Raw genomic sequence first — 144,179 nt, 5'->3', positions numbered from 1 at the left:
TTTGTAATGGAAACTTGGGTTTATCCCAATATATTTATTATTTTAAAAATGTGGTGTTTTACTGTGATAAAATATTTCCTAACTACGGTCCTGATGTAAATTCCGCTGCCAAATTAATGATAAACACTGATACCACCATCTCTGAGTAGGCCGCCGCCGCCCGGCTCCTGGGGCAGGGGTCGGGGTTTGTGACAGAAGGTGGTATCAGAGCTACAGCCACTGATTTCAGCCACAGAAGTGTTCTGCTGACACCAAAATTTTATCTGTCATGTTAGGAAATAATCTACGGGATTACGTGCATATTTTATTGTTTTGTGTTATTTGACAATTTGTTAGTTTACGGTATGAGTGATTAAGGACCATCAAACACTTATCGTCAACTGTTTAGTTCTCCTAAGGATGAAGGAACTTCTTCCCAGCCTACCCCCTCGGGGTACTCAACTGACACAGAAGAGGGGATTTTTATATTTAAGGCACAATCCGAAGAGCCATTCCCTACCAAAAATAGAGGATGGTTCAGTCACGAGCGTAGGAAAAGAATGAGAAAATTACAGCAATAGAGGGCCTTAGCAGCAGCAAATAGAAAAATGAATGCCCAAACTCAAGATATACTCAATAGGAGATTAGCTAATTTTCACATATTAGCTACCGCTGCCGCAAACCCATATTTAGAACAAATCATTGCACCACAGCCACTACCGTTGTTTCCAACTTAACCCATGGAAATTGAACCCAACCCCATAGACCAGATTCCAGTACCCGCCTTCGACCCAAACGAAATCCCTAGAGTCCCTGTCACGGCCCCCGGCCCGGTGTGACCCGGTCCAGAGGGCGCGGGACAGAAACCCGTGGTATTGATTATTTAATTTGGCAGCGGAAATATTTGACAGGATCTTTTTAACTGAAAATGCCCAATTATTTTATTTCACAATTTGGGACAAACCCCATAATTTACAATAAAGGAAATTTTACGAGGAAATCCCTTGTTTTACAAAACATGTTTATTTATTTTACTGAGCCATTTCTTCAAGCCTTTTTAATGCTACTGAGCACTTTTCCTTGATTCACAGTAAGTCACCTGAAACATGTTTAAAAATATTTTATCAGCGGGGAAATGCTGGCGAGTCATTCAATTTGCACAAAAGACACATTGTTATAAATTTACAGCATTAAGAGTGTTGGTGCATGCGTCTGTCGACTTCGTCTTGTATCGAGTCTTGTATAGAACTAGTTAGATCAGGGCACAAAAAACAAGAAAGTGAGAATTAGAGGTGCTTCCGCTTGAAATGACACTTAGTTAGTTCAAGCGAAATCAGAAGTGTTCTAATTCCGCTCGAGTTAAAATGTTGTTTCCGCTTGAAATTGTTTATGTTAATTCCGCTTGAAATGAACATTGCCATGTTCAAGCGGAATCTCATTGCCTATATAAAGGCCATTCAAGCGAAATCAAAAAAGATTTTCTGGTTTGTGCAACGAAGTGCTGCCGAAGTGTCGTCTCGTTGTAAATCATTGTGAAATCAATATAACGACAGTTTAAAGTGATACTCTTGCTGAATTGACCTCAATACGTCTGTTTCCGCCTTTCATATTGAGTAAAACTCTTCTGATAGACTCATTCGGGTCTGAAAACGATCCTACAAGTGGTATCAGAGCTCAGGAAGAAGAGTTCTTACCAATTCAGCTGAAAAATTCTGATTTCTACACCTTCTTTTTCAAAATTCAAAAATTTTCATGGTTAAAATTGGCTAAATTTCTCACAGAATGTGCGCAATAGTGTTTTAACAAAGCCTTGAAGGTTTTCAGGCCTAAAATCGATCTAAAACTGATGATTTTCGTGATTCCTCTTGAAAACAGCTTGAGAATTATGAAATCAGCAGCATTTCAAACAGAATTAGAGCTTAATTCCTCTTGAAACCGGTATTCCGCTTGAAATTTCATTCGTATTCCGCTTGAAACGTGCTATTCCGCTTCAGTTGGGTTATTCCGCTTCAATGATCTCGCTTGAAATCTGCTATTCCGCTTCAATCTGTTATTCCGTTTGAAAAAGGTGTTAGTTCAAGCGAAATTAGTTATTCCACTTGAAAAGATATTTCGCTTGAAAGGAGATTTCGCTTGAACCTATTGATTCCGTTTGAATAGGGATTTTGCTTGAAACAGTGATTTCGTTTGAAGTTTGTTATTTCGCTTGAACTGACTGTTTAAGAATTTCTTGAAAACCGAAACATGGCAGAGGAATTTTATAACGCTTTTGCTACCCCGATCACAGTTGCTCAGCAGACAATGTTGGAAAACGAAACAGGCACTATGCAAAAACCACCCAAACTCATGAACATCGAGGAATATAAGGGTTGGGAAGAACGTTTTGAGAACTGGGTGCAAGCTAATTACTTGGATGCTTGGGAATGCATTGAAACAAAATACGTTAAACCAACAAATGATGATGAAGATATGATTCCTATCAAAGATCTTAGTGCCGAGGAGAAAAAGAAAAATAAGAATGAAAAAATGATGCTAAGTCTGCTACAACAAGCTGTGAAAGAAGATATCTTGGTCTTATTACAACACATTGGGAGTGCATATTCAATTTGGAAAGCATTACGATCTAAGTTTGTTGGAAGCCAAGAGATGATCAAAAACAAGAAATCACTTCTGAAAAAAGAGTTTGATTTATTCCGTGGTTTGAAAAATGAAAGTACAAAGCAGATAATTGAAAGATACTGCAATCTGTTGGTAAACATGAAGAGAGTTAGCATTAACAAAGAGAATGAAGAGTTGATTGAGAAACTGGCTGATGCATTACCACATGAGACTTGGGGTACATACTTAATGATGCTAAGAAACAAAAAAGGTTTCAACAATCTAACACTGAGCAAGTTTATTGAGAAGCTTGAAGCACAAGAAATGGAACAGATAAAAATTTCAAGAATGAAAGTGTTTGATGGTGAACAAGACATCAGTTTGTACTATAAAGCAGGATTGAATAAAAGACAAACATGTCACCGAAAGTTGAAACTGCATTCAATGCAAAGGGATCATCAAGTGGTTCATTTAAAGGATCAAGCAGCAAAACAAGTTTTTCTTCATATCCATCATTTGATCTGAATTTGGCAACAACAAAGAATGGCAGAAAAATTACAGTGCAATATTGTTTTGAATCTTGAAGATGATCAAGATTACACAGAAGAAATTGCAAAAAGCCACATGTCTTTGTTGGGAACTGTTTTGGAATCGTATGGAAGTTTTGTTGCAGGTCGGATCGGGAATCCAATGCTGACTAAGGAGGATTACGACCAGATCGATGCTGAGGAAATGGAGCTAATGGATATAAAATGGTGTTTGGCTAGTGTGTTGAGGAGAGCTGAGAAATTCAAGCAGATCACAGGAAGAGATGATCTTCATGAGGCTAATGTTTCTACTTTAGGTTTTGATAAATCTAAAGTCACTTGTTTTCGTTGCAGGGAAAAAGGACACTTCAAGAGGGAGTGCACTAATCGCGAAGCAAGTGGAGCTCAAAATCCATTCAACAACAATGATTACTACCGGAAGGCCATCTACCATCAAGTTGCTCAACAACCAAATCAACAACAGGCACAAACAGCACATGGAAGAAATGTGATTGAAGAATCTTCAAAGAGAGCTTGTATGGTGAATCAAGATAAGAAGAAGTCATCAACAGGGTTCAACTGGGACAAATATATTCCATCTGATGCTAAAGCATGTGTGATTGATCAAGATGATGAAAAGTTACCTGAAGGGTTTAGCTGGGAGAATTTCAATTGGGATGATTATGATCCTAACAAATCTCCAGTTCACACAGCTTTTGTTGCTCGAATTAAAGAAGATAGTGATGATGATACTGAATACTATGCAAAAAGAATGAGAGATCATTTGAAAATGATGGCTAAAAGTGACAGTGAAGATGAAAAAGCTAAACAGAAAAAGAAAAAGGTCAAAACACCGGTTAGCAGTGATGATGAAGATGTTCCGGTGGTCAGAAGAAAAGTAAAAGAAGTTCCAAAGTTCGAGATTAGTGAAGAGGTTGTTGCTAGAGAGATTCCTGTGAATTGTGAAACCTGTGAAATTATGAAAAAGAAAAACAGTGAGTTGATCAACAACATGAACAGGTTGAAGGAATCTTATGATGTGTTAAACAAAGCAATGAATATGTACAATGACACAAGTGAAGAACATGCAACAGCAATGAAGACACTTCAAGGAGCTTTCATGATCAAACAGAAAGTTGTGAACAACTACATCGAGAAGTGTGCTGTTCTAAAACAAAAATTGGAGGCTCAAAGAATTGAAACTGAAAGAGTTAATCGTTTGAATAGAAAAACCTGACTTGCCGGAGCTCCCAGGTTGGTAAGAGTGGAGCAGGAATCGGCATCTTTCTTGAGAAATTCACTTCGGTGATATTTCGATCTACAAGTGGTAAATCAGGGACATTAATTTGTACTTGATTTTCCACAAGTGCTTGTGATTGAAGAAAACAAGGTGATGAAACCCCGATTTTGTGAAATGACACACAAAACTAATTTTCCAGAAAAACGATTTTGATTAAAATAAACTTAAGTGTTTTGAAATCACTATGGGAAAATAGTTTGTTGTAAGGGGGAGTTCTGATTGTTTATGCCGAGTGGATGGCGAATTGAAGCAATTCACAACAGTTGTCAAATTTGTTTGTACAGTTTATTTTCAAGTTTCTTTAAATGTTTTTGAATTTTAGGGGGAGTAAGAAATTTTAGAAAATCCAAAAACATTAGAAAATTCAAAATGTGTTTTGATGTAAAAAGAGGAAATGATAGTACATCAGTGGACTATCACAACATGGTAAAGAAATGTAAAGTCAAAAATGTGATAGACAATCCCACTACGGATGTGCCAGTAGGTTTTTGCACATTCAGTAAATTGTATTCGAGATATAAACCTAAAATTTCAAACTTGCTTATATCGTGGGGAACATTTCTTGGATATATGGGTAACCCCCGAAATCATGTTTGAAAGGTCCCTCTTTCTGAGATACTAGGTCTTTATACTCAGTAATATCTGGGGTATTATCCCGGGACTTCTGATTTTGCGGAAGCAATGGCCTTGTCCCCGTATAATACTTTGCAAATTGCTTGAAATATAGTGCCGCCCTCAGCATAAAAATGATAAAACATTGCAAAATGCTAAATCATATGCTGTTGAAGAAATGATCCTCTAAAGGGGACACACCAAAAGTCGAGCCGTCATTTCTCTGCTGAACAGAAGTTCTGACCTGAGCTCTCATGGTTTTGCATTTAACCCCTTACAGATATCATCTAGGTATACTCACCTGTAAGACTGAATATTGGGATCTGGATACGGGAGTATATTCAAGTGGTGGGACACACGAATAGGTTTAAGTTCTTAAGACATTAATTTTCGTATCTCGAAAGAATTGAACTTTGTGTGAAAATTTAAGTGGATCAGTATACTGACAATCTAGGTGAATTGTTTAGAACTTAAAATGAAATGAAGCTTAACGGTGTTGGTGATTTGTCTCAAAAACAGGTATGATCCTCTTACACAAACTCACAAAAATATTGTTTGGATATATTTCTTTATTACATTTCAGTATATTAAACAATTCAAAAAGATTTTTAGTGTGTTTTAGCATAAATTTTGAAAAATTCAAAAAGATTTTTGTCAACTGTTGTTGAAAAGCTGATGTTCAAAATTTCAAGTGCTAAACATGATGAACATTATTTTGAGGGGAAGATTGTGTTTAAAAGGTTTTAAAATCTTTTCTGCAAGTGGTTCGTCAGAGATCTGCTAGTAGTGTCTAAGACTGTCAAATCTTTTTCATAAAAAGCTTATGTTTTGTGGTAGAGAATGTGCAGGTTTGAGTAAAAGCTAGTTTAATTGATCCTGAGAAGTTTGAGTTTAGAAAGCCAGGTGTTGATTCTGAGCAGAGTATAAGCCAGACGACGATCTTGAACTTGTGGAAGCCAGACTGCGATCCCAGCTAATTGAAAGGGGGAGTCTGAATGACAAAGAGCAAGGTTCTGATTGTGAGAGTCTGTTGGTGATAGAAAGAGAAGAGAGAAGATTTGAGGATACTTACAGTGTCAGATACTTCGAAGAGAAGCCCGAAGGCTGATAAAGACTGAAGATGCGAAGACTCGACCCTTTAAGACTCGTCAACATTCGAGGGGGAGTCTGTTGGTGCATGCGTCTGTCGACTTCGTCTTGTATCGAGTCTTATATAGAACTAGTTAGATCAGGGCACGAAAAACAAGAAAGTGAGAATTAGAGGTGATTCCGCTTGAAATGACACTTGGTCAGTTCAAGCGAAATCAGAAGTGTTCTAATTCCGCTCGAGTTAAAATGTTGTTTCCGCTTGAAATCGTTTATGTTAATTCCGCTTGAAATGAACATAGTCATGTTCAAGCGGAATCTCATTGCCTATATAAAGGCCATTCAAGCGAAATAAAAAAAGATTTTCCGGTTTGTGCAACGAAGTGCTGCCGAAGTGTCTTCTCGCTGTAAATCATTGTGAAATCAATATAACGACAGTTTAAAGTCATAGTCTTGCTGAATTGACCTCAATACGTTTGTTTCCGCCTTTCATATTGAGTAGAACTCTTCAGATCGACTTATTCGGGTCTGAAAGCGATCCTACAAAGAGTTTTTATATTTGCCCCTATCATATAATTAACTGGTTCAGCTATCACTTGACCGAATCTATGACCGTGGACGTATCACTAATTAGGCTCGCCCACCTAAAGTGATAAATCGTTAGTAGTAATGTGCTCAAAACCCCCCACATACTGCCAGTAATTAAAGATTAGCAAAGACTTAATCACTACAAAATATAACTGGAAAACATTTAGGGTTTTGTAAAGCACTTTGATAAAAAGAGAATGACTCACATTGCAAATTTAAACGGGCAGAGTTTTGCCTACTGATTTTAGCCTTGTAACCTAGTTAAATAACAATGCACACGAAACTAGGTCAGTAACTTAATACAACTTTTACGATAAACTCACGAAATCAAAACCTTCACGACGAATGACAAAGTATAGCCTGGATTCGGGCAGCACTTAACCATTCATTGGATCGGTTTCAATCGATCAGACATTGTATCGTAGTAGTGATCGAGTTATTACCCTGTTGTCGTATCAGAGATTTGTGTTTGTGTGTGTTTTTGAACGAAACAACGAATATCTCGACGTAGGAAACGAATTTTAACGTCGTAACAAGAGTGCCATGCAAGTGCCAAACCCCTGGACTTTATACTGAAAAACAGTCCATGTCGCGTGGCGCGACAGGCTGTCGCGTGGTGCGACGGCGCCCTTTTTAGGGTAGGGTAGCCACGTCTCCATTTAGCCTAAATGAGTCAACAATCGACGAAATTCGTGTTCTACAGCTATTTTGAAGGATAATTATCCATTAGGGGACACCCCCCATGAGTTTTAGGGGCCTTGATCCTAGTTCCGATTGTTCTGGAAATTTTAGGGGTCATGCTATACTACTTGGGGGTCTCAATTAGGGTTTCCTAATGAACATTAATAAAATAAGAAATAATAATTTTGGTGAGATTTGTTACATCCTCCCCACCTTATTTATAATCTCGTCCTCGAGATTTACAGGAACAAATAGGGATATTTTCGCTTCATTTCTGATTCCAGTTCCCAAGTATACTCCGGTCCTCTCTTTGAATCCCACTTGACTTAGACCAGCACTAGTCATTTGTGCTTGAGAAACTTGACCTTTCTGTCTTCTATCTGAAGTGGTTTCTCAACAAATTTTAGCTTTTCATTTACCTCTATATCCTGAAGAGGTACTACCAGTGATTCGTTAGATAGACATTTCTTGAGGTTAGATATATGAAATACATCATGTACTCCGGCTAATTCTTCTGGTAGTTGTAAGCGATAGGCAACTGGTCCTATTCGCTGGATTACTGGGAATGGTCCTACATACCTTGGACTTGGTTTTCCCTTCTTACCGAACCGAACTACCCCTTTCCAAGGAGAAACTTTTAAGAGTACCTTGTCTCCAACTTGAAATTCTAGCGGCTTGCGTCTATTGTCTGCATAACTCTTCGGTGGTTTCTTGTACAATTTCAGGATCTGATAATTGATTTTCTCCTATTTCTGCCCAGCAAATGGGAGTTCTACACTTCCGTCCATAGAGTGCTTGGAATGGGGCAGCTTCTGTTAGGAAACTTTATTTGTAAGTATTGAAGAAAATCTCAATCAACTGGATCTCTGAAGAAGATAACAGTCCTGAAGAACACAGCAAGATGAAGAAAAACAGTTGGGACAACTAAAAAGCAAAGTATCTACTACAAAGAATCTCAAGTTGATAAAGAGTTGATTTGGATTATCAGAGAAGGTCGTTTCTGATGGATCTGATGATATTTTTGATGAAATATCATCAGTTTCTGACAAATTCTGATCATCAAACTTTCTGATGATTTGTTCACCAGAATTTCTGATGAAGTGGGTTATCAGAAATTCTGATGACAAACCCACTTGTCTAAAATCACAACTCTATCTTGCCACCCATGACCGAAGCATGACATTATTGGTTTTCATGATTACAAATACAACTTAAACGATGGATTCAATGAATATGTCAAATTGCTACTTTATGCAGGACTTATTGCATGAATAAACAATTGTTTATTCATGTCCACAACCGTCTATAAATAGAAGGCTCGAGAGGCAGAAGATACTTGAGTTTGAAGCTTAGCATTCACATACAAACACTCAAACTCCAACTGCTCTTCTCACCCACAGAAATCAAGATTCATTTGTATTAGATAATAATCTTATAATCACCTTGTTAAACTAATTTGTTTCAAAGTGATATAAACTTGATAATTCTGTAGGTCTTGTTTCTTGAAAGTCTGATTTCCATTTCCGCACATCTTTTTCACATATACTGAAATCACTTGCCATATTACGTAAAAAGAAGTTGTTAAGGCCATACTGGGTCCAACAGCTTCAATGCTCGCATGATAACTATTGTTATAGGAGAATTTAATTAAGGGTAGGTGGTCATCCCAGTTTCCCCCAAAATCTATTACACATGCCCTAAGCATGTCTTCCAGGGTTTGAATTATCCTTTCACTTTGTCCGTCTGTTTGGGGATGATATGCAATGCGTAAATTCAATCGTGTCCCCATTGCTTCTTTGAAACTTGTCCAGAAATGTGAAGTGAAACGACTATCTCTATCCGATACAATAGAGAGTGGGACTCCATGTAAGGATACTACCTCGTCTACGTATAACTTGGCTAACCTTTCCATGCTAAAGGTTTCTTTCATGGGTAGAAAATGAGCTGATTTGGTTAATCTATCTACAATTACCCAAATAGCATCGTTACCTTTCCTGGTTTTGGGCAACTTAGTAACAAAATCCATTGTTATTAGTTCCCATTTCCATATAGGCATTTCTAATTGTTGGAGTAACCCTGAAGGTTTTTAGTGCTCTGCCTTAACTTGTGAACAGGTCAGACACTTAGATACATATCTAGCTATGTCCTTTTTCATTCCTATCCACTAGAAATTATTTCTTAAATCTTGGTACATCTTGTTGTTCCCAGGGTGCATTGTATATCTAGATTTATGGGCTTCCTCTAAAATCCAATCTCTTAAATTTCCTTGCTTAGGTACCAAAATCCTTTTCTTATGGAATTTCCAAATTCCATCAGTTCCTTGCTCTAATTCCTTTATCCTTCCTTTCATTCCTTTAGCATCATCCTTGATCGCTGTTTCTTGAACATTCCTCAATTGTTCCATTAAATCTACTTGAAGATTTAATCTAAGAGCACGAATCTCGCTTTTGCTTTTCATGATACTTACGACTTAGGGCATCTGCGACTACATTTGCTTTTCCTTCGTGGTATTGAATATCACAATCGTAATCACTTAGAATTTCCATCCATCTTCATTGTCTCATGTTTAATTCTTTTTGCCCAAATATATATCTTAAACTCTTATTCTCTGTATAAACAGTAAACTTACTTCCATACAAATAATGTCTCCAAATCTTAAGGGCAAAAATTATTGCTCCTAATTCTAAGTCATGAGTCGAATAATTTTCTTCGTGCTTTTTCAATTGCCTTGAGGCATACGCAATTACCTTTTTGCGTTGCATTAGCACACATCCTAATCATAACTTAGAAGCATCACAGTAAACTTCAAAATCCTCTGTTCCTTCGGGTAATGCTAGAATTGGGGCATTTGTTAACTTTTGCTTTAAAACCTTAAAAGCTTCCTCTTGTCTAGGGCCCCATTCAAACTTAACTGCTTTACAAGTTAGCTTAGCTAATAGTACCGCTATCTTGGAAAAATCCTTAATGAATCGCCTATAGTATCCAGCTAATCATAGAAAACTTATAACTTCCATAGCTGATTGCGGGACCTTCCATTTGGTGATTGCTTCTATTTTGGAGGGGTCTACGTGAATACCTTCGTGATTCACCATGTGTCCTAAACATTGTACCTCCTGCAGCCAAAATTCACACTTGGAGAATTTGGCGTAAAGCTTTTCCTTTCTTAACAGGGTTAAGAGTGCATGTAAATGCTCGCAATGCTCGTCCTGACTTTTGGAATAAATAAGTATATCGTCGATGAAGACAATTACGAATTTATCCAAATACGGTTTATAGATCCTATTCATCATATCCATAAATGTTGCAGGAGCATTTGTTAGTCCAAATGGCATAACTGTAAACTCGTAGTGACCATACCTAGTTCTGAAAGCTGTTTTAGGTATGTCTTCTTCTTGTACTTTCAACTAATGATATCCGGAGCGCAAATCTATCTTAGAAAAATATCTAGCTCCCTAGAGTTGATCAAAGAGATCATCAATCCTAGGTAATGGGTATCGATTCTTAATTGTAACCTTATTCAATTCCCTATAATCAATACACATTCGCATTGAACCATCTTTCTTCTTCACGAACAACACTGTTGCTCCCCAAGGGGATGAACTACATTGTATGAATCCTTTACTTAGCAATTCATCTAGCTGCTTTTTCAGTTCTAACATCTCGGTGGGTGCTAAACGATAGGGTGCCTTAGCTATTGGGGTAGTTCCAGGAATCAGATGAATTCTAAATTCTACTTCCCTATCCGGAGGTAATCCTGGTAACTCTTCCGGAAATACATCCGGGTATTCTGATACTACAGGAATTTCCTTAAGTTCCTTATTCTTAGTGCTAATGATTACCGAAATCATATACACTACTCCTCGTTTTCGTTCATAACTAGCAGCTTTCATTACAGAGATGAACTTCATTGGCTTACGGGGTTTATCTCCTGCAATCACGATTATTTCTCCTGATGGCGCACGAATTTCTATGGAATTCTTATCACAGAGGATTCAAGCATGGTTGGTTACTAACCAATCCATTCCTAATACGACATCGAATCCAGCTAAATTCATAGGTTACAGGTTTGCAGAAAATTTATGACCTGAAAGTTCTATATTTCCTTGTTGCAAAACTATATCTATATTAACAGAATTCCCATTTGTCGTTTCTACCGAATAAATTTGCTTAAGTCTGGTTAAAGGTAGATTAAGAGCTTAGCAGAACGAAGTATTTATAAAACTTTGGTTTACACCAGAGTCAAATAATACTTTCGCATTAACGTTGTGAACTAAGAACGTATCCGCTATTACATCCGGAATCAGATCGGCTTCTTGGGTTGTCAGCTGAAAGGCTCTTGCGTTGTTCTTATTAGTTCCTTCAGCAGGTTTGGCCTTATTATCCACTTGTTTGATCAATTTAGGGCATTCTGGTCTGAAATACCCAGCTTCCCCACAGTTGTAGCAGACCTCTAATTTCTTGCTACCTCTAATTTCTTCTTGCATTCCTCCTCCCGATGGCCCAAAATTTTGCAGAAATTACAATTTTCTCTACATTTTTTCGAAAATGTTTCTTTTTGCAATTTCCGCAAAATGGCGGGGTAGAAGAGGACCCAGTTCCCTTTTTCTTGAAGTTGCTATTATTACCCACACAAAATCCTTGGGTAATTTTTGGGCTAACTCCTTTTTCCTATTTTCTTCTCGCGTACGCACCAGCCCGTCAGTCAGAGTGTTGGCTAATTCCACCGCATCGTCAATTGTGCGAGGGCTCGCGGCTTTGACGATATCCTGAATCTCGCTAATTAAACCCCAAATATAGCGAGATGTAAGTACCAGTTCTGGCGAAGCCAGAGTTCGTATGATTCTGGCTTATTCGAAAAACTTCGAAGTATACCCTCGACAGTCCACATCAACCATCCGGTGGCTCAGGAATTTATTTGCCATTTGTTCCTTTTCATACTCGGGATAAAATTTTCTTTCCACCAATCGCTTGAATTCTTCCCAACTCATGGCATAAGCCATGTCACTTCCCTTGGCTTGCAGCACCGTGTTCCACCATTCTAATGCCTCCTCCTTGAAAAGGTGAGAAACATACATAACCTTATCCTCCTTGGCACATTTACTTATTTTAATTACTGCTTCAGTTTTCTCCAACCAACGTAGCGCGGCAGTTGCCCCTTCATTGCCTGCAAATTCGACAGGTTTACAGGCAAGAAATTCCTTATAGGTGCAACCAGGTGTTGCAACTTTCATTTTCTTGAGGATTGGGGCTTGAATCACATTATTATCATTGTTGTCGCCTCCATTTACATTGTTACTAAAATTATCGTCGCGCACGCGTTTACTGTGGTTGGCTTGTGAAGGCTCAACAGTACTTTTTAACAGCAGTGACTATGGCCGGGATAGCATTGGTTATTCCCTGGGCGACGATGTTTTCTATATCTTGCCGATTTAGAAAGTGATCCTCATTATTGTGTTCCGATTGATTAACTTCATTAACTGGTTCATTAACAGCGTTTTCCATCTGATAATTAAAAACATATACAAGTTATTGGCACAAATAAATAATAACCAATCGTAATAAAGTAATTGCACAAAATCACGTCAATACGTATAGCCAAAATTGTCGACTTTGCGACTTTCATATTTTATATATTTTAGTATGCATCCGTACCCACCCGTTATCTTACAAAAGTTTTATTTTAAGTTATTTTACATGATTATATTTTTATTATTCATTTTATTATTATTAAACACATAACCACACAACGCAACCATGGTCTGCTGGTATTTCAGAAACAACGCTCTCTCTCATCGTATTTCCAAGAGATATGTTCTCCCACTTCCCGGATTCGATTTCCCGCGTTCATCAGTTCCTCACCATAGTGGCGGAGTTCGGCCAAATTTTCTGTGCTCATAGGTGGGTTTGGTGGAGGTTCAGGGTCAAACCGGGGGAAATAGGTGTTAGGGTTATTCAAGAGGTTCTGAAATTGCCAATCAGTTGTCCACCATTCTTCCAGCTCTCCTAGAGGTCGGGGTTGACAATAGGATCGGGGATAGCAGGTTCCAAATTCACTGGGAGTTGGGATTCAGCAGGGTAATAGAAGAGGTTTTCATCGGCAGGTCCGATGAGGTCACTGTTGGCTAGTTTGCGATCCAGCTCCTCCCATGGTGGCATTTCTTGGGCTTGCCCGGAACTTTCCCCAATCTCTTTTCCTTTCCCTTTATCCTTCGGATCCTCAGTCTTTTTAACCTTCTGTGCAGCTGGTTTCTTCCTACGCCCCCGTTTCCAGTCCAAGATTCTCCTCCTCTTTTTCGGCTTTGGTTTCTCCTGTGGTTGGGCCTGGAACACCATTGGCTCTTTAGTATCAGCCTGGTAGCTAGTGAAGGTGCCGGTAATATCCACATCGGTGCTATGGATAGTAAAGTTTCAGAGTGCCTCCGACAGTTCATTCATGCTGTTAGCACACATGAAGACACATACAAATTTAAGTTAAAATTTGATTTATTATAATTTAAGTTTTCACAAAATCACAGAATGGCAATCCGAAAAATTAAGTATTTCTAAATACTTAATTGGCTTAAATCTGTGGCTCTGATACCACCTTTTTCTGTCACGGCGCCTGGCCCGGTGTGACCTGGTCCAGATGCCGTGGGATAGAAACCCGTGGTATTGATTATTTAATTTGGCAGCGGAAATATTTGACAGGATCTTTTTAACTGAAAATGCCCAATTATTTTATTTCACAATTTGGGACAAACCCCATAATTTACAATAAAGGAAATTTCACGAGGAAATCCCTTGTTTTACAAAACATGTTTATTTATTTTACTGAGCCATTTCTTCAAGCCTTTTTAATGCTACTGAGCACTTTTCCTTGATTCATAGTAAGTCACCTGAAACATGTTTAAAAAGATTTTATCAGCGGGGAAATACTGGCGAGTCATTCAATTTGCACAAAAGACACATTGTTATAAATTTACAGCATTAAGAGTTTTTATATTTGCCCCTATCATATAATTAACTGGTTCAGCTGTCACTTGACCGAATCTATGACCGTGGACATATCACTAATTAGGCTTGCCCACCTAAAGTGATAAATCGTTAGTAGTAATGTGCACAAAACCCCATATACTGCCAGTAATTAAAGATTAGCAAAGACTTAATCACTGCAAAATATAACTAGAAAACATTTAGGGTTTTGTAAAGCACTTTGATAAAAAGAGAATGACTCACATTGCAAATTTAGACGGGCAGAGTTTTGCCTACTGATTTTAGCCTTGTAACCTAGTTAAATAACAATGCACACGAAACTAGGTCAGTAACTTAATACAACTTTTACGATAAACTCACGAAATCAAAACCCTCACGACGAATGACAAAGTATAGCCCGGATTCGGGCAGCACTTAAACATTCATCGGATCGGTTTCAATCGATCGGACATTGTATCGTAGTAGTGATCGAGTTATTACCCTGTTGTCGTAGCAGAGATTCGTGTTTGTGTGTGTTTTTGCACGAAACAGCGAATATCTCGACGTAGGAAACGAATTTTAACATCGTAACAAGAGTGCCATGCAAGTGCCAAACCCCTAGACTTTATACTGAAAAGCAGTCCCTGTCATGTGGCGCGACGGCGCCCTTTTTGGGGTAGGGTAGCCACGTCTACATTTAGCCTAAATGAGTCAACAATCGACGAAATTCGCGTTCTACAGCTATTTTGAAGGATAATTATCCATTAGGGGACACCCCCCTGAGTTTTAGAGGCCCTGATCCAAGTTCCGATTGTTCTGAAAATTTTAGGGGTCATGCTATACTACTTGGGGGTCTCAATTAGGGTTTCCTAATGAACATTAATAAAATAAGAAATTATAATTTTGGCGAGAGTTGTTACAGTCCCAGTACCCCATCCCCCAGAATATGATTCGGGGAATGACGACCATAAGGATTACCGAGAACTCTACCCAATGGAGGAACCTATACAAAACCCAGTAGCACCCTATCCCAACCTTGACCCTCTAGATCCATATTGGGATTACGACCAGTATATTCGGCAAATCCTAGAAAACCCATACCCATACGAAGAACCGATGCCCCAGTTCCCTGACCCGATACCAGCACCTGCACCCCCCATGAGTACTGAAAATGTGCAGGAACTCCGTACCTTTGGTGAGGAGTTGTTAGATGAAAGTGAACGAATAAGGCAAATAGGAGAGTGGCTCATTTGGAAGTATGACGAGCGTAACATACAGTATTGGATGAACCCCCACTAGTAGTAATAATAATAATAATAAGATAGAGGATCCTGTACATTAATCCAGAAGTGTGAGAAGTGTATTATAACACTATATATAACACTATATAACACCATATAAACACCGTTAACAATATGTAACACCATATAACACTATGTAACACTATATAACAAATATAACACTATAGTTTATCTGATAGCATATCTATGATAGATGTATAGTGTTATATATTGTTATATAGTGTCATATGGTGTTGCATAGTGTTATATGGTGTTACATAGTGTTATACGGTGTTTATATGGTGTTATATAGTATTATAATACACTTCTCACACTTCCAGATTAATGTACAGAATCCCTACCCTATATATATATATATATATATATATATATATATATATGAGTAGTCGAAAAAAAACCAACTAAAATAGATAATCCAATATCTACTGATGCATAGCTAGTATTGTATTTTCAATTCCAGTTGCAGCTTGTAATATATAGATATATGAAATAGAGTAAATGTCACAATGTACAACGATTTTCATCAATGTGTTTGTTGTGTGATTGTTCGCATTAAATCCTGTTTTGTGATATTAATACGTGGTAAATGTTTATAGTCCAGATGGACAACGAAGTGAATCAAGAAAACCCGAATAACGATAATAATGGAAACCAAGTAGATAACAGTGCCATCCAACACATAGTGGCACAAGGGATTATAGATGCTATGCCATAAATTATCAAAACAGTTAAGGAAGCAGAAAATAATAAAAGTAACAGTGGAAGTAAACGACCACCTACTGAACCCGGTCACAGCGTAAACAATGGACCATTACTTCAATTGCCAATTCCAAAAAGAAGAAGAACCATGTCTTATGGTTGTTCTTTTAAAGAATTCTAGTCCTGTAAACCAATGGAATTCTCTGGCAATGAAGGAGCCATCGCAGCTCTACGCTGGATAGAAAAGACTGAGGCAGTCTTAAAAATAAGCAAGTGTGCAGAAGAAGATAAAATCATGTTTGCTTCCAATCTAATTAAGAATGCAGCTCTAGAATGGTGGAACACAATTCTCTAGTCTAAAGGAAGTGACAGGGCCTATAATATGGAATGGAATGAGTTTAAGAACATGGTTGAAAGGAAATTCTGTCCTCCCAATGAAAAGGAACAGATAGCTAATAAATTCTTAAACCATAGAATGATTTGAGTAGACTGTAAGGGTTACACTACCGTATTCTTCGAATATGCTTGAATAGTGCCAACTCTAGCATCACTAGAACCAGTATTAATCTCCCGTTACATCTGGGTATTAATCAGTGAGATTAGACACATAGTCAAGGCAGCTAGACCGCAAACTATAGAAGAAGCTGTAGAACTAGCAAATACCTTGACTGATGAACTAGTGCGTACGCAAGAAGAAAACCAAAGGAAGAACCTAGCTCAAATGCTTACCTAGGAATTTCACTATGGTAATTCCAACCGTGGGAAAAATATAAGTTCTACCTCTACACCTTACTTTAAAGCCTGCAAGAAGAAGCATTCAGGGAGATGTTCTACATACTGCGATTTCTGCAAGATACCAAGACACAAGGAAGATTATTGCAGAAAGATACCCAGCAATGGAGTATGCTTCAATTGTGGAGAAAAGGGGCATATCAAGCCGAATTGTCCGAAACTAGCTCCAGCCATGAATAACAAAATTATTAAGAATGCTAGAGCATTCGTTCTGACAGTCGAAGAAGCAAGGATGATTCCGGACGCGATTGCCGATACGTTTTTAGTTAATGATGTTTTTGCTAAAGTATTATTTGACTCGGGTGCGAACCAAAGTTTTATTAATACTTCATTTTGCAAACTTCTCAATCAACCATTAACTAAACTCCAACAAGAATGCCTAGTTGAGACAGCAAATGGAGAATCCATTAAGATTACGGAATTCTTGCAGGGAGCAAGAATAGAAATTTTAAATCATAATTTTGTTGCAAATCTTTACCCAATGAATCTGGCAGGATTTGATATTGTATTAGGAATGGATTGGTTAATAGCTAATAAAGCCAGTATTCTATGTGATCAAAAGTTAATACAAGTAAATTCACCAAAGGGTGAAAAGATCACAATTAAAGGAGACAAGCCAACTAGGTCCACAAAATTCATCTCTGTGATGAAAACAACAAGTTGTGCAAGGAAAGGATCCCTAGTGTATATGATTTCCATAATCATTAGCACTAAAGGAAAGGAATTGAAAGATATTCCTGTAGTATCTCAATTCTCAGATGTTTTTCCGGAAGAGCTACCTGGACTACCACCGGACAGGGAAGTTGAATTCAGAATTCACCTGCTACCAGGGACAACACCGATTGCCAAGGCACCTTACCGTTTAGCACCCGCAGAGATGCAAGAACTGAAGAAGCAATTGGATGAACTTCTGGAGAAAGGATTCATACAGCCTAGCTCATCGCCATGGGTCAATGCACATGTGCATTTATTACTGCGAATTGAATAAAGTCACAATTAAAAATTGGTACCCACTACCGAGAATCGATGATTTATTTGATCAGCTGCAAGGAGCTCGATTCTTTTCAAAGATCGATTTACGTTCAGGATATCATCAACTAAAGGTACAGGAATAGGACATTCTTAAGACCTCTTTTAGGACAAGGTATGGCCATTATGAATTTACAGTCATGCCATTTGGTTTAACCAATGCCCCAGCCGCCTTTATAGACATGATGAACAGAATATGTAAACCATATCTGGATAAATTCATAATTGTCTTTATAGATGATATTCTCATTTACTCCAAGAGTAAAGAGGAACATGCAGCGCATTTGCATGCACTCCTTACATTATTGAGAAAAGAAAAGTTCTACGCTAAATTCTCAAAGTGTGAGTTTTGGTTAGAAGAAGTGCAATCTCTTGGACATTTAGTTAGTCATGAAGGAATTCATGTAGATCCCACAAAGATCGAGGCAATTACTAAATGGAAAACCCCTGAGTCACCAACGGAAGTAAGAAGTTTTCTAGGACTGGCCGGTTATTATAGACGGTTTATCCGAAATTTTTCTAGAATAGCCATTCCTTTAACAAAACTAACCTGTAAATCAGTTAAGTTTGAATGGGGACTAAAACAAGAAGAAGCCTTTAGAATCCTTAAGCAAAGATTAACCAACGCACCCATACTAGCGTTACCAGAAGGAACTGAAGACTTTGTAGTCTATTGTGACGCTTCTAAGTTAGGATACGGATGTGTGTTGATGCAACATCAAAAGGTTATAGCCTATACCTCTAGACAACTTAAGAATCATGAAGAAAATTATACAACCCATGATCTAGAATTAGGAGCCATAATTTTTGCTCTTAAAATTTGGAGACATTACCTTTACGGCAGTAAGTTCACCATTTTCGCCGAGCATAAGAGTTTAAGATATGTTTTTGGGCAAAAGGAGTTAAATATGATACAAAGACGCTGGATGGAAATTCTTAGTGATTATGATTGTAATATCCAGTATCACGCGGGAAAGGCTAATGTGGTAGCCGATGCTTTAAGTCGGAAGTATCATGAGAAGCCAAAAGGAGTACGTTCTCTCAAAATTAAATCTACAGATAGATTTAAATGAACAAATTAGAAAAGTACAAGAATCAGTAATCAAGGATGATACTAAAAAATTAAAAGGAATGATTAAGGAATTAGAACAAGGAATAGATGGAATTTGGAGATTTCATAAGAAAAGAATTTGGATACCCAAACGAGGAAACTTACGCCACCGAATATTAGAAGAAGCCCATAAGTCTAAGTATACAATACATCCTGGAAGTGATAAAATGTATCAAGACTTAAGAAAGAATTTCTAGTGGATAGGAATGAAAAAGGATGTAGCAGCTTATGTTGCCAAGTGACTAACATGTTCACAAGTTAAAGCTGAACATCAGAAACCCTCAGGTTTATTGCAGTAGTTAGAAATGCCAAAATGGAAATGGGAATTGATAACAATGGACTTTGTTACCAAATTACCCAAGACACGAAAAGGTAATGATACAATCTGGGTGATTGCAGATAGATTAACCAAGTCTGCTCATTTCCTACCAATGAAGGAAACTTTCAGTATGGAACAACTAGCCAAGTTGTATGTAAATGAAATAGTTTCATTACATGGAATTCCTTTATCTATTGTTTCTGATAGAGATAGTCGTTTAACTTCTCATTTTTGGACTAGTTTCTAAAAGGCAATGGGAACTAAGTTAAATCTAAGCACCGCTTATCATCCTCAAACGGATGGACAAAGCGAAAGGACAATTCAGAAAATGGAAGATATGCTTAGAGCTTGTATAATTCATTTCAGAGGAAATTGGGACGAACATTTACCATTAATAGAATTTTCTTACAATAACAGCTATCATACCAGTACTAATGCTGCACCAATTGAAGCACTTTATGGACGAAAGTGCCGAACTCCAGTCTGTTGGGCGGAAATTGGAGAAAAGCAACTGTCTGGACCTGAAATAGTACAAGAAACAACAGAAAAGATTATTCAAGTCAAGGATAGACTAAAAGCAGCACGCGATCGCCAGAAAAGTTATTCTGATAATAGGCGAAAACCGTTGGAATTTCAGGTAGGAGATAAGGTATTGTTAAAAGTTTCTCCATGGAAAGGAGTAGTCAGATTCATTGAAAGGGGAAAGCTAAGCCCCAGGTAAGTTGGACCCTTTGACATTATTAGAAGAATATGACCCGTAGCTTATCAGCTACAACTGCCAGAGGAAATGGCAGGAATACATGATGTATTTCATGTATGTAATCTCAAAAAGTGCTTAGTAGATGAATCATTACTGGTACCGCTTAAAGAGGTGAATGAGAAACTTAAGTTTGTAGAAAAGCCTCTATAGATTGAAGACAGAAAGATTAAGAATCTTAAACACAAGAGACTAATTCTAGTCAAAGTGAAATAGGATTCCAAGAGAGGACCAGAGTACATATGGGAGCTTGAATCAGACATGCAGAGGAAATATCCACACCTATTCCAGTAGACCTCGAGGACGAGTTCTAAAACAAGGTGGGGAGGATATAATAACCCTCCTAAAATATTTAGAACACCCATATACACCCTAAAATACACCCCGTATACCAAAAATATGCCCAAAATACCTTTATATAATTAAAAATCAAATAAAAACAATAATTTAAGTCTGTCGCGGGGCGCGACAAACTGCTTTTGATTCTTCGCGGGCCGTGAGCGAGAGGACAAGCGGCTTAACCCGGTGTTGCCACATGTCGAGATCGTGTCAACCCTACTCTCGTGACTGGTCAAGGATACGGCCTAGGTAGCCTAGCTCGCGGGGCGTGACTGGCTGAGCAACCCTATAAATAGATCGATCAGCATTCACTTTCAATTTGTTCAAAAAATCAATCTCTCTCTCTCTCTCTCTCTTGAATTCTCTAATATTAGAATTAATATCGGGTATTATACCCCCTAATTAGCGAAGCTCTGCCTCGTTGTAAGTATTTTAACCTCGGTTACGTATTAGATACGCTGCCCAATTGATCTAGTGCCCCGTAACGCATGTCGAGGCTCTGCCTGACTCAGTCGTTGGAGTTTCTGTCTCGGTGAGGGTATAACTAATGTAAATTGGGTTATTATACTAACGCGTGTGCATTATTTAAAATTGATAGAATATAATCAGGAAGTTACAGGGAAAAACCTAAAATAGCAATGTGAGTGATTTCTTCTTTCACAAATTGTCTTTACAAAACCTCAATTGTTTTAATTTATATTTAACAGTGATTGAGTATTTGTATTCTACAATTATTGTCGGTATGTTGGGGTTTTGTATACAAAATTTGTTATTACACTATGAGTAGTAACATTACCACCAGTTAGGATTGACAGTACCGTGGGTGGTAATTAAAGTAGAAAATAAACAAATATAATTGTTGTATTGCCCTCAATGCTGTAAAATGATAAAACCTGTTTTGATTAAACTAGGATTCACTTGCTAGTATTTCTTGCTGATAAAATGTTTTTAAACGTGTTTCAGGTAACAAAAAGTGAAAGCCTAATAGAAGCCAGCTGGACAGCACTGAAGGCTTGGAAAAGTGGCTATAAAAGTTACCTAAATAAAGGAGCAGTTTTATTTCAATAAATTAGGGTTTATCCCTAAAAACATGTTTGTAATGAAAACTTGGGTTTATCCCAATATATTTGTTATTACAAAAATGTGGTGTTTTACTCTAATAAAATATTTCCTAACTACGGTCCTGATGTAAATTCCGCTGCCAAATTAATGATAAACACCGATACCACCATCTCTGAGTAGGCCGCGGCCGCCCGCCTCCCGGGGCAGGGGTCAGGGGTTGCGACAATTCAAAACACCTCTATTTCGATATACATACCTATCCTTCTATTTCGATCCCTATGAAATAAAAGACATGTCTATTTCAATTAATGAAGGTCCAAGGATTTTTCGATAATGAATGTACAAGTTTTATTTTGATGATACCTCATATGTTTCTTTGTATTTCATGTGTAATGGTTCTATTTAGATGTATGGAGTATAAATACAACAGACTCACATTCTGTTTTGTAAGAGAGAACACTTTCAGAGAGTTTGTGAACATTATGTAATGTTACTCTGTTGAAATAAACATTGAGCTTTTAAAGTGATATTCATCTTGTGTTTTTTTGTGTTCTTTGTTTCGATTTGCACATAAACAAGGATTCCGTACTCGTTTGTGTGTTAACCAACAATGAATAGGTTCTCTAGATCCTCCTTTAGGGACCTATATTATAGAATGTAACAAAACATGAACATAAAGGTTGTGTTTGGCCGATCTCATAGCGAAAGGTATGAAGTGCAGTTTATGTATAACATAAAAGTTGATTTGTGCAATTTTTGTCAAGTTTGAATTTGCTACCGGGGTAAGGTTGAAGTCCCCAATAACAGCATTTACATTTAGTTTTTACTCTGTTTAAAATTTGGAGATTTTCTCTGTTTTGTATCTCTATCCTTGTCTTTAAAATTTCGAGTTTCATGAATTGTAACAATATAAAGATCTACTATTCAACATCTATATAATTATTTGTGAATATATAAAAAAGAGATGAAAACAATAAATAAGTGTCCATAAAGATGAAAAATAAGATGTGGTAGTTAATTAAATTATAGAAATTGAGATAGAGTTAGAAATGTGTTATTTAATTAAATTATAGAAATTGAGATGGATGTAGAGATTCTAGTGTGAATGCTACGAATCACAATTATAGTCTTCTGGGAAATTACACTTTCGTCCTTTATGTTTGTATCGGATTGCAACGGATGCCCTTTAACTTTAAAAATTACAGTCGCAATTCTTTATTTGTAAAACCTATTACACTCTACGTCCTTTAGCACTAATCAGGTTAAATTTAAATGTTTGGTGAGGTCACATGGACCCCATGTGAGGGCATTTAAGTCTTTTCACACCTTCTTTCTTCCCCCTTGTGAAACCCCTCTTTCACAGCTCTCTCTCTCTCTCTATCTCTATCTCAGCTCTCTCTCTCTCTGTCTCTCTCTCTCTCTCTTCAACCAAACCTCACCACCAGATCTAGCCTACGTCGCCGACCACCCTATCTTCCACAACCAGTTTCAAAAAATGAGTTCCAGCGATAACTGTGTGTTAAAACCCAGCCAACGCCACGTTCAAAACATTAACACGTTTCCCTTCTGGCCACCCACCACCAAATCCAGCCTCACCACCACCGAATCCCACGACCACAAATGCACGAATCACAAAAAAATCAAAATAACAAAAATCTCGCATACAACGGTGGTAGAATAGGAGTCATAAGATAAGAACGGATAATAACAGGTGTCTATTTATACCATTCATCTAGAGCATGTGCGATTTTTCTGCAATCGAAAACCCTAACCCTAATTTTGAAACAACAACAGTCGGAAAAAGAGCTCGAATAACTTCAGTTTTCTCTGATTGGAAATGTGAGAATACGAGAAACTAGAAGAAGAATCTAGAGAGAGAAATTGATATGTAAATGTTGGATATATATATATATATATATATATATATATATATATATATATATATATATATATATATATATATATATATATATATAGGATAGGGTTCATGCGAGAACCACCTTTATTGAGAGAACCGCGAGAACCAATGTTAACACAACAAAATAAACCCACTATACCACCAAAAACCTAACCCTCCCGAAGCTAAATGCTAAAAACTAAACCCCCAAAAACCTAAAAAAAAACCTAACCCCCCCCACCCCCCACTCAAGCTAAATGCTAAAAACTAAACCCCCAAAAAACCTAAAAAAATCTAAAAAACACACAAAAAATTTTTAAAATATTTGTTTTATGAAAAAATCGCTACTTTTAGTGGCCAATTTGTTTTTTAAATATTTTTTTTTAATAACGAAATGTAGCGATTTTTTGATTAAAAAATGTTAAAAAAATTTATGTGTTTTTTAGATTTTTTTAGGTATTTTTGGTTGTGTTCACATTGGTTCTCGCGGTTCTCGCAATAAAGGATGGTTGCTAACGGGGGAAAGTGTGAGAAAAGTGAGAACGATTATGGATCGTCAGATCAAAACAATCTATGGACTAGATTGGCGCGGTGGCGTTATCGTAAATAATACAAATTCTATTAAGTGGAAGCGCTTCATTAAGGGTAAAAGGGTCTTTTACTGCTCAAATTCAAAACGCCAACAAAAAATGATAACATGCCATTCAAAACAAATAAAACGCCAATAAATACAAAACGCAAAAAATTAGTGATAAAACGCATTGGAGATTACCGGAAGATGAAACAACACAGTAACTGAAATTTAGTTATTAACATTTATTAGAAGAAATTCCCTTCTAAATTACGCACTAAAAACATCATTATTTAAATGACGTTAAGCATCGCTTCCATAATCACTTCAATCTATCATTCTGCAAAAATATCTTTTACCAAAAACGCCAAGTTTAACCAAAACGCCAAAAATGGCAACCATCGTTTGGTGGAGATACACTCTGGAAATCAGGCGATTCGTCCTACGTTTTGACAACAGAAGGAGCGTGTATGTTTGGACAATCAAGGCAATTTTGAAGATGGAAGAAGAGGTACAGAGGGGTATCCTATCGCTTGGCATCGCTCTGGATAACAAATGTCATGAAACACATAAGCTTATGAAAACATTAACTATAACGCCCTGCGACCCTAAACTTTAGGCTTTTGGCAATTTTAGTCCCTTGACTTTGCCTATTGTCAAGCTTTAGTCCTTAATCTATGTAATATGATACTTTTGATACTTGTGAAACTTTGTGAGTCTATATGATGCTAGAATCTTGATTCTTGATACTTAAACTATGATTCTTGATGCTTAACTCTAGATTCTTGATACTTAATACTTGGAAACTATGATTCTATGAGACTTGATTCTTTACTCTTGATTCTTGATACTTAATTGGTGCTTGACTCTTGAGACTCGTGAAACTTGATTCTTGGTTGAACGAGAGACTAGAGTCTTGTCACTGGCGGAATCTATTAAACTTGGAAACTTTTGGTGTTTATGATGTAATCTAGTTATGTGATACTTTTAACAACTAATATGCAACGCAACACTTAATCTAACGCGCAAAACAAATCAAAGACGGGGACGCAGAAAGGATAGGATTGACAAGTGGCAATCTGATCGGATGACCAACCGAACGGATGGCCACTCGATCGATCCGCCATCCGATCCGCTACATACCACCCTAGTCCTTCTCCCACACTATAAATAGGTCTGTCACATCAGTCCTTCACTGATGTGATAGCTTCACTCGACTCAGACGCACGCACACCACATTTCTTCGATTTCTCGGCGATTCCGGTACGTTTTACACTCTATTCTTGTACTTTCCTGACCTACACTTCATTCTCTACGTGATTCTCCTTTGTAATCACACTTTTCACCGTGAAATCTCTTAGATCTGAGTTCTTAAGGATGATGTCATCATGGTGGTTTGTACAAACTACTATATGATGTCATTCCTGGTAGAATCTAGCTCAGATCTGAGGAATTCCATGTGTTTTTCACCGAATTTAAGCTAGATCTAGGATTTTTCATAACAAAACTTAAGTTACCTTCATCTTTTCTTCAATCGCTCACTTTAAAAGGTGGAATCCGGGTCTAAACGGACTGTAGACTTGATGGATCGTCTGGAGTTGGTTTGGAAACGGATTGTTGCCAGAGAAGACGACCATAGTACGGATTTCGACATAAACCCGTTATGAACAGACGACTGAAAGGACAGGGAGATTCCCACCCGATCAGAACGGCTGCATGTTGATGAGTTTACCATTGTCTCAGTACGTACCCTGCCGTCGTCGTTAATCTAGAAACTTAGAAACTTTACAAAATTATAGACGAGACAAGGACCACTCGATCGAGTGGCAATCCGATCAGATAGTCATCCGATCGAACAGCCACCCGATCAGGTGGCACTTGTCTCATACCCCTTTTAACACTTAGAAACTTTTTTAGAAACTTGAAGCTTTGGAACCTTTGATCGAATGGCAATCCGATCGGATAGCCATCCGATCGAGCAGCCATTCGATCAAAGTAACCAAGACACTTAGCAACAATTACACTTGAATCGAGTTGCAATCCGATCGGATAGCCATCCGATCGGGTTGCCATCCGTTACCTCACACATTGTCACCTCCATCGACTGGCAATCCGATCGGATGACCATCCGATCGGACAGCCATCCGATCCAGTGACTGATCCGACACTTTGTGCAATCTCGTTATTCTGTCCGACTCTTATCTATTGTAATCTAATCAGGCTAATTCTAAAAGAGCTCCCTTTGATTCAATAACGGTCTTAACTGTTAAGCAATCACTGTGAGTATACTCGATCCCTTTTTGTTTTAAACTTTGGGATGTAACATGTATTCTATAAACTCTGAAACTTGATACTTTTGAATCTAAACTCTATCCTATGTGTACGTGAAACTTGAGATTCTTGATTCTTTGTGCTATGTAACGTTTAATCCAGAGGTGTGTAGTTCCGCCTTAACAATAGTAGCGCTATAGGAGATGCACCTCCCCATTATTCTCGGGGGTATTGTTAGGAGAGAAACATCCGTTCTACTGAAGAAGCCTATGCTCTTCCATGGGCTGAGGTGCGAGAGCTAATGATGCTTGAGTTCTGCCCTCCCCATGAACAACTGAAGCTTGAAGAGGAGTTTTGGCAGTTGAAGCAGATTGGTGACGATAATCTGGCTTATACTACCCATTTCAAGTAGCTCAGTTTGATCGTTCCTCACTTGGTTTCTACTCCCAAGTGGATGATAACAAAGTACATCAATGGTCTACCTCCTGCTATGCGTGATTCTATTGAAGCAGCTCAAGTGGAAACTATTGAGGAAGTCTACCGTCTTGCAGCTAGTCTCAACAATAACCGCATCCGTGAAAAGCAGTTTGCTAACTTTGCTCCATCTTAATTTGCACACCAAGTTACCCAGCAGTCAAGTGGCAGCAAGAACAAGAGGCGAAAGTCTCAGGGTTCAGGATGCAACGCTATTGTTCCTTCTGTAAACCCTGCTGCTAAACCTGCTGCTGCTGCTCCATTCACTGTTGTTCCTGAAGTCAAGAAGCAGTACACTGGGTCTCACCCAAATTGTGCAACTTGCAACTTTCATCACCCTGCTCACTCTGCATGTCGTCTGTGCACCAACTGCAATCGCTATGGTCACACGACTCCTTATTGCCGTCAAACTAACCCAGCCCAACAAGCTCAACAAGCCCCAGCTCAGGCAGCCTTACCAGCACCTCCAGCTCCCCTGCAGAATCCAAGGCCAATCAATGCTGTTCGTGCATGCTACAAGTGTGGAGACACTATTCATCTCCGTAACCAGTGTCCTCAGCTGAACCAGGACCAGCAGCCAGCCGCTCGTGGACGAGCGTTCAACCTAAATGCTAATCAGGCTCGTAATGACAATGATGTTGTCAATGGTACGTTTCTTATGAATAACCTTTATGCTTCGATTCTATTTGATACTGGTGCCGATAGAAGTTTTGTGTCCGTGGAATTTGAGTCTTTGATAAACTGTACATGCTCCAAGTTACCTGAGTCATTCTCTATTGAGGTCGCCAACGGTAAGTCGATTCTTGTTGATTCTATTTTGCGTGATTGTTCCCTGACTCTTAACGATCACGTCTTTCCTATTGATCTAATATCCATGCAATTGGGTAGTTTTGATGTCATTATCGGTATGGATTGGTTACATAAGAATCATGCCAAGATTGCTTGTCACGAGAAGTTTGTTCGTCTACCTCTTCCGTCCGGTGATATTTTGCACGTCTATGGAGACCGACCTTCGAAATGACTAAGGCTGATGTCATGCATATAGGTGAATAGATGCTTAGGTAAACAGAACTTTGCCTTCTTGGCCCACATAGTGGAACAAAAGGGCAAAGGGAAGAACACAAGCAATGTCCCAATAGTGTGTGATTTCCCTGATGTCTTTCCTGAAGATCTACCCGGTCTTCCTCCTCCTAGATCCATTGACTTTCATATTGATCTCATACCTGGTGCGACTCCTGTCGCCAGAGCCCCCTATCGTCTTGCACCTTCCGAGATGCAAGAATTATACAGTCAACTACAGGAACTGCTCGACAAGGGTTTTATTCGTCCAAGTACCTCCCCGTGGGGTGCTCCCGTGCTGTTCGTCAAGAAGAAAGATGGTTCATATCGTATGTGTATCGACTACCATGAACTTAATAAGCTTACCATTAAGAATCATTATCCTCTCCCTCGTATTGATGATCTATTTGACCAACTACAAGGCACGTACTGTTTCTCGAAAATCGATCTTCATTCTGGATATCATCAGCTTCGTGTACTCGAGGATGATGTACCCAAGACCGCATTTCGTACTCGTTATGGGCACTACGAGTTCGTGGTCATGCCTTTTGGATTGACCAATGCACCCGCTGTGTTCATAGATCTTATGAATCGTGTATGCAAACCCTATGCGGATCGTTTTGTGATAGTCTTTATCGACGATATTCTCATTTATTCTAAGTCTAAAGCTGATCATGCTCGGCATTTACGCTTAATGCTTGAACTCTTACGTGGTGAACGTCTGTATGCAAAATTTTCTAAGTGTGAGTTTTGGATCGATGAGGTGCAATTTCTTGGTCATGTCGTTAGTAAGCAAGGTATTCATGTTGACCCGTCCAAAATCGAAGCTGTGAAGAACTGGAGTACGCCTAAATCCGCATCTGAGATTCGTTCATTTCTAAGATTGGCAGGTTATTACCGCCGATCCATCTCGGACTTTTCTAAGATTGTTGTGCCTCTCACTTCGTTGACCCAAAAAGAGAGACATTTTGCTTGGGGTCCCGAGCAAGAGGAATCTTTTCAGACTCTTAAGACCCTTTTGTGTAATGCTCCTGTACTTACTCTACCCGAAGGGAATTGTTTTGGTCAAAAATTACCTAAGCAATTTAGTGATCAAATTAGTTAAGTGAGGTAGTGTGCTAAGAATATAGATTGTTGTAAATATGCCAAATTGGTTGCTTGCTAAAACAGTTTCAGGATATAGCTCAGGATATCGAGCTATATCTATGATCAAACAATGAGCAAAAAGTAAAGGGGGGTGACACGAGATATACGAGGAAAGCCCTTGATCAATCTAGATCACCGGCACAAAACCTCGGGAGCTGACAATCGCAGCTGCCTTGTTCTTCTTATTACTTTAAACGTCAGGATACAGTGCAGGATATTGATCAGATCGCTAAGTGTTACAATGCTTTTTGTGAAAATGAGAGTTGCGAGAGAGTTGATGTGTTAGAGAGCAGTGAGTGTTGTGTCCTATTCGATCTGATTTATCCATCTATTTATAGCTAATAAACGAAAACAAAATCTCCTATAAATGGGGGATGCCTTTGGATATTCCTTAGTAGACGTTGGAGACCAGGTAAAGCGGGTTCAACTTCCTTCTTTGAATAACTTAGACCGAGTCTTCCGGGGAAAAGGTCTTCATGAACGTTGCAAGCTTGGACTTGCGCTCCTGCACATAATCCGTTAGTGATCCTCAGGATACCATTCAGGATGTTTCCAATATCCTGAATCAGCATCCCGGGCATGAACAGATTTCATATAATCAAGATATAACTTAGGATATTATCTAGAATATGGGCTCAGAATTTCACCCATAACAATTGTCCCCAAAAATGTTACCGTTAGGTATCCTGATACTAACGGTTACATTTTTTCACGATTAACAAGGTAATTAAGAGATAAGACTTTGATGTGACTGGTTGTAACCACGCAGCCTACAATTACTCATTACATCCCTATAACTTCTTATCCTCATCATCATTTAACTTCTATCGAAGAGAAAAAAGGTAAACATTTCTCTCTCACTTCCAACTTCTTCCTCCATTATGTTCAATATTCCGGTGACTATATGGCAAGACAGACAAGATCTAGTTCCGGCGACTCGGCTCCCATGTTCATCCACCAGAATATTCTCCAAGATCCGTAGAAGGAAATATGCTCCTTTGATAATGCCCACCTATCGGCCCTCAAAACCTCCGGCATCTTCCCGAAAGGGACGGTGTTCCGGCCATTCGATTGGGAAATCCGGTCGGATATAGTTTCCGACGAGTGGTTGTGTTTCAATGCTTTTCCCTTTACCCTAGGGTTGCAATTTCCTTTTCCAGAATTCATCAACGAGTTCTTTAATACTACAAAAATCTGTTTCAGTCAGACAATGCCGATGCTTTGGCGAGTCTTGTCCGTTCTTGATCAAATCAAGAAGAATCATATCCCTGACCTTTCCGTTCATGACCTCCCCTTAGCATACCAGCTTAGATGCCACGGTTCTTGTCGATTTTTGTTCTATTCCACTTCCGGCGATCCACTGATACTCCAAGCCACCAGGAACGAAGAAGAATGGAAATCAAAGTTTTTCTTTGTAAAAAGAGACTCAATCCCTGGTGGAGCGGATTATCCGGTGAAGTGGCTGAGAAAGGGTAGGATTTAGGGTTTTAGGATGATCCTGTGTTCATATCTTGAACTAATTTTTTATTTTCTTATATACAGCTGATTTTAGGAAGCTTGCACCTCCATCGGACTCCTCCCAGAGGCTGAAAGAAGTTTCAATTCGTTTCCATCATCTCCAAGTCCACTTTCCAGTGCAAACATGTCTGGTAAAGATCCTGCATGATATCCTGCATACATGTTTTGGTTTGAGATATTTAGGAAAGAGTTTCACTCCCTGTACACAGACTCCAGCAAAGTTCCAATCCTCCTGGATCTTGACGAGCTTGATAGTTACCCCACTCCAGTCAACGTTAAGAAAGAGACTCCTACTACTACCAGCTCCAAGCCGCTCCCGGCTCCTAAGCCCAACACGAGAGCTCGCGCCTCCACCGCCAAGAAGAGGAAAGGCTCTGAAGTTAGCACCCAAGGCTCTGAAGGGTTCTCCTATGAAGAACTCAGCTTCACCGATTCCTTGGAGCCAGTGACATCCTTCCTCAACAATGTAATATCCTGATACTATATCCTGCACACATATCCTGATAGAATATCCTGACAGAGTATCCTGACAGGATATCCTGGTTAGTGAATTTTGATTCATACCTGAATTTTGACTTACAGGGTCTCCAGCATCTGCTTCACCTCTATACCGATGCCTGCAGCACGGCCAAATTTCAAGAGGCTAGGATCAAGCAGCTTGAGACCACGGTTGCTGACCAAGGCACCATTGCTGAAGCCAAGACCCGGCATTATGAGGATAAGCTGAAGAAGGTTACTCAGGACGCAGAGATAAAGTTGGCAAGCGTCCAAATGGAGCATGAACAGGCCATGGTCTCCTTCCGGGAAGGGATCAAAAACTCAGCCGTTGTCTCTCTGCTGCAAGCTCGTATCAAGATGGCTTATGAGGCCAAGGAGACAGGTCTTGAGTGCCCAGCCTGGCCGGTTGAATCCTGGGTGGCAAAGCTGAAGGAGCTTGGAGGCAAAGCTGTGCCGTATCCTGCTGAGGCTGGTGAGTCCTCTAAGTCAGCAGAGGTGGTGGACAAGGCTGGAGAGAAGGATGCTGGGACTGATGCTGTGGAGGATGCTGCTCAGGATACTGAGCCTGAGAAGACGGAGAAGGCTGGTGAAGATGCTGCTGTGTGAGGGCATTTGTGTGGGCGATGATGGATGTTGATTCCTTGGCCGGAGCCTACTTTTCTAGATTTGGTTGTGATCGCTTGAACAATTTACCTTTCTTGTCTTTAAAACCATTTACTTTCCTGCACTTAGACAATATGATGACCAAAGGTGGATGGGTCCTGGGTTTCAAGATGAAGCCCTTGGTTATCAATTAGTATAATCTGTTTTGAACAATATAACAGTTGGAGGTGGATGAGTTTCGGTTTGAGACGAAACCTTCAACTGTTATGTAAATATAACTATGAACTTATTGTGCTTTTGGTGGATGGATCTCAGTTTGAGATGAAACCAAAAGCACAAACTTTTGTCATGTTAGTAATATAACTCTCTTTTGACCTTATCTTTGTTGCTATACTTTTATTGCATAAATTTTATCCTAAAAACAGTTTCCTTTGAACATTTTTCGGAACATATTCTGAGAGTATCCTGAGAGATATCATGGTCAGGATATTGTCACATAACTCATAAAACTTAGGTTATAAAAAGAGGAGACCATACCGAACATTCCTAGAGAGTCAATCCCAATCTTCCATCCTAGGAATGTCCCTAGTGCACATTTATTAGTTTGAATCCATCCTTTGAATTGTATAATGTATGTCCCCTGTGTTCAACATATTTGCAAACATAGTCATACTTTAGCTTTCCTGTGGATAAATCCTGAATACCCTGGGGATAAACCCTTAATACGCTGGGGATAAACCCTAATTTTTATGCGCTACGAGCAGGAGTGTATAAACTCCAAGACTTAGAAAGGTGAAAACCTTTAAACCTTAGAGAGTATAAAAACACTCTTTCGTGAGAGAGGGTGATCAATCCTCATATACGTTGAGGATCCAGGATATAGCCAACAATAACGAAATTGTCAGCCACTTTTACATGGACTGGTCCCGCTATCTAGAACAATCCCTGGATAACTTGTGCTCCAGGCGGGGTGTTTAAACCCAATTCGAGAGAAAGGTGAATACCTTTAAACCTGTGAAGGGATCAGGATCCCTTAAACGTGAGAGAGGGGGCCAATCCTCTAATCTTCCGAATTATCCTGAGTGTATATCCTGGAGGTATATCCCGGAGCATCTTCTGCAAAACAACCTTAAACTAAGGTGGGTGTTAGCCTGGCTAACACCCCTCCGATGCTTAAGTCAGTATTAGATTCAAAAGAATAAATAAATTCAAACATATTTAAAAGAGATAGAATTCATACCATCCTGAGTTAGAAATTAAATTCTAAACTCACTTGAAATAGAGCTTTAGGTGTATAGCTTTCCAGGATATTGGTAGCATATCCCCCTCCATATTCTTGAGTCGGTATGCTCCGTTTTCCTGATTCCAATTCAATCTCATAGGGTCCTTCCCATTTTGGAGCTAACTTCCCATCAGCAGGATTAGTAGTATTCTGAAAAGCCTTTCTTAACACCCAATCCCCAACTTGAAACCTTCTAGTCCTTATATTCTTGTTATATGCTCTGGATATCCTCTGTTGATATGTTGCCATCCTTAGCTTTGTTGCATCTCTTGTCTCATTCACAGTGTCTAATTCTTGGCACAGAGCTTCAAGATTCTGCTCAGGATCCCGGAGATTAGATCTTGTTGTAGGTTGATGTGCGTGAAGTGTGTTATATTTTAGGTGTATATGTTAAGCCCTTTTTACACCTTTTAGCCAAGTTTTAAATTTATAAAACACGATATTTACTAACACTAAACACACATATGGGCAAGTGCACCCATCGTGGACGTAGTATAGTGTTGGTAAGATACCGAGGTCGTCCAAGGACACAAGAGCTTTTAGTACCGGTTTATCCTCAACGTCTAATCAAATCAAAAGTTAGAAAAAGGTTTTTAAACTAGAAAAATAAAAATAACTAAAATGCCGAAAATAAAAATAAAAACAGATAGACAAGATGATTCACTTGGATCCGACTCATGTGTAGTGTAACCTTTGATTATTTTCGCACTTTTGCACTTGTTTAAAAGATTATCTTAGTTATTGTAGTAGGCCCCTCTTTTGAAGGTGACGTTACCCTCAACCTAGTAGTTTGAGTCAGCAAGGATACAATCCTAAAGGGTCGGATTATTGAAAGATAAGTAATTAAGTTATTAATGCATAATGTGGTAGGCCCCTCTTTTGAAGGCGACGTTACCCTCGGCTAAGTAGTCTGAGTCAGCAGGGATACAGTCCTAAGTAGCCAGGTTAAAGTTTTTATAGTAGTTTAACTTATGAGGGGATCAAAGAGTTTGGACCCCCGCCATCCAATACCGATGGGTATTGAAGGAGGTCCTACTAAATTTGACCCAGGTCCTTTGCAAGATCTATACACTGAAAAATGGCAAGACTCTTACCAAACCGTTCCCTTAACCCCCGACCAGGTAGCCAACATACCTCAATATAGACCGTGGAGATATGAATGGTGAAAATCTTTTATTTTATATAGACAGTCTAATAATGCCAAGACACCACGGACAAACGATAAGGAAGAATCACCTTCAACATAAGAAACTAGTAATTAAAGTCATTAATACAAAACCAATAAAAAAGTGCAAAAGATTAAAAATAAAAAGTATTACACTTGTCTTCACCAAGTGATGTAAGAGACTTAGGAAAACATGGCCTTTGATTGTCAAGAACTCTTACGATAAATCTTGGATCCCGAGATGACTCACACACTCTATGATGGACAATGGATGATGGTGGTGAATGATGGTGTTGTGATGGTGGTGGGTGGTGGATGAAGTGTGAGAGAGGTGGTGTGCCAAGGGATGAGTTGCAAGAGCTCCAAGCACTCCTATTTATAGGCTGAACAAAAGCTCGGGCACAGCCCCGTGTCCACTGGGCACGGCCCCGTGCCAATCCGACTCTCTCTCTTCATTAATTGCAATTCCATTAAATGCGCCTGCAGTAGTTGACCACGCCCCCGTGTCCGCTGAGCACGACCACGTGTGTAGAAGCATATCTGTACTATCAAGATTTGCCTGGATTTTGTGAATCTTATAGTTGACCATGGCCCCGTGTCCGCTGGGCACGGCCTCGTGGTGGGCAATAGAAGCTTCTACCACTTTGTCTTTTCTGCTGACACTTGGGCACGCCACCGTGCTCACTGAGCACGGGGCGTGTTCAGTCTTCTGCCTTCTTGTTTTGCTTGGGAAGATGCTGTCGAGAGGTCGGGCATGCCACATTTGTTCCTTTTCTCGTATTTATTTTAGATTTAGCAGCCTTTTTGCTTCTTTTGTTCATTTGAGCTCATTTAATCCTGAAAATACAAAAGGAAGACAAAAGCACACTTTTTCCAACATTAGTACTAAAAAGGGTTAGTTTTATGCCACAATTGATGTAATTTATATGTTGCATTTTGTGCACATCATAGGTATCACCATTTCTATTGGGATCACCGCTTCTGCTCCAAATACTAAGGAGAATGGAGTTTGGCCAGTTGCACTCTTTATTGTTGTTCTATCAGCCCATAAAACAAAGGGTAGCTCTTCTGCCCATCTTCCTTTTTTAGCTCCTAGTCTCTTTTTCAGGTTGTTGACAATTATCTTGTTCGAGGATTCTGCTTGTCCATTTGCTTGAGGATGTACCAGAGTAGATGTGATCATTTTGATTCCCCGGCTCTTGCAAAAGTCAGTAGTCCTCTTACTTATGAACTGAGAACCATTGTCACAGATTATCTCCGCTGGTACCCCAAACCTGGTCAGGATATTCCTTTTTATGAAGGATACTACTTCTTGGTCTCTAACTTAGACAAATGCTTCAGCTTCAACCCATTTAGAAAAATAGTCAGTCATTGCCAGCATAAAGACTTTTCCTACTGGAGCTTTCGACAACTTTCCCACTATGTCCATTCCCCACTTCATGAATGGCTAAGGGGAAGCTATAGGATACAACGGTTCAGCTGGTTGATGTAATATGTTACTGTGCCTTTGACATGCATCACATCTTCGAGCATATTCTGCAGCATCTTTCTTCATTGTTGGCTAATAATATCCTGTTCTCAATACTTTTGAGAATAACGACCTTCCCCTAGTGTGGTTACCACAATCCCCTTCATGTATATCCTGAAGCACTTTTTTAGCTTCAAGATCTTCCAAGCATCTCAGGTATGGTCCTGCAAGAGATTTCTTATACAAAACATTATTTATAACGGTGAATTGTGATACCTTCATTCTAAACGCCTTAGGATTTTCATCCTTAGGGATATGTCCTTCCTTGAGATATTTCATGATAGGAGCAGTCCAGGATTTAGTATTCTCATCAGGATCATGACCAGGATCTTGAACGTTGGTTACCTCCTTATCCTGAGCCTTGAAGAGATCCCCGACAGGATATAGGATGTGAAGTATTGGTATTTGGGTTCCCTTGGGTATCCTGACTGATGTGTAGGATCGTTTTCAGACCCAAACGAGTCGATCAGAAGAGTTTTACTCAGTTTGAACGGCGGAAACAAACAAAATGAGGTCAATTCAGCATGCAAATCACTTAAAACTGTATATATTATTGATATAAATCTGTTTTACAACAAGTCAACACTTCGACAGCATTTCGTTGCAAACCGAAAGAACTTATAACTGATTTCGCTTGAAGACACCTATATATAGTAGATGAGATTCAGCTTGAACATGTTTCAAGCGGAATTACAATGATAAACTCAAGCGAAATCATTACAAATACTCTCGAGCGGAATCAGAAAGATTATGATTTCGCTTGAACATGACTTGGTGTCATTTCAAGCGAAATCACCATTAATTTCCATTTTCTTGATTTCTGAGCCCTAATTTATCTAGAACTATACAAGACTCGATACAAGACGAAGTCGACAGATGGATGCACCAACAAACTCCCCCTCGGATGTTGACGGAGTCTTCAGTGTCGAGTCTTCGGTTGTCAAACCTTCAGTCTTTATCAGTCTGCTCGCTCTCTACAAAGTATTTTTCACTGTAAGCATCCTTACTCAATCCCTATCTTTTCTTCTATCTTCAGAATCTCTATCTGGCTTTCTACTCTTTTACATTCCCTCTTGATGTCTTCAGACTCCCCCTATCAATTTGCTGGGATCGCAGTCTGGAAATCACTATCTGTTCAGATATCAGAATCTGGCTTTAAACAATCTTCATATCTGCATGTTCTCTACCACACACATAAGTTTCTCAAAGTTTAAATCTTTAATATTTAGAAACTATTTTCAAGAAATATTCAAGAATGATTTATTCGTTAAAAATCATTTGTAAAATACAATCATTTTCACACATCAACTTTTCAACATCAGTTGTCGAAAATCTTTTTGAATTTCTCAAAATATATGCTAAAACACACTAAAATCTTTTTAGATTTTTGAATGAATATAAATGCAGTAAAGAAATATTTACAAACAATATTTTTGTGAGTTTGTGCAAGAGGATCATATCAGTTTTTGAGACAAATCACTAACACCGTTAAGCTTGATTTCATTTTAAGTTCTAAAACAATTCACCTAGATTGTCAGTATACTGGTCCACTTAAATTTTCACCCAAAGTTCAACTGTTTCGAGATACGAGATTAGTGTCTTAGATACTTAAACTTATTCGCGTGTCCCATCACTTGAATATACTCCCGTATCCAGATCCTAATATTCAGTCTTACAGGTGAGTATACATAGATGTGTTGGTGCATATTCTGTGACAACAACTTAATAGTTTGATTATTTAGTCTTTGGATATTTTGTATTAGGCTTAGCTTATTGGTTAGTGAGTTTATTATTGTAATGGGCTTGGAAAATGGCCTAGTCCATCTAGGAAGCCAAGTTCACAAACATGTGGTATATAAACATGTTTTTGTGATTAGGGTTTTAGAAGTTAGAGAATTTTAGAGAGAGAAAGTCTAGAGAGAGAAAAGAATTTTGAAATTTAGGGTTCTTAGACAAGATCACAGATAGTGGCTGTGAGGTTGTGAGGTCTTGAGTTGGTTGTAAAACATTTCATTTGGATAATCAATAGAAGACCCATTTGATTGTGAATTCTGTTTTCTACTCGTTTCTATAACAAATCTGATCTAGAGGATTCCGCACTCTAGGTTAGATATACAATTCTGTGACGATCCATACATCAAGGGGACCTACAATTGGTATCAGAGCATTAGGCTCTTGAAAAAGCTCGGTTCAGAATTGAGACTGCAGATTCGGGTGGAAGATTGAGAAATTTCGAAAATTTTGAAACCTGAAAACTAGGGTTTCGAAATTTTGTTTGGGTTTGATATAATTTTCGAAAATTTTAGGGTTGTTTGATCTGTTTGCATATTTAATTTTGTTGTTTAAAGTGTTTTTGGTTGCAGGTTTGGTTGATTTTCGAAGGATTTTGGCAAGAAAGTCTTGAAGATTCGAAGATTGTTCTTCGTGTTCTTCATAAATTTCGAAAATTTGTGCTGATTTTGGTGTTTCGTTTTGCAGGAAGCTGTTAAAAGAATCTGAAAAATCTTCAGAAATTTCAAACATATTGAGTTTCCTAAATTTGCCAGCATAATTAACAATTCCGCTGACAAATCAGAGGAATTATCTGATCCAGCAAATTTAACATCGGTGACCGGCGAAACTAAAATCCAAAGGCGACTTTGGTGACCATTTTAATTGTCCTCAGCGACATTATTACGGTGATCGGCGAAGTTACTAGACGTCGTGCTAGCGAAATTATTCACCAGCGAATTTGAGCAGCTAGCATAATTAACCAGCGAAATTAAGGCAGCATAATTACCCAGCGAATTTAAGTGATCAGAGGAATTAATCAGCGAATTTGTTCCTGCGAATTTAAAAATTCAGCATAATTATATCTACTCTACCAGCATAATTATAATTACTCTATCAGCATAATTAACTTGGTTTGCCAGCATAATTAGCGTGACCTAGCATAATTAACTTGGTTTGCCAGCAAAATTAGCTAGAGGAATTGAAAGGTGGAGTATTTAATTTCGTGGAGGAATTAGATACGTATAGAGGAATTAACGTTTTCGTGAATAGAAAGTGATCCGTAGCTCATTTGACTAAACCGTTTGTACGGGTGGGTTCGTTGGATTTTTAGGACAAAAAGTCTGGAAATTTCCGAATTGGGTTTTCGACATTATATATCATTGGATTCATTTTTTCGAGACGATTCTAACGGTATAATTTGGTAAAAGTTGTTTTCGGAAAAATATTGTATGGTTTTATCAGTACGGTTACGGTAAAACTTGTTTTAAGATGGTTAAAATGGATAAGGTCAGTGAGACTGTTAAGAATTGGCCAATGCTGAGAAACGTTAAAGAATATGCTGTCTGGAAGGAGGAGTTTGAATCGGTTGTGAAGAGTGAAGATACCAGAATGTGGTATTGTATGATAGATGGCTATGTTGCTCCTACGCGGCGTATTGAAGGAAGAGTTAAAGTGATTTCTTATGAGAAGATGGATGAATCTGAGAGACAGGTGGTTGATGCTGAGAAGAAAGCTTTAGCTGCAATAAAAATGTCCTTACCTGATAGCATCAAGCATACCTTCAAGAAGTACACTAATTCAAAGGATATGTGGGATGCATTAGAAAAGCATTATCAGGGAAATGCAGATGTTGTGGTAGAAGAGAAGAAGAAAGCTGTTGAGAAGAAGGCTGCAGAAGTTTCAAAGTGCATGAATGGTGTGAATGAACTTACAACAGAGGTGAAGGTAACATCAGAACCTCTAAGTCATACATGTCATAATTGCACTGAACTACATGGTAAAGTTAACAGCCTATCGGAGCAGAACAAAATTTTGTTAGCTGAATTGGAAAAATTAAAAGAGTCAAATGTTCTTTTGATCAAAAGAGAGTCAGATTGTTTAAATAAACTCAAATCAAATGAACGGGAAATCAACAGTTTAACAAGCAAAGTCAATGAACTGTTACAGGTCATTGATTTGGCTCGTGAAACTGTGAAGGACAAAACTAATGAATTTTCTAATAAGTGCAGGGAATTGGCCATTGCACAAGACCAAATTGTCGAACTTAAAGGAAAGTTAGACAAATTTGGAAATTCTTCATTAGTTAGGACTCACATTCAAAAAAGTTTGAAAAAGAGTAATGATAAAAAGGGTTTGGGGTTTAGTAAAGCCTCATCTTCTAAAAATCAAGACTACTCTTTTTTACCTGATGAGAATGAGCTAACTGACTTTGTGCCTACTACACCAGCTGTAGTAGATCCGATAACTGTGGACTTACCAAGTAGTCCAGTTTCTTTGAAAGAATCTGTTGAGTCTGACAGTACACCTCATAGATCGGATGAGGATACTGAAGAGGAAAAAAAGAAAACATTTAAAAAGAGATTTAAGAAAAAGAGAAATTATAAGACAAAATCTTGTTTTAAATGTCACAACAAAGGGCACGTGGCAAGTTGTTGTCCTTTGAAGAAAGGTAACCAAATATTTGATGAAATGTGCAACAACATTGTCAACGTAATCAACCAAGATTTCAATTTAAAACTTCAACATCAAGAAGATTTGATAGACCAAGAAGCAATTCTACACAATTTAGTCATTTTAATGGTAAATCAAATCGGTTTCAAAATAAAAGCAGAAATTTTGGATATCAAAATCGATTCCAGACTTTTGGTAATCGAAATTTTCAAAGAAGAAACAAACATAGGGGTTTTAGTAACTCAAATGTTCAGCAATATCCAATTTTTTTTAAAAATTCATGGTTTAATAATGTGAGAAGAAGGTATCAAGATAATAATTTTCAAAGGTCGGAAAATCCGAGATTTTATTGGAACTCTCGTGATCAAAGACCTAGTGGAAGTTATAAATCTTGTTCAACAACGAGTACAACATCCAAGACACCAGAAAGGTGTGATGGATATTGGTTAGAAGCATCTTATGTGGATTTACATGGTCGACCCAAAACCGGTCAGGTTTGGGTTGTTAAGTCTAACTAAGTTGTTGAGATTGTGCAGGATGACCAAGAAGGACTGTTGATCAACAGTGGTTGTTCCTGTAAAGCATCTGAGGTGAATAGTAGGTTAAAATTGGTAACTAACTATTTACTTTAGTGATTGATTGATGATTTATTGGTCAAAAACTTATTGCCAGATTGAAGTGGGAGTCTGTTTGTGATTTAAATTTGTGTTTTTAAAACTTGCACCATAAAAACAAAAATTTAGGGGGAGAAATTTCCCTAAGCCAAAAAGAGTTTACTTAGTGCGTGAGTTTAGGAGGAGTAATAATTTAAAATTTAAAAAAAATACAAAAACATTAAAAAATAAAAAAAACGTAAAAAAATAAAAAATCAAAAATGAGTTATCACTGTGTGAAAAAGAAGAAATGATAGTACATCAGCAAGTTAGACTGTCACACTGAAATTGAACCTAAATTGCTTAAGTGTGATAGCAGCTTCATTATATGATGTACCAGTAGGCAAAAAGCATGAAATAATCAACTTACCAATGTGATGTAAACCTAAATGAACTGAATATGAGTGGGGAACACATCAGAGGTGTATGGTTTAATGACCTTAATTCTTGCGTTGATAGATTGCCAAAATCTGAGGTTTTGGGTCTTTATACTGTTATTTCATCTGGGGATATCAGGGGTGTCCTTCTGCTGCATCCAGACACATGCTGACCTAGACACACCCAGGATATCTTAAAAGAGCTAAAAATGCCAAAACCTTGAAAATGAAGAAGCTCTCATAGAGAGTCATTCAAAAAGTGCAAAAAGAATAAATCATACCAAAAAATGGTATTTGTCATAGCCCTCGATAAGATATTTTGGTCTCTTTGTTGTACGGAAGTACTGACCTATTCACCAATTATCTATCGTTGTAAAACAAAACGGATGAATTCAGTATACTCACCTACTACGATGAATTTTTGTGCATACCTTGATGGCGGGGGTATATCCTGAAGTGGGACACACTAATATTTCAGTATAAATAAAATTACCTTAACGCATCATACGGTAATGGTACTTGAAATGTTCATGCATTTTGTTTAAGTGGACAAACATACTGGTAATCGTCTTGGACTGCTTTTCACGTAAAATTAAATAAAGAATTATCTAATTGTGTGAAACAGTTTGATTGTGCTGATATGATCTTCTTACCAATGATTCTCACAAAAATAGAGTGTTTATTGCTTTTGTAAATAGTTTACTGCTTTCTTAAAATATCAAAAATACCAAAAATATTTTCTTTTTAAAAGACTTCCATTTTGAACTGACAGGTAGTTATTTTTGCAAATTAAGATAAAATATTGGTTTATCTTTAAATGTGAAAAAGACTAATGGTTTTTCGCTTGCTTGTGTTGCTAAACAGATTGATGCAATTATCAAAATGAAGTGCAGAATACAAGTAAAGTGCAGATTGAAAGTGAAATGCAGAATGTGTGAAGATGCATGGTAGGATCCTTCTACTACATTGCAGAGAAAGAGATATAGAAGAGTTGGATCTTACTTACTTAACCAACGATTGCTAGCTAACTGATCTACAGTGAATGAAAGTTTTGGAGATTGGAAGCATCAGCTAAGGGGGAGTCTGTTGATGTCAGAAGCTGTGTAGCTGACGTTATCCAAAGACCAAAAGAACACAAGATGTTTGAAGACAAAGTTACACTATGAAGCTATTGTCAAGGGGGAGTCTGTTGGTGCATATTCTGTGACAACAGCTTAATAGTTTGATTATTTAGTCTTTGGATATTTTGTATTGGGCTTAGCTAATTGGTTAGTGAGTTTATTATTGTAATGGGCTTGGAAAATGGCCTAGTCCATGTAGGAAGCCCAGTTCACAAACATGTGGTATATAAACATGTTTTTGTGATTAGGGTTTTAGAAGTTACAGAATTTTAGAGAGAGAAAGTCTAGAGAGAGAGAAGAATTTCGAAATTTAGGGTTCTTAGACAAGATCACAGATAGTGGTTGTGAGGTTGTGAGGTCTTGAGTTAGTTGTAGAACGTTTCGTTTGGATAATCAATAGAAGACCTGTTTGATTGTGAATTCTGTTTTCTACTCGTTTCTATAACAAATCTGATCTAGAGGATTCCGCACTCTAGGTTAGATATACAATTCTGTGACGATCCATACATCAAGGGGACCTACAAGATGATATCTGTAGAAGGGTTAAATTGCGAGAGCCGTGAGAGCTCAGGTCGGAACTTCCGTTCAACAGAGAGATGACGGCTTCGACTTTTGGTGTGTCCCCTTTAGAGGATCTTTTCTTCAACAGCAATGATTATCAATTTTATTGTTTAATCATTTTGCTGAGGGCGGCACTTATATTTCAAGCAATTTGCAAAGTATTATACGGGGACTAGGTCAGAATTTCCATTCAGCAGAAGTCCCGGGATAATACCCCAGATATCACTGAGTATAAAGACCTAGTATCTCAGAAAGAGGGACTTTTCAAACAAGATTTCGGGGGTTACCCATATATCCAAGAAATGTTACCCACGATATAAGCAAGTTTGAAATTTAGGTTTATATCTCGAATACAGTCTACTAAATGTGCAAAAACCTACTGACACATCATCAGTGAGATTGTTTATCACATTTTTTACTTTACATTTCCTTAGCGTGTTGTGATAGTCCACTGATGTACTATCATTTCCTCTTTTATGCAACAAAAACTCATTTTCCATTTTATCATGTTTTTGACATTTTCAAATTTTCTAATGTTTTTGGATTTTCTGAAATTTTAAAATTTTACTCCCCCTAAAATTCAAACACATTTAAAGAAAATTTAAAACAAACTGTACAAGAACATGACAACCGATATCGAATCGCCTCAATTCTCCATCCACTTGGCATAAACAATCATAACTCCCCCTTACAACAAACTATTTTCCCATTATGATTTCAAAACACTTAAGTTTGTTTTAATCAAAATGGTTTTTCCGGAAAATTAGTTTGTTGATTTTACCACTTGTAGGAAATGGGGTAAGATCATCACATTGTTTCTTTCCTTTTTATAATGATAGTTAAATCAAGTTCAACTTAATGACCTTGAATAACCACTAGTAAGATCAAAAACCAACCACTAACAAAAATGCTTTTCAACCAATTACCACTTGTTGGTTGAATTCTCAAGATGCCGATTCCTACTCCACACTTACCAACCTGGGAGTTCCGGTAATTCACACTTTTCAATTTTACCTTTCCAAAAACATTTTCAGAATGATGCCGATTCATGCTCCGCGATTACCAACTTGGGAGCTCCGGCAAGTCAGGTTTTTATTCTTTGAAAAATATATCCACCCAAGCCTGACCATCCTTGGGTGTAACAACATCTTCTTCACCATTACTTTCAACAAACTTATGAACATTCATTTTGGAAGCATAGAATTCTTTCACTCCTTTGGCCTTACCAATGACCATTTTTCCAAAAATGTGTTTCACATTTCCGTTGAAAGTTTTTTCAACATCAAATTTATTCTTTCCAGAATAGAATTGATTTGAAATTTCAACTTTGCCGATTTTGGATCTTAGATTCTCAGCCTTCAGTGGTGGAAAATTTTCATCATCCACTGGTGGAACTTTTTTCTCATCTTTGACAACAATATGTGGCTCCTCTGTCTTTGTGGAGACAGATTCATCACCAGTAGATAGCTTCTCTAATTTGGATAAATCAGATTCATTGCTAGAACTACTTCCTGAACCTTTAACCACCCATTTTTGATTTTTCAGATTTTCTTTTCCTTTTAAAACATTCTTTGAACACTCACCGACCTCAAATATTGAGTTTTCAAAACCATTAAATTTTCTGGTTGGTAGTTTAGTTTCATCAACAACTTTTTCTTTCAGTTTACCAGAGACTTCCTGTTGTATGTTGATTGCCTTTGGACAATTCCTGGCAATGTGACCAACTATTTTGCAGTTAAAACAGGTTCTCGTCTCTAGTTTCTTTTGAACAACACTTTGTTTCATTTCTTCTTGCTTCTTGGCAAGAAATTCTTGGTTTGTCTGCTTCCCGAATGCTTGCTATTTCTCAGCTTCTGAAGTTTTTCCTGAAACAAACACAGTTTTTGGTTTATAAACTTTTTCATTTTTATAATTGTTTTTGTTGATTAAATCCTAAACCTTTCTTTTTGAAATTACCATTATGGTTTGGTTTCTTTTGAAAACTATAACCATAATTGTAACCCATTTTCTTGTTTATTCTTTGTTGATCTCTTGAAGTGTATTGTTTAGGTTTTCCAGAAAGATTTAAATCTTTTATTTCAGAAATATTAATTTCTGTGATTTTGAAAACCTTTTGAATCATTCCAATTTAACATTTCTTATTGGAAAAATCTCATCAGAATATAATTTGTCAGAATCTTTCAAAGTATAAGCTACTTTGACCGGTTCGTCATTCAAATTAGATTTTGATAACAAAAATTCTTTATCATAAACCCGTTTGTCCTTTTTGATTGTTGAGTTTGACATGTCGGACTCAGACTTTGACTTGGATTTGGACTCCGTTTTTGACTCCTCAATGTCATCTTTATCCAACACCTGATCGACCACACTTTTTATCAACTTGGACTCGTGATCAGTGTCGGACGATGTGAACGTAACATCAATATTTTCTGGCAAATTATCTGACGACCCAGACTCCCACTGTAAGTTAGTTGCCTTTTCGACTCTTTCGGAATTTGGATTTCGAGGAGAATATCCATTTTCAACAGGAGGTGGACATCTATTGTAGACAACACTTGGTTTCTTACCAGAAATTTCCACTCCATCATCTTCTTTTGTCTCGGACTTCTTTTCTTCCGAAGTCTTCTCTTCCTCAAACGTCTTCAATTTTTCCACAATTGGGTAAATCCTGTCAACTACAAAATTAGAACATGAGTAACTTTTCAATAAATTGTTAACTCTTTTAGTTTCAATTCTTTGTGTTGCCAACCTCAATTCCAGCTCAGCACACTTCTCTGTGTAGTAGTTGACATTGTCAAGCTGTCTCATGTATGCTCCTTTGAGTATATTCATTGCTACAGCTTGTTCACTACTTGAAACGTTGTACTTATTCATTTCTCTGTTCAATGTATCATATGATTCTTTCAACCTTTTTATGTTGTGTAGTAACTCATTGTTTTGCTTTATCAGAGAATCACAATTCATGCACTTCTCAGGAACTTTGACTGCCTCAGCATCTGTTTCGATTTCAAATTCTGGAACTTCTTTGACTATTCTTATAGGAACTTCTTCTTTAGTCTTTTTCTTTTTCTCAGCTTCAGCTTGTTCCTGTTCTTCTTCTTCTTCATATTTCTTCTATTTCTCTTCTTCAGCTTTTGCAATTTTTCTGTATTTTTCTGCCCAGTATTCATTAGAAGTGTTTTGGTTAAAAACCAGACAAGGGTAATGCAACCAAACTCTCTGTTACGGGGTATGATGCTTGAATTGGTAAACAACAATGAGGATCACTCAGAAATAAATTGCACAAGTGACACAAAGATTTATACGAGGAAAAAGCCCTTGATCAATGAATGATCTCCGGCATAAAAAACCTCGGGTGATGGAAACTACCGATCACCAACTCAAATTAAACAATAATTCTTTTACAACTTCGGATGATAGCGAGCTAGGTACAAGGATTACTATAGTGTATCGTGTAGAAATATATGAAAATTGCTAAGTGTTTTGCCGTAAGCTGATGAGTGCAGTTGTACGAGTGTGTGTAGCCAAAAAATAGCCAAGTGTTCTAAAAATAGCTCGCTATCCCCTTTAAAAATAGAAAATATCTATCCTAACTAACTATCCGCATTTCGTGCCTTCTCCCCACGTTCTCCACAATGTTCACAATGGTCAAGCACGTGCAGAATTGAAGGGAATATGCTCCAGGAATATCGCCCTGACCAAGTCCAAGCCGGTACTCCTGCAAATCAATACCGAATTCAAAGTGAACAATCGTTAGTATAAGGATCCTTAGGATGATTCATGATACTGATCCTGAAGCACTTCTGAGGATCACTATCTGTCATAGAAGTAAGGATCACCAAACAGGATAACACTTGAGGATCACAGGTCATTAGGAAATCCTCCCCTAACAATTGCCCCCAAAATATAAGGAGTTATTATGTAATATATATGAGTTATATTTTGTCAATCTTATCCGCAACAAACTAACGGATATATAGCCGTTAAAATCGAACTATCCGTTGCAATCCTGACGTCACTGAGGTGACTTACCCTGCAAGATCATGACTATAAATAGGAGTTAGAGATAGGATCAATTTGCATTTAAATCTAAGAGAAACTGCCTTTAAATTCTCATCCGAAGATCGATCAGGTATTCTCTTTTCTTCTTCTTCCTTCTCTTACTCTGTTTTACTTCTTTTATCATCGTCTCGTCGAAAATGATGCTCCGGAATTCTCCCGCTAAGGATCACCAGAAGAACAGCCCTCTAAAAAGTCAAAGGATCATCAAAGATTCCGCAAAAGAACGTTGTTGTTTCACTGATCCACAGATCGATAGAATCCGTTATTGCTTCCTAGCGAACACCGTATTCAAATCCTTTGATCCCACCGCCTTGAGTGATCATGTTTCTGAAACTTGGATTGCCTTTCCTGTTACCCCGTTCACCATAGGCTATACATATCCTTTTCCAGCCTTTACCCAATCCTTCTTCTCTCTTACTGGCATTTCTTATATCCAAGCTATGCCAATGATCTGGAGGGTTTTGTGTACCCTTGAGAGGATCATTGAGCAGGAGGGGATTGACCTAGGAATGTCAGAGCTGGCCGAGATGTATGATCTCACTACCTTTGGATCCCACCGATACTTGTTCAAACGTAAGCCTGGTGAAGAACACCCAATTTTTAAAGCGACCAAGAACGACACCAACTGGAAACAGCGTTTCTTCTTCGTCAAAAGAGATTCTATCCCCAATGGAAAGGATTTACCAATGAAATGGGCCACCCATGGTAGGATAGAGGATCCTGAGAAGGATCACCAGATAGTCTTCTTTTTGTATAAGGATCACTGACGTGCTTTGTTTTTTGTTATGCAGCTGTTACTGTCTCACACCTCATACCGTCTCCTGCTACCAAAGAAAGGCTTGCTGCCTTTAGAAGACTCAGTCCTGAAACAAGATCATTCAAGACAATCACCCAGGATTCACAAGAGGTATCCTCAGGCTCAATCACAATGTCAAGTAAGTATCCTGTTTTTAGTATAGTTAAAGATTTGAATAAATAGTTAAATAGAAATATGATAAGGATACTTATCTTGTTTTGATTGTGCAGGTGCTGGAAAAGCTTCACGATCCGCCTCCAAGTTCAGCGTGACCGATTTGGATAGCGTGCGATCCACCAAGAAAAAGCTTCCTGCTAGCCCAACTGCTTCAATCCCCAAGGCACCCTCCAAAGGAAGGGGAGGCAAGAAAAGAAAAGCCTCTGAAGCTGAGGATCTGCAAGGTCTGTCTCTGATCCGCCACCAATTCCTTGAGTACTTCAAGGATGTAAGGATCATTGTCCCTGCTTATATATCCTGCTTGTCTGAGGATCACCTGGTCTTGAACTGTTCTTTATCCTCTTTGCAGAAATTTGCTGAGATTGAAGATTATGTGGGGAACGTTGAGGAGCATGATAGGAAGATTGCTGACCTCCAACAGGTTGCACTGCTCAAGGATCTTAAGATTGCCGACCTCCAAAAAGACCTCCAGAATGCCAAAAACGAGACAGCCAAGGTGCTAATCAATGCTGACTACGAGAAGCATGAGATCACCCAGGACGCTAAAGTCTCTGCTGCCATAGCGATGTATAAGACCAAATTGCAGATGGCCTTGGAAGCTCAGGATCCTGACTTCGATAGGAGCACCTGGGATGTGGAAGGCTGGAAGGCAAGGCTGGCTGAGCTGGATGACGAGGAGGAGGCTGAGGAGATCCTGATGATCGAGGCTGGAGGCAGTGGCAAGGATCATGGTGGTGAAGCTAGTGGAGCTGGGGATGGTGATGCAGCGAAGGTGTAGGCTACTTGATTGGGCAATGATGGACACTTCTAGACATAGCCGGAGCCCAATTTTTTAGGTTTGATGGTAGTTTTTGTTGAACAATGGTTGGTTTGTATTTGAACAATAGCTTTAGGGTTAAGGATCCAGGATCCTTTGGACAATAGGTAGGATTACAAATAGTGGAGGGATCCTCTGTTTGGGGGATGAAGTCATTGTGATCCTGCCGCCTTTTATTACCTGCACGCTATGACCGCACAAACAATGGACACCCGTTGCCAACCCATGTGGATGGGCCACGTTTTGCTGGTAGAAACGTGGGTTGGCAATTTTGACAACTTTTGATGGTTAATCCTTTGTTAATAAAATAACTTTAATCTTTTTTGGCTTATCATGTGTTGTTATCCTTGTATATCCTTTTAATTTTCTATTCTTTTGATATACATTTGTCTGAATAAGAAAAGTTGAACAAATTAGATAGAAAATATTTAGGATATGATCGAGGATCAAATATCCTATAGTTGAAAAATTCCAAAAAGTAGTATATTTTAAGGATTGTAAGTTCAGTTGTCAAAGTACAGGGGTTATTCAAATTATCAATGAATAAAATCAAAATAGTTAAGGATCATACCTGAGGATCCAAGTTAGGATCCTAGTCCTTAATACCATAGCCAGGATAACCATAAGACAAACCTTAGTAAGAAGTAAGGATCAAGGATCCTTGATTGTTCAACTTCAAAGACCTGAAATAGAACATGACTTGGGACTAAGCCAATATAAAAGTTAGCAACTGGGGACAAGCCCAAAGGATAACTGGGGACAAGCCCAAGGATAACTGGGGACAAGCCCAAGGATCGTGTGTAAACTGGAGTATGGCCCTAACTGGCGACTATCCAAACTTAGTGGCATGAAAATGCCAAAACCTTAGCTAACGTGAAAACGTTAGAAACCTTAGGAACAGATGTATGGTACATCTACCATTATACGTAGGATCCTAGGTATAGCCAGTACAATGGAATTATCAGCCCCTAAAGCGAGCACTGGTCCCACTGCCATGAACTATACCAGGATCATCATGTGCTACAGGCGGAACTAGGGTCAAGCCCAAATAACTGGGGTCAAACCCAAGTAACTGGTTGCTTTTGTGGATAACCATCCTTTTGCTGAGGATACCTGAACCTTCAAAACTCAGAATCACGTGAAAGGTGGATAGAGGATACAAGATCCTTATCCTTATGTGAGAAAGTAAGAAATAGTTTGAGATTAGAATGTTACCAAAGTAAGGATCATTTGTGCTCTAAGGATCCTTCAAGGATACTTATGATGTGAGGATCACAGGTTCTGCTTACATGAAGTATTTCTTCAAATGGACAGCATTCGAGGCTCTAGGTAGCAAATCACCTTCCATTGTTAGCAATCGATATGCCCCCTTTCCTGCCTCAGCTTCAATCAAGTAAGGTCCTTCCCATTTTGGTGCCAACTTTCCATCAGCAGGATTGGTGGTATTTTGAAATGCTTTCCTTAACACCATGTCACCAATTTGGAACTTTCTGATCCTGACATTTTTGTTATAAGCACCAGCCATTCTTTGTTGATAACTGGCCATCCTTATCCTAGCCAGATCCCTTATTTCTTCTATAGTATCCAGGTCTTGAACCAAGTTTTCATCATTTTCCTCAGGATCACGAATACTTGTTCTAGCAGTTGGGACCACCATTTCTGTAGGGATCACTGATTCTGCCCCAAATACCAGAGAGAATGGAGTCTGGCCTGTAGCATTCTTGGGGGTTGTCCTATCAGCCCAAAGCACATAAGGTAACTCTTCTGCCCATTTCCCTTTCTTGGATCCAAGCTTCTTCTTCAAATTGTTGATGATGATCTTATTGGATGATTCTGCCTGACCATTAGCTTGTGGGTGGACTGTGTTGATGTTATCATCTTAATCCCCCAGCTGTCACAAAAGTTAGTAGTTCTGCCCCCAATAAATTGGGAACCATTATCACATATGATTTCAGAAGGAATACCAAATCTAGTTATAATATTTCTTTTAATGAAGGATATAACTTCCTTTTCTCTGACTTGGGCAAAAGCTTCAGCCTCTATCCACTTGGAGAAGTAATCAGTCATAGCAAGCATGAACACTTTTCCACCAGGTGCTTTAGGGAGCTTACCAACTATATCCATACCCCATCTCATAAATGGCCAAGAGGAGGATATAGGATGCAAAAATTCAGCTGGTTGATGAAGGATATTGCTGTGTCTCTGACAAGGATCACACTTCTTAGCATACTCCACAGCATCTCTCTTCATAGTTGGCCAATAGTATCCTGTCCTCAGGATCCTTGAGAATAATGCCCTGCCCCCAGTGTGGTTTCCACAATCTCCTTCATGGAAGTCTTTTAAAACTTCTTGGATTTCAGGATCCTCAATGCATCTTAAATATGGTCCTGCAAGAGATCGTTTATACAACATATTATTTAAAATTGTGAATTGAGATACCTTAATTTTGAAAGCCCTAGGGTTTTCTCCTGTAGGAATCTCTCCATGTTGTAAGTATCTCATGATTGGGAGGATCCATGATCCTGAATGAGATTGAGTATCCTCACTAGGGATAATTGCAGAATCCTCTCCTATCTCCATAGCCACATGATCCTCGATGGCAGGAGCCAGAATATGGATAATGGGGATACTTATATCCTCCAGGATCTTCAAAGATGATCCTAGATTAGCCAATGCATCAGCTTCTGTATTTTCTTCCCTTGGTACCTGTGTTAAACTAAAGGAAACAAAAGAGAGTGCCAACTCTTTGACTATCTCCAAATATTTGGTTAGCTTTTCACCTTTAACAGCATAGGATCCATTAAAGTGATTAGTGATTAACAACGAATCTATATGTACCTCAAGATACATGATCCTCATATGCTTAGCAATTTGCAAACCAGCTATCAAGGCTTCATATTCAGCCTCATTGTTAGTAGTTTGAAACTCACAAGCTATAGAGTGGGGTATTATGTCCCCCTGTGGCGATTTTAGTAGTATTCCAAGCCCTGTTCCTTTGACATTTAAGGATCCATCAGTATAGAGCATCCAAGGATCCTTGGTCTCTTCTAGCTGCTGGACTTCTAATTCAGCTTCCTTTTGTAAATCACTACTGAAATCTGCCACAAAGTCAGCTAATGCTTGGGATTTAATGGCTGTCCTGGGCTCATATCTTATATCATATGCACTGAGCTTCACTGCCCACTTAGCCATCCTTCCTGACATTTCAGGTTTCCTGAGGACATTCTTAATTGGAAAATTAGTTTTAACAATAATGGCATGAGTTTCAAAATAATGTCTTAATTTAGTAGATGCCATAATTAATGCAAGGATAAGTTTTTCTAGGTGTGAATACCTGGATTCAGCATCAAGTAAACTCTTACTTACATAATAGACAGGATGTTGTGTACCTTCGTGATCCTTAACAAGGACGGCACTTACTGCTTTTGAGGATACCACAAGATATAAGGATAACACATCTCCTTTTTCTGGTTTCATCAAGGCTGGGGCTGAGGATAGGTAATCCTTAAGAGCTCTTAGGGCACTTTCATGCTTCTCAGTCCACTCAAATTTCTTGTTCTTCCTTAGAATATCATAGAATTCCTTGCACTTTTCTGAGGATTTGGATATGAATCTGTTCAAAGCTGCAATCCTGCCTGTTAGCCTCTGGACATCCTTAGCATTGGCAGGAGATTTAATGTTCACTATAGCTTTGATTTGTTCTGGACTGGCTTCAATGCCTCTCTTTGTCACCATATATCCTAAGAATTTACCTGCTTTAACACCAAAGTGACATTTTGAAGGATTGAGTTTCATGTTATATTTGTCAAGGATATCGAATGCTTCCTCCAAGTCCCTTAGGTGATCCTCAGCCTTTCTGGATTTCACCACCATATCGTCTATGTAAACCTCCATAGTTTGTCCAATTTGATCCTTGAACATCATATTCACTAGCCTTTGATAAGTTGCACCTGCATTTCTTAGTCCAAATGGCATAGCAATATAACAGTAGATACCAGTTGGAGTCATAAAGGCTGTATCCTCTTGATCAGATGGTTCCATCTGAATTTGTTGAAATCCAGATGAAGCATCCATAAAAGTTAATAGTTCATGACCCGCCGTTGCATCCACCATGGAGTCAATGTGGGGTAATGGGAAAGGATCCTTGGGACATGCCTTATTTAAATCTGTAAAATCGACACATACCCTCCACTTTCCGTTTTTCTTTTGAACAACGACCACATTGGCCAACCATCTTGGATACTTGACCTCTCTAATCATACCTGCTTGGAGCAATTTTTTCTACCTCTTCCTGGATAATGGCATTTCTTTCTGGTGCAAACTTCCTCCTCTTTTGATGGATTGGTTTGAATGACCTGTCAATGCCAAGTTTGCGAGTGATTATATCTTTAGATATATCTGTCATATCTTCGTGTTTCCATGCAAAGGTAGTTTTCCTCCTTTTGAGGAAGGATATGAGGTCTTCTTTCACTTCGCCAAGGATCCCTGATCCTATGTAGACTTTAGATTCAGGATCATCAGGATCCATAAGGATTTCTACTACATCCTGCTCTCTTGCCTCCAAGACATCCCTTGGAGGATACTTTGATTGCTATTGCTCCCTTGACTTTGAGGCTGGTTTCATTGATGAAGTGTAGCAGTTCTTAGCCTCCTGCTGATCACTATCAATCTTCACTATTCCCCAGGGACTAGGGAGCTTCACACATTGATGATAGGTGGATGGGACTGCCTTCATGTCATATATCCAAGGCCTGCCAAGGATAACATTACAACAAGATAAACAGTCAATAACACAAAATTTCTGGTAAGAATGCAGCCCTTCAATATAAATTGGGAGTTTAACGTCCCCCAGAGTATTCTTAGTCTCGCCGCTGAATCCCACAAGCACAGAGGATCTTGGTATGATATCGGATTCAGGGATATTCATCTTCTTAAGAACATCAAGTTGGATAATGTTCACAGAGCATCCTCCGTCTATAAGGATCCTGCGGACAAAATGGTTAGAAATAAAGAGAGTGATAACCAAACCATCGTGATGAGGATCCTGTATGTCAACACGATCATCTTCATCAAAAGTTATGACTTTTCCTTCGGAGACACTGGATGTTCGAATGGGTCTATCTCCATTATCCATCTTGGTTTCCTTTGCATGCCTTTTAGCTGCGGAGAAGGATGTTCCACAAATGTCTGATCCTCCAGAAATAAAGTTTATAACTTGTGCATCTGCTGGAGGGGCTGGAGCTTTCTCTGGGATCCTTTAAGGATCCTGAGTCCTTGACTTCTTTCTCCCCAATAATTCTTTCAAGTGCCCCTTGCTCAACAAGTATCCAATTTCTTTTCTCAGTGCAATGCATTCTTCAGTGAGATGCCCAAAGTCTTCATGGTATGCACACCATTTGGACTTATCTTTAGTTGCAGCTGGTCTGTCATTTTTCCTGGGCCATCTAGCTTTATCACCTAAATTCTGCATCGCAAGGATTAGTTCATTGTGATCAACAGAAAAACAATATTCAGAAATTGGAGGATAATCCTCATCATCCTCTTCTTGTTCAACAACATGCACATTCTGGTTATCAGATTTGTAGTAGGATCTGAACTTGTTGTTCTTGAATGAGGATCCTTGCTTCTCTTGCTTTGAGGATCCTGCTAGCCTCTCCTGGATCCTCTTGTCATCCTCTAACCGGATGAACCTAAGTGCTCGGGTTCTTACCTCATCTAGGTTCCTGCATTGTGTCATAACAAGATCATCATAGAATAATGAATCCCTCAGCAATCCCATTTTAAAGGCTTCAACAGCCGTAGCTATATCCAGGTTAGGAATATCTAAGGATTCTTTACTAAATTTAGTGATATAATCCCTTAATGATTCATTATGACCCTGGGTTATCCTATATAGTTCACTAGTTAAACGCTCAAATTTTCTACTACAAGAAAACTGATTATTAAATAGGTTAACTAGATTAGCAAATGAGGTAATAGAGTAAGGGGGAGACTTAGCAGCCATTTAAGAGCCGATCCAGTAAGAGTGGATCCAAATCCCTTGCAAAGACATGCTTCCTTTAACCTTTCCGGGATGGGATTGATCTCCATCCTTTCCCTGTATTGTGCTATGTGTTCTTCAGGATCTGTTGAACCATCATACAACTTCATGGTCGGCACGTGGAACCTCTTGTGTATCTCAGCATCACAGATTGGTGGCGCAAAACGAGATATCTTATGGCTCCCATCTGCAATCTCCGGGATAGGCTTGACCACTCCTGGGACACTTGATATCATATCCTTTAATTTTTGCAATTCTCTGGCCATGGCATGATTGATACCTGTATCCTGCATAAGGCCATGGTTAGTGGTATAAGAATTATTGAAAGTGTTACCTCCCATTGGGTTCAAATTAGGAAGAGTGGATGTAAATCCATATTGTTGAGACTCCGGAATGATCGAAGGACCAATTGAAGCAATGGTCTGCATTGGAATAAAATTTCCTTGATGGATATCTGAACTCCCTGATTGCAAACTCCTTAAGGATCCCGGAATCTGGAAGGATCCATGGAACTGAGAGGATCCTTGAAGCTGGGAGGATCTTTGAACCTGCGAGGATCCTGGAACATAGGAGGATCCTTGAACCTGAGAGGATCCTGGAACATAGGAGGATCCTTGAACCTGAGAGGATCCTGGAACATAGGAGGATCCTTGAACCTGAGAGGATCCTGGAACATAGGAGGATCCTTGAACCTGAGAGGATCCTTGAAGCGGCCAGAATCCTTGAATTTGCTGCGCTCCTGAGTATCCTCCTGAGCTTGTGAAGGATCCTATATGCTGAGGATGGGATCCTGCTGGTTGGAAGTATGATCCTGAAGCCTGAGTCATTGCTGATGATCCGTAATGCACTCCTTTTGGTCCTCCCACATATTGAACATCTGGAACCACTGAAGGCTGAGAAGTTACAACCGGAGTATCGAAATTCAAAGATCTGGGCATCAGAGGGGAATGATCCTCTGCCGATCTCTTCTGTTTCTTTATGTCTCCAATTTCTCTAAGAATCCTTTCATTGGTCTTATCCTGCTGCTGTATATGCTCCTTCATCTGCAAAATCAGAGTAAACAAATCACTAGTAGTAGGAGTATAAGAAGCAGAAGAAGTTGGAGGTTTTGAGAAAATAGGAGTTGGTTTCTTCTCGGCGTTTTTATGAGGTCCAGAAGGTGGTGGAGGCAAAGGTGGAATGCCCTGAGATGAATTGACTGCAGACATCGCAGTGGAAGTGTTCTTTGACGATGAAGCCATGTGCTTGAATGCGATGAACCAAAATGATCACGAAAATGAGAATCTCTTGGGAATGAAGCACCAATTGCCCCACGGTGGGCGCCAAACTGTTTTGGTTAAAAATCAGACAAGGATAATGCAACCAAACTCTCTGTTACAGGGTATGATGCTTGAATTGGTAAACAACAATGAGGATCACTCAGAAATGAATTGCACAAGTGACACAAATATTTATACGAGGAAAAAGCCCTTGATACATGAATGATCTCCGGCATAAAAAACCTCGGGTGATGGAAACTACCGATCACCAACTCAAATTAAACAATAATTCTTTTACAACTTCGGATGATAGCGAGCTAGGTACAAGGATCACTATAGTGTATCGTGTAGAAATATATGAAAATTGCTAAGTGTTTTGCCGTAAGCTGATGAGTGCAGTTGTACGAGTGTGTGTAGCCAAAAAATAGCCAAGTGTTCTAAAAATAGCTCGCTATCCCCTTTAAAAATAGAAAATATCTAGCCTAACTAACTATCCGCATTTCGTGCCTTCTCCCCACGTTCTCCCCAACGTTCACAATGGTCAAGCACGTGCAGAATTGAAGGGAATATGCTCCAGGAATATCGCCATGACCAAGTCCAAGCCGGTACTCCTGCAAAACAATACCGAATTCAAAGTGAACAATCGTTAGTATAAGGATCCTTAGGATGATCCATGATCCTGATCCTGAAGCACTTCTGAGGATCACTATCTGTCACAGAAGTAAGGATCACCAAACAGGATAACACTTGAGGATCACAGGTCATTAGGAAATCCTCCCCTAACAAGAAGCATTAGCAACAAAAGCTTTAGAGTTTAACATCTCTTTGGCCATGAATTCTTTGTCTGGACAATAATTGTTCCAACTGAAACCTTCTAGCAATTTTTCATCTTCTTGATCTGCCAAACATACTTTACTATCCTTTGGAATGTATTTATCCCAACTGAAATCACTATCCTTGCCCTGATTAACCAGACATACTCTCTTTGAATCTTCGATTTCTCTTCTACCATGTGCAGTTTGTGCCTGTTGTTGTTGATGTGGCTGTTGTGTAACTTGATGATAAATCGCCTTTTTATAGTAGTCGTTTCCGAAAGGATTTTGAGCTCCACTTGCTTCGCGATTTGTGCACTCTCTCTTGAAATGCCCTTTTTCCCTGCAATGAAAACAAGTGACTTTAGACTTATCAAAACCTAAAGTTGAAACATTTGCATCATGAAAATCATCTCTGCCTGTAATTTGTTTAAACTTTTCAGCCTGTCTCAACACACTAGCCATGCACCCTTTTATATCCATCAATTCCATCTCCTCAGCATCAATTTGATCGTAATCCTCTTTCGTGAGCATTGGATTCCCGATCCTCCCTGCAACTAAACCTCCATAGGATTCAAGCACAGTCACCAACAAAGACATGTGACTTTTAGCAACTTCCTCCGTATAATTCCGATCATTTTCAAGTTTTAACGCAATGTTGCATTGAAGAACTTTGCCACTCTTTGTTGTAGAAAAATATCGAAGAAAATCTTGTTTTGCTACTTGATCCCTGAGATGAACTTTCAGAAGAACCTTTCGCATTAAAAGCAGTTTCAACCTTTGGAGAAAAATTTGTCTTATCACTAACACCACTTTTGAAATACAATCCGATGTCTTGTTCTCCATCATAGTTCTTCATCCTCGCAATCTTTGTTTGCTCTACCTCTTGAGCTTCAAGATGTTTACTAAACTCACCCAGTGTTAACGCTTTATATTCCTTTCTATTATTTCTCAACATCATCAGATACGTTCCCCAAATATCATGTGGTAACGCATCAGCTAGTTTCTCAATCAGCTCATCTTTATCTTTTTTTATGCCTAATTTTGTCATATTTTTCACCAAGTTACAATATCTTTCAATAATCTGCTTGGTGTTTTCTGATTTTAAACCACGGAATAGATCAAATTCTTTCTTCATAAGAGACATTTTGTTCTTGAGCATATCATCACTTCCCAGAAATTTCGCTTCTAATTCATTCCAAATCGAATACGCACTTCCATCATGTTGAAGAAGAACCAATATGTCTTCTTTAATCGCTTGTTGTAACAGACTAACCATCAATTTCTCATCTCTATACTTCTTTTTCTCATCAGCATTCATTTCTCTAATTGGCATTATCTGATTATTATTCTTTGTTGGTCTTTCATATTGAACTTCAGTATGTTCCCAAGCATCCAAATGATAAGCTTCAACCCAGCTACCAAAACGTTCGGACCAACCATTATAATCATCAATATCCAAAAGCTTAGGTGGTTTTTGTGATGTCCCCGTTTCATTTTCAAGCAACGTACTTTGAGTAATATTCATTGGACCAGCAAAGGAATTATAAAACTCGTTCTCCATGTTTCAGTTTTCAAAAATTCACGATCCGCCAATTTCAAGCGAAATACCCTTTACAAGAGAAATCAACAACAATACACTTTCAAGCGGGATCTCTGATTCAAGCGGAATCAGATTGATTTTTCAAACGGAAATATGATTTCAAACGGAATCACTAATTTCTTTCAAGCAGAATCACTGAATTCAAGCGGAATCAGTTCAGATTCTCAAGCGAAATAACCCAACTGAAGCAGAATAGCACGGTTCAAGCAGAATTAGGTATATTTTCCAAGCAAAATCACTCCACTTTTCAAGCGGAATCAGGATGATGTCATCATTTCGAACAACATTTTCAAGCGGAATCACTAAAATGTTGAGTTTTAGATCGATTTTAGGCCTGAAACTTTCAAGGCTTTGTTAAAACATGATTGCACACATTCTGTGAAAATTTTAGCCAATTTTAACCGTGAAAAATTTTGAATTTTGAAAAAGAAGGTGTAGAAATCAGAAAATGCAGCTGAAATGGTAAGAACTCTTCTTCCAGTGCTCTGATACCACTTGTAGGATCGTTTTCAGACCCAAACGAGTCGATCAGAAGAGTTTTACTCAGTTTGAATGGCGGAAACAGACAAACTGAGGTCAATTCAGCATGCAAATCACTTTAAACTGTTGATTTGATTGATATAAAGCTGTTTTACAACAAGTCGACACTTCGGCAGCACTTCGTTGCTCAACCGGAAAACTTCTAACTGATTTCGCTTGAAGACACCTATATATAGTAAATGAGATTCCACTTGAACATGTTTCAAGCGGAATTACAATGATAAACTCAAGCGAAATCATTACAAATACTCTCGAGCGGAATCAGAAAGATTATGATTTCGCTTGAACATGACTTGGTGTCATTTCAAGCGAAATCACCATTAATTTCCATTTTCTTGATTTCCGAGCCCTAATCTATCTAGAACTATACAAGACTCGATACATGACGAAGTCGACAGACGGATGCACCAACATGATGATCCTAGGTTTGCCAAGGCATCCGCTTTAGCATTATCTTCTCTTGGTACCTGTTCAAGTGTAAAAACATCAAAATATCCAGCTAATTTTTGAGAATATCGAGATATTCAATTAACTTCTCACCTTTAACTGCATAGGACCCATTAAAATGATTAGTAATTAACAAAGAATCAACATATACTTGCAGATCTTAATATTCATGTTTTTGGCCAATTCTAATCCTGCAATCAAAGCCTCATATTCTGCTTCATTATTAGTGGCAGGAAATTCACATCTAATAGCCTGGGGTAATATGTCCCCCTGTGGCGATTTTAGTAGTATACCCAATCCTACTCCTCTAACATTAGATGCACCATCAGTATATAATGTCCAGGATTCTGAAGTTTCTCCTAGTTGTTGAACTACTAAGTCTACTTCATTTTGAATATCACTACTGAAATCAGCCATAAAGTCAGCTAAAGCCTGAGATTTTATGGCATTTCTAGGTTCATATACTAGATCATAGGAACTTAACTTTACCGACCACTTAGCCATTCTGCCTGACATCTCAGGTTTCCTAAGCACATTTTTAACAGGATAGTTGGTTTTAACACGAATCCTATGTGTTTCAAAGTAATGCCTAAGCTTTGTTGATGCCATTACTAGGGCCAAAATTAGTTTTTCTAAATGAGAATATCTAGTTTCAGCATCTAACAAACTTTTACTAACATAATAGACAGGATACTGTTGACCTTCATGATCCTTTACAAGGACAGCACTTACTGCATTCCCTGATACTGCAAGATACAGGGATAATGGTTCACCATTCTCAGGCTTCATTATTAGAGGTGCGGTTGAGAGATACTGCTTCAAATCCTGCAAGGCTGCTTCATGCTTCTCCCCCCGTTCGAACTTCTTATTTTTCTTCAGGATATCATAAAATTCCTTGCATTTTTCCGAGGATCTTGAGATAAATCTGTTTAATGCTGCTACTCTTCCCATCAATCTTTGTATATCTTTCATGTTGGAAGGTGATTTGATATCCAAGATGGCTCTGATCTGTTCTAGGCTCGCTTCTATCCTTCTTTTAGTCACCATATATCCTAGAAACTTTCCTGCCCCACTCCAAAATGGCACTTAGCAGGATTCAGCTTCAAGTTATATTGATCCAGGATATCAAATGCTCCTTTAATATCCTGGAGGTGATCCTCAGCCTTCTTAGATTTTACTACCATGTCATTGATGTATACCTCCATAGTGTCCCCCAGTTTTTCTTTGAACATCATGTTTACCAATCTTTGATATGTTGCACCTGCATTTCTCAAACCAAAGGGCATAGCGGTGTAACAATAAATACCTGTTGGTGTCATGAAGGCAGTATCCTCCTGGTCTGAAGGTTCCATCTGGATCTGCTGAAATCCTGCGGATGCATCCTTGAAGGTTAACATCTCATGGCCGGCAGTAGCATCCACCATTGAGTCAATATGAGGAAGAGGAAATGGTCTTTGGGACAAGCTTTATTCATGTCTGTGTAATCTACACAGACTCTCCATTTCCCATTTTTCTTCTGTACCACCACTACATTCGCTAGCCATCTTGGAAAATTGACCTCTCTGATCATTTTGGACTTCAATAACCTTTCTACTTCTTCCTGAATAATTATATTGCGTTTGGGAGCAAATTTCCTTCTTTTTTGTTGGACAGGCTTGAATGATTTGTCAACTCCGAGCTTATGAGTTATAATATTCTTGGAAATGCCTGTCATATCCTCCTGCTTCCATGCGAATGTTGACATCCTGCATTTCAAAAAGTTAGTCAATTGATTTTCAATATCCTGAGGGATATTGGTTCCTACGAGCACCGAGATATCTGGATTATTCTGATCCAGGATAATTTTCTTTACATCCTGCTCTGAAGCCTCCACAATATCCTGGGCCCGTATCTTTAATTGCTATGCTGCATTAGGCTTGGTTGAGGATTTCATGGAGGATGAGTAACACTCCTTTGCTTCCTGCTGGTCACTATCCACTTTAACAACTCCCCAAGGTGTAGGGATCTTGATGCATTGATGATAGGTTGATGGTACAGCTTTCATATCATGGATCCACGGCCTTCCCAATATGATATTATAGCAGGATAGTGAGTCCATCACGCAAAAGCGTTGCATTGAGATGACCCCTTCAACATATACTGGTAACTTTATCTCCCCTACTGTGTTCCTAGCTTCTCCACTGAAGCCAACGAGTACAGTGGACTTTGAAGTGATATCCATTGGAGATACATTCATCCTTTTCAACGTCTCTAGTTGGATTATGTTGACGGAGCTGCCATTATCCACCAGTATCCCGCGTACAAAATGGTTAGCCACATATAATGTTATTACCAGAGCATCATGGTGAGGATCCTGGACGGCATCCCTGTCATCACTATCAAAAGTGATCACTTTGTCAGTTGTGAGGGTTGTCATCCTGGTTGGCTTTTCTCCTCTTTCGGCTTTAGCCTCCTTTGCATGTCTCTTGGCCGCTGAATACGAAGTCCCACAAATGTCGGATCCTCCTGAAATAAAATTAATTATCTTGGCATCCGCATGAGGTGATGCTGCTCTTTCAGGATCCTTCTTAGTATCCTGACCCTTGTTTTTCTTTCTTCACAGGAGATCTTTCAGATATCCCTTACTCAAGAGATAACTTATTTCTTTCCTCAGGGAAATGCAATCCTCAGTAATATGTCCAAAATCCTCGTGGAAGACACACCATTTGGACTTATCCTTCCAATCAGCTTTTTGTTGATTCTTCGGAGGCCACCTGGCTTTGTCTCCTAAACCCTGCATAGCATACATTAGTTCAGGTATATTAACAGAAAAACAGTATTCAGATAATTCAGGATACTCCTCAGGATTCTCATCTTCAATGGCATTCACTCTCTTGTTGTCATTTCTACCATATGGCTTGGAACGATATGGTTTATACGAGGATTCTGATTTTCTGTTGGTTGACTCATAGGTTGTGGATGAATTCATCCTCTCTTGCATCTTTTTGTCATCCTCCAGTCGAATATATCTTAAAGCCCTGTTTCGAGCTTCATCTAGGTTCCTGCATGGGTTCATTACAAGATCCTGATAAAATTGAGAATCTTTTTGCAAACCCATCTTGAAAGCCTGCACAGCTGTTGCAACATCAAGATGTGGAATGTCTAAGGATTCCCGGCTAAACTTGTTCTCATAATTTCTTAAAGATTCCTAAGGTCCTTGAGTTATCCTGTAGAGATCACTTGTTAGTTTTTCAAAACTCCGACTGCAAGAAAATTGACTATTAAATAAGTTGACTAGGTGAGCAAATGATGTAATTGAATGAGGAGGAACGTTTAAGAGCCATTTTAAGGCTGATCCTGTTAAGGTAGAACCGAAACCCTTGCATAAGCATGCTTCCTTGAGATCTGAAAGGATAGGGTTGATCTCCATTCTTTCCCTATTCTGGGCAATATGCTCCTCAGGATCCGTAGTCCCGTCATAGAGCTTCATGTTGGGGGTTTGAAATCTTTTCGGGATTTCAGCATCACAGATAGGATATGCGAACCGAGATATCTTGTGGCTATTCTGGGATACTTCTGGGATTGGTTGGACCACTCCAGGTACACTGGATATCATGTCCTTCAATTTATGAAGCTCCCTAGATAATGCTGTTGTCACACCTGTATCCTGCAAAGATCCGACACAGTTAGTAATAAGAGTATTATTATTATTAGATACATTACCGATCTAAGGATTTTGGCCATATCCTGAAGCATATCCTAAGCTTCTCACAGTTGGTACTCTAACTGAAGAAGGTATCTCAGGAGTATGATTCTAGGAATGGCTAGGCACAATATTTCCCCGGTTATCCTCAGTATAAACTATAGAACTAAAGTTCAAAGCCCTGGGTTGCAAGGGAGTGACAGTATCCTCAACGGGCCTGCTTGAGCTGGATTTCAAGAGTTGTATTTCTCTTAAAATCATTCGGTTGGTCTCCTGCTGTTGCCTCATCTGTTCTTGTACACTACCAAACAAGGTTAGAATTTCTTCATTAGAGGCCAGAACAGGGGCAGATCCCTGAATACTCCGAGTAGGTATAATATCCTGAGGCTGCGAGGAGGTTTGCATCCTTGGAGAAGGAGGAAGCACCAAACCAATTGTTGCAGAGGTTGTAGCAGACACGGTGGAAGAGCTCATGTTTGATCTCGAGACCATTGAAAATAATGTAGCAAAAAGTTTTGAAAACAGATAACCAAGTAATGATTTTACAAAAGCTTTTAGGAAAAATAGCACCACTTGCCCCACGGTGGGCGCCAAATTGTTTTGGTCAAAAATTACCTAAGCAATTTAGTGATCAAATTAGTTAAGTGAGGTAGTGTGCTAAGAATCTGTGTTGTAAATATGCTGAATTGATTGCTTGCTAAAATAGTTTCAGGATATAGCTCAGGATATCGAGCTATATCTATGATCAAACGAGCAAAAAGTAAAGGGGGGTGACACGAGATATACGAGGAAAGCCCTTGATCAATCTAGATCGCCGGCACAAAACCTCGGGAGCTGATAATCACAGCTGCCTTGTTCTTCTTATTACTTTAAACGTCGGGATACAGTGCAGGATATTGATCAGATAGCTAAGTGTTACAATGCTTTTTGTGAAAGTGAGAGTTGCGAGAGAGTTGAAGTGTTAGAGAGCAGTGAGTGTTGTGTCCTATTCGATCTGATTTATCCATCTATTTGTAGCTAATAAACGAAAACAAAATCTCCTATAAATGGGGGATGCCTTCGAATATTCCTTAGTAGACGTTGGAGACCAGGTAAAGCGGGTTTAAACGTCCTTCTTCGAACAACTTAGACCGATTTTCCAGGGAAAAGGTCTTCATGAACGTTGCAAGCTTGGACTCGCGCTCCTGCACATAATCCGTTAGTGATCCTCAGGATACCATTCAGGATGTTACCAATATCCTGAATCAACATCCCGGGCATGAACAGATTTCATATAATCAAGATATAACTTAGGATATTATCTAGAATATGGGCTCAGAATTTCACCCATAACAGGAATGACGACTTTGTGGTATACTGTGATGCCTCGAACCGTGGATTGGGCTGTGTGCTCATGCAGAGGGACAAGGTTATTGCTTATGCCTCTCGTCAACTCAAGGTACACGAGAAAAACTACACTACTCACGATCTGGAGCTTGGTGCAGTTGTATTTGCGTTAAAGATCTGACGACACTACCTGTATGGTACGAAGTGTGTGTTCTTCACCAATCATAAGAGCCTTCAACACATCTTTGACCAAAAGGAACTGAACATGCGACAGAAACGTTGGGTGGAACTACTAAACGACTACGACTGCGAAATTCGCTATCATCCTGGCAAGGCGAATGTAGTGGCCGACGCTCTTAGTGGTAAAACTCATTTTAAAGCTATTCGTGTCTCTAGTGATCTGCATGCTTATATTCGTGAAGCTCAGTATTCGGCAGCTAATGAAGGAAGTCTATCTGTTGAAGTTCTTGGCGGTAACGTTAATCAGCTCGAAACTAAATCTAATGGTCTTTAGTACTATCTCAATCGTATCTGGGTGCCAGATCGCGATAACCTCCGTGAGCTCATTATGAATGAGGCTCACAAATCCCGTTACTCTATCCATCCAGGTGCCGCTAAGATGTACCAGGATCTGCGTACGACTTATTGGTGGCCTGGCATGAAGAAGGACATTGTTGTATATGTTTCTAAGTGCCTTACTTGCTCGAAGGTTAAGGCCGAACATCAGCGACCTTCTGGACTCTTAGAACAACCTGAAATCCTTGTTTGGAAATGGGATAGCATTGCTATGGATTTTATAACTAAGTTACCTCGTACACCTTTTGGTCACGATAGTATCTGGGTGATTGTTGATCGTTTGACCAAATCAGCCCACTTTCTTCCTATTCGTGAAGATTACAAAGTGGAGAAACTTGCTAGAATCTATACCGACGAGGTTATATGCCGTCATGGCATACCTCTTGACATAATCTCTGACCGTGATGGTCGTTTCACTTCGCGTCTTTGGCAAACGTTTCAGTCCGCTATGGGTTAGCACTTGAATCTTAGCACGGCCTTTCATCCTCAGATGGATGGATAGACCGAGCGTACTATTCAAACCCTGGAGGATATGCTCCGTTCTTGTGTCATCGACTTTGGTGGTAACTGGGATGTACATTTACCATTGATTGAGTTCTCGTACAACAACAGCTATCATTCCAGTATTCAGATGGCTCCCTTCGAAGCTTTGTATGGCCGCAAGTTCCGATCTCCTCTCAGCTGGCATGAGATCTGTGACAAGCAGTTTACTAGCCCTGAAATCATTCAAGAGACAACAGATAAGATGTTGGTGCAGTTGTCTGTCGACTACATCTTAGTTCGAGTCTTAGGTTAGGGCTCATTATAGAGTGAACGGAAATCAAGAAACACATAAGTTTAGTTAGGTCCGCTTTTATGTCAAAGGTGAGGTCCGCTTTTGTGTCACTTGATAGGTCCGCTTTTATGTCAATCTGTTAGGTCCGCTTTTATGTCATGACATAAAAGCGAACCAGATACTCTATATATAGGTCATTGGAGTGGACCTGATCAGTTAGTCTTGTACGTAACGGCGAAGCCCTGCCAATTTGTCTCCGGAACTTGTATAGTTGTCAATTGATCAATAAACGAGACGTTAAATAGTGAAATCAAGCTTTACGACGACCGAATCAATGAATTCCGCCTCTGATTCTGTCTAAGTGCTCTTCTGACCGACTCGTCAGGTCTTCAAACGTTCCTACAAGTGGTATCAGAGCTCAGGAGAAAGAGTTCTTACCGTTTAGCTCGATTTTAGCTCAAAATTCTGATTTCTACACCTTCTTTCATCAATTCAGGAAATTTTATCGGACAAAATTGGACCAAAAGTTCACAGATTGTGTATTATTGAACAAAGATAAACCCTTGAAAGTTTTGGACTGAAATACGGACTAAAAATGGGTCAAAATGTGTTCCGAATAAGGTCCGCTTTTACGGCATAGACATAATCTGGTCCGCTTTTAAGACACAATCTGGTCCGCTTTTAAGACACAATCTGGTCCGCTTTTAAGACAATAACTGGTCCGCTCGAACGACACAATCTGGTCCGCTTTTAAGACACAATCTGGTCCGCTTTTAAGACAATAACTGGTCCGCTCGAATGACATAATCTGGTCCTCTTTTTAGACAAATTCTGGTCCGCTTTTACGGACAAATTCTGGTCCGCTTTTACGGACAAATTCTGGTCCGCTTTTATGGTCAATTCTGGTTCGCTTTTACGACACTTGACCAATTCGCTTTTGTGACAGCTACAGTTTCACTTTTGTGTTCAACAAAGACGTGCCGGAATAATTTGAAATATGGCGATGGTATTTGATGAACAAGAAAACTATTATTTTGAGAGATTTAATGATTGGCATCGAGGTTTTATGGATGACAGTTATAGAAATGTGAAAAAGGATGGATGGGTCAAAAGATTTAAATATTTTGTGAGTTTGCAGAATGAAACTTTGGAAGAGTTAGAAAACCGATATGGAGTCTTACTTGAATACTTGAAAGAACATGAGATATTTCTATCAGATGGTGAAAAGATAGAAAAGTTTGCAGATGCATTACCTGTTGAATGGAGTGAATGTTTAGAAAATTTAAGGAAGGATTCCAGTTTTTCAAAATTACATCTAAACAAATTCATCAGCAAACTTAAAACTCATGAAGTTGAAAGCAGAAAGAAAAGAAAAGATATGATTAAAGTGTTGGAAAATCATGTGTTGGGTTTGGGTTTAGATGTGATTGAGGAGATGTGTTAGAGCAAAATATGTGATGAAATACGATTTTAAGAGAGGTTGTTATATGGATGTAAATGAAAATCCTCTTGATTTCGTTAAAATATTTTGTGCAGGTACAGTCAGGGCAAATGAAAAGGAAGCTTCAAGTGCTGAGGAATCTGCAAAGATTGCGTTGTCAAATTGTGAAACAGTGTGCTCTAAGTGTGACAGCTTCAAGACTGACTATGACAAACTGTTGAATGCGGAAAGTTTGACATCAAAAGTCAAGGAGTTGGAAGTTGAGAAGCAAACTGATGAAAAACAGATTCTGGTGTTGCAGGGAAATTGTGAGAAACTGAAAGCTGAAAATGACAAACTGTTGGATAATTTGAACAGTTTGACATCAGAAAACAAAGCTTTGAAAGAAAAAGAAAAGGAGTTTGAAAGCAAACAGAAATCTTCGGAAAATGAAGATTTCTGGATAAAACTTGAAAACAAAAATCTGAAAGCAAACGAAAAGAAATTTCAAGAACAGATAAAAGCTTTGGAAAATGAAAAGTCTGTTCTTGAAAACATGAAAATAGAAAATGAGAATACAATTGCTTCTCAGCTCAGTAAAATATCTCAGTTTGAAAATGAAGCTGAGAATTCTAGAAAGAAAATTGATGAGCTCGAAAAGAAATTGAAAGGTTTTGTGACATCATCCGAGTTTTTGAATATCCCCTGTCCAAAACCGATCAATTATGTTCCAATAAGTGACGATGTCACAAACTTTGACAATGTCAAAGTTGAAGATTGCGATGAAAAATCTGATGATGTAAATGAAAAAATAGAAAAACAAAAATTATTTTTAAAATTAAAAGAAAATTTTCAGAAAACTGTTCTACAATCGACTGAAAAAGGTGAATGTTCTAAACAAAGACCTTTGAAGAAGAAAGTGGAACAGAAACAAAAAGATAATAAAAGTTCATCAGATCGATCATCCAATCAAAATAAAAAATTACAAAAAGTAAAAAATGAAAACTCAAAAACTGTAGGTAATAAGTGGTGCAGGTCGGACCACAGTGCTCAAAAGCCAAATCCAGCAAACTTGAGGAAGGAATATCACCAAGTCAGACAATGCTATGATCTGAGCTTTGGTGTGAAGGTGGTATACGGTACGATAACAGAGTGTGTTACCGATGCGGTTTTCAAGGACACATTGCTGTTAATTGCCGGAATTGGAGTTATGAGACCAGAAGATGCTACGATTGTCAGAGCAAAGGTCATATTGCCAGAGATTGCCCAAGGAGATCAAATGAAAGATCGAGGGCTGTATCTCAGAAAGTGGCAAGAATTCCAGTCAAGGTTAAACCCAAAGAACTGAAAGTTCAAGAACCAAAAGTTCAAAAACCAAAAGTTCATGAACAGAAAGTTCAAGAGACGAAAGTGAAGCTTTCGCAGGGGCAGAAAGACAGACTGAGGAAAAAGAGGAAAAAGGCGAGAGAGTATCTCGAGAAGATTTTGTCCTCGGGTTCACCGGACAGTGTGACACCAGTGTCACTTCAACCATCAAACAAATTCCAAAACAATGAAATATTGTATCTCATACTTGGGATTCGTAAAAATATGTGTATCATTTGCACACATCAACTCTTGTTCGATTTTAAGCTTTAAATCGCTCTCTGGAAGGTTATACACGCTCTGATGCGTAAAAATAACCAGTTTAATCCAACGAACACTCCGGAATAGTGACATAGGCTTAACATACCTTAAATAACTTTTACATAACTTAGAAATAAGTTTTGAAGGCTTTGGTATGGCAAAAACAAGTTAATTCGCTTACAGGGACTAAACTTGACAAACTGAGAAAGTATACCAATTTGAACTGTAACGAACATTCCGGAACATGTCCATAAGTTAAACATACCATAAATATCCTTTACATAGCTTATGTTCTGAATACATCCGGACATCCAAAAATTTATGTAAGCATCCTTATATTATGCCTTAGTGTATGGCATGAGAAAAAAATCCATTCATCGCGCAATTTGAATCGTCTTTCGCGCTTATGCGCATTCCGTCGTAATTAACCGAACATCGCGACCGTACGGCCAAACGAACCGACATCCGAGATATCTTTGAGCACATTTTAAGTTCCCTATACTTTAACATAATTTTAGAGCTTTGAAATGGGGTTAACAGGGCTTAAACGTGTCAAAAATGCATCAAATACCAAGTTTTGGAGCTGCAGGGACCAAAACTGTAAATCTGCCAAACTAAGGGCTTACGGACCGTAATCCAAAACCCATACGGTCCGTAAGGAGTCCCCAGTACAGCAGATTCATTGAATCCACTTGCAGTTGGCCTTTCGTTCGTTCAAGGGGCAATGCCCTTTCACCCAATCAAGGGCCAAGGGCCATTTTCAGTAACCATAACATTTTGACAAGTGGACGCTTAGGATCGTGGCACGAAAATCAAGAAACGATCCTAACGGCTTTGCCTTTCCTATAAATACCCCCCCCTTGTTGCTAAAAACTCACACAATCTGATCAAAATGCTGTAAGTTGATGCCATTGCTTCATACCTGAGCTCTTTGATCTAGATTAGCATTCGGGGACCCTCCGTAAGTCTTCTTTCGTTCTTTTATTCGCTTTTCGAGTCCAAAAGTCAACGTTTTGTTGACTTTCTGCATTGACCAGCCATGGTCAACCCGAAGTTCATGGAACTTCATAACGTGAGCGTGATCACGATGGTTATAGTCCGTAGTGACTATACCTACTGATTACCACGTTATCTAGGCTCAGTGACGAGTCGTAGTTTCGGCCAAAATGTGCATTCTTGCATATTTTGTAACCAAACTACTCGTGAGCATCAAAGCCGTTTGCTTTAATGCCAAACCTGTTTTCTAAACTTAGTTAAGCATGTTCTAACATGCTTTGCTCGTCACTTTTAGTATAGTGCGTATATAGGGTCGTAAGGTAAGCGATCTAAACCATCGCTTATACTTTCGAACCCGACCCATTTGGTCAATCATTAGGATCCGACCAAACACATTAGGTGACCATAGCTATAACCTCCCGAGGTTATGCCTTGTGGTCACGATGTTAGGCGTTCCAGACGCGTTCTACGCGAACGATGCGTAAGGTAGCATAAGCAACCTAAACGGGTCGTAATGGGTCGCAAGCACTTAGGTTAGGTTTCATTTTAGTATGTAGGCTTTGTTAAACCATATTACACGAGTCTCCATACTCGTTTGGTTTACGAACCCGCATACTATCCGATCCTCCGATTTAGGTCCGGTATATTAACATAGCTACCTATTAGGTGCCGTTTGATATTCCGTGATCTCTAGCATTGTTTGGTTATCATACAAGAACTTCTAAGCAATCTCAGGTGAGTACATAGTTCCCCTCTTTTACTGTTTTCAACTGTTTTGGGTGAAGCATGTGTACCTATCTGTTATTTTCATGATTTCAAAGTATAATTGATTATACATGGTAGTATTTATCTTTTGACAAACTAAATGACTATCTATGGTTTAAACACTGATTTCTCAAAGATTACAAAAGTAATTGTTGGAATAGTACTTATTTTGTTCACCAGACCGATTGATAGTATGATATAGCGCTATGGGACTAGACACCCCATTCCTGTTGTCATGGAATGTCTGAAACCAATTTGTTTCTCCATCCAAATAGGGATTTCCTTTGTGGTATCCTTATAGTCTCAAAGGTGTAGTTTGATGCACTAGGTCTGAATGAATTCTTAAATCGCACCTTTAAAGTATATTTTGATATACTCCCAAAAAGTATAGTTTGATATACTCTCATGTGTGGTATTGTACAGAACCAACCTATGCATTTTATCAACAAACCAAAACATATTTTTAATATGTTATTTACAAATCCAAAGTATACTGTTAATATGCTACTATAAGGTTATTCATTTAACCTTACATTATTTTACAAAGCATAACTTTTGATTTATTCAAACACCTTGTTTTGTACAATTTTTACTTGTGGTTTAAGAAATCTTATTTCACTTACCATACATAACTTTTGTTTATACATTACATGGTTTACATTTAACTTGAGTTATACAATAACCTTGGACTATTGATTTAAACATGAACATTCTATATTGGTGGTTTGGTTGGCGTAAGTGACTTAAGTAACGAGACGGGTGTAATATGATACAAGCATGGTGGATATGCCGCTGGTACTTCCTATATATAAGTGTTTGTATGGTATCACATATCGTAGCGTTATTTGAATCATTTCAATTTAGGTCATATAACATTTTATACAAATAACACACTTTTCACAAGACAATGATTTACAAACGACTTATCTTATACAAACTCATTTTACATGGTTATCCATTTAACCACACAGTGTTCTCTTATTTTTACATATCATCTGATTTTACCATTTTTTTTAATGATTTACAAGACAAAGCAAATTACAAGGTCCATGACTGACTGTTATTAAACGTTTTCTTTAAACTCAAGTCATGAATCCCATTTTCACAAAACCTATGTATCTCACAGGCATTTTTATGCTGACGTACCTATTTTTACACATGTTTCAGGTGTCGTCTTGAGATGATTGTTGATATATGCTACATTTAGGATGGACTCGTGCCTTAGCAACTTTAAAACTTGGAAGATCATAGTTGTACTTATTTGATTGTATTAGAACAATGAGTCCATTTAATCAATAAAACAATATTTCAATTTCCATGTGTTATGAAACAATGATTCTGTTACAACACTCCCCGACGTTTCCGCCACGTTTTGTTGTTCCACGTGGTCGGGGTGTGACAGAAAAGTTGGTATCAGAGCCGATGGTTATAGGGAATTAGGTTATTAGTAATGCTTTGACCTAGTCTATAACCTTCCTAGGACCCTAACGCGAGTTCACTTGCGTTTAGTTATAAAACAATACCGTCACCTATCCTTAGGCGACGACCACAACAAGAACATAAATTTCAAAACCGCTTTGAAAACTAATCATCTGTTTTAGGATGATTGATTACTAGGTTTTGAACCCTCTGTTATAAGGTTTTGAACCCCTTTGAATTTTCAAAATCCCGTCAAAGTTGGTCTAAATAATGTGAACACATGCAAACTGGAAGAGTGGGTGCATGTACCCTGAGTTTTCTGTCTAAGGCTAGAGTGTTCGTACAAATCCTCATGATCGGACCAGTCACTCTTACCTGGGAACTCTTGGGGTGAGTGTCCACTTATAGGCGAGCATGTCTTCGCGATACATTATTTTTGACCTATTTGCTTTGATTAATCACCCAGGTCGTTTGTTGCTTTGTAGTAACAAACAAATGACCACTATCCTTGCTTTCATCAGATTTGTTTCATCTCATTCTTTTCGTCTAGCTCTCTCACTCGTTTCCTCTCATGTTTCCTCTTTTAGAATGCCTCCTCGACGCGACAATCAGATGGCGAATGCCGAACTGGCGGAAATTATCGCGCAGCAAATGGCTGCTGCCTTCCCAAATCTTTATGCTCAAATAACTCAAGCCATCAACAACAACAATTCTCCATGCAATTTCAAGATTTTTAACTCGGCTAAACCACTCAAGTTTAGTGGTTCTGAGGGAGCAACTGGGCTTCTTCAATGGTTCGAGAGCATTGAGAATACTTTCCGTCACGTTCAGTGTCCTGAAAATCGCAAGGTCGAGTTTTCTTCGAGTGTGTTTCAGAAGAGGGCTCTTACGTGGTGGAACGGGGTTATGAGAGACCGCGGTGCTGAGGTTGCATTAGCACAGACTTGGGCCGAGCTTAGGGCTCTTATGATGAAGGAATTATGTCCTCGTCATGAGCTTAGGGCTCTAGAAAGGGAATTTGATGATTTAAAGCAAGACAGTGGGGAACATCGAGCCTATACTGACCGTTATGAGGAATTGAGCTTGTTATGCCCTACTATGGTTACGCCTCTGGATAAGGCAATTGAGAAATACATTGATGGGCTTCCTGACGTAGTTCAGGATATCGTTACTGGCAGCAACCCTACTACTGTCAGACAAGCCATTGAATTGGCTGCCACTCTGACTGAATCCCATATCAGGAAGCGCAAGCTGTTTCAGAAGGGCGACTTAAGACCATCTGACAAGACTGCTCATGTGGAACCAAAGGAAGAAAATGCTGAGGGGTCCAAGAAGAAGAAGCGCAAAGCCTCTCAAAGCTACGCTGTAACTGCTCAAGACAAACAAGTTGCACCGAACCAGCCAGCACAACCTCGTAAAAGACAAAACTATGTTGGTACCGCACCTTTGTGCAACAAATGCAACCGTCATCATCTAGAGCAAGAGCAGTGTCACAAATGTACCCACTGTGGGCGGTTGGGACATTTGATCAATGTTTGTCGTTATGCAAATCAAGCTGCTGCAAACCCTACTGCTGTTCAAGCACGGTTCCCTCCAGGGTCATGTTATAACTGTGGTGACCTTACCCACTACAGGAACAATCGCCCAAGGCTTGTTAACATACCTCCAGCGCGTGGACGAGTGTTCAACATCAATGAGGCAAATATGAACAATGATGCAGCAGTGAACAATTAGTGTTTTGTGTTTCCTTGGTTGTTATCTTTTGACACTTCAAGACAATTCCGTTGTTACATAAATAAAGATTTGTTGTTTTTTTTTCTGCAAAATTTATGCGTTTGTATGAATGCTTGATGAAACCTTATGATGTCAACCCAAAGACAAACTACTCACATGGTTCTATCATATTATGATCACTTGTGATCTCCCCAAGACCCTTAAACTCTCGTTTCTTTTAAGAAACAAAGTCAAACTCTTATTGAGAATCCCTCTATCTTTATAGACAGATCCTTAAAAATCATTAAAGTACCAAATGAAATCCATGGATTGGATTCCTAGTGTGCTTTGAATATCCATACCTAAAGGTAACAAAATAAAGAATCAAGTTAACTAAACTTGTGCTTATGTGCTTTCTTACATGTTTTGTGGTTGTATATGATCCATCCAAATCCTCATAGAATCTTTCATATCTCATACGAGAGATTCATAATAGGATATCCAAAGATACTATCTTAAACCCTTAATGGATTTCAACATTGTAGTTAAGTCCCTCTGGTTATAAAGTATTATTCTATAATTGGACCTCTTGAATGGTCTGCTTAAACAGATTGATCTTGAAAATCTGATTAGAAATATCATGTGATGATGTAACTAAAAATGATCCCTTAAGTGGTCTATTTAAAGAGATCGTACGACGGCCTAGTTAAGAAGATCATGTGTTGATCTAGTTAAAAAGATCGTTCGTTGATCTAATTAAAAGGAACCTTTGGTGGTCTAGTCGAATCGCTTCATGTTTATTCAAGTAATTTTTCCTACGCATTATGAAATGGACCGTGCTTACTGTGCAAGGAATTACGTAATTATGGAGGCCTACATAATTATGGAATTCAGTGCACAGGAGCCACAGGAAGCTTCATCATGTGTTAAGACCTAGTGACAAGAATAATGATACGGGAGAAGTCACGGACCTCGACCAATGTCATTTATCCTCACGCTCCCCCAATTCTGATCTCAATCACACACCAAGTTTCCTATGATAAGTCTTCATAAGAAACGTTCTTCTGTCCGTAGTTCAAAATTCCATGTTTTATTATAACAAGGAATTCACTTTGAGGGTTAACAAATTCGCTAAGAGTCCTAACATGGCCCCGAGTTTTACTTAAGGGTTCAAGGGATCTATTAGAAGGCGAAACCGTCACAGCTGTCTTCACAAGTTTCCTCTAGAATTAAATTTCGGGACGAAATTTTCTAAAGTAGGGGAGACTGTGACACCTGTGTCACTTCAACCATCAAACAAATTCCAAAACAATGAAATATTGTATCTCATACTTGGGATTCGTAAAAATATGTGTATCATTTGCACACATCAACTCTTGTTCGATTTTAAGCTTTAAATCGCTCTCTGGAAGGTTATACGCGCTCTGATGCGTAAAAATAACCAGTTTAATCCAACGAACACTCCGGAATAGTGACATAGGCTTAACATACCTTAAATAACTTTTACATAACTTAGAAATAAGTTTTGAAGGCTTTGGTATGGCAAAAACAAGTTAATTCGCTTACAGGGACTAAACTTGACAAACTGCGAAAGTATGCCAATTTGAACTGTAACGAACATTCCGGAACACGTCCATAAGTTAAACATACCATAAATATCCTTTACATAGCTTAGAAATAGGCCTTGAGGTGTTTGGTATGCTAAAACAAACTTTTGGATCATTCAGGGACTAAAAGTGTCAAAAAGTGCACAAGTTTGCACTTTCGCGCATAACTTACGTTCTGAATACATCCGGACATCCAAAAATTTATGTAAGCATCCTTATATTATGCCTTAGTGTATGGCATGAGAAAAAAATCCATTCGTCGCGCAATTTGGATCGTCTTTCGCGCATATGCGCATTCCGTCGTAATTAACCGAACATCGCGACCGTACGGCCAAACGAACCGACATCCGAGATATCTTTGAGCACATTTTAAGTTCCCTATACTTTAACATCATTTTAGAGCTTTGAAATGGGGTTAACGGGGCTTAAACGTGTCAAAAATGCATCAAATACCAAGTTTTGGAGCTGCAGGGACCAAAACTGTAAATCTGCCAAACTAAGGGCTTACGGACCGTAAGCCAAAACCCATACGGTCCGTAAGGAGTCCCTAGTACAGCAGATTCATTGAATCCACTTGCAGTTGGCCTTTCGTTCGTTCAAGGGGCAATGCCCTTTCACCCAATCAAGGGCCAATGGCCATTTTCAGTAACCATAACATTTTGACAAGTGGACGCTTAGGATCGTGGCACGAAAATCAAGAAACGATCCTAACGGCTTTGCCTTTCCTATAAATACCCCCCCCCCTTGTTGCTAAAAACTCACACAATCTGATCAAAATGCTCTAAGTTGATGCCATTGCTTCATACCTGAGCTCTTTGATCTAGATTAGCATTCGGGGACCCTCCGTAAGTCTTCTTTCGTTCTTTTATTCGCTTTTCGAGTCCGAAAGTCAACGTTTTGTTGACTTTCTGCATTGACCAGCCTATGGTCAACCCGAAGTTCATGGAACTTCATAACGTGAGCGTGATCACGATGGTTATAGTCCGTAGTGACTATACCTACTGATTACCACGTTATCTACGCTCAGTGATGAGTCTAGTTTCGGCCAAAATGTGCATTCTTACATATTTTGTAACCAAACTACTCGTGAGCATCAAAGCCGTTTGCTTTAATGCCAAACGTGTTTTCTAAACTTAGTTAAGCATGTTCTAACATGCTTAGCTCGTCACTTTTAGTATAGTGCGTATATAGGGTCGTAAGGTAAGCGATCTAAACCATCGCTTATACTTTCGAACCCGACCCATTTGTCGATCATTAGGATCCGACCAAACACATTAGATGACCATAGCTATAACCTCCCGAGGTTATGCCTTGTGGTCACGATGTTAGGCGTTCCAGACGCGTAAGGTAGCATAAGCTACCTAAACGGGTCGTAATGGGTCGCAAGCACTTAGGTTAGGTTTCATTTTAGTATGTTGGTTTTGTTAAACCATATTACACGAGTCTCCATACTCGTTTGGTTTACGAACCCGCATACTATCCGATCCTCCGATTTAGGTCCGGTATATTAACATAGCTACCTATTAGGTGTCGTTTGATATTCCGTGATCTCTAGCATTGTTTGGTTATCATACAAGAACTTCTAAGCAATCTCAGGTGAGTACATAGTTCCCCTCTTTTACTGTTTTCAAATGTTTTGGGGTGAAGCATGTGTACCTATCTGTTATTTTCATGATTTCAAAGTATAATTGATTATACATGTTAGTATTTATCTTTTGACAAACTAAATGACTATCTATGGTTTAAACACTGATTTCTCAAAGATTACAAAAGTAATTGTTGGAATAGTACTTATTTTGTTCACCAGACCGATTGGTAGTATGATATAGCGCTATAGGACTAGACACCCCATTCCTGTTGTCATGGAATGTCTGAAACCAATTTGTTTCTCCATCCAAATAGGGATTTCCTTTGTGGTATCCTTATAGTCTCAAAGGTGTAGTTTGATGCACTAGGTATGAATGAATTCTTAAATCGCACCTTTAAAGTATATTTTGATATACTCCCAAAAAGTATAGTTTGATATACTCTCATGTGTGGTATTGTACAGAACCAACCTATGCATTTTATCAACAAACCAAAACATATTTTTAATATGTTATTTACAAATCCAAAGTATACTGTTAATATGCTACTATAAGGTTATTCGTTTAACCTTACATTATTTTACAAAGCATAACTTTTGATTTATTCAAACACCTTGTTTTGTACAATTTTTACTTGTGGTTTAAGAAATCTCATTTCACTTACCATACATAACTTTTGTTTATACATTACATGGTTTACATTTAACTTGAGTTATACAATAACCTTGGACTATTGATTTAAACATGAACATTCTATATTGGTGGTTTGGTTGGCGTAAGTGACTTAAGTAACGAGGCGGGTGTAATATGATACAAGCATGGTGGATACGCCGCTGGTACTTCCTATATATAAGTGTTTGTATGGTATCACATATCGTAGCGTTATTTGAATCATTTCAATTTAGGTCATATAACATTTTATACAAATAACACACTTTTCACAAGACAATGATTTACAAACGACTTATCTTATACAAACTCATTTTACATGGTTATCCATTTAACCACACAGTGTTCTCTTATTTTTACATATCATCTGATTTTACCATTTTTTTTAATGATTTACAAGACAAAGCAAATTACAAGGTCCATGACTGACTGTTATTAAACGTTTTCTTTAAACTCAAGTCATGAATCCCATTTTCACAAAACCTATGTATCTCACAGGCATTTTTATGCTGACGTACCTATTTTTACACATGTTTCAGGTGCCGTCTTGAGATGATTGTTGATATATGCTACATTTAGGATGGACTCGTGCCTTAGCAACTTTAAAACTTGGAAGATCATAGTTGTACTTATTTGATTGTATTAGAACAATGAGTCCATTTAATCAATAAAACAATATTTCAATTTCCATGTATTATGAAACAATGATTCTGTTACAACACTCCCCGACGTTTCCGCCACGTTTTGTTGTTCCACATGGTCGGGGTGTGACAGACAGATCGAATAAGAGTTCTGATGAATCAACTTCCTCGGCTGCAAAGTCAAGCAAGATGAATTCATCAGATACAAATCTGAGGACTAAAGAGGATAAGAAGAAGAAGAAAGTGAAGTTTTCACTTCCCGGCGATGAATCTGACTCATCAAAGTCAGACAAGCCATCTGCAGGCAATGATTTTGGTTCGTCAAAGCCAGAGGAGCCATTGGTTGAGGTAAAATTGTCGAAAACACCCAAGGCTGGTCGGGCTTGGGTGGATCTTTTTAAATGAAAAACCTGACTTGCCGGAGCTCCCAGGTTGGTAAGCGTGGAGCATGAATCGACATCTTTCTTAAAATTTTATTCGTTAACATCATTCATTCAAAAGGTAAAAGGTTTGTTTGTGATTGATTCAAGTGGTTCAGATTTTGAATCAGATCAATCCTACAAGTGGTTAATCAAGGTCATTAAATTGAACTTGAGTTAACTACATGATTTGATCCCCAGTACCTACAAATGTTTGGTAAACGTTTTGAGATCATAATGGGAAAATAGTTTGTTGAGAGGGGGAGTTCTGATTGTTTACGCCATGTGGATGGAGAATTGATGCGATTCTCATCAAGTTGTCAACTTTGTACAGTTTGTTTCAAATTTTCCCAGAAAATCAAATTTGAAACATATTTTGATTTTAGGGGGAGAAAAATTTTAAAAAAATTAGAAAATTTGAAAATGTCAAAAACATTGAAAAATTAAAAATGAGTTTTGGTGCAAATAGGGGAAATGATAGTACATCAGCTAGACTGGCACAGTACGCTAAAGATTTGTAATGTATAAATGCAATTAAGCAGTCTCGCTAAAGATGTGCCGGTAGGTTTTTACAGAATTAGTAGATCGGTTTGGGATATAAACATAAATTTCACTTGCATCTACGTGGGGAACACCTCCAGGATATATAGGTAACCCCTGAAATCCTGTTTGAAGGGTCCCGTATTCTGAGATACTAGGTCTTTATGCTCAGTGATATCTGGGGTATTATCCCGGGACTTCTGCTGTATGGAAGTACTGACCTAGTCCCCGGATAATACTTTCTGCAAAAAGCTTTGAAATACAAGCTCGCCCTCAGCAATCTGATAAAACAATAAAATTGATAATCTTTGCTGCTGTAATAAAAGATCCTCTAAAGGGGACCCACCTTAAAGTCGAAGCCGTCATCTCTCTGCGTATACGGAAGTATCGACCTGAGCTCTCACGGCCCTCGCATTTAACCCCTGAACAGATATCATCTGTGGTATACTCACCTGTAAGACTGAATACTGGGGTCTGGATACGGGAGTATATACTGAGGTGGGACACATGAAGATGTTTAAGTTTTAAAACACTAATTCAGTATCCCGAACAGGTTGAACATTTTGTTAGAATTTAAGTAGATCAATATATCGACAATCAACGCGAACTGTTTAAAAGCTTAAAATGAAATAACAGCTTAACGGTGCTAGTGTCTAGTCAGCAGCTGATATGATCCTCTTGCACGAACTCACAAAAATATGTTTGTATATATTTCATTTCTGCATTTTAATTGTAGTTATTGCATTTGTGTTTCATATTTGAAAAATCCAAAAAGCTTTTCGACAACTGATGTTAAAAAGCTGACATTCAAAATCTCGAAGGCTAAACATGATGAACAGACAGGTTGGTTAAATGGTTTGAAATGTTTAAAATGATTCATTAAGTTGAATCAGAATTTGGAATGTTCAAATTTTTGAAAAATTTTAAATGTGAAAGATTCTCAAATGTTTAGTTGAATCATAATATTGTTTGTTCTTATTAGTGTTTGAGATTTGTGTAGGTGTTTAAGCTGAATAGAGAAAAAGCCAGGATATAAGTTCAATGGTGATAACAAATTCCAGACAGCGATCCTAGCATGATGATAGGGGGAGTTTGATGAAAGTTATAGCCAGAGAAAGATCCAGGCACATGATTCCAGGAGGAAGTTCCTGAAGAAGATATGATTCCAGGAGGAAGTTCCTGAAGAAGATATGATTCCAGGCAGAGTTCCTGAAGAAGACCGATTAAGAGTGAAGAGTTGTAATGTTTGAAGACTCTCACTGAAGATTCCGTCAACATTCAAGGGGGAGTCTGTTGGTGCAGTTGTCTGTCGACTACATCTTAGTTCGAGTCTTAGGTTAGAGCTGATTATAGAGTGAACGGAAATCAAGAAACACATAAGTTTAGTTAGGTCCGCTTTTATGTCAAAGGTGAGGTCCGCTTTTGTGTCACTTGATAGGTCCGCTTTTATGTCAATCTGTTAGGTCCGCTTTTATGTCATGACATAAAAGCGAACCAGATAGTCTATATATAGGTCGTTGGAGTGGACCTGATCAGTTAGTCTTGTACGTCACGGCGAAGCCCTGCCAATTTGTCTCCGGAACTTGTATAGTTGTCAATTGATCAATAAACGAGACGTTAAATAGTGAAATCAAGCTTTACGAAGACCGAATCAATGAATTCCGCCTCTTATTCTGTCTAAGTGCTCTTCTGATCGACTCGTCAGGTCTTCAAACGTTCCTACAAGTGGTATCAGAGCTCAGGAGGAAGAGTTCTTACCGTTTAGCTCGATTTTCGCTCAAAATTCTGATTTCTACACCTTCTTTCATCAATTCAGGAAATTTTACCGGACAAAATTGGACCAAAAGTTCACAGATTGTGTATTATTGAACAAAGATAAACCCTTGAAAGTTTTGGACTGAAATACGGACTAAAAATGGGTCAAAATGTGTTCCGAATAAGGTCCGCTTTTACGGCATAGACATAATTTGGTCCGCTTTTAAGACACAATCTGGTCCGCTTTTAAGACACAATCTGGTCCGCTTTTAAGACAATAACTGGTCCGCTCGAACGACATAATCTAGTCCGCTTTTAAGACAAATTCTGGTCCGCTTTTACGGACAAATTCTGGTCCGCTTTTACGGACAAATTTTGGTCCGCTTTTACGGTCAATTCTGGTTCGCTTTTACGACACTTGACCAATTCTCTTTTGTGACAGCTACAGTTTCACTTTTGTGTTCAACAAAGACGTGCCGGAATAATTTGAAATATGGTGATGGTATTTGATGAACAAGAAAACTATTATTTTGAGAGATTTAATGATTGGCATCGAGGTTTTATGGATGACAGTTATAGAAATGTGAAAAATGATGGATGGGTCAAAAGATTTAAATATTTTGTGAGTTTGCAGAATGAAACTTTGGAAGAGTTAGAAAACCGATATGGAGTCTTACTTGAATACTTGAAAGAACATGAGATATTTCTATCAGATGGTGAAAAGATAGAAAAGTTTGCAGATGCATTACCTGTTGAATGGAGTGAATGTTTAGAAAATTTAAGGAAGGATTCCAATTTTTCAAAATTACATCTAAACAAATTTATCAGCAAACTTAAAACTCATGAAGTTGAAAGCAGAAAGAAAAGAAAAGATATGATTAAAGTGTTGGAAAATCATGTGTTGGGTTTGGGTTTAGATGTGATTGAGGAGATGATCAAAAGGATAGTTGAATGTGTTAGAGCAAAATATGTGATGAAATACGATTTTAAGAGAGGTTGTTATATGGATGTAAATGAAAATCCTCTTGATTTCGTTAAAATATTTTGTGCAGGTACAGTCAGGGCAAATGAAAAGGAAGCTTCAAGTGCTGAGGAATCTGCAAAGTTTGCGTTGTCAAATTGTGAAACAGTGTGCTCTAAGTGTGACAGCTTCAAGACTGACTATGACAAACTGTTGAAGAATGCGGAAAGTTTGACATCAAAAGTCAAGGAGTTGGAAGTTGAGAAGCAAACTGATGAAAAACAGATTCTGGTGTTGCAGGGAAATTGTGAGAAACTGAAAGCTGAAAATGACAAACTGTTGGATAATTTGAACAGTTTGACATCAGAAAACAAAGCTTTGAAAGAAAAAGAAAAGGAGTTTGAAAGCAAACAGAAATCTTCGGAAAATGAAGATTTCTGGATAAAACTTGAAAACAAAAATCTGAAAGCAAATGAAAAGAAATTTCAAGAACAGATAAAAGCTTTGGAAAATGAAAAGTCTGTTCTTGAAAACATGAAAATTGAAAATGAGAATACAATTGCTTCTCAGCTCAGTAAAATATCTCAGTTTGAAAATGAAGCTGAGAATTCTAGAAAGAAAATTGATGAGCTCGAAAAGAAATTGAAAGGTTTTGTGACATCATCCGAGTTTTTGAATATCCCCTGTCCAAAACCGATCAATTCTGTTCCAATAAGTGACGATGTCACAAACTTTGACAATGTCAAAGTTGAAGATTGCGATGAAAAATCTAATGATGTAAATGAAAAATTAGAAAAACAAAAATTGTTTTTAAAATTAAAAGAAAAATTTCAGAAAACTGTTCTACAATCGACTGAAAAAGGTGAATGTTCTAAACAAAGACCTTTGAAGAAGAAAGTGGAACAGAAACAAAAAGATAATAAAAGTTCATCAGATCGATCATCCAATCAAAATAAAAAATTACAAAAAGTAAAAAATGAAAACTCAAAAACTGTAGGTAATAAGTGGTGCAGGTCGGACCATAGTGCTCAAAAGCCAAATCCAGCAAACTTGAGGAAGGAATATCACCAAGCCAGACAATGTTATGATCTGAGCGTTTGGTGTGAAGGTGGTATACGGTACGATAACAGAGTGTGTTACCGATGCGGTTTTCAAGGACACATTGCTGTTAACTGCCGGAATTGGAGTTATGAGACCAGAAGATGCTACGATTGTCAGATCAAAGGTCATATTGCCAGAGATTGCCCAAGGAGATCAAATGAAAGATCGAGGGCTGTATATCAGAAAGTGGCAAGAATTCCAGTCAAGGTCAAACCCAAAGAACTGAAAGTTCAAGAACCAAAAGTTCAAAAACCAAAAGTTGAAGAACAGAAAGTTCAAGAGACGAAAGTGAAGCTTTCGCAAGGGCAGAAAGACAGACTGAGGAAAAAGAGGAAAATGGCGAGAGAGTATCTCGAGAAGATTTTGTCCTCGGGTTCACCGGACATATCAAATAAGAGTTCTGATGAATCAACTTCCTCGGCTGCAAAGTCAAGCAAGATGAATTCATCAGATACAAATCTGAGGACTAAAGAGGAAGTTGATTCATCTTGCTTGACTTTGCAGCCGAGGAAGTTGATTCATCAGAACTCTTATTCGATATGTCCGGTGAACCCGAGGACAAAATCTTCTCGAGATACTCTCTCGCCTTTTTCCTCTTTTTCCTCAGTCTGTCTTTATGCCCCTGCGAAAGCTTCACTTTCGTCTCTTGAACTTTCTGTTCTTAAACTTTTGGTTTTTGAACTTTTGGTTCTTGAACTTTCAGTTCTTTGGGTTTGACCTTGACTGGAATTCTTGCCACTTTCTGAGATACAGCCCTCGATCTTTCATTTGATCTCCTTGGGCAATCTCTGGCAATATGACCTTTGATCTGACAATCGTAGCATCTTCTGGTCTCATAACTCCAATTCCGGCAGTTAACAGCAATGTGTCCTTGAAAACCGCATCGGTAACACACTCTGTTATCGTACCGTATACCACCTTCACACCAAACGCTCAGATCATAGCATTGTCTGGCTTGGTGATATTCCTTCCTCAAGTTTGCTGGATTTGGCTTTTGAGCACTATGGTCCGACCTGCACCACTTATTACCTACAGTTTTTGAGTTTTCATTTTTTACTTTTTGTAATTTTTTATTTTGATTGGATGATCGATCTGATGAACTTTTATTATCTTTTTGTTTCTGTTCCACTTTCTTCTTCAAAGGTCTTTGTTTAGAACATTCACCTTTTTCAGTCGATTGTAGAACAGTTTTCTGAAATTTTTCTTTTAATTTTAAAAACAATTTTTGTTTTTCTAATTTTTCATTTACATCATCAGATTTTTCATCGCAAATGAACTTTGATCTGACAATCGTAGCATCTTCTGGTCTCATAACTCCAATTCCGGCAGTTAACAACAATGTGTCCTTGAAAACCGCATCGGTAACACACTCTGTTATCGTACCGTATACCACCTTCACACCAAACGCTCAAATCATAGCATTGTCTGGCTTGGTGATATTCCTTCCTCAAGTTTGCTGGATTTGGCTTTTGAGCACTATGGTCCGACCTGCACCACTTATTACCTACAGTTTTTGAGTTTTCATTTTTTACTTTTTGTAATTTTTTATTTTGATTGGATGATCGATCTGATGAACTTTTATTATCTTTTTGTTTCTGTTCCACTTTCTTCTTCAAAGGTCTTTGTTTAGAACATTCACCTTTTTCAGTCGATTGTAGAACAGTTTTCTGAAATTTTTCTTTTAATTTTAAAAACAATTTTTGTTTTTCTAATTTTTCGTTTACATCATCAGATTTTTCATCGCAATCTTCAACTTTGACATTGTCAAAGTTTGTGACATCGTCACTTATTGGAACAGAATTGATCGGTTTTGGACAGGGGATATTCAAAAACTCGGATGATGTCACAAAACCTTTCAATTTCTTTTCGAGCTCATCAATTTTCTTTCTAGAATTCTCAGCTTCATTTTCAAACTGAGATATTTTACTGAGCTGAGAAGCAATTGTATTCTCATTTTCAATTTTCATGTTTTCAAGAACAGACTTTTCATTTTCCAAAGCTTTTATCTGTTCTTGAAATTTCTTTTCATTTGCTTTCAGATTTTTGTTTTCAAGTTTTATCCAGAAATCTTCATTTTCCGAAGATTTCTGTTTGCTTTCAAACTCCTTTTCTTTTTCTTTCAAAGCTTTGTTTTCTGATGTCAAACTGTTCAAATTATCCAACAGTTTGTCATTTTCAGCTTTCAGTTTCTCACAATTTCCCTGCAACACCAGAATCTGTTTTTCATCAGTTTGCTTCTCAACTTCCAACTCCTTGACTTTTGATGTCAAACTTTCCGCATTCTTCAACAGTTTGTCATAGTCAGTCTTGAAGCTATCACACTTAGAGCACACTGTTTCACAATTTGACAACGCAAACTTTGCAGATTCCTCAGCACTTGAAGCTTCCTTTTCATTTGCCCTGACTGTACCTGCACAAAATATTTTAACGAAATCAAGAGGATTTTCATTTACATCCATATAACAACCTCTCTTAAAATCGTATTTCATCACATATTTTGCTCTAACACAATCAACTATCCTTTTGATCATCTCCTCAATCACATCTAAACCCAAACCCAACACATGATTTTCCAACACTTTAATCATATCTTTTCTTTTCTTTCTGCTTTCAACTTCATGAGTTTTAAGTTTGCTGATGAATTTGTTTAGATGTAATTTTGAAAAATTGGAATCCTTCCTTAAATTTTCTAAACATTCACTCCATTCAACAGGTAATGCATCTGCAAACTTTTCTATCTTTTCACCATCTGATAGAAATATCTCATGTTCTTTCAAGTATTCAAGTAAGACTCCATATCGGTTTTCTAACTCTTCCAAAGTTTCATTCTGCAAACTCACAAAATATTTAAATCTTTTGACCCATCCATCCTTTTTCACATTTCTATAACTGTCATCCATAAAACCTCGATGTCAATCATTAAATCTCTCAAAATAATAGTTTTCTTGTTTATCAAATACCATCGCCATATTTCAAATTATTCCGGCACGTCTTTGTTGAACACAAAAGTGAAACTGTAGCTGTCACAAAAGCGAATTGGTCAAGTGTTGTAAAAGCGAACCAGAATTGACCGTAAAAGCGGACCAGAATTTGTCCGTAAAAGCGGACCAGAATTTGTCCGTAAAAGCGGACCAGAATTTGTCTTAAAAGCGGACTAGATTATGTCGTTCGAGCGGACCAGTTATTGTCTTAAAAGCGGACCAGATTGTGTCTTAAAAGCGGACCAGATTGTGTCTTAAAAGCGGACCAGATTATGTCTATGCCGTAAAAGCGGACCTTATTCGGAACACATTTTGACCCATTTTTAGTCCGTATTTCAGTCCAAAACTTTCAAGGGTTTATCTTTGTTCAATAATACACAATCTGTGAACTTTTGGTCCAATTTTGTCCAGTAAAATTTCCTGAATTGATGAAAGAAGGTGTAGAAATCAGAATTTTGAGCGAAAATCGAGCTAAACGGTAAGAACTCTTCCTCCTGAGCTCTGATACCACTTGTAGGAACGTTTGAAGACCTGACGAGTCGATCAGAAGAGCACTTAGACAGAATCAGAGGCGGAATTCATTGATTCGGTCTTCGTAAAGCTTGATTTCACTATTTAACGTCTCGTTTATTGATCAATTGACAACTATACAAGTTCCGGAGACAAATTGGCAGGGCTTCGCCGTTACGTACAAGACTAACTGATCAGGTCCACTCCAACGACCTATATATAGACTATCTGGTTCGCTTTTATGTCATGACATAAAAGCGGACCTAACAGATTGACATAAAAGCGGACCTATCAAGTGACACAAAAGCGGACCTCACCTTTGACATAAAAGCGGACCTAACTAAACTTATGTGTTTCTTGATTTCCGTTCACTCTATAATCAGCCCTAACCTAAGACTCGAACTAAGATGTAGTCGACAGACAACTGCACCAACATAAGATTCTTCAGATCCGTGATAACTTGATCAAGGCGAGGAGCAGACAAAAGAGCTATGCTGATGTTAGGCGTAAGCCTCTGGAAATTTGATGTTGGTGACCGAGTTCTTCTCAAGGTATCTCCCTGGAAGGGAGTGGTTCGTTTTGGTAAGAAGGGAAAGCTCGCTCCTCGCTATGTGGGTCCTTTCAAGATACTCGAAAGGATCGGCAAGGTGGCGTACAGACTCAACCTGCCGCAGGAACTAAGTAATGTGCATCCAGTGTTCCACGTATCTAATCTACGTAAATGCCTAGCCGACGAGGAACTGCAGGTTCCCCTCAAAGACTTGCAAATAAACGAAGTTGTACACTTCGTGGAGAAACCGGTCGAAATCGTGGATCAAAGTGTCAAGCGATTGAGGTGCAGCAAAATTCCCATCGTTAAGGTTCGAAGGGAAGGAAAGCGTGGCGCCGAATTCACTTGGGAATTGAAAAGTGAGATGAAGGCCAAGTATCCGTAGCTCTTCGAGTAGTCTTCCTCTAAGATTTCGGGGATGAAATCCCCTAAAGGAGGGGAGACTGTAACGCCCTGCGACCCTAAACTTTAGGCTTTTGGCAAGTTTAGTCCCTAGACTTTGCCTATTGTCAAGCTTTAGTCCTTAATCTATGTAATATTGATACTTTTAATACTTGTGAAACTTTGTGAGTATATATGATGCTAAGATCTTGATTCTTGGTACTCAAACTATGATTCTTGATGCTTAACTCTAGATTCTTGATACTTAATACTTGGAAACTATGATTCTATGAGACTTGATTCTTTCCTCTTGATTCTTGATACTTAATTGGTGCTTGACTCTTGAGACTCGTGAAACTTGATTCTTGGTTGAACGAGAGACTGGAGTCTTGTCACTGGCGGAATCTATTAAACTTGGAAACTTTTGGTGTTTATGATGTAATCTAGTTATGTGATACTTTTAACAACTAATACGCAACGCAACGCTTAATCTAACGCGTAAAACGAATCAAAGACGGGGACGCGGGAAGGATAGGATTGACCAAGTGGCAATCCGATTGGATGACCATCCGATCGGATAGCCATCCGATCGGATGACCAACCGATCGGATGGCCACTCGATCGACCTGCCATCCGATCTGCTGCACACCGCCCTAGTCATTCTCCCACACTATAAATAGGCCTGTCACATCAGTCCTTCACTGATGTGATAGCTTCACTCGACTCAGACGCACGCACACCACATTTCTTTGATTTCCCGGTGATTCCGGTACGTTTTACACTCGATTCTTGTACTTTCCTGGTCTACACTTCATTCTCTACGTGATTCTCTTTTGAAATCACACTTTTCACCGTGAAATCTCTTAGATCTGAGTTCTTAAGGATGATGTCATCATGGTGGTTTGTACAAACTACTATATGATGTCATTCCTGGTAAAATCTAGCTCAGATCTGAGGAATTCCTTGTGTTTTTCACCGAATTTGTAGGACCGGTTTTAGACTCCGAAACGATTGCGAACCGAACGTGTGATGTGCAGAATCCGTACACGAACATGACCTAAACACAAGAACGTACAAATAAAGTGATTCTATTGAAAGATATGACGAGTACAATCGCCGTGAATCACCTATGAAGACTTTCTCTCTCTAGACTTTCTCTCTCTAAGCTTAGCTCTCCAAAATGTCAAAATGAGCAAAAGTCCTAATTCTAAAGTCTAAAGCTCTATTTATAGGCACAAGGTTATAAGGGATTTCTCATTATTTACAAGATTGCCACATTGCCCTTTTAACTACATCATGTAACATAAAGTCTAGATCTCTTCTATTTCTGCTACGGTTTTGATTGACGGAGGCGATAGACATAATGCACTAACATAATTTAAGCTAGATCTAGGATTTTTCATAACAAAACTTAAGTTACCTTCATCTTTTCTTCGATCTCTCACTTTAAATGATGGAATCCGGGTCTAAACGGACTTTAGACTTGATGGATGGTCTGGAGTTGGTTTGGAAACGGATTGTTTCCAGAGAAGACGACCATAGTACGGATTTTGACATAAACCCGTTATAAATAGACGACTGAACGGACAGGGGTGATTCCCACCCGATCAAAATGGCTGCATGTTGATGAGTTTACCATTGTCTCAGTACGTACCGTGCCGTTGTCGTTAATCTAGAAACTTAGAAACTTTACAAAATTATAGACGAGACAAGGACCACTCGATCGAGTGGCAATCCGATCGGATAGCCATCCGATCGAACAGCCACCCGATCAGGTGGCACTTGTCTTACACCCCTTTTAACACTTAGAAACTTTTTCAGAAACTTGAAGCTTTGGAACCTTTGATCGAATGGCAATCCGATCGGATAGCCATCCGATCGAGCAGCCATCCGATCAAAGCAACCAAGACACTTAGTTACAATTACAATTGAATCGAGTGGCAATCCGATCGGATAGCCATCCGATCGGGTAGCCATCTGTTACCTCACAAATTGTGACCTCCATCGACTAGAAATCCGATCGGATGACCATCCGATCAGACAACCATCCGATCCAGTGACTGATCCGACACTTTGTGCAATCTCGTTATTCTATCCGACTCTTATCTATTGTAATCTAATCAGACTAATTCTAAAAGAGCTCCCTTTGATCCAATAACGGTCTTAACTATTAAGCAATCACTGTGAGTATACTCGATCCCTTTTTGTTTTAAACTTTGGGATGTAACATGTCTTCTATAAACTCCGAAACTTGATACTTTTGAATCTAAACTCTATCCTATGTGTACATGAAACTTGTGATTCTTGATTCTTGATTCTTTGTGCTATGTGACGTTTAATCTAGAGGTGTGTAGTTCCGCCTTAACAATAGTAGCGCTATAGGAGATGCACCTCCCCATTATTCTCGGGGGTATTGTTAGGAGGATTCTAGTTTACCTTGAGTCTTGCGTAAACACTAAAGCATCGGGATACTTGGGCTATCACTGGTTGGACTGCGACACTAGCACGCCTGAAACTACTTTTTTACTTACATTGTAGATATGAGTTGTTTTAATCTATTGCTCTATGTACTCAAACTTGTATACTCGTCGGTACATTTTTGTACTGACTCTATGTTAATACATGTTGCAGGTTGATAGGATGCTATGAATCAAGAAAATGCTAGGATGCTACCTAGAAACACATCTTAGTTAAATTTAGAAACTTTGAAACTATTTTGGACGATTGTAACTGATATTTTGCGTGTTTGATGCATTTAGACACTTTGTTATGAAATCTTGATTAATATCTATCGAAACTTTTAATGTTATGGAATCTCATGAGCAAATCTGAACGCTTAGTGCTCGCACCCCGACGTTTCCGCCATCGGTTGGGGTGTGACAGATTGGTATCAGAGCCATAACTATAGGGAATTAGGATGAGTAGGGATACTTGCCCTAGTCTATAGTTCTAGGAATCTTGACTCTTATTTGTTGTTTAAGACTTATGCATTCTACCATATCTGCTTCCTAGCAGCACAGTTCTTTGTAAAACTTACATGCCTTTCCTAAGGCTGATACAATATACACTTGATACTTCGTAGACACTGTTAATCAGTGTTTGCATTTTGCACGAGACTTTCCCTCAAGTCAGGAGTGACATCTGAACCTTGATGGAAAATCTCCATATTAGTCTAGTAGGTCTTGTCTGCGGATAATATTTTCTTAAGATAATATTTCTCCATTTAGTTGCAAAACGCCAAAAAAATACTACAAAAAGTTATTGCTTACAAAACGCCAAAAATAATAAAAAATAGTTTTCCTGTTTAATATTTTCTCTGTTATTGTATTTTGTCATCATGGTCTACATAACGCCATTTAAAAAAATGCCGAACTTGGAAGATGGGACGTCTATCACCCTAGAACTGGTAAAACTGAACAAAGTAGTAAATACACACGGTAACTGAAAAAGACGGTTACTTTATTACTATCATTTATTATAATAAAAATCCCGCCTAAACTACGCGCTAAAAACCTCTTATAAGAGAGAGGTCTCTACACAGTGAATTGATCACACCCAGAAAACAAATGCCATGTTCCCTATAAACCACTCACTTTAAATGCCAAAAAATAGTTAAAAAAACCACAGATGGCAAAGCTTTCACTGAATGGATTGTTCTCTGAGGTGGGTATCTCTATAAGCTTTTCCTGAATGAGATGGACAAATATTCAAGAAAAAGAGACTGAAGACAGTGATATGTCATCATGTGAGCTTTGTTCTTGATGACTATATGCATGGCATGAAGGGATCAATACCAGTGTAAAATGATATTTTGGACTCCATTATTATAAATAGCATTAAGGCAGGAGTTGATCTTCAATGACATGCCACCAAACAAGAATATCACACCAAAAAACAGGATGCCACTAACAAGCTTCATCTAAAAAGACGGACGTTATGTAGGAAAGTTGGCATCTAGCTAAGGTATTCAAAGGTTCAAAACGCCAAAACAAATTCAAGAAGAAGAGGCTGATGACAGTGAAGATTTGGATGAGAAATTAGATTACCATTTTTAATTTTTTTTCATTTTATATTGTTTTGTTATCTAATTGCCTGTTGTTTGTTATCTAATTCTCTACTAATAAAATGCATTATTATATAAAATGTCAAAAACTACAAACACCAAAACGCTAATAGTATGAAAACTGTGAGAACGGATGCTGACAAAGCACCTTGTCAATGTATTAAACGCCAAAAAAATTGACTAAACGCCATAAAAAACATTTGGTCTTATTGTAATCTTATGAAAATATTAATGAATCGTAATGAATTATTAACAACGCCACAAATGCCAAAATAATTAACCAGGGAAACGCTATAACGCCAAAAAAATTATCTATGTGACACAAAAACAAATAATTCAAACGTGACAGATCTAAGAAACAATAAAATGCCAATTAGTTAATGAATATAATTAATGCCAAAATAATCTTAGACGCCAAAAATGAAGTAGCATGTTACGCAAAATTGGGAAATAAAAGAAGATTGAAAAGACAAAAAAACCCTCACGCCCTGATCATATCCCGCGCCACGTGTTGGCCCAGGATGCGTTCTCACCGTTCTCACACTTTAGGGCGTTTTCTCCTGATTTCTCCCATATATATATATATATATATATATATATATATATATATATATATATATATATATATATATATATATATATATATATATATATATATATATATATATATATATATATATATATGTGGAAGGTTCTATGCAGAACACTAAATATTGTGAGAACATGCCAAACAAAATGAATCACTCATTTTTTTCAATCCTAAAAACCTAAAAAGTAGATGAAAATATTATAAATATAAGATTTATTGTTTCTCACACTAGAATTTAAAACAAAATATGAAAAATCTTCAGTTTTTAAATAACCTACACACATGTAGGTTATGTGTAGGTTAAATTACCTACATCTATGTAGGCTATGTGTAGGGAAAATATATGATTTTTTATGTATATATAATACACATATGAATGTAAGAAACATAAAATTTAAGAAATATGAACCATGAATCCCAAAACTTAGTGATTTAGAGTTCTTCTTTTTGTTTTCGCAATAATTAGTGTTCTTGCAATATATATATATATATATATATATATATATATATATATATATATATATATATACACTCACACACACATACATAGAGAGAGGGGGTATGTCTAAGTTGAGATGCAGGTAGTACAAATATGTCACCACCACCATCAAATTTTCAGTTAAGTATGTTTGCTAGTCTCATTGATTTGTTTGCTTGAAGGCTAGCCCTGGTAAAGGAGAAGGTGCAGGGTTTCAAATGTGGAAGATGATTGAAGTTTTGAGGGTTGTTGAAGAATGGAGGGGAGAAGTAAAGACAAATATGTGTTGACTTGTGGTTAATAAAAAAGACTTTGGTTTTAGTAGTTATTTTTTATGTTTATTTATTTAGGTGTAAAAAGACATAAATGCCCTCACATGATAATCATGTGATATGACTTAACTGAAAATTTTAACCAGGTTTGGGGCTAAAGGACATAGAGTGTAATGGATTTTACAAATAAAGGATTGTGAGTGTAATTATTGAAGTTAAAGGGCGTCCATTGCAATCTGATACAAATATAAAGGTCGAAAAGTGTAATTTACCCTAGTCCCATTTTGGATAGTTATACTTTCAGTGGAAATATAGTTTCCTACATTCGTAGATTTACCATATGTTTGTGTGACAACTACACCTTAGGGAACAGGGTCGTAATGAGCTTTATTCTCAAAAGGTGTTTGTAAAAGTACTCGAAATAGAACAAGGTCTTATTATCACAAGAAATGAACATTAGACTAAAGAACTTTCAAACCATTAATAACCTTAAATGTAAATTTTACAACGGCTTCAACAACTACAACTATAGAGAAGGTTTTTTATTTATTTATTTATTTATTTATTTTTGAAAAGCAGCACTTCATTAAAAACGAACCTACTAGCAAGACCCTAGAGGATTAAACAACTACAAGGAAAGAAAAATACTACATCAAGACATAAAATCAAACTAACCTCAGGAACTAGGATCCAAGCCTACAATGGAAGCCCGGTTCCTCAACCAAAGATACCCCAAAGCCTTTACCTTCTCCAAGATAGCTCCCGCCACGGGTTTTTCATTATTGAATATAAGATTGTTTCGAGCATGCCAAATCACCTGGCAGGAAATAAGAAAAATAACTTGCAACACTTTTTATCCTTATTGGAACTCGCCATAAACTCATGCCAGCGTAGGATTTCCAAAACATGAAAATTGAACGAAGGAGGAATATGACACCAAGAGGCGATGGATGACCAGAGTTCACACGCAAAGGGACAACTGAAAAGAGATGGTCCGCTGACTCCTCAGAAGTTTCACAAATGGGACAGACAACCGAAGGTATGTCAATGTTCCTAGCTAGAAGCGCAACTCTCGCAGGAAGATGATCAATTGAAGCCCTTCATCCAAACATAATAACCTTAATCGGAACCCACATATTCCACTTTAAACGAAGCTTAGCGAAGGCAACCCATGGACGTGGAAGAGACTTCTAGCCGACTTTACCAAAAAACCATTAGATGGATCCAATTTCCAATCCCAAGAGTTCCCCGTGTTACTAAGTGTGACATCATACAAAAGAGAAACGCAATCCACAAGTTCATTCACTTCATCATGATGACTCGGTGATCTCTTCCAACCCCAATCAATTAATCGATACATTACCATTACTTTGATGCAACTGCTCAGAAACCATCGCCTTTTTGCTGGTATCTAACTCATAAAGGTTTAGAAATAAAGACTTTAATGGAGCGAAGCCTGTCCACATATCCTACCAAAACAAAATATGTAACCCATTTCCCAACTTGCATGTAAAAAGCTCATCCAAAGAAATGCTTAACTTAGAGAAAGACGTATCCAAAAAAAAGCAATCTACTTCGACACTCCCTAAGCTGAAGTATTGACAGAAACCCTGAGAAACAACTCTAGGATTTGCATAACCTTGCATCACAAGCGATTAGACTCATGTTTAAGTAGTCATTGCTATTTCGATAAAAGAATAAGATTAAATTCATGGAGAGGGGCGAGACCCAAACCGCCCAAGTGCTTCGATCGGCTAACCTTAGACCATGTCACCCAATGAACACAATTTTTTCCATACTTACTACCGCACAAAAACTTCTTTCTAAGCCCAATCAATTTATAAATAGTCCTTTTAGGAGCTAGATAAATAGAGAAATAATAGACCGTAGTAACTCTAAGAACAAATAAAATATATTTTGTTGTAAAACAACGACCTACTAGCCTAATAGCAAACAATAAGAGAAAGAGATGTAGGGAGAAAAAGACTAATATTTCATTGATAGATATGTCTATAATACAAGATATACAATGGTATATATAGGAGATGTAACTTGGAGAATAAGCCTAATCTATTTTAGGTGTTGATAACTATAATAAATAATAATAATAATAATATATTTATAAAACTCCCCCTTGGTTATCAACTTCTTATGCTTGGAGATACTGCCTCGTTAAAAACCTTGCCAGAAAAACCCAGTGGGACAAAACCATAGCTAAGGGAAAAAGAGTGCAACCTGTAATGCATATTTTCTCCCCCTAATACATCTAGATCAGGTTTGTTGCCTCATTAAAAACCTTACTAAGAAAACCCAAATGGGACAAAACTTAGTAAGGGAAAAAGAGTGCAACTTGAATAAGTCTCCCCCTCATTTTAACATGTCTCCTTTAAGTGACATGTGTCCATCTTCCTTGAAAGTTGATCAAATATTTTGTAGTCAATGATTTGTCGCTCGATCCCTTAATTTGCAATCATTTATGTTGAGCAATGTTGTATAATCTTCTAACGAGACTTTAGGTGCCTCCTTTCAAGAAATATCAACGAGACTTTAGGTGCCTCCTTTCAAGAAATATCATATGTCCACGATTGTCTTTTGTTACATTCCTGCATCTACAAGACTAACCAAGCTTGTTTTGATGGGTTAGTAAATTGTAATCAAATATCGTTTATACCTGAAATATTTCTTTGAACTCGTTCCAATGTCTCTTTGCTTGACAAAGGTTATATCATGACAGTAAGCTCAAGTGAAAAATATTATAACCATACAGAGCTAGCAAAACATATTAATGCACATATGCATTTTGTGACAACTGTCAGATTTGCTTGTATCCGTACGTTTAATTAATATTGATCTATGCTTAATGACTGTACTTAATTACAACTATATATTTTATTGCTTACTGATTTCTGTTACATACATACACATGCATCACATTCATACTGTCACTCCATTTACTACACACAAAACTATAGTGACAAACTGGATGCACGAAAGCACAGTTAGCACAGTGAGCGGATAACCCAGCAAACATGCTGACATTGCCAGCACTAGACAGACATTGTCTCTGAGGCCAGTATGAGCCGGGAATAGATTACTACACTAGTAGGGAGTGTAGGGAGATGAGGATCCTAAAACTGAATCACTAGGTGATAAGTTATAGTGACCGGAAGTGCCTAAAACATACTTAAAATGCAAAATTCTGCACTTTATACAAAAATTCAGCATTTAACATAACTAGTAAAGTGCAAAAACTTGGTAAAATAATACTAGACACTTTCCAAAGTGTCGGGAATTTATTGTGTCACTAAAAACACTATAAAAGACGCTTTAAAGCTTTACTTGACACTTTAACGGATCAATATCCAACTGAATAACCGGACTTTACCCGGAACATAAAAATATTGTCAATAACATTGTTTGTACTTTTCTGAGCTAGTTAGGGTCCCCGAACACCCTAACACCCTTTATATTACACTACACATTAATAGCCTAACTAAAATCCTAACTAAACTAACTATATTTTAACTATCACATTACAAACCAACCATTACCCCCCCCCCTTGCGAACCGATTCCCATGAGTGGGGACACACCCCACAATTCTTTGTGTTGATGCATGGGATGTCTGTTGACTACGTCTACATGAAGTCTTAGGTCAAGATAGGTCAACAGAGGGTCTAGATAGTCATAATTAGGTTTAATGATGTAGATTCGCTTTTATGTACAGTTTGTATATATGTCCGCTCATAGGATTGTATTAGGTTCGCTTATAGTGTCAAATTAGATAGGTTCGCTCATGAGGAAGTGTAACAGGTTCGCTTATGTGTCAGGTCATTTGGAGCGAACCACTGATGTCTATATATAGGGAGTCATTTGAGCGGATCTCAGTAGTCTTGTATGTGCTTTTGGAACGGAACTCTGTCAAAATTGTCTCAGAAAGCAATAAAAGCATTGGAATTGAAAGGACAAGCTGTGTAACTTCATATATACTGATTCCGCCTTTATATACGAAGATGAACTACCTTGACTGACTTTTTAGGGTCAAACAACGGTCCAACAAGTGGTATCAGAGCTGGGACGAGGAGTTCATACTACTACAGCTTGAACTGAGGAGTTCATACTCCTCAGTTCATGAGGTGTTCATAGTATATTTTGGAGGTTCTAGAGAGAGAAAGTCTCTCTACGGGATTCACGGCTTTGTACACGACATCATATCAATAGAATCACGTTATTAGTACGTTATTGTGTGTTCGGTCACGCATGTTCACGGATTCCGCACGTCGAACGTTCGTTACATAATCGAACGGTATCGAAACCGGTCCTACAAGTGGTATCAGAGCTAGGAGCTCGATTGCATGATCAAACGCATTGATTCGTACCAGATTTCAGCCAATTCAGATCCGAATTTCATCATTTCTTCATCTTCACCTATTTTTCATGTTTTTTTTCTGAAAAACGTCAAATTGAACGGGTTTTCACGGTCCAAATCGTCTGAATTTTGGATATATTGTGCGAATATACCTGATCTACAACCCTACCAAGTTTCAGATCGAAACTCCAAACCGTTTAGGAGAAATCGAGGTTTTTCGGTTCGTTTTTGCGTCAATATTCAGGTCCGCTCGTATAAACATTGATAGGTTCGCTTATTGTAGCTGTTGTGGTTCGCTCATAGGGTAAAGATTAGTAGGTTCGCTTATTTGTTCAACAGGTTCGCTCATATTGGTCACAATATTAGGTTCGCTTATAGTGTCAAATTAGATAGGTTCGCTCATGAGGAAGTGTAACAGGTTCGCTTATGTGTCAGGTCATTTGGAGCGAACCACTGATGTCTATATATAGGGAGTCATTTGAGCGGATCTCAGTACTCTTGTATGTGCTTTTGGAACGGAACTCTGTCAAAATTGTCTCAGAAAGCAATAAAAAGCATTGGAATTGAAAAGACAAGCTGTGAAACTTCATATATACTGATTCCGCCTTTATATACGAAGATGAACTACCTTGACTGACTTTTTAGGGTCAAACAACGGTCCAACAAGTGGTATCAGAGCTGGGACGAGGAGTTCATACTACTACAGCTTGAATCTGCAGAAATCTCTCTTTTCTACTCACTTTCTCTCATACTTTTTCGGTTTACAGTGGTTCCTACGGTTGAAATTGTCTGAAAATGGAATATAACGTGTAAAACATACTAATAACAAACCCTAGAAAGTTTCAGGTTAAAACTCGGAGTAAAAATGGTTAAAATTGGGTAAAAACCTAGATTCGCTTTTTCGAACTATCGAGAGATTTGCTTTTTTAGACATAAGTGTTTAGGTTCGCTCGAAATTCACAACAGGTTCGCTTGAAATAATCTAAGTGGTTCGCTTTTTCAGACATTTTTACTGAAAGATTCGCTCGAACGGACACATTCAGGTCCGCTCGAACGTACTTGTCTGGTCCGCTTATTTGTTAAAGTGCTAGATTCGCTCATCCAGTTCGCTTATATGTACAGTTTCTGGTCCCCTCGAACGAACAATCGCTGGTTCGCTCGAACATACATTACCTGGTTCGCTCGAAGTAATATTGTTTGGTTCGCTTATTTGGTTCGCTCGAACAGATTCGCTTATCTGATCAATACAAATTTGCTTATCTGTCAATCACACAAATAGATCCGCTTTTGTGTCCTGTTTTTTCAAAAATTTCGAAAATTTTTCTAAGTGTTGGTTGATTTTGCAGGTACTGTTCAAAATGGATGATATTTTCTTGAATCCTTTCAGCGACATGTATGCATTCACAGGAAGTTCCGGAAACAATGATACGTCTTCGAGCAATACGAATGAGAGTCCACCAAAAGAGAAAAAGAAAGAAGCTTAGGAGTCGGAGACTGCATTTGGTACATTCAACAAACCTCCGAAGCTGATGGCTATAGAAGGCTATAGTAGGTGGTCTACAAAATTCGAAGACTGGCTGATGGCATTCGCATTTGCAAGCTGGAAAAGTATGAAAAATGGTTATGCAAATGGAAAGAAGAATGGTGAAGCATTGAGATCAGCTGAAGAGATTGAAGGATTTGTAGCCGAGCAAAAGTGTGTGGCATTACTGTTTCGGTCAGTGCGGGAAGACATCATTTTGTTGATAGACTACTCCAATGCAAAAGATTTATGGGAAAAACTCAAGAAGAAGTGTCTAGGAAGTAAAGAGATTGTAAAAAATAAAACGAAACTGCTTAGAAAAGAGTTCGACATGTTTGGTTGTCTTAAAAATGAATCGGTTTGCAAAATGATTGAAAGGTTTGGTCATCTGAAGTTGGAGCTTGCACGACATAAGATCACGTATTTTGATGAAGAACTTGTTGACAAACTGTTCGATTCATTACCAGATGAAGTGGATTTGAGATATTACGCACTGATGTTGAAGAACACTATTGCTCCTGAAGATTTAACTCTAGATTTGGTGATTGAGAGACTTGAAAGTCATGAGCTAGAACTGAAGAAAACATACAAAGTCAATCACTCATCTTATCAGCAAAACCTGGATTTGTACTATCCGAAAAGCTTGATGCCGAAAGCTACTTCTCCAAAAACTGCATTTTCTGCTGAGAATGTTTCTTCAGCAAGCAAAGAAAGTCAAAGCAGTCCAAGCAGTGGAAGCCACAGTGGTTATCACAGTGGATCTATGTCTTCTGCAAATCGTTCTGATGCGAAGTTTTCTTGCAACATCGCGATAGATTTGAAGAACGCACAGAATTTTGATGAGGAGTCGGCTAAGCAACAGATGGTTTTCTTGGCATCTGTGTTGGAATCATATGAAGGGTTGGTGGCTGGTAAGATCGGGAATACAAATCTGACGAAAGAAGATTACGATCAGATAGACCCCGAAGAAATGGAGCTGATTGACATTCGTTGGGCGATGGCAAGTGCAGTTCGACGTGCACAACGCTTCATGGAGATTACTGGGAGAAAGACGATCGGCGGTCCGTCTACGAAGTTGGGATTCGATAAGTCAAAGGTGACATGTTTTAAATGTAAGCAGAAGGGTCACTTCAAGCGGGAATGCAGAAATGCATATGCCGATGAGTCAGAAAATCCGTTTCGAGATGATTACTACAAAAAGGCAATCTATCATCAGAATAAATCCGAGCCGCCTAGATTAAAGCAGACTGAAGACAACAGAGACAAATCGAGGGCTCTCGCTGTGATTTACGATGATGAGGGGTACGATTGCAGTAAGGAAGTTCTACCGGAAGAAGATGAGGTGGGTTACGCATTCATGGCAAGCAACGATGATCCGATTCCGTGGAAAGATGATCGTACTGACAACAGAAGTACTGTTATCGAAAAAAGATTGCTGAAAACAGAATCTTGAGGATCTCTCGCATTTATCTAGAAGCAAGAAGAGAAAATAGATGGGATCCGGACAGAGAATGCTACCTTGATGCGTATGGAAATATTGCGATTGATGACAGCACACTCGATATGGAAGCCATCATCAAGGAGATAAAAGAAGATGATGAGTACTGGCAGCACAAGTGGTGGGGAACGCCAACAGAGAAGATGATTGAAGAAGAAAAAGAAAAAGAGAGAAAGGAGAAAGAGGAGAAAGAGGAGAAAGAGAAGAAAGAAAAAGAAGAGTTCGAAAAAGCAAAGCAGGTTGATACTGGTATTATCGATACTACGCAGGAGTTGACAGCAGAGAACCTGGGAAAGATGGCTGACAAAGTGCTGGCCGCGAAAGCACTTGAGGTAGACTCTAATTCTGTGACTGAGTCAAAGGGCCAGGTTGTCACACCCCCAAAATCCACCGGCGGAGTACTACCGCTTGGAGCAGTGACTGACCAGGATCCAGCCACCAATCATACTGAACAAGCATATAAGTAGTTATAAAATTCTAACCAATACAATTGGTGTTCAAACAAAACATAGTTTAAGTTGTAAGCGGAAGCATAAGTTTTAAAAACCAAAACATAAGTTCGAATGTTTCCAAGTTTAACATGGCACGCAGCTATCCATGTCCCACAACGACTCTCCTCCGTGCAAGCCCCAGCTAAGTACCTATGGTCCTGCAAAGCATGTAGTAACGAGTCAACAACAAGTTGAGTGAGTTCACAGTTGGGTGTTCGTTTTAGTTTGTTTCGAAAACAGTTTCCTTTATCTGGCATCCTGCCGTGGGGGTTACCCCATAGATGAAAACGTGACTTGTTTATTCCCGGTTACTCTGGCATTCCAGCCGTGGGGGCTACCCCGTGTTAGTTATCTGGCATTTCGGCCGTGGGGGCTACCCCATGTATACACTAGACTCGTTACCATATCGACTGCTGACTGTAGTCATGTTTGTGTGCCCTGAAACTGTCAATGTCTATCATCATTGACGTGCCCCAGATCTATTAGTTCACGCCCGTCCTCTGCGGCACGGTGTGAGGTTTGTCAGACCTAAATAGCGCTATCTAACTAATGACCCGCTCGCCATTGGCCCGGCGATTAAGTCGATATAAAAGGAGGGACTTCGTGATAGAGCTTTGGTCTAGTACGAGTTATCTGTCCGTGAGGACGAGGAATTACATTCCTGAACCATTGCTGTCCTACCCAAGGAGGACGAGGAATCTACGTTCCTTAACCCCATTCCCAACCCAGGGAATCCCATGCTTTGTAGAGGGTGTGAACTCACCTTGGTTTGCTCGGCAGATACACAGAAAAGTCAATCAAGTTGTAAGTGGTCAACTACGTCCTAACATAGATACCATTCAAGTCAGGTATGTATCCAAGTAGTGCACGTATGTTCTACACGTATTGTACACAAGTAACAATCATGGCATACATATCTAGTATGGCAGTTCAACAACAGTTTGTAACAAGTTCCACAGTAACACTCATGTAATAACCAAAGTCTAAGTGTGACCCAAACAGTTGGTCTCGTAATAGCACGCAGGCCCAAAACAAGCACTCAACAGTAACACAAGAAGCCCATAAGTCGGGCCCAAATACCCAAGCCCGTAGCAGTGTGGAAGTCCAATTAGTGTGTTCATGTATATGGTCTCGAGTCGAGACTGTGCGGTCTCTAGTCGAGACTGTGCGGTCTCGAGTGTAGCTTACAAGATCTCGAGTCGCAACCGAGGTGGTTTCGGGTCATGCATGTATTGGTCTCGAGTCGCAACCGGACTCGCAAGCATGGTCTCGGGTCATGATGTTTGTGTGATGGTCATGTGTGGTCTCGAGTCGAGACTAGGGGTTCTCGACTCGCAACCTGTGTCGCAATCTATGTTCTCGAGTTATCATGCTTATGGTCTCGAGTCGGAACCAGGGTTCTCGACCCCCCAGCAACTGCTGATTCTGCACAGTTGTACTGTCCAATGGAAATTTGATTTCATGCAACAATTGTGTACTATCCATTTAAACATGTTTTCTTGTCTAACAATTAACCACAATGGATCAAACATAGCAATTTCAAATATCCAAATCATATTCAACAAGTTCTTCACATATTCATCATGTTCATCAAATATTCATAATACAAACAACCCTTATTCAAACACATTTTGCATTTTTCGGGCAAGAGTTATAATACCTAAACTAGATATCATGCTCATATTGCAAACAAAACAACTATTCTAAAATCCTCATGAATCGGATTATCATTCTTTCATCCCACAATATCTATACTTTTACTAAAGAAGTCTTGTTCATCATCAATGTTGTAACTAAGCATGTATTGTCTAACCATCAAGAACTCATTAAACATCTTTGTCATATTCAAACAATGGTCATGGTGCATTTTTCAATTATAAACATCATTTAGCAACAGCTAACCATCTTTTATCACACAACACCTTCATCATAGATTAAACAACAATCAAGCAAACACATATTATCATACAACCTCATTACACATCATCAATCATCCGAAATACAATACATAGCATGAATCACTAACCGGTTCAAGTATGGGTTCGAAGGTGTGAAGTTGTAGCGAATGAAGCTTCCAAATAGGTGTGTGTGAGCCGATCCGAGGGTCCTAACTCGCCGGTTAGAATCCGAGAATTAGGGAGTGTGTTTGTGTTTCTAGGATTTTAGTGAGAGAGAAAGTAGGAGAGTGTGTGTGAGAGTGAGTGTTGTCATGGCCCCCGACCCAGTTTGACCCGTTCCGGGAGCCGCGGGACAGAAAATCCCGTGGTATTTATTTTTAAATCGGAAGTCTTAACAGGATCGTTTTAAACTTGAAAATTTTGCCCGAGTATTATTTATTTACATTTAGGATCAACCCCGTAAATATCATAATTTCATTATTTTACAAACATGTTTATTTATTTTATTTGAGCCACCACTTCAAGCTTGATAGTGCTCCGTAGCACGTGTACTTAATTCAATAGGTCACCTGAAACATGTTGTAAAAAGGTTTTGTCAACGGGGAAATACTGAGTGAATCATTCATTTTGATAAAAATGACACATAGTTATAAATTACAGCATAAGAGCGATTACTATGGCAGTATCTTAATTAATATCTGGTCTTGCCACCCGTGTGACGATGGTCATACCACTATTGGGTCCAGTCACCCAATTAGTGACGTTTTGTCACAGTTAGGTCTTATTAGCCTAACCCATGTTAGGGCTTATTGCCTAACCGTGAGAAATTAGTAATGTGCACAATACCCCACTAACCAGCGGTTAAGATAACCACGACTTAATCCCTGTAATTATAACACTTTGAAAATAATTTGAGGTATTGTAATACTTACTCACAAACGGTGAGAAAACAATTTAAAAAGAAGAATGACTCACATTGCAGATTTAACGGGCAAGGTATAAGCCTACTGATTAGCCTTGATTTAACCTAATTTAATAATAATGCATACACAACAGGTTAGTAACTAATTCAGCAGTTACGTCAATTCACGAGATTAAACCTTCACAGCGATTAATCAGTGCAATACTCGATAATTCAATCGGAATCACAACGAATAACAGAGCATAGTCCGAATTCGAACAGCACTCTAATATTCAAGTCGAAATCATGACGAATAATCAAAGTACAAGCTCAATTGAGCAGCACCTGGACTATCGTTGGATAGTTATAATCGATCGGACGTTGAATCGTAATAGCGATCGAGTTATTACCCTGATTGCGGCAGCACTTCGTGAATCGTGTGTGTTTTTGTAGTAAATAGTGTATAACTTCGTCTATGAAGTGAATTTCTTCGTCGAATTAACACCAAAATGCAAGTGCCAGACCCCTCTATTTATACCCAAAATTTGACCCTGTCGCGTAGCGCGAGGGGTATCACTATAGGCGTCGCGCTACGCTAGTGGTAACCTATGTTACGCGAAATTTGTCCCTGTCGCGTAGCGCTAGGGGTACCCCCCATGGGCGTCGCGCTACGCGAGTGGTAACCTATTTTCTATAGGTAGCTTCGTGTCTAAGTAGCTTAGCTGAGTCGATAAAATTGTGAAATTCAAAACGGCCAGCAAGTTATTTAGATAATCGTAACTAGGGTTTTGCCCCCCCTGAGTTTTAGGGGCCCTGATCCTGATTCTGATTCTGATTGTTCTGGAAATTTTAGGGTTTGCGTAGAATCACTTGGGTGTTTCAATTAGGGTTTTCTTAATAGCTAATTACCATCCTAATTATGGATTTTAGTGACAGTTGTTACATCCTCCCCACCTTAAGAAAAATCTCGTCCTCGAGATTTACTGAAATAGATGAGGGTGCTTTCTCTTCATCTTTGATTCCAGTTCCAAAGTGTACTCTGGTCCTCTCCTGGATTCCTATTTGACTTTTACTAGCACTAGTTGTTTGTGTTTGAGAAACTTAATCTTCCGATCTTCTATTTGTAGGGGTTTCTCTATGAACTTAAATTTCTTGTTTACCTCTACATCTTGAAGAGGTACTACCAGGGATTTGTTAGATAAACATTACTTAAGTTTGGATACATGAAACATATCATGTACTCCAGTTAATTCTTCTGGTAGTCATAAATGACACGTAACTGGTCCTATTTGTTGCGTTACCGGTAATGGTCCTACGTATCTTAGACTTAGCTTCTTAAATTCCTTTCCAAGGAAATACTTTCAATGGCATTTTGTCTCCAACTCGAACTTCTACAGCTCTTGTTTATTTATTTGTATATTCTTCTAACCGTCTTCAGTCTTTTCTTCGTGATACTGAATATCACAGGTGTAGTTACTGAGGATTTCCTTATCCTCATGTTTAATTTTTTTTGCTCCAATATATATCTTAAATTCTTATGATCCATATGGATAGTAAACTTACTTAGATAATGTTTCCTAATCTTAAGGGTAACTTGTGGTTTCTAATTTTTTAAGCTTACAAGGGGTAAGGCTTTCTTCGTGCTTTTGCAATTGCCTTGATGCATACACAATTACCTTTTTGTGTTGCATTACCATACATCCAATTTCTAATTTTGAAGTATCACCGTATACCTTTAAAATCTTCTGTTCTTTCTGGTAAGGCTAGGATTGGAATATTTGTTAATTTATGCTAGAGGCTTCTTTTTTTTTTAAGTTCTTATTTAGAATTAACTGTTTTAGCTTAGTTAAGGATATATCTATCTAAGAGAATTTCTTAATAACTGCCTATAGTATCTGGCTAAATTTACAAGATTCCTAATTTCCATTTAAGGATTGCGAAATCTTCCATTTTAGTGATTTGCTGCTATCTTAGCAGGATCTAAGTGAATACCTTCATGATTCATCATGTGACCTTACGTAATTTATTTCCTGTAATCCTAAATACTTCTCCGGCGGGTGCCTGGATTTTCTATAAAGTTCTTATTAGAGAAAATTTGAGCAGGGTTGGTTACTACTCAATCTATTCCTAACACAACATCAAACTCGGCTAATTTCATAGGAATTAGATTGGCGAAAAATTCTATGACCTGAGAGTTCTATATTTTTCTTCTTGCCTATTTCGTCTGTAAAGATTTGCCTAAGTTTGATTAATGATAGGTTAAGAGTTTGACAGAATGAAGTATTTATAAAACCTTGGTTTGCACCAGAGTTAAATAATACTCGTACCAACTATGATGTCAGGAATGAGTTCAGCTTCCTGAGTAGTTAATTGAAAAGCTCTTGCGTTTTTCTTGGTAGTCCCTTCTGCCGGTTTCGTCTTTTCGTTTGCTGAATTGCCTAATTTCGGGCAGCTTGTTCTGAAGTGTCCGGGTTCTCCGCAATTGTAGCAAGTAATTGCCTTCTTTTTCCTGCAATCTTCTTCTCGATGTCCTGGAATTTTGCAAAAATTGCAGCATCCTTTGCATTTTCCAAAATGCTTTCCTTTGCAGATATCGCAAAATGGAATAGTGGAAAATCGCCCGTTTTCTCTTTTCTTACTATTACCTATATGAAATTCTTGGGAAATTTTCTGGGCTAAATCCTTCCTCCTATTTTCTTCCCGTGTGCGTACCACTCCGTCAGTTAGAGTGTTAGCTAATTCTACCGCATCGTCAATCGTGCGGGGTCTCGCAGCTTTGACAATGTCACGAATCTCACTAATCAAACCCCAGATATAGCGAGAGATAAGTACCGGTTCCGGCGAAGCCAGAGTAGGTACAATTCTGGCATACTCAAAGAATTTTGAAGTATACCCTCGGCAATCTACATCTACCATTCGGTGGCTTAAAAACTTATTCGCCATTTGCTCTTTTTCATATTCGGGACAGAATTTCCTTTCTATTAATCTCTTAAATTCTTCCCACCCCATGGCATAGGCTACGTCACTTCCTTTGGCTTGTAACACTGTATTCCACCATTCTAACGCTTCTTCCTTGAAAAGGTGTGAAGCGTACATAACCTTATCTTCCTCAACACATTTACTTATTCTGATCACTGCCTCGGTTTTCTCTAACCAACGCAGTGCCGCAGTTGCCCCTTCATTGCCTGCGAATTCTACAGGTTTACAGGCAAGAAACTCTTTATAAGTGCAACCAGGCGTTGCAGCTTTCCTTTTCTTAGGGAGCGGAGCTTGTCGCGGTTCTTTATCATGATTAACATGATCATTGCCTCCGTTTACGCTATTACTGAAATTATCTTCAGAAATACGTTTGCTAGGAATAATTTGCTGTGGTTCTACGGGATTTTTAACAGCAGTGACAATTGCTGGAATAGCGTTGGCTATCCCCTGAGCAATCATTGTTGGAATAGTATTGGCTATCCCTTGAGCAACGATATTTTCTATATCCTGCCTAGTCATATATTGACCCCCTGATTGTTGCTCGGATTGATTATCCTCATTAACTGGTTCATTATTAGCGTTTTCCATCGGATAACTAATTGTATATATATATATATATATAATTGTATTAGTATCAAATAAATACACAAGTATACACAAAATTATTATATAGTTTTATATAGCCAAACTATTGATTTCTCGAAATAATAATATGCCTTACAAAATTTTATTCGTAAAAATGTTACAGACTGATTTTAACTATTATTATTACACAATCCTTGTTTCATAAGTCTCCTATTCTTTGGTAAATGATATTCTAATAACAGTGTTTCCTCTTAGGAGATCTATTCCTCAATTTCTTAGATCTTATTCCCAGTATACATTAATTTTTAGTCAAAGTGGCGGAGTCTAGCTATATTCTTGTTATTTATTGGTGGATTTTGGTTCTGGATTGAACTGAGGAAAAAGCTTATAGGGATTGTTCTGTAACTGCATTTCATGAGTCAACCATTCGTCTATTTTGAAAGGTTGTGAGTGTACTGAAAGGTTTGGAATAGCTTGTTCTAAGTTCATTGATAGTTGTGTTTCATTAGTAGTCTTTATAATACTACAGTCTGTTATTGTAAGATCTATTTCTTCTTGAGATGGTAACCCCTTAATTTGCCTAGAACTTTCTTCAATTTCCGGTTTCTTAGGTTCGAGAGGTAAAACATTAAATTCTATAGGTTCCTCCATATCTGGTATATACCTATTAAAATCTCTGGAAACTTCTACTCTTACTGGATAGAGATTTAAATTCTGAAGGGTATCAGACAAATCACTCATGCTGTTTTTGCATAATACACACAATTATTATGTCAGAATTTATAACAAATTTTGATAGAAATATGTGTTTAACTACCAGAACAATTAGAATTTTAAAGTACCCTAAGTTTTATTTATAAATTTATATATATACTGAATAAGACTTCTAGACTTGTAAAGGCACTAAAATTTTAGTCTAATTTATTAATTGCTAAACATATAAAATCTGTTCCATACTATATGCAATTAATCAGATAATAAAGCACATAATCACAAAATAGCAATTTAATAAAAGTATTTTCTAAATACTTAATAGGCTTAAATCAGTAGCTTGATCAGTGGCTCAATTTAATTATTAGCTCTGATACCACCTTTTTCTGTCACGGCCCCTGACCCGGTTTGACCCGTTCCGGGAGCCGCGGGACAGAAAATCCCGTGGTATTTATTTTTATAGCGGAAGTCTTAACAGGATCGTTTTAAACTTGAAAATTTTGCCCGAGTATTATTTATTTACATTTAGGATCAACCCCGTAAATATCATAATTTCATTATTTTACAAACATGTTTATTTATTTTATTTGAGCCACCACTTCAAGCTTGATAGTGCTCCGTAGCACGTGTACTTAATTCAATAGGTCACCTGAAACATGTTGTAAAAAGGTTTTGTCAGCGGGGAAATACTGAGTGAATCATTCATTTTGATAAAAATGACACATAGTTATAAATTACAGCATAAGAGCGATTACTATGGCAGTATCTTAATTAATATCTGGTCTTGCCACCCGTGTGACGATGGTCATACCACTATTGGGTCCAGTCACCCAATTAGTGACGTTTTGTCACAGTTAGGTCTTATTAGCCTAACCCATGTTAGGGCTTATTGCCTAACCGTGAGAAATTAGTAATGTGCACAATACCCCACTAACCAGCGGTTAAGATAACCACGACTTAATCCCTGTAATTATAACACTTTGAAAATAATTTGAGGTATTGTAATACTTACTCACAAACGGTGAGAAAACAATTTAAAAAGAAGAATGACTCACATTGCAGATTTAACGGGCAAGGTATAAGCCTACTGATTAGCCTTGATTTAACCTAATTTAATAATAATGCATACACAACAGGTTAGTAACTAATTCAGCAGTTACGTCAATTCACGAGATTAAACCTTCACAGCGATTAATCAGTGCAATACTCGATAATTCAATCGGATTCACAACGAATAACAGAGCATAGTCCGAATTCGAACAGCACTCTAATATTTAAGTCGAAATCATGACGAATAATCAAAGTACAAGCTCAATTGAGCAGCACCTGGACTATCGTTGGATATTTATAATCGATCGGACGTTGAATCGTAATAGCGATCGAGTTATTACCCTGATTGCGGCAGCACTTCGTGAATCGTGTGTGTTTTTGTAGTAAATAGTGTATAACTTCGTCTATGAAGTGAATTTCTTCGTCGAATTAACACCAAAATGCAAGTGCCAGACCCCTCTATTTATACCCAAAATTTGACCCTGTCGCGTAGCGCGAGGGGTATCACTATAGGCGTCGCGCTACGCTAGTGGTAACCTATGTTACGCGAAATTTGTCCCTGTCGCGTAGAGCTAGGGGTACCCCCCATGGGCGTCGCGCTACGCGAGTGGTAACCTATTTTCTATAGGTAGCTTCGTGTCTAAGTAGCTTAGCTGAGTCGATAAAATTGTGAAATTCAAAACGGCCAGCAAGTTATTTAGATAATCGTAACTAGGGTTTTGCCCCCCCCCTGAGTTTTAGGGGCCCTGATCCTGATTCTGATTCTGATTGTTCTGGAAATTTTAGGGTTTGCGTAGAATCACTTGGGTGTTTCAATTAGGGTTTTCTTAATAGCTAATTACCATCCTAATTATGGATTTTAGTGACAGTTGTTACAAGTGTGTTGTCCAAAGAAATGGCAAGCATGGCTATCTACTAAGGTTATATATCCGTTCCAAGTAGTGCACCCTAAAGGGCTTTCGGTTGGGTTAAAATGAGGTGTGTGGCCCATCCGGCCCACTGTTTCATTGTTCACTCGAGACCGCATGGTCTCGAGTCGTGTCCTTGTGTCTCGGTTCACATAATCGTACTCATACATACAAGCATAACGCATAACCACATAATTTCACTTAGGTCATTCATTGAATCAACAAGTTAACTAATCACATAGTGTTCAAGCATGTTACATAGAGATACAACGAAAGGTTCTAAGTTTCGAGTTGTCACATCATCCCCAAGTTGAAAGAAATTTCGTCCCGAAATTTGGTAAGCACTCACTGAGGAAGCTAGTTAAGTTGTATGGTTTTCCCGGTTTTCCTGGGGTGTCACATCCTCCCCCCGTTGATCTGGAATTTCGTCCCGAAATTCCGTAGCTTCAGCCTCAGTAGTGGTCGTACTGTTTGCGAACAGTTGGGGATACTTTTGTTTCATCTGATCTTCGCGCTCCCAGGTGAACTCTGGGCCGCGACGTGAGTTCCAACGAACTCGAACGAGAGGTATTCTAGTGCTCTTGAGGACCTTAACATCCTGGTCCGTGATTTCAACCGGTTCCTCGACGAATCGTAACTGTTCGTCGATAGTGAGTTCCTTCAGAGGAACTATGTGGGTCTCATCTGACAGACACTTCTTCAGATTCGACACATGAAAAACGTTGTGAGCTGCACCGAGTTCTGCTGGTAAGTTTAGTCTGTAGGCCACCTTGCCTATTTTCTCGATGATTTCGAATGGTCTGACGTATCGTGGGTTAAGTTTGCCTCGTTTACCAAAATGAACCACACCCTTCCAGGGTGAAACTTTGAGTAGTACCCGCTCCCCAACCTGGAGCTCAAGTGGTTTCCTGCCCTTATCGGCGTAGGCCTTCTGACGGTCACAAGCGGCCGCCATACGTTGTCGTATTTGAGCAATCCGCTCAGTAGTGTCCATCACATGTTCCGGACCAGTGATTTGGCTATCCCCCACCTCTGCCCAACAAAGAGGTGACCGGCATTTACGCCCGTACAATGCCTCAAACGGAGCAGCTTTAATGCTGGTGTGGTAGCTGTTATTGTACGAGAACTCCACAAGTGGCAGATGCTTTTCCCAGCTGTTGCCAAAGTCGATTACACATGCACGAAGCATGTCTTCTAAGGTCTGGATAGTGCGCTCGGACTGCCCGTCCGTCTGAGGGTGATACGCTGTGCTCATATCCAAACGTGAGCCAAAGGACTTGTGCATTGCTTGCCACAGCTCTGAAGTAAAACGTGCATCTCGATCGGAGATAATAGAGGTGGGCACCCCGCGCCTCGAAACAACTTCCTTGAGGTATATTTCCGCTAGAGTGGAGAATTTATCCGTTTCCTTGATAGCCAAGAAGTGAGCAGACTTTGTGAGTCGATCCACGATCACCCAAATAGTATCGTTTCCACGCTGAGATCTAGGTAGGCCAATAACGAAATCCATGGAAATTTGCTCCCATTTCCATTGTGGTATCTCTGGTTGTTGGAGTAGGCCTGAGGGTTTCTGGTATTCTGTCTTGACTCTCGCACAAGTCAAACACTTGCTGACATAGGTCGCTATGTGGGCCTTCATGCTAGGCCACCAATACGTAGTTTTAATATCGTGGTACATCTTATCCGAACCAGGGTGTACCGAGTAGCGGGACTTGTGTGCCTCATCCATCACAAGTTCTCGTAGGTTGCGATAGAGTGGAACCCAAATGCGTCCTGTTACGTAGTAAGCACCGTCTTCCTTCTATTCTAAGCGTTGTCTTGACCCGCGTAGGGCTTCAGCCCTGACGTTTTCTGGTTTCAGTGCTTCCATCTGAGCAGCTCGTATTTGAGAAGGGAGACTAGAATGGATCGTGAGTTGTAAAGCTCTCACGCGCTTAGAGTGTCCTTTCGACTGAGGGCGTCAGCCACAACATTGGCCTTGCCCGGGTGATACCTGATGGAGCACTCGTAGTCATTCAGTAGCTCGACCCATCGTCGTTGCCGCATGTTCAGTTCCTTCTGCTTGAATATGTGCTCTAGGCTCCTGTGGTCGGTGTAGATGGCGCACTTGGTACCGTACAGGTAATGTCGCCATAACTTAAGTGCGAAAACAACAGCTCCCAGCTCTAAATCGTGTGTAGTGTAGTTCTTCTCGTGAACTTTGAGTTGTCGTGAGGCGTAGGCTATGACTTTATCTCGTTGCATCAATACACAGCCAAGACCTTGAATTGATGCGTCGCAGTAAACCACAAAATCGTCTGTGCCCTCTGGCAGTGAAAGGATAGGTGCACTACAAAGTCTATCCTTTAGGTGCTGAAAGGCTAACTCCTGTGCATTTCCCCAGCGATAAACAACGCCTTTCTGCGTTAGCGAGGTGAGAGGCTGTGCGATTTTAGAAAAATCCTTAATGAACCTCCTGTAGTAACCTGCCAATCCCAAGAATTGGCGAATTTCCTTTGGTGTGCGAGGTGCAGGCCAGTTCTTAATAGAGTCTACCTTGGATGGATCAACGTGAATCCCATCCTTGTTTACCACGTGGCCTAGGAAATGGACCTCACGAAGCCAGAAGTCGCATTTCGAGAACTTTGCGTAAAGCTGTTCGGTTCGAAGGAGTTCCAGAATAAGTCGTAGATGCTGCTCGTGTTCCTCCTGACTCTTAGAATAGATCAGGATGTCGTCGATGAAGACTATAACGAACTTGTCCAGATAAGGTTTGCACACTCGGTTCATCAAGTCCATGAAAACTGCGGGTGCGTTTATCAGCCCAAACGGCATGACCAAAAACTCATAGTGCCCATAACGAGTTCTAAAGGCTGTCTTGGAGACATCCTCTTCTCGAACTCTCAGCTGGTGATATCCCGATCTCAAATCGATCTTTGAATAGTAGCTCGACCCCTGCAACTGGTCGAACAAGTCGTCAATACGTGGTAGAGGATAACGGTTCTTCACAGTTACCTTGTTGAGTTCACGATAGTCGATACACATTCTGAAGGTACCGTCCTTCTTCTTCACAAATAGTACTGGAGCTCCCCAGGGCGATGAGCTAGGACGAATAAAACCCTTATCCAAGAGTTCTTGTAGTTGCGTAGAGAGTTCTTCCAACTCTGATGGAGCTAGACGATAAGGTGCACGAGCTATAGGCGCAGCTCCAGGAGCTAGTTCAATCTGAAACTCGACTTGGCGATGGGGTGGAAGACCAGGTAATTCCTCAGGGAATACCTCAGGATAGTCACGTACAACTGGAAAATCTTATATCTTCTTTTCTTTCTCCGAGGTGTCAGTAACGAGAGCCAAAACGGCAGTGTGGCCCTTTCGCAAGCACTTCTAGGCCTTAAGGAAAGAGATGACGTTTTCAACAGCACTCCTCTTGTCGCCACGAATCATGAGAGGTTCACTACCGGAACCAGGAATACGAACAACCTTCTCGTTGCAAAGGATCTCTGCTCGGTGTTGAGATAGCCAATCCATCCCAATGACAACGTCGAAGCTACCCAAGACGATAGGAATAAGGTCAATAGAGAAGGTCTGGTTAGCGAGAATAAGTTTGCAACCTTTGACTACGTGTGAGGCCTCCAAACTCTTACCATTAGCTAGCTCTATAGTGTGCTTGTTGCTCAAGGGTGTTGGAATACGCTTAAGCATTTGACTAACTTCTAGTGACACATAGCTAGTATCGGCACCCGAATCAAATAAAACTGTAACATAAAAGTCGTCGAGGAGGAACTTACCCGTCACCACGTTGGGGTCATTCCTTGCTTCACCTTGGCCAATCACGAACACCCGCCCCCTGGCACCATTGTTGTTGTTGTGGTTCCCATTGTTACCATTCCCCTGATTGTTGTTATTGTTGTTGTTGTTGTTCTGGTTCTGGTTCAGTTGGGGACAATCTTTCTTGAAGTGGCCTTCAGCTCCACACTGAAAGCACCCTTTGTTGTTACCCTGTTGTTGCCGCTGATTCTGTTGAGCTTGCTGACGATTCTGATTGGCGGGGTATAAGCTCCTACAATCCTTTGCAGCATGACCAGGCTTGTTGCATCGATGACAGTTGCCCCTGGTGCATGGCCCACTGTGGTGTAGGTTGCAGCGATTGCATTTGGGGTGATTCCCTTTGTACCCACCATGACTTTGACCACCAGACGATTGCTGACTGGGGCTCTTGTAGTCATCAGTCTTTCTCTGCTGAGACTGAGATTGCACAGAAGTTAAACCCTTGCTTGAAGCTCCATCCCATTTCCGTTTGTTGTCACTAGAGGTACCAGAAGTAGTTGCAACACCTATGCGCTTTGGTAACTTGTTCTGCTCCACCGCCTGATCAGTAAGACGGTGAGCCAACTAAACAACTTGCTGGATAGTGGCCAGGTTTGCTGAAGTCACATGACTTTGGATTTCTGGCACCAAGCCCTTGAGATAGAGTTCAATTCGCTTATATGGAGGGTCCACCATAGTAGGACACAATAAGGCAAGCTCATGCGATCTCTTAGTATACGCCTCGATTTCTGACCCCGTCATCTTGAGGTTGTAGAACTCGTTTTCCAGCTTATGAATGTCATCACGACTGCAGTATTCCTCCCTAATCATTTCCTTGAAAGTTTCCCATGGGGTGGCATTGGCAGCAACCAACCCCAGCATTTGAACTTGAGCGTTCCACCACGTGAGGGCTAAACCCTTGAGAGTACCGGTAGCATACTTCACCCTGCGCGCTTCAGGGCATTCACACATTTCGAACACAGATTCTAGTTTCTCAAACCAGTGGAGGAGACCTACTGCTCCTTCAGTTCTGCTAAAAGTAGTGGGTCGGCAGTCCATAAAGGTCTTAGAGGTGCACACCGGTGGCTGAGCATGTTGACCTCCTGCGTATGAAGCTGCAAGTGCCGCAGCAACTCTTCGTTAATCAGAGCCGTCAACTGGGCTTGTGTCATGTTAACACGTCCACTCATGATCTTCATACAAGAGGGAAACATGAGTGAGAGAGGTTCGCGAAAGTGCGATGGTAGAGTGGAGTAAGCACACATGTGTTCAAGCAATAGTAGCTATACTAATCAAGCATACCATGGGCAATGTACTATGTAACTAACAAGTAGACAATATACACAGATCATATCACCTAGAATGTCGAGCCTTGCATGTGGAGTGAAGCGTCGTTGTGGACCGTTGAGCACTGCACAGGTTATAGTCTGGTTTTAACAAAAACGTTTCTCCTTTATTAAAACCAAGTTCACTATAACCAATGGCTCTGATACCAATCTGTCACACCCCCAAAATCCACCTGCGGAGTACTACCGCTTGGAGGAGTGACTGACCAGGATCCAGCCACCAATCATACTGAACAAGCATATAAGTAGTTATAAAATTCTAACCAATACAATTGGTGTTTAAACAAAACATAGTTTAAGTTGCAAGCGGAAGCATAAGTTTTAAAAACCAAAACATAAGTTCGAATGTTTCCAAGTTTAACATGGCACGCAGCTATCCATGTCCCACAACGACTCTCCTCCGTGCAAGCCCCAGCTAAGTACCTATGGTCCTGCAAAGCATGTAGTAACGAGTCAACAACAAGTTGAGTGAGTTCACAGTTGGGTGTTCGTTTTAGTTTGTTTCGAAAACAGTTTCCTTTATCTGGCATCCTGCCCTGAGGGTTACCCCATAGTTGAAAACGTGACTTGTTTATTCCCGGTTACTCTGGCATTCCAGCCGTGGGGGCTACCCCGTGTTAGTTATCTGGCATTTCGGCCGTGGGGGCTACCCCATGTATACACTAGACTCGTTACCATATCGACTGCTGACTGTAGTCATGTTTGTGTGCCCTAAAATTGTCAATGTCTATCATCATTGACGTGCCCCAGATCCATTAGTTCACGCCCGTCCTCTGCGGCACGGTGTGAGGTTTGTCAGACCTAAATAGCGCTATCTAACTAATGACCCGCTCGCCATTGGCCCGGCGATTAAGTCGATATGACTTCGTGATAGAGCTTTGGTCTAGTACGAGTTATCTGTCCGTGAGGACGAGGAATTACATTCCTGAACCATTGCTGTCCTACCCAAGGAGGACGAGGAATCTACGTTCCTTAACCCCATTGCCAACCCAGGGAATCCCATGCTTTGTAGAGGGTGTGAACTCACCTTGGTTTGCTGGGCAGATACACAGAAAAGTCAATCAAGTTGTAAGTGGCCAACTACGTCCTAACATAGATACCATTCAAGTCAGGTTTGTATCCAAGTAGTGCACGTATGTTCTACACGTATTGTACACAAGTAACAATCATGGCATACATATCTAGTATGGCAGTTCAACCACAGTTCGTAACAAGTTCCACAGTAACACTCATGTAATAACCAAAGTCTAAGTGTGACCCAAACAGTTGGTCTCGTAATAGCACGCAAGCCCAAAACACGCACTCAACAGTAACACAAGAAGCCCATAAGTCCGGCCCAAATACCCAAGCCCGTAGCAGTGTGGAAGTCCAATTAGTGTGTTCATGTATATGGTCTCGAGTCGAGACTGTGCGGTCTCTAATCGAGACTGTGCGGTCTCGAGTGTAGCTTACAAGATCTCGAGTCGCAACCGAGGTGGTTTCGGGTCATGCATGTATTGGTCTCGAGTCGCAACCGGACTCGCAAGCATGGTCTCGGGTCATGATGTTTGTGTGATGGTCATGTGTGGTCTCGAGTCGAGACTAGGGGTTCTCGACTCGCAACCTGTGTCGCAATCTATGTTCTCGAGTTATCATGCTTATGGTCTCGAGTCGGAACCAGGGGTCTCGACCCCCCAGCAACTGCTGATTCTGCACAGTTGTACTGTCCAATGGAAATTTGATTTCATGCAACAATTGTGTACTATCCATTTAAACATGTTTTCTTGTCTAACAATTAACCACAATGGATCAAACATAGCAATTTCAAATATCCAAATCATATTCAACAAGTTCTTCACATATTCATCATGTTCATCAAATATTCATAATACAAACAACCCTTATTCAAACACATTTTGCATTTTTCGGGCAAGAGTTATAATACCTAAACTAGATATCATGCTCATATTGCAAACAAAACATCTATTCTAAAATCCTCATGAATCGGATTATCATTCTTTCATCCCACAATATCTATACTTTTACTAAAGAAGTCTTGTTCATCATCAATGTTGTAACTAAGCATGTATTGTCTAACCATCAAGAACTCATTAAACATCTTTGTCATATTCAAACAATGGTCATGGTGCATTTTTCAATAATAAACATCATTTAGCAACAACTAACCATCTTCTATCACACAACACCTTCATCATAGATTAAACAACAATCAAGCAAACACATATTATCATACAACCTCATTACACATCATCAATCAACCGAAATACAATACATAGCATGAATCACTAACCGGTTCAAGTATGGGTTCGAAGGTGTGAAGTTGTAGCGAATGAAGCTTCCAAATAGGTGTGTGTGAGCTGATCCGAGGGTCCCAACTCGCCGGTTAGAATCCAAGAATGAGGGAGTGTGTTTGTGTTTCTAGGGTTTTAGTGAGAGAGAAAGTAGGAGAGTGTGTGTGAGAGTGAGTGTGTTGTCCAAAGAAATGGCAAGCATGGCTATCTACTAAGGTTATATATCTGTTCCAAGTAGTGCACCCTAAAGGGCTTTCGGTTGGGTTAAAATGAGGTGCGTGGCCCATCCGGCCCACTGTTTCATTGTTCACTCGAGACCGCATGGTCTCGAGTCGTGTCCTTGTGTCTCGGTTCACATAATCGTACTCATACATACAAACATAACGCATAACCACATAATTTCACTTAGGTCATTCATTGAATCAACAAGTTAACTAATCACATAGTGTTCAAGCATGTTACATAGAGATACAACGAAAGGTTCTAAGTTTCGAGTTGTCACACAGGTCAGTCCAAATGCGTCAACAAATACGTCAGGTAAAAAGATAGACGGAAATGCTGACTGCAAAAATTGCAACAAAGAATGCAATTTTTGTAGCACTGTCACATACCTAAACAGTGAGAAAATTAAGAATCTGACAACGAAAGTTAAAAATGTTGAGGATCAGATTCTCGGTCGTGACAAAACCGTAAAAGCTTCAACTGAACGGATTAAAGAATTAACGGCTCAAATTGAAACTGATAAAATTGAACATGAGAAAGTTAAACGTGAAAATGAAAAGTTAATTCTTGAAAACCGTCAGATTTCTGAAAAGTTTGAAAAACTTAAAAGCATTGTAAAAGATAGTGATGATCGAAATGGCAAAACTTATAAAGAAAACGAACATCTAAGAGTTGTAGTGAGAATAAAAGAAGAATCAATTAATATACAACTGGATGAAATCGCTAAATTGAAACTTAAAGTTCAAGAGGCTGAAATTGAGAATGAACGAATCCAGTTGAAGCTAAACAGCTATAGCTCAGCAAGCTTTGTTTTGCAGCATATTGTTCCCAAACCTATTGGGAAAAACAAAGCTGGTGAGGATGTGTTTTCTGATGGAACGAGTGTAGGTTTTCACAAAGTTCCACCGCCAGTTTTGGATAACTACACAAAAAAGCAATCTAGTTTGGTTGAACTTGAGGAAGAAAGTGAAGTTAAACTTCCTGAGAACATTGATGTCATGTTCACGTCTTCCAATGACGAGAGTGTCCAAAATGATGTGGTAAAAAGTGTGGTTGACAAAGTGCTAAAACCGGATTGTGACACTTCTGAGGAGGATTGGTGTTTCTTGGATAAATACATTCCGAAACAAAAGTCCAAGAACAACTTAAATGAAGAATCAAACCTTGTCATGTACAAGATGATGGGTTCGGATAAGTTGTTTTTGGATTCAGAGTTTCCGATCGAGAATGTAAATATGAACAAATTGACAAATGTTTTCAAACTGGTCGAAGTTGAGTTGTCAGCAGTGAATAATTTGTGTCAAAAGAAAGGTAAAATGAGGTTTCAGAAACAAAAGGTTTACAACAAGAAATCTGTTAATCCACCACATTTTAATAATAACAACAGATATAACTGGTCGGGTGGATATCAAGGGGGTAAACCTTATCAGAAAAGAGATGTTCCAAACAAGAGGTTTGTCGAGAAGAAAAAGTTTGTGAACAGTTCGAATTCACTTGCTGATGAAGAGAAAGAAATTTTTTCAAAATCGAACAAAGAGTTTTTTGAGAAGAGAGCTTCACAGGCTCAGTCTGAAGGCACGAGTCGGGTAGTTGATACTCGAACTTGCTTTAGATGTGATCAGGTTGGTCACATTGCACGAAAGTGTACATTTGTGAAGCCTATGACTGAAGCTGTGAAAGTTCAACAGAAAAAGGTTGATGTGAAGGGTAAAGCACCGATGATTGTTGAGAAAAGAGTTGTTGAGAAAAAGAATGTTAAACTTGACAATTTCAAAGTGAAAAATGAACCCGTAAAGAAGTCGGTAACTAAAAATGACACATTTTACAAACGGGTTGCATTAACTCAACAGGTGTGGAAACCTAAAATTGAATCAAAAGTTGAGAAGAAAGTTTCAACTTCTGAGGTGAAAAAGGCTGAAGAGTCAATTACGGTTGATTATGATGCAAATTTTCCACCTCTCAAGGCTAAAAATTTCAAAATTCAAATTGTGAGAGTCAAGGTTACACCTAAGGCTGATGAAGCCTGGGTGGACACCATGTTTGATTAAACAGTTTGAATTGCCGGAGCTTCCTGGATCGCGAAGCATGAATCGGCATCTTTCTTGAAGTTGTTTAAGTGATGATTTGTTATGTGCAGGATCTTCCAAAGCTTGTATCCAGGTGGATTATGGATAGTGGAGCGTCAAGACATATGACAGGGAAGACTGCGTTGCAGTATGATGTGAAAAACATTAACGGTGGTTACGTAGGTTTTGCGGGTAATCAAGGAGGAAAGATCATAGGTGAAGGAACGTTATCAAACGGCATCGTAACGTTTGAGAGGGTTAACTACATCGCTGAGCTGGAGAACAACCTGCTGAGTATCTCCCAGATCTGTGACAGGATGTATACTACTCATTTCACTGACAAAGAATGTTTGATCTTGAAACCGGGATTTGTGATACCTGAGGAATTGATCATCATGAGGGCACCAAGAGTCAATGATCTGTACGTGTTGGACATGAGCGTAGCTACTACAACCACGGGTCAGGCTCATTGTTTTGTGTCCAGAGCAACTGAAAAGGAATCAAGATTATGGCACCGAAAGATGGGGCATATTCACCTAAGGAAGATGAATCACTTGGTGCATAACGATTTGGTCACAGGAGTGCATGTCAAAGGTTTTCATCTGGAAGGGGAGTGCATAAGTTGTGTTAAAGGCAAACAGAAGAAAAAGTCACACCCTACAAAGCAAGTCAATTCAGTTTCTAGACCTTTAGAAAGACTTCACATGGATTTGTTTGGTCCGGTGAACGTCAAGAGTATAACAGGAGACTACTACTGTTTGGTCGTAACTGATGATTATTCCAGATTTTCGAGGGTTTCATTCTTGAAATCAAAAGACGAAACGTTTGACAGCTTGATGGCGTTGTTTAAAAGAATTGAGAATCTGTACCAGAGGCCTATTTGTAGAATTCATAGTGATAATGGTACTGAGTTCAAAAACAGTAAGATGGAAGAATTTTGTGATGAACGAGGTATACTGCATGAGTTTAGTGCTCCGTACACTACGCAGCAGAATGGAGTTGCAGAACGCAAAAACCGGACGCTAATCGAGACAGCCAGAACGATGCTTGCAGACTCTAAGTTACCAATTAATTTTTGGGCTGAAGCTGTTTCTGCTGCATGCTATACTCTCAACAGGGTTCTTGCTGTCAAAATGTTCAACAAAACGTGTTTTGAGCTAATCAATAACCGCAAGCCGAATTTGAAGTATCTAGAACCGTTCGGATCTCCTTGTACGGTGATAGAGCCTAATGGAAAGTTTGGTCCGAAGAGCATTGAGGGTATCTTTGTTGGCTATTCAAGTCCTACACGACGTGTCTTCGTTCCAAGTGAAAAGCGGATTATTGAAGCTGCAAATGTTGAATGTCAAGGTTACACTATGCCGCCACAGAATCCTAGTGATTCATGGCGTTATCATTATGACAAACTTTGGGATTTGTTTGACATGAGAGAAGAATCAGAGGAAGATGAAGATTTCTTTGATGAGCTGGATATTTTGCGAGAGTATGAGTCGCAGCTCAGGTTCCCAGCAGAGTATTCTGAAAGACCTCGGGAAACTTCAAATGACGATGAAGCAGGTCCTAGTAATACTGGTGAACATGATGATGAAGTTGCTCCTGGTAATCAGTCGGAGGTGAATGATGATCAAGAAGCTGATAACATGCCAGTATTTGACCATGGTGATTCAGATCTTGAGGGGGAGCAGATCCAGTTATCAAGTCAAACAAACCAAGTTGGTGAACAAGATGCAGAACAAAATGTTACTAATATGGAGGGAAATGTAGATGTTCCAAGCGAAGTGATGCCGCGAACTCTTTCTTATCATCCAGAGGAGTTGATCATAGGAGAATTGCAATCGGGCGTTCGCACGAGACGTCAAATTGACCAGGGCCTTACATGTTTTTTATTCTACAGTAGCACCTTTACAGACTGAATTTTCATTAAGTTGTTTTATCTCGCAGATTGGACCGAGAACTTACAAAGAGGCGCTTACTGAAGACTCTTGGGTCATAGCGATGCAAGAAGAGTTAAGTCAGTTTGAAAAGTTGGGAGTGTGGAAGTTAGTGGATTTGCCGGATGGTCAAAGGAAAATCAATACAAAATGGGTTTTCAAATGTAAAAGGGACGACAGAGGAGTGGTTGTAAGGAACAAAGCTCGACTCGTTGTTCAGGGCTTTAGTCAAGAGGAGGGGATTGATTTTACAGAAGTCTATGCTCCTGTAGCACGACTAGAGGCAATCAGAATTTTCCTAGCATTTGCGTCTTGGAAGAATTTCAAAGTATATCAGTTGGATGTAAAGTCAGCGTTTCTTTATGGGAAGGTCAAAGAGGAGGTTTATGTTGGTCAGCCGCCGGGCTTTACTGACCCAATCCACATGAACAAAGTTTATCTGCTGGACAAAGCGTTGTATGGTTTACATCAGGCACCGAGAGCCTGGTACGAGACTTTGTCTCAACACCTACTCGCTAACCAGTTCATACGTGGAAAAGTGGATGCCACTCTCTTCACTAAAGTCGTTGATGGTCATCTTCTGATAGTACAAATTTATGTGGACGATATAATTTTTGGGTCAACGAATGAGAAATTTTGCAAAGATTTCGAACAGGTGATGAAGCAAAAATTCGAAATGTCATCAATGTCACACCCCCAAATTCCACCTGCGGATAACACCCGCTTCGAGGGCGTGACTGACCAGGATCCAGCCACCAATTATACTGAGCATTTAATTAATAGTAGAAATATTTAATATCCGAAGTAATTAGCAACATTAGAGTTTAGGTTCGGTAATTAGTTTAATCAAAACAGCGGAAGCATAAACCAGAATAGTTTTAAAGGCAGTTCATTGTTCAAAACAGTTATCCCAACACACGGGTTTGACGAACACTACACATCCCCAAGCAGCAGCTCCTGTATCATGGTTACCTGCAAAGCATGCAGTAAGGAGTCAACAATAATGCTGAGTGAGTTCACTAGTTGTCCAGTTTTAATTACCAAAAACTTGTTTCGCCGGTTAATTTACCCGTTTATACATGCCCTGGGGAGCTACCCCAAAAAGTTAGCGACTAAACTGTTTTTCCAATACCGAACACTAGGTAACCGTTGCGTATCCGCAGGATGCCCCGATGTCAATGTTCTATCATCATTGACGGATTTCTGAGTACATTAGTTCACGACCGTCCCAAACCAGGGCACGGTGTGAGGCTGGTAAACACCTAAATAGCGCTATCAACTAATAACCCGCTCGCCTAACCCGGCGACTAATCGGTATTTGTAGTAGGGACTTGAGTGATAGAGTTTCGTTTAGTGCCGTTAGTTGCAATCCGCATAAACAGTAATTAACCAAAAGGTTTCCCAATACCCGGGAAGGAAAAGTAAGTTTTGTTCCCAATAACTAGGGAAGGTATGTAAATGGTATCCCCTTTTACCAGGGGATAGGATTGTCCAAAAGGTTTCCCAATACCAGGGAAGGAAAAGTAAGTTTTGTTCCCAATAACCAGGGAAAGTATGTAAATGGTATCCCCTTTTACCAGGGGATAGGGTTGTTAGTCTCGTGTCCCAAACCACCGGGACGCATGCTTTTAAGTTGTGAACTCACCTTGGGTTGCTCGGTAGGTTTAGGTTACTTGGTCAAACACGCTGGTCACCACGTCCTAACATGGTTACCGGTATAGGTCAGATACAAGTATTCACGTAAAACACATACTGGCACGTAACATGCAAAACAATACAAACAGTCATGGGGTTATTGGGCCGGCCCTAACATTCACACATTCAAACAGAACACAGTGACACATAGTCCATTTAACAGATAACCCATGATACACATAATGGCCCAATAACCAAAGTGAGCAGCCCACTCGCAACCAGATGGTCTCGAGTCGTAACCAGGAGATCTCGGCTTGTCACGTTATGGTTGCGAGTCGCAACCGTGCGGTCTCGAGTCATCATGCTGTGGTTGCGAGTCGCAACCGTCGTAGTCTCGAGTCGCAATCATGAGGTTTCGAGTTGTCATGCTATGATTGCGAGTCGCAACTATGTGGTCTCGAGTTGTCTTGCCTTGGTTGCGAGTCGCAACGACGCGGTTGCGAGTCGTAAGCTGTCCCTTTCACGTACACGTGATGATGCAGAAGCAACAGTCCGAAATTGTACCATGTATTCAGACCCAGATTAGGAAACAACCAATAACATTTCACTAACACTTTTCCTAATCTGCCCATATACAACAATAGATCAAACATTACCCTTTTTAAAATCTTCAAACCACATTCAAACAAGTTCATCTTACATTCATAGTTTTCTAGGGTTTTCATGTCACATATAACCATATTTTATGAACAAAAATCATATGTTTATAACAAGATTATCATGGCAAGAACAAAGAAACATGCATTACATAGCCGAAATCTTAAGTTCAACATCAACATTTTGCAAGAAACAAAGAAGTATAGTTTGGTTGGCCATGAACTCTCTTAGACTACCATTTTCTAAACATGTTACCAAATATTGTCAAACTTTACAAATCAACCTAAGAATCATGCATAACCATTCTAACCAAGCATTTCTAGTTCATACAACATACATAAATCTCATGCACATAGTAACAACACTAACCGGTTGTGAAGAAGGAGGATGAGCCGAAAGAAAGGAAGAAAATGAGAGAAGGTGAAGTGTCCGAGTGATGGTCTTGACCGAGTGTCTTGTCCGATATGCTCCAAGCTTGAACCGAGATCAAGGAGAAGGAAAGTGGTGTTGTTGGGGTTTTCTAGTGGGAGAGAATAGAAGAGTCTATGTGTGGATTGTTTGGTAACAAATGAGAGAAATGGGGAAAGTTGGGGATTATATACCAAGGGGTCACGAGTTGGGCTAGGGATTTCGGCCCAAATGGTTTCGGCTCAAAGGCCCACTCGAGACCGAGTGGCCCACTCGCAACCGAGTGGTTGCGAGTCATGGTCTCGGGTCGTAGTCTCGGCTCTTATATATTTATATATAATACACATACACAACACATATCATGTACTAAAGTCACGTTTTCATTTAATAATAATCATATATGCACAAAATATTACAAGGTGTTCGTTCGGAAAAACCTCGAGTGTCACATTATCCCCAAGTTTTAAGAACTTTCGTCCCGAAAGTTGAAGCAGCCACTGCCAAGCTAACGTGTTTTAACGGGGTGTCACATCATCCCCCCGTTAGTTTGGAATTTCGTCCCGAAATTCGGTTGTAGCTTCAGTGCTGGGGTTTTCGTTTGGGAATAACTGGGGATACTTGGACTTCATCTGGTCCTCCCGCTCCCAGGTAAACTCTGGGCCGCGACGTGAGTTCCAACGAACTCGAACAAAAGGTATTCTAGTGCTCTTGAGGACCTTAACATCCCGGTCCGTGATTTCGACAGGTTCTTCGACGAATTTCAACTGTTCGTCGATCGTGAGTTCCTTCAGAGGAACTACGTGCGTCTCATCTGACAGACACTTCTTCAGATTCGACACATGGAAAACGTTGTGAACTGCACCGAGTTCTGCTGGTAAGTTCAGTCTGTAGGCCACCTTGCCTATTTTCTCAAGGATTTCGAAGGGTTCAACGTACCGTGGGTTGAGTTTGCCTCGTTTACCAAAACGAACCACACCCTTCCAGGGTGAAACTTTGAGTGATACCCGCTCCCCAACCTGGAGCTCAAGTGGTTTCCTGCCCTTATCGGCGTAGGCCTTCTGACGGTCACGAGCGGCCGCCATGCGTTGTCGTATTTGAGCAATCCGCTCAGTAGTGTCTACCACATGTTCTGGACCAGTGATTTGACTATCCCCCACCTCTGCCCAACAAAGAGGTGACCGGCATTTACGTCCGTACAATGCCTCAAACGGAGCAGCTTTAATGCTGGTGTGGTAGCTATTATTATACGAGAATTCCACGGGTGGCAGATGCCTTTCCCAGCTGTTGCCAAAGTCGTTTACACAAGCGCGAAGCATGTCTTTTAATGTTTGAATAGTGCGTTCGGACTGCCCGTCCGTCTGTGGGTGATATGCTGTGCTCATATCTAAACGTGAGCCAAAAGACTTGTGCATTGCTTGCCACAGTTCCGAAGTAAAACGTGTATCTCGATCAGAGATGATAGAGGTGGGCACCCCGTGCCTCGAACAACTTCCTTGAGGTATATCTCCACCAGAGTGGAGAATTTATCTGTTTCTTTGATTGCCAAGAAGTGTGCGGATTTCGTGAGTCGATCCACGATCACCCAGATAGTATCGTTTCCGCGCTGTGATCTAGGTAGGCCAGTAACGAAATCCATGGAAATTTGCTCTCATTTCCATTGTGGTATCTCTGGTTGTTGGAGTAGGCCTGAGGGTTTCTGATATTCCGTCTTGACTCGCGCACAAATCAAACACTTGCTGACGTAAGTTGCTATGTGGGCCTTCATGCTAGGCCACCAATACGTAGTCTTAATATCGTGGTACATCTTATCCGAACCAGGGTGTACTGAGTAGCGAGATTTGTGCGCTTCATCCATCGCAAGTTCTCGTAAGTCGCCATAGAGTGGGACCCAAATGCGTCCTGTTACATAATAAGCACCGTCTTCCTTCTGTTCTAAGCGTTGCCTTGACCCGCGTAGGGCTTCAGCTCTAACGTTCTCTGGTTTCAGTGCTTCTATCTGAGCAGCTCGTATTTGCGAAGGTAGACTAGAATGGATCGTGGGTTGTAAAGCTCTTACGCGCTTGGGCGTAGTGTCCTTTCCGACTGAGGGCGTCTGCCACTACATTGGCCTCGCCCGGGTGATACCTGATAGAGCACTCGTAATCATTCAGCAGTCCGACCCATCGTCGCTGTCGCATATTCAGTTCCTTCTGCCTGAATATGTGTTCTAAACTTCTGTGGTCGGTGTAGATGGCGCACTTGGTTCCGTATAGGTAATGCCGTCATAACTTAAGTGCGAAGATCACTGCTCCCAGTGCCAAATCAAGCGTTGTGTAGTTCCTTTCGTGCGTCCTAAGTTGTCGAGAGGCGTAAGCAATAACCTTCTCGCGTTGCATCCGTGTGTAACTGGGATCCTGATTCGAAGCATCATGGTATACCGCTAGATCACCCGTACCCTAGGGTGAAGATGATGCTCAGAGCATTACAAAGTTGGGATTCGAAAGCTGAAGAGACGTCCTCCTGTTTTGGTCTTTCACGAACACAACACCCTGCTGTGCCAACGAGACTTAAGCTGTGCGACCTTCGAAAATCTTGTGATTAAGCTGCGATAGTATCTAGTGGGACCAAGAAACTCCTGTATCCTCGAAGGGATCTTTGATGTTGATCAGTTCCTAACAAAATGGATCTTAGCGAGATCCATGTGTATTCCCACTTCGTTGTTTGATAAAAAGAAAATGTGTACTTCCCGAATCCTGAAGTCATACCTAGGTAGACTTCGCACGTAGACGCTCCTCCCCTAGAAGCTCTACAATGGAATACCAGTGTTGTTCAAGGTGCCCCTTTCTCCTAGAAGCGATTCAAAACGTACTAGATAAACACAGTTGCAGTGTGATCCATAAAGCAGCTGGTGGGTTGTTCACCCCAAAAGGTCATGGAATATTTCATCCGGTGTCTCCTGGAAATGGCCTTATTGCGTTCACTATGCCGTTTTAGGAACATCCTCCCTTTGGACTTCCATCTGATGTTAGTTCGTTCGCTACTCAATCTTCACATAGGAGCATGACCCATGTAACTGGTCAACAGGTTGTCAATACAGGATCGAGACAAACGGTTATGGGCTGTCACCTTGATGAGTTCTTAATAGTCAGTATACACACGAAAAGGCCCATCTTCCCTAGGATAAGTGGGGCTCCCCCAAAGCGAAGAACTAGACCCTACAAAACTCCTGTCCCACGGTTCCTGTAGTTGCTTTGATAGGCCTTGCGACCTTCCTGGCGCAAAATGGTAAAAAGTACAAGTAATCAGGGCTGCCTCAGACGTGAGATCAAACTGAGATTCCGCCTAACAAATTTTCGGAAGAAAATCTGAATGTTCCTCGGATAGCACGCCGAGAGAAACAACGAACAACTGGTGGATCCTCGATCCACTTTTCCTTAGCCTTAACATCCGTAGCGGTTGCTAACACAGCGGAGTAATCCCTCTGTAGACGCTTCTGGCCTTCACAGCTGAAATGGCGCTAACTATTGAACTACTCTGATGCTTTAGAACAAATGCCGATTCTCCACACAAGGTTTTCTCCTCACTGGGTATATTCGCGTGATTCCTGGGTAACCAATTCACACTAACTACTGCGTTGTAACCATCGAGGGTGGTAGAAGGAAGGTCGACATCGGACACTCGTCCCACAAGGTCGTGTTTACACCCTAACAAACTTTTGAGATTCTATATGACTTGCCATCAGTCGATTCCACATCTGGTTCGGTTTTAAGAAGTATCAGGGTCAAGCAGAGTAGAGATGAAGCAAACAACTACCCATACAAGCTACCATGTTGCTACTATGCCTGGCGTCGCCTGCGCCAATCCTAAATGCCCTTCCACGAGCATCATTTCCAATGTTGTTGTTACGGTTGCGAGGATTCCCTATTATCATTCCCCTGGTTGTTGACCTTGATGTTGTCGCGACTGTTGTTTCTGATGTCGTTGCTTGAAATGGTGCGCTACGATCCTTCACTGACAAGTCCATCTTGTCGCGTTTCCGTGCCGCGTCCCAAGGTGTACTTATTGAGCTGGCCGTTACGCATTTCCGCACCATTGTCGATTGTCATCGCTTATGGCCCGACTGATTCGTAAGAGCTGGCTCCTATGAGCCGCTGACTAGGGTCGTTCAAATGCTGAAGCCAGTAAGGTACTACGTTTACCCTCTTGTCCACCGTTCTTGCAAGTTGACTGAGTAATACACGGTATGTTGAGATAGTGTTGCAGAAGTGATCGCACTTCGGGATTTAAGACGTCAACACGTTACGTTCCAGCAAGCGAAGAAAGGTGAGAAGGATATAGACCAATCATTGTCGTTTCAACATCCATCCCGGGGATGTTCGTACAGGCACCTAATGTTCCACACAGTTTGTTAGGCGTTCATATGGGTGTTCAGGTAATACTCGATAGCATCGAGGTTCGAAAGGGGTGCAGTGAGAAGTGAAAAGATCGTGTTCGAGTAAGAGACAATCACTGCTACGGCTCTTATGGACGGTTGTGTTTCTCATCATACAGATAACGAAACGGAACCCCTTTTTCACTTGTTAAGCCTCACTGGGACTTACATCCACCCCACTATATTATTATGTGTGCACCCACAATAATATTGTGATTTGCATGTTCATCTCAGCTCCTCTTAACTCATGTCAAATGGTTCCCCACACTCGAGTAGATTTCAAAGAGTATTAAGTAGTGTAAGTCACGGAGGTTTAGGGAATTACCACCCTATCAATCACATGATACGAGAAAGTGTTCATGAATTCATATTGGTGTGCTAACGTGCAATCACATGCAATATCGTATGTGGGCGTTCACTAGTTAGGCATACTAGTACGTATAGCGAAACAGGAAACATAAAGTAAGCAAACAAGTAAACACTGGTCCGAGCTATGAGGTCAAAAGTGTTGAGCCTTGTACTTGGAGTGTAGTGTCGTCACGAGTCACGGGTTATAGTCTGGTTTTCTCCAAAAAGATTTTCCCCTTTTTAAAACCAAGTTCACTATAACCAATGGCTCTGATACCAATCTGTCACACCCCCAAATTCCACCTGCGGATAACACCCGCTTCGAGGGCGTGACTGACCAGGATCCAGCCACCAATTATACTGAGCATTTAATTAATAGTAGAAATATTTAATATCCGAAGTAATTAGCAACATTAGAGTTTAGGTTCGGTAATTAGTTTAATCAAAACAGCGGAAGCATAAACCAGAATAGTTTTAAAGGCAGTTCATTGTTCAAAACAGTTATCCCAACACACGGGTTTGACGAACACTACACATCCCCAAGCAGCAGCTCCTGTATCATGGTTACCTGCAAAGCATGCAGTAAGGAGTCAACAATAATGCTGAGTGAGTTCACTAGTTGTCCAGTTTTAATTACCAAAAACTTGTTTCGCCGGTTAATTTACCCGTTTATACATGCCCTGGGGAGCTACCCCAAAAAGTTAGCGACTAAACTGTTTTTCCAATACCGAACACTAGGTAACCGTTGCGTATCCGCAGGATGCCCCGATGTCAATGTTCTATCATCATTGACGGATTTCTGAGTACATTAGTTCACGACCGTCCCAAACCAGGGCACGGTGTGAGGCTGGTAAACACCTAAATAGCGCTATCAACTAATAACCCGCTCGCCTAACCCGGCGACTAATCGGTATTTGTAGTAGGGACTTGAGTGATAGAGTTTCGTTTAGTGCCGTTAGTTGCAATCCGCATAAACAGTAATTAACCAAAAGGTTTCCCAATACCCGGGAAGGAAAAGTAAGTTTTGTTCCCAATAACTAGGGAAGGTATGTAAATGGTATCCCCTTTTACCAGGGGATAGGATTGTCCAAAAGGTTTCCCAATACCAGGGAAGGAAAAGTAAGTTTTGTTCCCAATAACCAGGGAAAGTATGTAAATGGTATCCCCTTTTACCAGGGGATAGGGTTGTTAGTCTCGTGTCCCAAACCACCGGGACGCATGCTTTTAAGTTGTGAACTCACCTTGGGTTGCTCGGTAGGTTTAGGTTACTTGGTCAAACACGCTGGTCACCACGTCCTAACATGGTTACCGGTATAGGTCAGATACAAGTATTCACGTAAAACACATACTGGCACGTAACATGCAAAACAATACAAACAGTCATGGGGTTATTGGGCCGGCCCTAACATTCACACATTCAAACAGAACACAGTGACACATAGTCCATTTAACAGATAACCCATGATACACATAATGGCCCAATAACCAAAGTGAGCAGCCCACTCGCAACCAGATGGTCTCGAGTCGTAACCAGGAGATCTCGGCTTGTCACGTTATGGTTGCGAGTCGCAACCGTGCGGTCTCGAGTCATCATGCTGTGGTTGCGAGTCGCAACCGTCGTAGTCTCGAGTCGCAATCATGAGGTTTCGAGTTGTCATGCTATGATTGCGAGTCGCAACTATGTGGTCTCGAGTTGTCTTGCCTTGGTTGCGAGTCGCAACGACGCGGTTGCGAGTCGTAAGCTGTCCCTTTCACGTACACGTGATGATGCAGAAGCAACAGTCCGAAATTGTACCATGTATTCAGACCCAGATTAGGAAACAACCAATAACATTTCACTAACACTTTTCCTAATCTGCCCATATACAACAATAGATCAAACATTACCCTTTTTAAAATCTTCAAACCACATTCAAACAAGTTCATCTTACATTCATAGTTTTCTAGGGTTTTCATGTCACATATAACCATATTTTATGAACAAAAATCATATGTTTATAACAAGATTATCATGGCAAGAACAAAGAAACATGCATTACATAGCCGAAATCTTAAGTTCAACATCAACATTTTGCAAGAAACAAAGAAGTATAGTTTGGTTGGCCATGAACTCTCTTAGACTACCATTTTCTAAACATGTTACCAAATATTGTCAAACTTTACAAATCAACCTAAGAATCATGCATAACCATTCTAACCAAGCATTTCTAGTTCATACAACATACATAAATCTCATGCACATAGTAACAACACTAACCGGTTGTGAAGAAGGAGGATGAGCCGAAAGAAAGGAAGAAAATGAGAGAAGGTGAAGTGTCCGAGTGATGGTCTTGACCGAGTGTCTTGTCCGATATGCTCCAAGCTTGAACCGAGATCAAGGAGAAGGAAAGTGGTGTTGTTGGGGTTTTCTAGTGGGAGAGAATAGAAGAGTCTATGTGTGGATTGTTTGGTAACAAATGAGAGAAATGGGGAAAGTTGGGGATTATATACCAAGGGGTCACGAGTTGGGCTAGGGATTTCGGCCCAAATGGTTTCGGCTCAAAGGCCCACTCGAGACCGAGTGGCCCACTCGCAACCGAGTGGTTGCGAGTCATGGTCTCGGGTCGTAGTCTCGGCTCTTATATATTTATATATAATACACATACACAACACATATCATGTACTAAAGTCACGTTTTCATTTAATAATAATCATATATGCACAAAATATTACAAGGTGTTCGTTCGGAAAAACCTCGAGTGTCACAATCAATGGGGGAGATGAAATTCTTTCTGGGTCTACAAGTTGAACAACTTCCTGAGGGAATTTTCATTCATCAAAACGAAGTACGTGCATGATATTCTAGAGAAATTTGGAATGTCAAGTTCTACTCCAGCTGCTACCCCACTTGCGACTAATCATGGGATTCACCCAGATCTCACCGGAGACAGGGCTGATGAAACGTTTTACCATTCCATGATAGGTTCTTTCATGTATCTGACTGCTTCACGTCCTGATATCATGTACCCAACGTGCCTCGTAGCAAGATTTCAGTCTAACCCGAGAGCATCGCACATGATTATTGTCAAGAGGATATTGCGTTACCTGAAAGGTACTCCGTCATTGGGGTTATGGTATCCTAGGAAAGGCGATTTTACGCTCGAAGGGTATTCCGATTCAGATTTCGGATGCTGCAAAGTCAACCCGAAATCAACAACTGCAGGATGCTAATTCTTTGGTCCTAGATTGGTTACCTGGCAGTGTAAGAAAAAAACATCTGTGGCGCTATCTACATGTGAAGCGGAGTATGTTTCTGCTAGCAGTTGCTGCTCTCAGATCCTGTGGATACAGCAACAGATGCGCGACTACGGTTTGCAGTTTCTTAACACACCTCTGTTTGTTGATAATGAGGCCGCAATTAACATTACTAAAAATCCAGTACATCACGCTAAAACTAAACACATAGAGATTCGTCATCACTTTATTCGCGATTGCTTCGAGAAAAAGTTGATACGAATTGAGAAAATCCACGTTGACGAACAAAAAGCTGATTTGCATACCAAAGCTTTTAATAAAAATCGGTTTCAATATTTGTTAAAACTTAATGGTATGAAATTGCTTTCAGTGTCGGATGGGGTTGTGAGCGTTGATGAGAGTACTGTTGCGGATGAAGACGAGAAACAATCTGCAATGGTTTGTCGCTTTTTTTACGTGTTTTGGTATTTAGGGGGAGATAGATAGTTGTATATAGATATATTTTCAGAAAATACAAAAACAGTAAGAAATGAAAAATACAAAAACATGATAAAATTGAAAAAGAGCTTGTGTATATAGGGAAAATGATAGTACATCAGCTAGACAATTACAGTATGCTAAAGATTTGGAAAGACAAAATGAGTTAAACAGTCTCACTATTGATGTGTCGATAGATTTTCACACATTTAGTAAATTTATTCGGGATATAAACCTAAAATTTCAAATTTGTGAAATTCGTGGGGAACACTACTTGGATATATAGGTAACCCCTGAAATCTCGTTTGAAAGGTCCCATATTCTGAGATACTAGGTCTTTATACTCAGTGATATCTGGGGTATTATTCCGGGACTTCTGCTGTATGGAAGTACTGACCTAGTCCCCGAATAATACTTTCTGCAAAATGCTTGAAACATAGCATCGCCCTCAGCAAACTGATGAAACAATAAAATTGATAGTCACTGCTGTTGTAACGAAAAGATCCTCTAAAGGGGACACACCAAAAGTCGAGCCGTCATCTCTCTGCTGAACGGAAGTTCTGACCTGAGCTCTCACGGTTTCGCACCTAACCCCTTACAGATATCATTTGTGGTATACTCACCTGTAAGACTGAATATCTAGGATTCTGGATACGGGAGTATATTCAAGAGGTGGGACACATGAATTGAACTAAGTTCTTAAGACACTAAAACTGTATCCTGAATAGATTGAAGTTTATGTGAGAATTTAAGATGGATCAGTATATCGACAATCGAGGTGAATTGTTTAAGTCTGAGTATGTAATGTAGCTTAACGGTACTAGTAATTTGTCTGAAAAGCTGATATGATTCCCTGACACGCTCGCCAAAAATAAACTTGTAAATAGTTTACTTTCTGCAATTTAAGTTTTTCTGTTATTTCATTTCTTAGTTTAGAACACATTAAAAATACAAAAAGATTTTATTTCTGCTTTATTTTAGACAAACCAGAGTGGAAAGTTGATTGTCGGATTCTAGAGAGACTGAAGCAGATGCAGGAGATTCTGAGCTGAAGAATGAGAAGAGCTTACTTTGTTGGAAGTTTGATTGTTTTATAAGTCAAAAACAACTTCATTAACTTGATACTTGTTATTTTCAGAATAAGTTGAAAATGATTTTACTAAATCAGTTTGTTTCGTCAGAAGATCAACCAGGGTCATTAAATTGAACTTGGTAGATTAATCAAGTGATCAGGGTCATTAACTTGAACTTGAAGACTTGGGTGGATTTCTAAAACTGTTTGAGTTTGTGTTTTATTGTTTCAAAAGATAGAAGTGTAATGTTGTTGGTTGAGTAACAGGTTTGAACTTCATTATTCCCACGGAGGCAAATTGTCAAAGCTTGAACCAGAACAAGACCTCAGATCCCAGCATACTGAGAGGGGGAGTCTGTGAAAGGGGGAGTCTGGATCAACAGCTAAAGGGAAGTCTGAAGTTAGAGCTAGGTGTTAATCCTGGAACCTGTGAAGAATGCTTACGAGGAGAAGACAGAGTTAGAGAAAAGACCAAGACCGAAGACTCAGGATCTGAAGACTGATAAAGACTACGTCAACATCCAAGGGGGAGTCTGTTGATGCATGGGATGTCTGTTGACTACGTCTACATGAAGTCTTAGGTCAAGATAGGTCAACAGAGGGTCTAGATAGTCATCATTAGGTTTAATGATGTAGATTCGCTTTTATGTACAGTTTGTATATAGGTCCGCTCATAGGATTGTATTAGGTTTGCTTATAGTGTCAAATTAGATAGGTTCGCTCATGAGGAAGTGTAACAGGTTCGCTTATGTGTCAGGTCATTTGGAACGAACCACTGATGTCTATATATAGGGAGTCATTTGACCGGATCTCAGTAGTCTTGTATGTGCTTTTGGAACGGAACTCTGTCAAAATTGTCTCAGAAAGCAATAAAAAGCATTGGAATTGAAAGGACAAGCTGTGTAACTTCATATATACTGATTCCCTCTTTATATACGAAGATGAACTACCTTGACTGACTTTTTAGGGTCAAACAACGGTCCAACACTTTGATTATTTTATTGAGCATTGTCTAGTATCTAGTGAGCATTTTACATGATGGATCAAGCTTAAACTTGGATTATAAATATATACCCTAGACATCCAACCTCTTTCATTCCACCTTCAACAACAAACAACTTCTCCTTCCCTCTTGCTTATGTTTGGCCGAGATCACAACCATACCCACCATCACCATCAAGTTTGGTTCTAGCTATTTTACATACACACAAAGGTGCAAGGTGACATACAAGCAAGATCGGTGCACTCGGAAGCTCAAGAACCTCTCTAGATTTATTTTATCCACCTTGTTTACGTCTTGTTTCTTCCCTAGCCTCGAGCTAGTAGTAAGTGCCTCTAAACATCCTCTTGATCTTGTTTAAAGTGGTTAATAAGTGATTTAACGGTTAAAAATCAAGAACACACAAGATCATAACAAAAAGTCTTGAAAGTGAGATGAATAAGTTGGATAAAGAGTAACTAGTGGTGTAAATCATGAAAATCTTGGTTAGTTGTGATTATTTTATGTTGTTTGTTGCTAGAAGTGGGATGAATCATCATCTAACCATACTAGATCATGTTCAAGAACATGAACTAGTAGTATGTTAGTGTAAAAGTTGTAAAAGATGGTGAACCCTTCCACTCATGAAACATGAACTTGTGTAAATGTAATTTTTCTTGTAAAATAAGGTTCTAAACTAGTAGATCTAAAGATCTACAAGTGGTTTTTCGGAAGAACCAAGTAAAAGATGCAAGTCTTGTTAAAAACCCGGATCTTACATAAACTAAAGGCATTTTAGTGAATAAACAAGTGTGTAAACGCTTGTGTAACAAGAAGATTTAACAAAGAAACACTTTTGAAAATCTTGACAAGAAGTTGTTAAACTTCAAGTTCTTTAAAAACAAAGTTTTTAAGAAACTAAACATGTTTTTAAAGATAACGAAACCTACTAAATATGTTAGAAAGTTACTACATATTATTACACAACTTTCAAGTTCATGAGTTTGCGATTTAGACTTGTTTTGACAAGTTTGATATTTAAATATTGTATGTTGATGAGTGTTAAATTGTTTGATTGAATTTTGAAAAGAAAATGATACGCTAGTAAGCATGGCCACCTCCAGTTACAGAGGAAACTCTGGCGAAATTTTTCCAGAAAATAACACTTAGAAATATTTTTGTGACAAGAGTTATAAATATATTTTTGACTTTTTTTCCAAATAAACTTTGCCATGATTTTTATTACAAAATAACCAAGTATTCGGAGGTGGATTTTCGTAAATAAAACTTGTTAAATATATATTTTGAATATATATTTCATAGTAAAACGCTTGTGTGATTATATGATTATTTTGTGAACTAGATATATTATTTTTAGGATAAAAATAATATAACTTGAATACACTGAGAAGTTACGACTCCAAAATAACACCAACGCCCTCACAAATAAATATTTAAGTTACACCGGTATTGTTACTACGTGAACTTTAAAATGTAACTTATGTAATTTCAGAAAATACTCTTAAATGTGTATTTTGATAAAGTATTATTCTGGAAATAGTATGAAGTAAAATATAATATTTTTGGGAAAAATATGTATATTTTGGAGACAGAATCTTTTAGACAAGTGATTTAAAATATATCTTTCAAGTGAGACTTAAAAATATATTTTCAGAATTATAAAAATACACATGTATTAATACCCCCATCATTGGGAAGGAATATATATATTTACTAAATAATTAAGAAGTGTAAATGCGAAATAGTTGTCTAACTATTTCCCAAAAACGTTAAACCTTAAGCCAAGGCACGGCCGTCCGTCTAATAGAAGTTAGTACGTGTAGGTCGTCACGCAGCAGGTTGATTGGGATTGACTATTTCGAGACGCACTTCTGTGAGTTCATGTCCCCCTTTTCTCTTAACTATTTTCAGTTTTTATACTTCGGGGGTGAAATACATGTTACAATGATTACGGATACTTTTATACATGGTATGGTTAGCTTAAGGAGGGTTACTACTTAGATCATGTGAGTGGGTAGGCGGAAACTGAGGCCATTAATCCTCGTTGTAGCACCGAGGGACATTAGTGATAGATCTATTTGGGTGTAGCGAGCCCCACTCCTGAGTCCGCTGAGTGAACCAGGTGGTGACTAAGTGCCCGACGCACAAATCCGCTAGGTTTGAGTCTTCCTGCATCACTTCACACATATCATTGGCTTTGCAACCCAATGGTGATCTCTTTTTCCTTAATTGCTACATACCAGGGACTTTTGGTTCATACTTACAACATTTTCAACATTTTCAAAGGTTTATACATACTCACTTTTACATGAACTCGCTCAACTTTATGTTGATTTTTCAAACTACATGTATTTCAGGAAATTAGTATATGGATCTGGCGGGCGTTGGAGTTTTTAAGCTGCGTTGTGAATAAAGATGTCATCCAAGTCATTAGGGCTTAGGAGACGTATCTTAATCCTGGACGAGATACGTAGTCCTAAACTCGGGTTTGTATTAAATTCTTTTGTTAAGTCTTTTTGAAACCCTTAAAACACGTTGTGGTTTGTAACTTAAACTTGGTATCAACATTTCAGAAAATTATGTTGTATTACTTTTAATTTAAATTAATGGATGTACATCTACTGGTTTTATCATATAGTGTTGTTATGATCGTATGCAATGGTATTGAGAAGTCACACCAAAACAATCCACGCTTCCGCAAAAGCAAGGGTGTGACACATTTAACGATGGTACTTCTAGAATGAGAATCTCTACTTTGGTAGGAGATGATAATAGACATTTCTTATAACAAGTGACTTAAGAACCTTTAACATACTTTAAGGTTCAACTATGTCCATACTAAAATATCCCAACATCATCTTCTAGATGTACTTGAGGGATTGATAAAATATAATTACATATATACTCGAACTGCAGTTCGAGTAATAACTAGACCGTGCCAATGTCTTTCAAAAATTCTTCCTCTAAAAGCTCGACAGTTTCTCTCGGTGATGCCTAGACGTCATCACTGTAAACTGCGATTATAGTGAACTTTTAAAAGTATAATGTTAATAAAACATGGCTAATTTAATCAAACTTATATCCCTCTTTAGGCGAATATCTCGAGTTGTACAACACTCGACCCGACTATTTTAGTCCATACAGATTTTGTCAACTTCATCTAGTATGTTCTTGAGGTTTTGACATCAATGCTTCTGGCATTATCAATCCATGAGGGAATTCATTCTATCTTATCCAAATATGCATGTGCTTTCACTCTTCAGAAGTTTTGCTACATAAATTTGCCCATTTAACACATAGATATCTATATTATATGCAAAAATGTCATGACACTTGCTTAGTTGCTTTTATCTCCAAAATCCATATTGCATAATGCGTGTACACTATTTATTGAGATATCATAATAATCATGTACAAGTTTTCTATGTATCATTATTGGTGCACAAGAATTACATCGTTAAGATGTTTCAATTCACCTTTAGGTAACTCATCAGGAGTTTAGTCGTATTCAAATATGAATATGAATACAACGATCATATTGTTCTCGAGAACTTTATTTACATGATTTTGATAATTTAAATCCTCTAGAGACTTTCATGTAAACTTTCAATATCAAGTGATAAATATTATTCATAAGACGCATTCAATTCTCTCTTTAATATTATTACCAGACTAGTTAAATATTGGAAAGCTATTGTATCCACCACTGGAGAATACGATTCCTCATAATCAATATTAGGTCTTTGCGAAATCCTTGTGCCACCAATTTTGCCTTATACCATTTACTTTTCATTTATTGATTCGTATAAAAGACCTGTTTGTTTCTAATATATTTTACAACATTTGTTGTATGGACTACTGGTCCAGAAAATTTCCATTTCAATAGAGAATTTAACTCTGCCCCATTTGCGTCTTTTCGTTTTGGCCAATCATTTCTCATAGGCAGATCTGAAATTTTAATCCTCATCATTTCAAGCGCTATATTATATAAAAAAGTATAACGACGTCGATTTTGTTTCGATTCCATATATTTCATAGACATGATACAATATAATGAGATCTCTTTATTTTCAGGTACCTGAGGTTCTTCTAGAACCATCATGTCTAATGTCTCTTCAGGAGACCCTATTAATATAACCCTGACTTGACCATCTTAATTACTTGCTCCAACTTTCGAGGAATTTTATTATTGGATTCGATTAGTCTACCACGCATTAGACGTGCAATAGACCCATCACAAATATGTGGTTGTCCTACTGGGACACTCATCTTAATTGGAGCATTAGCAGTTGGCTTATGTGATATAAATCACCTCTTTAAGGTCAGTGAATGTGTCTGGTAATAGATTCGTTAATCTTTGTATATGAGTTATTCTTTGAACTTCTGGTTCACACTTTTAGTTTTTGAGGATCAATGATAATTCATACTAACTCATTTATTTTCCAACTGCTTTTTATCTCCCCCTGATGTTGGAAATGTTAATCCATTGAGATGGATATCAATTAATTTATCATATATTCCCAACCACCTTTTAAGGTCCCATCTTTGTGCGTAGTGGTGGATCAATTTCAATATATATCGCACAACCAAAATCTTAGAAGGGATATCTTTGGTTTCTGACCAAAAACCAACTATAATGGGGAGAAACTATTACAACATGTTGGCTTGATGTGTATTAATGTTATTGCATGTAAAATTACATGTACGCATATATAAACATGAACTTGCTCACATGATTAGTGGCTTTGCTATCAATCGTGAACGTTTAGTGATCGTCTCAATAAAGCAATTCTTGTATAAACATAAGCGATATGAAGTTCAACATTTATTCCAATAATCATTAATAACTTGGGAATTGAATTCACCATTATTACCAAAATAAATATACCATTCTGGATTAATATGCTTGCTATCACATTAATTAAACCACAATCACACAAACTTCAGGTTGTGGATTTGATAACCATTTAGACGATGCATCGATTTAAAACACTAAATGGTATCATGTTGGGATATGCATATCCTTTAATCACTTTCAGAATATTTAGGGATACACACCCTCCTTTATTTGGCAAATATAAAATTTTCCTTGAGAGCAAACATTACATGCTAATTATTTGCTTAAAGAATCTTCTAGTTCTTCATTATGTTTCACATCATCATTGACTCGGTGTGGTCTAACCAGTCATGCTAACTAATTAAATAATTATGATCCATAAACTTCTGGTTTATGATCGTTTATGTATTACTTGAACATATGTAATACAAAACATAAGATATGAAAGAATATATTATAACTTCAAAGTTAAAACCATCATGCTATATTATTACCCCTTAGTTTGCCACTTCTGATGGTTAATCTCATTATTGTCATGGACCATCATTACAATTCTCTCAATTATGTCCATGATCAATACCAATTTATAATGACATTTACTTCAGTGAGTCGAGTAAAACCAAAACAAGTTTCACATTTTTTCATTTTTTACTCGATTATAGGAATATGAAATCATTTCATATTTTTCATACCCTTTAATGATATCGCTGCTTTAGGAGCATATCTCAAATATGACAAATGATATTTTTCTCTAGTTTTTTCTCATAAACAATCTCCCTTTCCATATAATATAAATTGAGAAATAGTTACATAACTGAGTCATATAAGATTTATCAGGCTAACATCTTCTGACCTTTTATAATTTAGTAACGAGGAGCTGTTTTCCTTCACCAATTTTGATATTTAAATAACTAATTAACATCTGATACGTGATCAATATATGCGCATAGAGATCAAATTGAAATAATAATCACTATTTAATCATAGCAATAAAAATAGTTGATCTTCACTACTACTGTGAACTGTAGGATCGAATTCGGACCCAATTGAGTCTATCAGAAGAACTATTCCTAATTTGAACGGCGGAAACAGACAAATCAGGTTCAATTCACCGAGTATTCACTTTCAACTGTTGATTCTATTGATCTGGATGACGTTTACAATCGACTCAACACTTCGGCAGCACTTCGTGGCTCACCGGAAGACAATCACCCTAAAAACTACTTAATTTTGCTCCAACTGACAACCTATATATAGTTGATCTAATTCCGCTCGAACATGTACGAGCGGAATCACCAACATGTACCTATGAGCGAAATCAAGACCTAAAACACTTCGGGCGGAATCAGCATATAGGGGTTTCGCTGGAGCGGAATCACATCTAAACACAATATCTTGGATTCCGTGCCCTGTTCTATCCTATTCAACTCAAGACTCGATACAAGACGTAGACAACAGACGGATGCACCAACAAACTCCCCCTCGGATGTTGACGGAGTCTTCAGTGTCGAGTCTTCGCATCTTTAGTCTTTATCAGTCTCTGGGCTTCTCTTTGAAGTATTTGACGCTGTAAGCATCCTTAATCTCTATCTCTTCTCTTTCATCTTCAACAAACTCCTTCTCTTGGATGTTGACGTCTTCAAATTCATCAGCAACAACATGCACTCCCCCTCAAATTTTGATTCTTGAATCTTGCTAAGGATCGACAAACCTAGATCTAACTCAACCTGCATAAAACTCTACCACAAATATAAGTTTTATGATAAAACATTTAAGCATTCATACACCACTTGTAGATCTTATCACAAACTGGTCTATCAATTAGTTTCTGATGAACCACTTGCAAATTTTAACTTTAAATCTTTCACACTCACCACTCCCAAACCAGTTCATCAAGTTTAGCACTTGAAATTTTGAAAATCAGCTTTTCAACACCAATTGTCGAAAATCTTTTTGAATTTTTCAAAAATTTATGCTAAAACACACTAAAATATTTTTGGATTTGCAGTAAAGAAATATTTACATACAATATTTTTGTGAGTTTGTGTAAGAGGATCATATCAGTTTTGAGACATATCACTAACACCGTTAGGCTTGATTTCATTTTAAGCTCTAAACAATTCACCTAGATTGTCAGTATGTTTGTCCTCTTAATTTTCACACAAACTTCAACTGTTTCGAGATACGCTATTAGTGTCTTAATTTCTTAAGCTTATTCGTGTGTCCCACCACTTGAATATACTCCCGTATCCAGATCCCAATATTCAGTCTTACAGGTAAGTATACCACAGATGATATCTGTAAAGAGGTTAAATTGCGAGGGTCGTGAGAGCTCAGGTCGATACTTCCGTATACGCAAAGAGATGACGACTTCGACTTTTGATGTGTCCCCTTTAGAGGATCTTTTGTTACAACAGCAGTGACTATCAATTTTATTGTTTAACCAACTTGATGAGGGCGGTGCTATGTTTCAAGCATTTGCGGAAAGTATTATCCGGGGACTATGTCAGTATTTCCATACAGCAGAAGTCCCGGGATAATACCCCAGATATCACTGAGCATAAAGACCTAGTATCTCAGAATAAGGGACCTTTTAAACAAGATTTCAGGGGTTACCTATATATCCAAGAAGTTGTTACCCACAGAATAAGCAAGTTTGAATTTTTTAGGTTTATATCTCGTCACAATTTATTAAGTGTGTAAAAACCTACTGACACATCTGCAGTGAGATTGTTTATCACATGTTAACTTTCAATTTCTTTAGCATGTTGTGACAGTCCACTGATGTACTATCATTTCCTCTTTTTCACAACAAAATTCATTTTTCATTTTATCATGTTTTTAGTTTTTTCAAATTTTCTAATGTTTTTGGATTTTCTGAAATTTTCTACTCCCCCTAAAATGCAAACACATTAAAGAAAATTGAAAACAAACTGTACAGAAACATGACAACCGATATTAAATCGCATTAATTCGCCATTCACTTGGCATAAACAATCAGAACTCCCCCTATCAACAAACTATTTTCCCATTTAGATTTCAAAACTCTTAAGTTTGTTTTAATCAAAATGGTTTTTCCAGAAAATAAGTTTGGTTGATTTTACCACTTGTAGGTATATCAATAATAGGTTTGGGGATGTGGTTCATCATATTGTCTTTCAATCATATATATGAGGATTACATCAAGTTCAAACTAATGACCTTGACGAATCACTTGTAAAATCCAACTTCTTACCACTTGTAAGTAAAACACAAGCAAACCTTTTTCCCATTTGTACGATGACATTACCAAATAAATCTTCTCAAGAAAGATGCCGATTCCTGCTCCTCGCTTACCAACCTGGGAGCTCCGGCAAGTCAGGTTTTTAATTCAAAGAAAATATCCACCCAAGCCTGACCAGCCTTGGGTGTCACCGAGTCACCATCACTAGGTTTCTTACCTCCTCTCTTCTTCTCATAGAATTCTTTAACCCCTTTGACTTTTCGATCAATCATCTTACCAAAGATATGTTTTACCTTGGGGTTAAAGACCTTTTCCACATCAAACACTTGTTTATCAGAATAAAATTGGTTAGAAATTTCAACTTTACCAATTTTCTTCTTATAATTTTCAGCCCGAAGTGATGGAAAATTCTCATCATCCACAGTCGGAACTGATTTATCACCATTAACCTCAACCTGTGGCTCCTCTGATTTTGTGGAATCAGATTCATCACCAGAAGATAGCTCCTCTGATTTTGACCTATCAGAATCATCGCTAGAGCTTTCAACAGACTTCTTAACAACCCATTTTTGGTTGTCAGATTTAGCTCTCTTCTTGTAAAACTTGTTTGAACATTCACCAATTTCAAATTTTGAATTTTTGAATAGTTTGGTTCGATCAATTGGTGGTTCAAACTCAACCACTTTCTCTTTCAGTTTACGAGAAACTCCCTGTTTTGATTGTATTGCCTTAGAACACTCCCTGGCAATATGTCCAACTTTGTTGCATTGGAAACAGGTTCTCATATCTTTCTTCTACTCAGTCATCTTCTTCATTTCATCTTGCTTCTTTGCAAGGAACTCACTGTTTGACTGCCTCCAGAATTCTTTCTTTTCTTCTTCTTCAACTGATGTACCTGAAACAAATGTCATCTTTGATTTAAAATCTCGAACATATTTTTCTTTTTTCTGTTTTTCTGTTGGAATAAATCCCAATCCTTTCTTTTTGAAATTACGGTTAGGATTTGGTTTCTTGTGTAAACCTGAACCAGAACTGTAACCTTTTTTCTTGTTTAGTCTTTGTTGAACTCTTGAGGTGTATTTTTTAGGTTTTTCTATAAGACATAAGTCTTTTATTTCAGAAATATTAATATCTGTGAGTTTGAAAACCTTGTTTATCAGTTCAGTTTTGACACCTCTTATTGGAAATTCCTCATCAGAATATAATTTGTCAGAATCATTTAAAGTATAAGCAACTTTAAACGTTTCATCATCCAAATTAGATTTTGATAACAGGAATTCTTTGTCATAGACTATTTTGCCCTGTTTTTCTTTTTGACTCGGAATGTTGGACTCAGACTTTGACTCTGAACTAGACTCCGACTTTGACTCCTCTGTCTCATCGTTATCTAACACATGATCCACAACTTTCTTCATCAATTGAGACTGTTGATCAGTGTCAGACGATGTAAAAACAACATCAATGTTTTCTGG

The 144,179-nt window shown here is 38.9% G+C and overlaps 1 protein-coding gene across 1 annotated transcript; it reads left to right on the top strand.

Annotated features, from left to right (window-relative positions):
* The first annotated feature begins 66,876 nt into the window (after positions 1-66,876).
* Positions 66,877-100,195, top strand: LOC110869950. The gene is made up of 5 exons (XM_022119150.1): positions 66,877-67,249; positions 67,347-67,543; positions 81,601-81,961; positions 82,019-82,218; positions 99,959-100,195. The coding sequence occupies exons 1-5, from the start codon at positions 66,877-66,879 to the stop codon at positions 100,193-100,195; spliced, it is 1,368 nt and encodes a 455-aa protein (XP_021974842.1).
* Positions 100,196-144,179: the final 43,984 nt, after the last annotated feature.

Source organism: Helianthus annuus, chromosome 8 (assembly GCF_002127325.2).
Source record: "Helianthus annuus cultivar XRQ/B chromosome 8, HanXRQr2.0-SUNRISE, whole genome shotgun sequence".
In the NCBI taxonomy this organism is placed as follows: Eukaryota; Viridiplantae; Streptophyta; class Magnoliopsida; order Asterales; family Asteraceae; genus Helianthus; species Helianthus annuus.
This window is presented reverse-complemented; position numbering and strand designations above follow the sequence as displayed.

Coding starts and splice junctions, on each gene's coding strand:
- LOC110869950 (XM_022119150.1), top strand. CDS start 66,877: ATGGATGACAGTTATAGAAATGTGAAAAAGGATGGATGGGTCAAAAGA. Junction 67,250..67,346: donor AGATGTGATTGAGGAGATGT/GTTAGAGCAAAA, acceptor TATTTTGTGCAG/GTACAGTCAGGGCAAATGAA. Junction 82,219..99,958: donor CTGATGAAAAACAGATTCTG/GTGTTGCAGGGA, acceptor ATCTATCATCAG/AATAAATCCGAGCCGCCTAG.